This window comes from Bufo bufo, chromosome 6 (assembly GCF_905171765.1).
Source record: "Bufo bufo chromosome 6, aBufBuf1.1, whole genome shotgun sequence".
Classification (NCBI taxonomy): Eukaryota; Metazoa; Chordata; class Amphibia; order Anura; family Bufonidae; genus Bufo; species Bufo bufo.
Genome location: NC_053394.1, coordinates 318849064 through 318993242, shown reverse-complemented (window position 1 = coordinate 318993242; position 144179 = coordinate 318849064). Strand labels below are relative to the sequence as shown.

The window sequence follows — 144179 nt, the reverse complement described above, 5'->3', positions numbered from 1 at the left end:
CTTGACAGGTCCCTCTGTTTGTGGCGGGTGGGGAGGGTTATTTAAAGGGAGTCTGTCTCCATCTTCTTATCTGTTGTAATACATGAGTCCTACTGCAGATAAGAAGTCCAGATCACATTTTTTTATTCCCCCCCCCACTGGGAACTTAAAGAGGCCCTGGAAAAAAAACTACAAGTGGCCCCATGTTGTAAGCCAGACCAAATTGACAGAAGGTGGGGCAGTACAAGTGAGCAGGGCCAACACAAGTAGACGGGTCAGCACATAATGCCGCCACAGCAGCACCAGTATGAAATCCACAGAGCTACTGTCGATATCTGTCTTCATTTGCACTTGAAAAGAGGCACAAATAAAGATAAATGTGGGGGAGCGGCGCAGAAATCCAACCTGCAACAAAAATTGTCTCGTGGCATATAAAAAGTCACAAACACAGGATTTGAGACTTTTTTACGCCAGAAAACTGGAGGGGGGGGGGGGGAATGATAAATTTTGCGTATGTTTTTTCTGAAGCACGGCAGGTTTTCAGAATAAAACATAGCTGTGCGCCCTTTGTATGAAATCAGAGGTACAGTTTGGGCCCACAGTGGTCTATAGGTGCTGTATCGCATGTGGCTGAGCCCTAGACGCCGCACCTGAGCCCGGAAATGCTGTGATACACATGGGAGCGAGGACGTCAGAGAATGAGAGATCAGAAAACACAGAATATAGATAGTTTAGTGAGAATAGATAGTTTTACAATAAACTGATAGAGTTTAGAGGTGTCGGCCTCAGTCAGTGTTCCACGGACGTGCGCTCTACGTGTTCTCCGCGGACAGCTCACGTCCCCATTCATTTTAATGTGTGTATTCACACATCAGTGTTTTAGCACGGTCCGTGGGTCAGTGTTTTTAGCACGGATGCATGCTCTATTTTGTCCGTGTTCACGGATCCATCACGCCCATTATAGTCTCTGGGTCTGTGAAAACCACTGATGCCATCCGTGTTTAATCCGTGTTTCACGGATCATTAGGAAGAGATGCTTTGAAAATTATTTTTCAGCTGTTCAGTGTCAGTGAAACACGGATGCAACACGGACAGCAAAAAACGGACCCACGGACCCAACACGGATGCATCACTGACCACCTGCTCACGGATCTGAGCACGGACACGGACGTGTGAATGAGGCTTTAGGCTACTTTCACATTAGCGTTTTTTGAGGATCCGTCATGGATTTGCAAAAACGCTTCCGTTACCATAATACAACCGCATACATCCGTCATGAACGGATCCGATTGTACAGTCGTGGCCAAAAGTTTTGAGAATGACACAAATATTAGTTTTCACAAAGTTTGCTGCTAAACTGCTTTTAGATCTTTGTTTCAGTGATGTAGGGAAATATAATTACATGCACTTCATACGTTTCAAAGGCTTTTATCGACAATTACATGCCATTTATGCAAAGAGTCAGTATTTGCAGTGTTGGCCCTTCTTTTTCAGGACCTCTGCAATTCTACTGGGCATGCTCTCAATCAACTTCTGGGCTAATTCCTGACTGATAGCAACCCATTCTTTCATAATCACTACTTGGAGTTTGTCAGAATTAGTGGGTTTTTGTTTGTCCACCCGCCTCTTGAGGATTGACCACAAGTTCTCAATGGGATTAAGATCTGGGGAGTTTCCAGGCCATGGACCCAAAATGTCAACATTTTGGTCCCCGAGCCACTTAGTTATCACTTTTGCCTTATGGCACGGTGCTCCATCGTGCTGGAAAATGCATTGTTCTTCACCAAACTGTTGTTGGATTGTTGGAAGAAGTTGCTGTTGGAGGGTGTTTTGGTACCATTCTTTATTCATGGCTGTGTTTTCGGGCAAAATTGTGAGTGAGCCCACTCCCTTGGATGAGAAGCAACCCCACACATGAATGGTCTCAGGATGCTTTACTGTTGGCATGATGACTGATGGACAGGACTGATGGTAGCGCTCACCTTTTCTTCTCCAGACAAGCCTTTTTCCAGATGCCCCAATCGGAAAGAGGCTTCATCGGAGAATATGACTTTGCCCCAGTCCTCAGCAGTCCATTCATAATACTTTCTGCAGAAGATCAATCTGTCCCTGATGTTTTTTTTGGAGAGAAGTGGCTTCTTTGCTGGCCTTCTTGACACCAGGCCATCTTCCAAAAGTCTTCACCTCACTGTGCGTGCAGATGCGCTCACACCTGCCTGCTGCCATTCCTGAGCAAGCTCTGCACTGGTGGCACTCCGTTCCCGCAGCTGAATCCTCTTTAGGAGACGATCCTGGCGCTTGCTGGACTTTCTTGGACGCCCTGAAGCCTTCTTAACAAGAATTGAACCTCTTTCCTTGAAGTTCTTGATGATCCTATAAATTGTTGATTGAGGTGCAATCTTAGTAGCCACAATATCCTTGCCTGTGAAGCCATTTTTATGCAATGCAATGATGGCTGCACGCGTTTCTTTGCAGGTCACCATGGTTAACAATGGAAGAACAATGATTTCAAGCATCACCCTCCTTTTAACATGTCAAGTCTGCCATTTTAACCCAATCAGCCTGACATAATGATCTCCAGCCTTGTGCTCGTCAACATTCTCACCTGGGTTAACAAGAGGATTCCTGAAATGATCTCAGCAGGTCCTTTAATGACAGCAATGAAATGCAGTGGAAAGTTTTTTTGGGGATTAAGTTAATTTTCATGGCAAAGAAGGACTATGCAATTCATCTAATCCCTCTTCATAACATTCTGGAGTATATGCAAATTGCTATTATAAAAACTTAAGCAGCAACTTTTCCCATTTCCAATATTTGTGTAATTCTCAAAACTTTTGGCCACGACTGTATTATGATGTATATGTTTCTGTCGCTTTGACATTATGTTGTCTTGGCATTAAAGAGCTTGGAAGGGTTTGGATACAGTCCTAGGAGACCTCGGTGTCATACATGACTTTTGTAATTGGGGCACTTTTGATTCGGACCAAATTTATTTGGACCGGATTGAATCTGATGGTCGATTCAATCGAATCGGACCCATATCAAATTTGGCTCATCTCTACACCTGTCCCAAACCCTAATCTAAATGTTTTAAATTATTTGCTTTCTTCGTTGCGCTGAAAGGTTAATTACTTTATTTTTATTTACTTGCAACTAATGTAATTATCTTTCATAGGCTAACAGCGTCTAAAACTTTTTTCCTCATTATCTATCTATGTAAGATGTGCTTCAGCAAAACTCATTTTTCAGAAATTAACATTTAGCTGTAAACAAATCAAAGTAATTAGTACAATTATTATATTATTAACCCTTCTTAGTAAGGCCACGCGCACAGAATAAAGCCATGTGCTCAGAGCTGCGTACTACAAAGCTGTACTACAAAGCAGGCCGTATGGGTGCAGTATTATACGGAGCTGTAATATAGCAGTGTGCCTAACCCCTTAGGGCTGTATTTCATACAGAGACCATGCAGGCGATTGTCAGGAGGGAAGCAATTGCCCGCTCGTGGGTGGAGGAGACTGCTGTTATTACGTGCAGCGATATCCTCCAGAGTATGGGGATTAGCGATCGCTAATGTCATCATTCGTCCTCATACTGACTGGTTGTATGCCGGCAGCAGATCGTGATAGAATTAGGCCTCTTGCACACGACCGTATGGATTTTTCTGTATTTTGTGTTCCATTTAAAACGGATCAGTTTTTTTGCTTCAGCAGTGTTTCCGCTTCCGTTCCGTTTGTGATCCGTTTTTTGCGGATTGCAAACGGAAACATACAATAATGTTTAAACAGTAAGTACATAAAAAAATTGGGCTGGGCATAAAATTTTCAATAGATGGTTCCGCCAAACCGGAATGGATAAAGAAGACATACGGATGCATTCCGTTTTTTTTTTTTGCGGAACTATTGACTTGAATAGAGCCACGGAATGTGATTTGCTGGCAATATTAGGACATGTTCTATCTTTGAACGGAACGGAAATATGGAAACTGAATGCATACGGAGTACCTTCCGTTGTTTTGTTTTTGCGGACCCATTGAAGTGAATGGTTCCGCATACGGAACACAAAGAAACAAAATGGAAAAAAAAAGCGTTTGTGTGCAACGAACACTACCAGATCATCTGCCAGTCTAATACACCCTTTAGGCACACGGCTGTGATCGGCCCAGGAAACACGGTCCGTGTGTCGGTTGCATCTCCCGGGCTGACTGCGGCTCCACTGACCTGAACTGACTGTATCATAGTAATTTATGCTGATAGCGGTGTTATTGCAGTGTGCTCACGTCATCATATGAGTACACTGCCATCGCTCTGCGATCATATACAAACTATGTCATAAATCGCTATGATACAGTCAGTTTTGGCTAAGGGAGCTGCAGAGCGTGAGCCCTTGTTGTAAAGATTTTTTTGCACACTTTTTTACCATAAAATGTCTTAGGTCATTTGTAAACATCTAGATTTCATTGCTTTTGACTGAGAAAATATCTTAGCCTTGGTATATCCTCTCCAGATACATGACAGCGCTTCCCACTGCTATTTGCTGTTATGCATTTCCATTTTTTGTACTTCAAAATGCTGCAAAATGAGTGACTCGGTGATATACAGACCCGTATGTGCCCAATTTCGAAAGACTGGATTTTATGGTTTCCCATCACTTTCTGCACTGAAGCCCCTGGAAGTTTGCAGACTGATACTTTAAGCACATACACTTGGATGACTGTAGTTGTATTGGGGGAGGGGAAGAGGCTTATCCCCAGAGGGGGGTTCATAATGACCATTAGTGAGTCAGCAGGAGAGGGGATGGTGGTGGTGGTTTTATATTACTAATGCGCAGAAGGAAAAAAGCTGGTTCAGCCGGCTGCTCTGCTTCTCCCTAATGACACCCAAATTGACAAAAAAATTGCCTGCTCACCTGAAAACTTTCCTCCGTGACTCCTGTGAAGATTTATATCCTACTAAAAAGTAAAGAAAAAGATCTTTATTCTGTCAAGTTTCTGTGACGGCCGAGAGATGATCAACATGGCGGTCGAGAACCACGTGGCCGTGCAGGCCGCAGCTTGTTTCTGTTAAAAAGATGAGGACCACTGACCCCTGAAATGCCCCCATATGTCCAGGCACCTCACACACAATGTACTTACCTCGCTTCCTGGCACCCGAGTCGCTTCTGAAGCCCGGACGGCCGCCACTGCATCTCCCCACCAATAGCAGGCGGTGACGGGAACGAGCCTCTCCAGCATCGCGGGGGACGCTAGAGAGGCCCGTCCTCGTCACTGCCTGCTATTGGCTGCCCCTGCCCCCAATGTTTTCATCCGTGCGGTGGCCATGCAGGCTTCAGAAGCGACGAGGGTGCTGGGGAGCGAGGTAAGTACATTGTGTGTGAGGGGCCCGGCATATGGGGGGGGTATTTCAGGGGTCGGATAACCCCTTTAATGGCAATGTGGCACCTGCAATACTGTGCAGCCATTAAAGGGTTCGCTCATCTGTTATATTGATGGCATATCACTAGGATATGCCACCAATGTTAGATAGGTGCAAATCCCACTTCCGGGACCCACTCCTACCAAGAGAACGGGGCCCCCAAAATGTACGAGAGCACACCGTGCATGTGCGAGGTGCTCTCCATTCAACTCTATTTGAGATCTGAAAATAGCCAAGTGATCACTGGCTCGGCTATTTTCGGCAGTCCTATAACAGTGAATGGAGAGAGCACTGCGCAAGCACGACCACCTCTCCATTCACCGCTATGGGACTGCCAGAAATAGCCGAAACTCGCATAGTGGTGAATAGAGGGTGGTTGCGCATGCACAGTCACACTCTATTCACTTCAGGGGTTTCATTCGGGGACCCGCATCTGACATTGATGGCATATCCTGGCGATAGATGGTAATACCCATTTAACAATGCAGAACAACTAACCGAGCGGTCCTCAGTTGACTAGGAGCTAGCTGCAGCCTGTGGGGCCACGAGATACTTCGACCACAGTGTGGCAGCGTCGCAACCGTAACATAACCGCTCCATGTGGTTGAAGACTTACTGGGGTCATCATTCATCTTTCCTAGAGTCCAGACTGTAATCTGCCCCGCCATGCAGGGTTTCTGGAGACTGTTTTGGACTACTTGTTCGACACCTGAAGGACATTTATTTTTATTTACTAGTGATTTTTTTTTAACTACATATGGAGTCTCCATGAGGCACTGTACTCTGCCAAAGTAATCCCCGAGTTCTTGAGGTAATACCTTAGTAATAAGGCAAACATTTTTTATTTCACAGATTCATAAGTATGAAATTGGAGGCCCAGTTAGGACTCATGGTCAATAGGCAGTGGATTACAGATCCATTCAGCACAGGTCCCTAATACCTGTGTGCATTAGGCATTTAAATGCTGTGGTTACTAAAAGTGAATGATGTGCTTCGAATGCCTATTGTAGTCTGTTTCTATATATATTCACACTACACAAAACAGGGAAAAGGGTGAGAGCTGGACTGTGACATTTCAGAGGTAAAAAATGTCCTTCTGAGTCACACTAAAGCAGAAAACATGAGCTTCAGAAAGGTATTTCAGGATGGGTGAGGTGTGAAAAAATGTAAAAAGGAAAAAAGAGTAGTTTTTGCTTCTATATATATATATATATATATATATATATATATATATATATATATATATATATAGTTTTTGGTCATTGTGGATCGGACTAGAGGCTTTTTGGGCTATTGGTGGCTTTGTTTTTTGTTTAGAATTTGCTTTTTTTTACCTTTTTATTTTGTCTTGATTTACTCGTGTTACACAAAAGGTCATACAAAACCTTTCTGAAGGCATCTTTACATTACATTATTACTATTTTTCAGTGCTGATTACCCCGGTAACTGGGGCTGGTAAATTAGTCCCATTTACATGGGAAACGCAGCAGCCACACAAATACTAATCTGGGTCTGCCAAGACTCAGCAGCTCCTGCAGTTTCCTGGCACCTGATTCTCATCATCGCAGCTACTTGAACTGTATACACAACGCCATGTATACAGCCATAGCAATTGTGAACTTTCAGATTTTTTATATGGTGGGATGTTGTGTGCCACCACTGCACAGCTATTTATGGCAACAGATGGCCAGGATGGAATTCACATTGGACATTTGGCCATTTACATTGAAGCTGATTCAGGTCAGACACCCAGCAAACATCTGCTGCATGAGTTTTGGGGGTAGTCTTAAAAGGGTTGAGTCATCTCAAGCATTGGTGGCATAACACTAGTATATGCCATCAATGTTTGATAGGTGCGGGTCCCACCTCCGCACCTATCTCTAGAAAGGAGCCCGCAAAGTGAAGGAGAGCAGACTATGCATGTGTGACCGCCCTCCTTTCATGAAAATAGGCTATTTCTGTCAGCCCTATAGAAGAGAATAGGAGGGGTGGCCATGCTGGCGCAGTGCGCTTCTCATTTATTTCAATGGGACATCCCATAGAAATGAATGGAGGATGGCTGTGCATGCACAATCTGCTCACCTTCACTTTGCAGGCTCCATTCTGGAGATACGTGGAGGATCGAGTCGAGACCTGCATCTGTCAGACACTGGTGGCATAACCTTTTGATATGCCACCAATGCTTGAGATACACAACCCCTTCAAATAGGTAGTCCAGGAGTAGACAAACATGGCAGCTTTCTTCTAAAGACTGCATCACTCCTGCCCATAGGATGTGTGTGGAATTGCAGCTCAATCTCATTGACATTAGTTGAGCTGCAATACCAGATACAACCCATGGACATGTGGCGCTGTATTTGGAAGAAAGCATCCCTGTTTTCCTAATCCTGGACAACCCCTTTAAAGCTCCATACACAGCGATGTATTGTTGGTAGAATTAAAAATATATTCACACTCATCCGATCGTTCAGCCGACAGCTATCGAATGCATGTGGCCATCTATAACCAGGGGCGGTCTGGCCATAGATCCTACAGGGAAAGTTCTCAGTGGGCCGATGCCCAGAGGGCTGTCTGAGCCCTCCTTACGCCAACAGCCATGGTAAGTATCTGATGCTCCCACCATAAATCCTGAATTCAACCGTATTGCCATCCTAAGGCAACTGGAGTAGGAGGACAGAGGGGCAATGTTTGGGTAGATATTTTTCCAGGGTCACTGTAGGTTCTTAGTCCACCTCTGCCTATAACCCAGATCTGATTGCTTCAAGCCATATACTTGATAACTTGTGGAGTTTTTGATGCATTTATGGAGCCATGCGCTGACTTCATCACAGTCTGGTAAGCTGTTGGAGGTGTTGCTGTAATGCTTGGTTGTCCATGAGATGGTTAATCTAAAACATCTATGGGCAGCTTAAAGGGATTGTCCTGTTTCAGGCCCTCTATGACTTCCATATGCGCTGACAGAGCATAAACATTAACTTCTGTCCAATGTGATAATGATATCTGCAGCTCGGGCTATCTGAAGTTTGCCTTACCTCATGCTTTGTGATGGGATTAAAGTGTGGAACCAGTCTCTAGAGATAGACCAGACGGGATCATTCTAAATGGATTCAATCGAGATTACGACTAGAATCCTAGATAATAGCAGATAATTACATTATGATGGACACACAGGTACAGCTCTAATCATTCCCATGTGCCAAAAATTGTGTGTTTTTATCCCAAAATTGGCAGATTGTAGCAAATCAATAGAACTTACATCAATCATGCGTGACCCTAAATAGACAACCTCCATCCAACAGGTCGAATAATTCAGAATGACATTCCAATAAAGAGTCCAAGTAGAAGTATTTCTAAAAGTAACCAGATTTCAACTATGTGCGAGCATTTGTGAAGAAGTCCCAGTCTCAGATATGTACATAGTATACACATGCAGATACGTAGAGACATAAACACAACATATACATTATATACATTTACCTACAACAAGCACAAATAGATCATATAAAAATGTAAATAGAAATAAGCAAAAAATAAATAAAGATTTTTTTAGCATGTCGCTTTATAAAAAATAACTTTCAAAAATACAGTTTCTGAGATTTAATGCTAATGACCTAAAATCTGGATGGGTCATCAGTATTTGGTCGGTGGGTGTCAAACACCCGGAACCCCCGCTGATCAGCTGTTTGAGGCAGCACCCTAAGAGCCGTGGACTTCTCTCCGCTCACCTTGTACAGCGCCTGTGCTTGGTATCGCAGCTCAGCCCCTTTTACTTCAAAGGGGCTGAGCTGCGCCTAGGTCATGTGACCAATGACCGTGACGTCACTTGGCCTAGGCAAAGCTGCGAGAAGGCCGTGGGGCTACTGCGGGCGTCGGTGCCTTCTCTAACAGCTGATCGGCGGGGGTTCCTGGGTGTCGAACCAGCACTGATCAGATACGGATGACCTATCCTGAGGACTCCGTTAAAAAATCTCAGAAAACCCATGTAATAGGGGGCATTTACTCTGCCCCTACGCCGGTTTTCTGGTGCAAAAAAAGAAGACGTCACAAATAGTAAGAGTGAATTTAGGCGTAACCTGCCTTTATATTTTGGGATAAGGTATGCATGCTCTGGGTGGGCAATCAGGACTACTGTCACACGCCTCTAAAGCTTGTCCTGCTGGCACTGGGGACCCCAAAGCAAGGATAAAATGAGGACCCTTTCAAGTGCTGCTTAATACCACCACACCTCTGCCCACTCCTGACATGATACCTTGGTGCATTCATCCCATGGTTATGTGCAGGTCCTCACCACCAGTGATGGCCAGTTCGCATTGTTCGCCCGTGAACATATGCGGGCTGCCATCTTTTTTCACAGGTCCGGCGAGGCACAGGTAAGCCCTGTGCCGCGAGCCGGTCTGAAAACAAGTGCGGTCAGCGGGAGCAGGCAGTTCCGAGAACAGCCCGATGAAGGCCCCCGGTGGCTGTTCTTGGAACTGCCTGCTCCCATTGACCGCACTTGTTTTCAGACCGACTCGCGCACAGGCACAGGTAAGGGCTTACCTGCGCATCGCCGGACTTGTGAAAAAAGATGGCAGCCCGCATATGTTCGCGGGCGAACAATGCGAACTGGCCATCACTGCTCACCACCCATTAAAACAGGGATGATACTACTATATCGTCTATGCTAGATTTATTGTATAGTTTATACTGTATTGGCAGGGGTGGACTCCAGAGAGGGTCCCTGGGCAAGAACAGTCTACGGACTCCTTAGGCCCTTTCAGACGAGGGTGTCCTCTGCAGAAATCATGCTCCATGTGTGACCGTGATTCCTCCTTATGGACAGAGCTCATTTCTCAGCAGTGCACAGCATTAGGGCTTGTTCACAAGAACGTATGGCTTTTTCAGTGTTTTGCGGACCGTTTTTCACGGATCCGTTGTTCCGTTTTTTGTTACCGTTGTGTTTCCATTTCTGTTCCGTTTTTCCGTATGGCATATACCGTATACAGTAATTACATAGAAAAAATTGGGCTGGGCATAAAATTTTCAATAGATGGTTACGCAAAAATGGAACGGATACGGAAGACATATGGATGCATTTCTGTATGTGTTTCGTTTTTTTTTGCGGACCCATTGACTTGAATGGAGCCACGGAACGTGATTTGCGGACAATAATAGGACAAGACTCAAAATGGAGCGGAACGGAAATGCGGACATACGGAAACGGAATGCTCACAGAGTACATTCCGTTTTTTTTGCGGACCCATTGAAATGAATGGTTCCGTATATGGAACGCAATAAACGGCCCGTATACGAAACGCAAAAAACGTTCGTGTGAACGAGCCTTTATACTGATTTATAATGCTGTGTGTCTCTGCCTGACCTGACTCCAACAGAATTATACGGACATAATGCTGTCAGTATAATTCAGAAAATACAGGTCATGCAGAGACACACAGCATTATAAGTCAGTATTAGGCCTCATGCACACGAACGTATGTATTTTGCGGTCCGCAAAATACAGATCTGCAAAAAATACGGATGACGTTCGTGTGCATTTCGTATTTTGCGGAACGGAATAGCTGGCCCCTAATAGAACAGTACTATCCTTGTCCGTAATGGGGACAATAATAGGACGTGTTCTATTTTTTTGCGGAATGGAAATACGGACATATGGAAATGGAATGCACACGGAGTACCTTCCGTATTTTTTGAGGACCCATTAAAATGAATGGTTCCGTATACGGTCCGCAAAAAAAAGGAACACACACAGAAAGAAAATACGTTTGTGTGCATGAGGCCTAATGCCCTGCGCTCCTAGGCATAGACCACATGATACATGGCCGGGCCGAATATCTCTCACTGCTGTGCGGTGCACCAGAAATTGTGGATGGGAATGAGCAGAGCCTTTTACTAGTTGGGATGGCACGCAGTTTACCTCACTTTCACACACTTCAGATGTCACAGAAGGTCACAGCCATGTTTCTGACTGAAACCCACTTGAGATGTTACCAAATGTCTGAGAAAAACACAGTTGTGATGTCACAGCAGCTTACTGAAACCCACCAGTGATGTCACAGCAGCTTACTGAAACCCACCAGTGATGTCAAAGCAGCTTACTGAAACCCACCAATGATGTCACAGCAGCTTACTGAAATCCACCAGTGATGTCACAGCAGCTTACTGAAACCCACCAGTGATGTCACAGCAGCTTACTGAAACCCCCCAGTGATGTCACAGCAGCTTACTGAAACCCACCAGTGATGTCACAGCAGCTTACTGAAACCCACCAGTGATGGCACAGCAGCTTACTGAAACCCACCAGTGATGTCACAGCAGCTTACTGAATACCCACCAGTGATGTCACAGCAGCTTACTGAAACCCACCAGTGAAGTCACATCAGCTTACTGAAACCCACCAGTGATGTCACAGCAGCTTACTGAAACCCACCAGTGATGGCACAGCAGCTTACTGAAACCCACCAGTGAAGTCACAACAGCTTACTGAAACCCACCAGTGATGTCACAGCAGCTTACTTAAACCCACCAGTGAAGTCACAGCAGCTTACTGAAACCCACCAGTGATGTCACAGCAGCTTACTGAAACCCACCAGTGATGTCACAGCAGCTTACTGAAACCCACCAGTGAAGTCACATCAGCTTACTGAAACCCACCAGTGATGTCACAGCAGCTTACTGAAACCCACCAGTGATGTCACAGCAGCTTACTGAAACCCACCAGTGATGTCACAGCAACTTACTGAAACCCACCAGTGAAGTCACAACAGCTTACTGAAACCCACCAGTGATGTCACAGCAGCTTACTGAAACCCACCAGTGAAGTCACAGCAGCTTACTGAAACCCACCAGTGATGGCACAGCAGCTTACTGAAACCCACCAAGTGATGTCACAGCAGCTTACTGAAACCCACCAGTGATGTCACAGCAACTTACTGAAACCCACCAGTGATGTCACAGCAGCTTACTGAAACCCACCAGTGAAGTCACAACAGCTTACTGAAACCCCCTCAGTGATGTCACAGCAGCTCACTGAAACCCACCAGTGAAGTCACAGCAGCTTACTGAAACCCCCCAGTGATGTCACAGCAGCTTACTGAAACCCACCAGTGATGTCACAGCAGCTTAGTGAAACCCACCAGTGATGTCACAGCAGCTTACTGAAACCCACCAGTGATGTCACAGCAGCTTACTGAAACCCACCAGTGAAGTCACAACAGCTTACTGAAACCCCCTCAGTGATGTCACAGCAGCTTACTGAAACCCACCAGTGATGTCACAGCAGCTTACTGAAACATACCAGTGATGTCACAGCAGCTTACTGAAACCCACCAGTGATGTCACAGCAGCTTACTGAAACCCACCAGTGATGTCACAGCAGCCTACTGAAACCCACCAGTGATGTCACAGCAGCTTACTGAAACCCACCAGTGATGTCACAGCAGCTTACTGAAACATACCAGTGATGTCACAGCAGCTTACTGAAACCCACCAGTGATGTCACAGCAGCTTACTGAAACCCACCAGTGATGGCACAGCAGCTTACTGAAACCCACTAGTGATATCACAGCAGCTTACTGAAACCCCCCAGTGATGTCACAGCAGCTTACTGAAACCCACCAGTGATGTCACAGCAGCTTACTGAAACCCACCAGTGATGTCACAGCAGCTTACTGAAACCCACTAGTGATATCACAGCAGCTTACTGAAACCCACCAGTGATGTCACAGCAGCTTACTGAAACCCACCAGTGATGTCACAGCAGCTTACTGAAACCCACCAGTGAAGTCACAGCAGCTTACTGAAACCCCCTCAGTGATGTCACAGCAGCTTACTGAAACCCACCAGTGATGTCACAGCAGCTTACTGAAACCCACCAGTGATGTCACAGCAGCCTACTGAAACCCACCAGTGATGTCACAGCAGCTTACTGAAACCCACCAGTGAAGTCACAGCAGCTTACTGAAACCCACCAGTGATGTCACAGCAACTTACTGAAACCCATCAGTGATGTCACAGCAGCTTACTGAAACCCACCAGTGATGGCACAGCAGCTTACTGAAACCCACCAAGTGATGTCACAGCAGCTTACTGAAACCCACCAGTGGTGTCACAGCAACTTACTGAAACCCACCAGTGATGTCACAGCAACTTACTGAAACCCACCAGTGATGTCACAGCAGCTTACTGAAACCCACCAGTGAAGTCACAACAGCTTACTGAAACCCCCTCAGTGATGTCACAGCAGCTTACTGAAACCCACCAGTGAAGTCACAGCAGCTTACTGAAACCCCCTCAGTGATGTCACAGCAGCTTACTGAAACCCACCAGTGATGGCACAGCAGCTTACTGAAACCCCCCAGTGATGTCACAGCAGCTTACTGAAACCCACCAGTGATGTCACAGCAGCTTACTGAAACCCACCAGTGATGTCACAGCAGCTTACTGAAACCCACCAGTGAAGTCACAACAGCTTAGGCTACTTTCACACCTGCGTTCGGGTGTCCGCTCGTGAGCTCCGTTTGAAGGGGCTCACAAGCGGCCCCGAACGCAGCCGTCCGGCCCTAATGCATTCTCAGTGGAGGCGGATCCGCTCAGAATGCATCAGTCTGCCAGCGTTCAGCCTCCGCTCCGCTCAGTGAGCGGACACCTGAACGCTGCTTGCAGCGTTCGGGTGTCTGCCTGGCCGTGCGGAGGCGAGCGGATCCGTCCAGACTTACAATGGAAGTAAATGGGGACGGATCCGCTTGAAGATGACACCATATGGCTCAATCTTCAAGCGGATCCGTCCCCCATTGACTTTCAATGTAAAGTCTGGACGGATCCGTTCAGGCTACTTTCACACTTAGAAATTTTCTGAACGGATGCAAACGTCTGCATTATAGGAGCGGATCCGTCTGATGAAACATCAGACGGAACCGCTCCGAACGCTAGTGTGAAAGTAGCCTTACTGAAACCCACCAGTGGTGTCACAGCAACTTACTGAAACCCACCAGTGATGTCACAGCAACTTACTGAAACCCACCAGTGATGTCACAGCAGCTTACTGAAACCCACCAGTGAAGTCACAACAGCTTACTGAAACCCACCAGTGATGTCACAGCAGTTTACTGCAACCCACCAGTGATGTCACAGCAGCCTACTGAAACCCACCAGTGATGTCACAGCAGCTTACTGAAACCCACCAGTGAAGTCACAGCAGCTTACTGAAACCCACCACTGATGTCACAGCAGCTTACTGAAACCCACCAGTGATGTCACAGCAGCTTACTGAAACCCACCAAGTGATGTCACAGCAGCTTACTGAAACCCACCAGTGGTGTCACAGCAGCTTACTGCAACCCACCAGTGATGTCACAGCAGCTTACTGCAACCCACCAGTGATGTCACAGTAGGGCGTCGATTCAGCACCTAGAGGCTCCGCCTACTGACCATTTTCGCTGCCCATGTAGTTCTTCTAGACGGATGCAAACGTCTGCATTATAGGAGCGGATCCGTCTGATGAAACATCAGACGGAACCGCTCCGAACGCTAGTGTGAAAGTAGCCTTACTGAAACCCACCAGTGGTGTCACAGCAACTTACTGAAACCCACCAGTGATGTCACAGCAACTTACTGAAACCCACCAGTGATGTCACAGCAACTTACTGAAACCCACCAGTGATGTCACAGCAGCTTACTGAAACCCACCAGTGAAGTCACAACAGCTTACTGAAACCCACCAGTGATGTCACAGCAGCTTACTGAAACCCACCAGTGATGTCACAGCAGCCTACTGAAACCCACCAGTGATGTCACAGCAGCTTACTGAAACCCACCAGTGAAGTCACAGCAGCTTACTGAAACCCACCACTGATGTCACAGCAGCTTACTGAAACCCACCAGTGATGTCACAGCAGCTTACTGAAACCCACCAAGTGATGTCACAGCAGCTTACTGAAACCCACCAGTGGTGTCACAGCAGCTTACTGAAATCCACCAGTGATGTCACAGCAGCTTACTGAAACCCACCAGTGATGTCACAGCAGCTTACTGAAACCCCCCAGTGATGTCACAGCAGCTTACTGAAACCCACCAGTGATGTCACAGCAGCTTACTGAAACCCACCAGTGATGGCACAGCAGCTTACTGAAACCCACCAGTGATGTCACAGCAGCTTACTGAATACCCACCAGTGATGTCACAGCAGCTTACTGAAACCCACCAGTGAAGTCACATCAGCTTACTGAAACCCACCAGTGATGTCACAGCAGCTTACTGAAACCCACCAGTGATGGCACAGCAGCTTACTGAAACCCACCAGTGAAGTCACAACAGCTTACTGAAACCCACCAGTGATGTCACAGCAGCTTACTTAAACCCACCAGTGAAGTCACAGCAGCTTACTGAAACCCACCAGTGATGTCACAGCAGCTTACTGAAACCCACCAGTGATGTCACAGCAGCTTACTGAAACCCACCAGTGAAGTCACATCAGCTTACTGAAACCCACCAGTGATGTCACAGCAGCTTACTGAAACCCACCAGTGATGTCACAGCAGCTTACTGAAACCCACCAGTGATGTCACAGCAACTTACTGAAACCCACCAGTGAAGTCACAACAGCTTACTGAAACCCACCAGTGATGTCACAGCAGCTTACTGAAACCCACCAGTGAAGTCACAGCAGCTTACTGAAACCCACCAGTGATGGCACAGCAGCTTACTGAAACCCACCAAGTGATGTCACAGCAGCTTACTGAAACCCACCAGTGATGTCACAGCAACTTACTGAAACCCACCAGTGATGTCACAGCAGCTTACTGAAACCCACCAGTGAAGTCACAACAGCTTACTGAAACCCCCTCAGTGATGTCACAGCAGCTCACTGAAACCCACCAGTGAAGTCACAGCAGCTTACTGAAACCCCCCAGTGATGTCACAGCAGCTTACTGAAACCCACCAGTGATGTCACAGCAGCTTAGTGAAACCCACCAGTGATGTCACAGCAGCTTACTGAAACCCACCAGTGATGTCACAGCAGCTTACTGAAACCCACCAGTGAAGTCACAACAGCTTACTGAAACCCCCTCAGTGATGTCACAGCAGCTTACTGAAACCCACCAGTGATGTCACAGCAGCTTACTGAAACATACCAGTGATGTCACAGCAGCTTACTGAAACCCACCAGTGATGTCACAGCAGCTTACTGAAACCCACCAGTGATGTCACAGCAGCCTACTGAAACCCACCAGTGATGTCACAGCAGCTTACTGAAACCCACCAGTGATGTCACAGCAGCTTACTGAAACCCACCAGTGATGTCACAGCAGCTTACTGAAACCCACCAGTGATGTCACAGCAGCTTACTGAAACCCACCAGTGATGGCACAGCAGCTTACTGAAACCCACTAGTGATATCACAGCAGCTTACTGAAACCCCCCAGTGATGTCACAGCAGCTTACTGAAACCCACCAGTGATGTCACAGCAGCTTACTGAAACCCACCAGTGATGTCACAGCAGCTTACTGAAACCCACTAGTGATATCACAGCAGCTTACTGAAACCCACCAGTGATGTCACAGCAGCTTACTGAAACCCACCAGTGATGTCACAGCAGCTTACTGAAACCCACCAGTGAAGTCACAGCAGCTTACTGAAACCCCCTCAGTGATGTCACAGCAGCTTACTGAAACCCACCAGTGATGTCACAGCAGCTTACTGAAACCCACCAGTGATGTCACAGCAGCCTACTGAAACCCACCAGTGATGTCACAGCAGCTTACTGAAACCCACCAGTGAAGTCACAGCAGCTTACTGAAACCCACCAGTGATGTCACAGCAACTTACTGAAACCCATCAGTGATGTCACAGCAGCTTACTGAAACCCACCAGTGATGGCACAGCAGCTTACTGAAACCCACCAAGTGATGTCACAGCAGCTTACTGAAACCCACCAGTGGTGTCACAGCAACTTACTGAAACCCACCAGTGATGTCACAGCAACTTACTGAAACCCACCAGTGATGTCACAGCAGCTTACTGAAACCCACCAGTGAAGTCACAACAGCTTACTGAAACCCCCTCAGTGATGTCACAGCAGCTTACTGAAACCCACCAGTGAAGTCACAGCAGCTTACTGAAACCCCCTCAGTGATGTCACAGCAGCTTACTGAAACCCACCAGTGATGGCACAGCAGCTTACTGAAACCCACCAGTGATGTCACAGCAGCTTACTGAAACCCACCAGTGATGTCACAGCAGCTTACTGAAACCCACCAGTGATGTCACAGCAGCTTACTGAAACCCACCAGTGAAGTCACAACAGCTTAGGCTACTTTCACACCTGCGTTCGGGTGTCCGCTCGTGAGCTCCGTTTGAAGGGGCTCACAAGCGGCCCCGAACGCAGCCGTCCGGCCCTAATGCATTCTCAGTGGAGGCGGATCCGCTCAGAATGCATCAGTCTGCCAGCGTTCAGCCTCCGCTCCGCTCAGTGAGCGGACACCTGAACGCTGCTTGCAGCGTTCGGGTGTCTGCCTGGCCGTGCGGAGGCGAGCGGATCCGTCCAGACTTACAATGGAAGTAAATGGGGACGGATCCGCTTGAAGATGACACCATATGGCTCAATCTTCAAGCGGATCCGTCCCCCATTGACTTTCAATGTAAAGTCTGGACGGATCCGTTCAGGCTACTTTCACACTTAGAAATTTTCTGAACGGATGCAAACGTCTGCATTATAGGAGCGGATCCGTCTGATGAAACATCAGACGGAACCGCTCCGAACGCTAGTGTGAAAGTAGCCTTACTGAAACCCACCAGTGGTGTCACAGCAACTTACTGAAACCCACCAGTGATGTCACAGCAACTTACTGAAACCCACCAGTGATGTCACAGCAGCTTACTGAAACCCACCAGTGAAGTCACAACAGCTTACTGAAACCCACCAGTGATGTCACAGCAGTTTACTGCAACCCAACAGTGATGTCACAGCAGCCTACTGAAACCCACCAGTGATGTCACAGCAGCTTACTGAAACCCACCAGTGAAGTCACAGCAGCTTACTGAAACCCACCACTGATGTCACAGCAGCTTACTGAAACCCACCAGTGATGTCACAGCAGCTTACTGAAACCCACCAAGTGATGTCACAGCAGCTTACTGAAACCCACCAGTGGTGTCACAGCAGCTTACTGCAACCCACCAGTGATGTCACAGCAGCTTACTGCAACCCACCAGTGATGTCACAGTAGGGCGTCGATTCAGCACCTAGAGGCTCCGCCTACTGACCATTTTCGCTGCCCATGTAGTTCTTCTAGACGGATGCAAACGTCTGCATTATAGGAGCGGATCCGTCTGATGAAACATCAGACGGAACCGCTCCGAACGCTAGTGTGAAAGTAGCCTTACTGAAACCCACCAGTGGTGTCACAGCAACTTACTGAAACCCACCAGTGATGTCACAGCAACTTACTGAAACCCACCAGTGATGTCACAGCAACTTACTGAAACCCACCAGTGATGTCACAGCAGCTTACTGAAACCCACCAGTGAAGTCACAACAGCTTACTGAAACCCACCAGTGATGTCACAGCAGCTTACTGAAACCCACCAGTGATGTCACAGCAGCCTACTGAAACCCACCAGTGATGTCACAGCAGCTTACTGAAACCCACCAGTGAAGTCACAGCAGCTTACTGAAACCCACCACTGATGTCACAGCAGCTTACTGAAACCCACCAGTGATGTCACAGCAGCTTACTGAAACCCACCAAGTGATGTCACAGCAGCTTACTGAAACCCACCAGTGGTGTCACAGCAGCTTACTGCAACCCACCAGTGATGTCACAGCAGCTTACTGCAACCCACCAGTGATGTCACAGTAGGGCGTCGATTCAGCACCTAGAGGCTCCGCCTACTGACCATTTTCGCTGCCCATGTAGTTCTTCTAGCCCGCCCCGCTCCTCTTGATTGACGTCCGATTTGCCTGCATCTGTCTGAATCCCGTGCCTGTGCCATGCGCTTCTGTATTCGGCGCAGGCGCAGTGAGTGAATGCTGCGCTCCTGGTGCCGACTTCCTCACTGCGCCTGCGCCGAGTACGTTACAATGAGGAAGCCGGCACCAGGAACGCAGCATTCACTCACTGTGCCTGCGCCGAGTACGTTACAGTGAGGAAGCCGGCACCAGGAGCGCAGCATTCACTCACTCCGCCTGCGCCGAGTACGTTACAGTGAGGAAGCCGGCACCAGGAGCGCAGCATTCACTCACTGGGCCGAATACAGAAGCGCATGGCGCAGGATTTAGACAGATGCAGGCAAATCGGACGTCAATCAAGAGGAGCGGGGCGGGCTAGAAGAACTACATGGGCGGCGAAAATGGTCAGTGGACGGAGCCTCTAGGTGCTGAATCGACGCCCACATAGCACCTAGAGGCTCATTAGCATATGGATAAAAGTACTTTTTTAGGTGAACGGCTGCAGACAGAAGTGAACAAATCATACTGTTATGTAGTGCTGACACTAGCACATCGCTCATGTCAGTCAGCTACATATGGCAAAATCTGATGGTAGAAACCCTTTAAGCTCAGCTGTGATGTCACAGTAGCTTACCTGACTGAAACTTGCTTGTTATGTCATAGTACCTTACCTGACTGAATCCAGCCTGTGATGTCACAGTAGCACACCTGACTGAAACCCCCTTGTGATGTCACAGTAGCACACCTGACTGAAATCCACTTGTTTTGTCACAGTAGCTCATCTGACTGAAACCCCCTTGTGATGTCACAGTACCTCACCTGCCTGAAATCAGCCTGTGATGTCACAGTAGCTCACCTGACTGAAACCACCTTGTGATGTCACAGTAGCTCACCTGACTGAAACCACCTTGTGATGTCACAGTAGCACACCTGACTGAAACCACCTTGTGATGTCACAGTAGCTCACCTGACTGAAACCCCCTTGTGATGTCACAGTAGCACACCTGACTGAAACCAGATTGTGATGTCACAGTAGCTCAACTGACTGAAACCACCTTGTGATGTCACAGTAGCACACCTGACTGAAACCACCTTGTGATGTCACAGTAGCACACCTGACTGAAACCCCCTTGTGATGTCACAGTAGCACACCTGACTGAAACCCCCTTGTGATGTCACAGTAGCACACCTGACTGAAACCAGCTTGTGATGTCACAGTAGCACACCTGACTGAAACCAGCTTGTGATGTCACAGTAGCTCAACTGACTAAAACCAGCTTGTGATGTCACAGTAGCACACCTGACTGAAACCACCTTGTGATGTCACAGTAGCTCACCTGACTGAAACCACCTTGTGATATCACAGTAGCACACCTGACTGAAACCCCCTTGTGATGTCACAGAAGCTCACTGGTCAGAACCCTGTGCAACACCTTTATATGGTACCAATTGTATTGTCTGGAGCAGAATAACATTGTGGTCCAGAGACCAGACAGAAATCCACTTGTGATGTCACAGTAGCTCATCTGACTGAAACCACCTTGTGATGTCACAGTACCTCACCTGCCTGAAATCAGCCTCTGATGTCACAGTAGCTCACCTGACTGAAACCACCTTGTGATGTCACAGTAGCACACCTGACTGAAACCACCTTGTGATGTCACAGTAGCACACCCCTGACTGAAACCCCCTTGTGATGTCACAGTAGCTCAACTGACTGAAACCCCCTTGTGATGTCACAGTAGCACACCTGACTGAAACCACCTTGTGATGTCACAGTAGCACACCTGACTGAAACCAGCTTGTGATGTCACAGTAGCACACCTGACTGAAACCCCCTTGTGATGTCACAGTAGCACACCTGACTGAAACCAGCTTGTGATGTCACAGTAGCTCAACTGACTGAAACCACCTTGTGATATCACAGTAGCACACCTGACTGAAACCCCCTTGTGATGTCACAGTAGCACACCTGACTGAAACCAGCTTGTGATGTCAAAGTAGCTCAACTGACTGAAACCAGCCTGTGATGTCACAGTAGCTCAACTGACTGAAACCAGCTTGTGATGTCACAGTAGCACACCTGACTAAAACCACCTTGTGATGTCACAGTAGCTCACCTGACTGAAACCACCTTGTGATGTCACAGTAGCACACCTGACTGAAACCCCCTTGTGATGTCACAGAAGCTCACTGGTCAGAACCCTGTGCAACACCTTTATATGGTACCAATTGTATTGTCTGGAGCAGAATAACATTGTGGTCCAGAGACCAGACAGAAATCCACTTGTGATGTCACAGTAGCTCATCTGACTGAAACCACCTTGTGATGTCACAGTACCTCACCTGTCTGAAATCAGCCTCTGATGTCACAGTAGCTCACCTGACTGAAACCACCTTGTGATGTCACAGTAGCACACCCCTGACTGAAACCCCCTTGTGATGTCACAGTAGCACACCTGACTGAAACCACCTTGTGATGTCACAGTAGCACACCTGACTGAAACCAGCTTGTGATGTCACAGTAGCACACCTGACTGAAACCCCCTTGTGATGTCACAGTAGCACACCTGACTGAAACCAGCTTGTGATGTCACAGTAGCTCAACTGACTGAAACCACCTTGTGATGTCACAGTACCTCACCTGCCTGAAATCAGCCTGTGATGTCACAGTAGCTCACCTGACTGAAACCACCTTGTGATGTCACAGTAGCACACCTGACTGAAACCACCTTGTGATGTCACAGTAGCACACCTGACTGAAACCACCTTGTGATGTCACAGTAGCATACCTGACTGAAACCCCCTTGTGATGTCACAGTAGCACATCTGACTGAAACCCCCTTGTGATGTCACAGTAGCACACCTGACTGAAATCCACTTGTGATGTCACAGTAGCTCACCTGACTGAAACCAGCTTGTGATGTCACAGTAGCTCAACTGACTGAAACCACCTTGTGATGTCACAGTAGCACACCTGACTGAAACCCCCTTGTGATGTCACAGTAGCACACCTGACTGAAACCCCCTTGTGATGTCACAGTAGCACACCTGACTGAAACCCCCTTGTGATGTCACAGTAGCACACCTGACTGAAACCAGCTTGTGATGTCACAGTAGCTCAACTGACTGAAACCAGCCTGTGATGTCACAGTAGCTCAACTGACTGAAACCAGCTTGTGATGTCACAGTAGCACACCTGACTGAAAACACCTTGTGATGTCACAGTAGCTCACCTGACTGAAACCCCCTTGTGATGTCACAGTAGCACACCTGACTGAAACCACCTTGTGATGTCACAGTAGCTCAACTGACTGAAACCCCCTTGTGATGTCACAGTAGCACACCTGACTGAAACCACCTTGTGGTGTCACAGTAGCACACCTGACTGAAGCCAGCTTGTGATATTCACAGTAGCACACCTGACTGAAACCCCCTTGTGATGTCATAGTAGCACACCTGACTGAAACCAGCTTGTGATGTCACAGTAGCACACCTGACTGAAACCACCTTGTGATGTCACAGTAGCACACCTGACTGAAACCCCCTTGTGATGTCACAGAAGCTCAACTGACTGAAACCCCCTTGTGATGTCACAGTAGCACACCTGACTGAAACCAGCTTGTGATGTCACAGTAGCTCAACTGACTGAAACCACCTTGTGATGTCACAGTAGCACACCTGACTGAAACCACCTTGTGATGTCACAGTAGCTCACCTGACTGAAACCCCCTTGTGATGTCACAGTAGCACACCTGACTGAAACCAGCTTGTGATGTCACAGTAGCTCAACTGACTGAAACCACCTTGTGATGTCACAGTAGCACACCTGACTGAAACCCCCTTGTGATGTCACAGTAGCACACCTGACTGAAACCCCCTTGTGATGTCACAGTAGCACACCTGACTGAAACCCCCTTGTGATGTCACAGTAGCACACCTGACTGAAACCAGCTTGTGATGTCACAGTAGCTCAACTGACTGAAACCAGCCTGTGATGTCACAGTAGCTCAACTGACTGAAACCAGCTTGTGATGTCACAGTAGCACACCTGACTGAAAACACCTTGTGATGTCACAGTAGCTCACCTGACTGAAACCCCCTTGTGATGTCACAGTAGCACACCTGACTGAAACCACCTTGTGATGTCACAGTAGCTCAACTGACTGAAACCCCCTTGTGATGTCACAGTAGCTCACCTGACTGAAACCCCCTTGTGATGTCACAGTAGCACACCTGACTGAAACCACCTTGTGGTGTCACAGTAGCACACCTGACTGAAACCAGCTTGTGATGTCACAGTAGCACACCTGACTGAAACCCCCTTGTGATGTCACAGAAGCTCAACTGACTGAAACCCCCTTGTGATGTCACAGAAGCTCACTGAGAACCCTGTGCAACACCTTTATATGGTACCAATTGTATTGTCTGGAGCAGAATAACATTGTGGTCCAGAGACCAGACAGAAATCCACTTGTGATGTCACAGTAGCTCATCTGACTGAAACCACCTTGTGATGTCACAGTACCTCACCTGCCTGAAATCAGCCTGTGATGTCACAGTAGCTCACCTGACTGAAACCACCTTGTGATGTCACAGTAGCACACCTGACTGAAACCACCTTGTGATGTCACAGTAGCTCACCTGACTGAAACCCCCTTGTGATGTCACAGTAGCACACCTGACTGAAAACCCCCTTGTGATGTCACAGTAGCTCAACTGACTGAAACCCCCTTGTGATGTCACAGTAGCACACCTGACTGAAACCACCTTGTGATGTCACAGTAGCACACCTGACTGAAACCCCCTTGTGATGTCACAGTAGCTCACCTGACTGAAACCAGCTTGTGATGTCACAGTAGCTCAACTGACTGAAACCAGTTTGTGATGTCATAGTACCTTACCTGACTGAAACCAGCTTGTGATGTCACGGTAGCCGACCTGACTGCAACCAGCTTGTGATGTCACAGTACCTCACCTGCCTGAAATCAGCCTGTGATGTCACAGTAGCTCACCTGACTGAAACCCACTTGTGATGTCACCGTAGCACACCTGACTGAAACCACCTTGTGATGTCACAGTAGCACACCTGACTGAAACCCCCTTGTGATGTCACAGTAGCTCACCTGACTGAAACCAGCTTGTGATGTCACAGTAGCTCAACTGACTGAAACCAGCTTGTGATGTCATAGTACCTTACCTGACTGAAACCAGCTTGTGATGTCACGGTAGCCGACCTGACTGCAACCAGCTTGTGATGTCACAGTACCTCACCTGCCTGAAATCAGCCTGTGATGTCACAGTAGCTCACCTGACTGAAACCCACTTGTGATGTCACCGTAGCTGACCTGACTGCAACCCAGTTGTGATGTCATTGAAGCTTGCCTGCAACATATTAGTGATGTCATAGCTGCCTACCTGAGGAGTGAAACACTAGTATCATACAGTTAGTACTATACACTTGCTAATACTATTCATCCTGCACATCATTTGGTTATAGTATACTCTCTACGTGTTAGGTCTATACTTGCTAGTATTGTATAGTTACTAGCATACAGAACGCCAATCAGCACGTAGTACAGCTGCAGTCATACAGCGCTCGCTCCCATTCACACTGAGCGCCGCTTTCGTTAACCCTCTGTCGCCTGTGTCAGGTGAGCGCGCCGTACTACATGCCGCTCCCATAATCCCAATCCTCCTCAATTTACAGTCTCCCCAAACCTCTAGACCACGCCCATTATGGTAATCAGGACACCTACAGTCGGCTTCTCATTGGCGCGCCGTGGTTAGGAGGCGTTACCCCACCGCTGGCAGACCGAGTGCCTGCTGGCCGGACTGTGCAGTGAAGGAGCGATGTTGGGAGGCTGAGGATCGCAGTTGATGTGTGGACTGTACCGGGGGGCTCTGTTCCACTGGGCAGGGGGGCTCTCCATGAGGGAGGAGAGGGCTGAGGACACCGAATACAGAATGGAGAAGCAGATGTCTCGCTGTAAAATAGTGGTGGTCGGGGACACTCAGTGTGGAAAGACGGCTCTGCTTCATGTGTTCGCCAAAGACTGCTACCCGGAGGTAACCTGCTCTTCTCTGCTGATCACAGCACTGCTACATCACAGATACCCCGCAGTGTGTGGAGCTGGTAGTCCAGTATACAGTGTGGTGGGAAAGCAGTCTGTTATAGCGACCGGACTGTTCTGTACGGGAGAGTGCTATAAGAAACTAGTGCAGTATATTATTTATAGTTTACTAGGTACTAGTTATACTCACCAGTGTGTTATACCATAGACAGGAGAGGATTATTGCTAGTGTATTATGTATACTTCTAGTAGTGTATTATATACGTCTTGTTCGGTATTATATACTTCTAGTAGTGTATTATATATATACTTCTAGTAGTGTATTGTATACTTCTAGTACGGCGTTATATACTTCTAGTAGTGTATTATATACTTCTTGTTCGGTATTATATACTTCTGGTAGTGTATCATATCTATACTTCTAGTATGGTATTATATACTTCTAGTAGTGTATTATATATATATACTTCTAGTAGTGTATTATGTATACTTTTAGTTCGGTATTATATATACTTCTAGTAGTGTATTATATATATACTTCTAGTAGTGTATTATATATACTTCTAGTAGTGTATTATATATATACTTCTAGTACGGTGTTATATACTTCTAGTAGTGTATTATATATATACTTCTAGTACGGCATTATATACTTCTAGTAGTGTATTATATATATATACACTTCTAGTACGGCATTATATACTTCTAGTACGGCATTATATACTTCTAGTAGTGTATTATATATACTTCTAGTAGTGTATTATATATATACTTCTAGTACAGGGTTATATACTTCTAGTTCAGTATTATATTTACTTCTAGTAGTGTATTATATATATACTTCTAGTAGTGTATTATATATATACTTCTAGTAGTGTATTATATATATATACACTTCTAGTAGTGTATTATATATATATATACACTTCTAGTACGGCGTTATATACGTCTAGTAGTGTATTATATACTTCTAGTAATTATATATACTTCTAGTAGTGTATTATGTATACTAGTATAAGCAGCAGAGTATTATAAGAAACTAGTGTTATATACCGGTAGCTGTAATAGTATTTATCATTTACTATAATATTAGATACTAGTTATAATTACCAGTGTGTTATACTATAGGCAGGAGATGACTATTGCTAGTGTGTTACTGGTGTATATGTAACCAGCTCTGTATTATAGATGCTAGTATGTGTTACATCCACTACTACTAATTAATTTATTATAGCTGCTAGTTTGTTAGATTCAGTATTGTCTTATAACCGGTTAATACATTACCTGTATCCTTCAGTGCATTATAAGTAGCAGTGTCTTATAACCACTATTGTATTTTATAGGCAAGTAGTGTTTTGTCACTTATAATGGTATAGTGATTTATAGGCTAGACTTCTGTTATACATACTGTGGTGTTATAACTAGTAGTGGATTACAGTTACATATCCAGTAGTGTTAGAAGCTACTAGTAGTGTGTTCTATATACTCTAGTGTGTTATTACTAGTAGTGTGTTCTATATACTCTAGTGTGTTCTATATACTCTAGTGTGTTATTACTAGTAGTGTGTTCTATATACTCTAGTGTGTTATTACTAGTAGTGTGTTCTATATACTCTAGTGTGTTATTACTAGTAGTGTGTTCTATATACTCTAGTGTGTTATTACTAGTAGTGTGTTCTATATACTCTAGTGTGTTCTATATACTCTAGTGTGTTATTACTAGTAGTGTGTTCTATATACTCTAGTGTGTTATTACTAGTAGTGTGTTCTATATACTCTAGTGTGTTATTGCTAGTAGTGTGTTCTATATACTCTAGTGTGTTATTACTAGTAGTGTGTTCTATATACTCTAGTGTGTTCTATATACTCTAGTGTGTTATTACTAGTAGTGTGTTCTATATACTCTAGTGTGTTATTACTAGTAGTGTGTTCTATATACTCTAGTGTGTTATTACTAGTAGTGTGTTCTATATACTCTAGTGTGTTCTATATACTCTAGTGTGTTATTACTAGTAGTGTGTTCTATATACTCTAGCGTGTTATTACTAGTAGTGTGTTCTATATACTCTAGTGTGTTCTATATACTCTAGTGTGTTATTACTAGTAGTGTGTTCTATATACTCTAGTGTGTTATTACTAGTAGTGTGTTCTATATACTCTAGTGTGTTATTACTAGTAGTGTGTTCTATATACTCTAGTGTGTTATTGCTAGTAGTGTGTTCTATATACTCTAATGTGTTATTGCTAGTAGTGTGTTCTATATACTCTAGTGTGTTATTGCTAGTAGTGTGTTCTATATACTCTAGTGTGTTATTACTAGTAGTGTGTTCTATATACTCTAGTGTGTTATTACTAGTAGTGTGTTCTATATACTCTAGTAGTGTGTTATTACTAGTAGTGTGTTATAGCTGCTGTCTGGAACTAGTTGTGCATTATATTTACTATTGTTTTAATCTGGTAGTTTGTTATACACAACTAAAAGTGTACTTACTAGTCTACCACATACTACTGTGCCATAGGCTAATGTATTATATCTACTAGTCTGTTATATATGACTTGCTTACCCTAGCAGACTATGATTGCTGCTAGTTGTTATTAGTAGTGGATTATACTTATTAATGTGTTATAGTCCGTAGTGTTATAAGCAACTAAAAGTAATGTTACTAGTATGCTGTAACCAGTACATCAGTGTTATTACTAGCAGTGTGTTACAACTAGTGGTGTATTATAGCTGTCAGCTGTATCTAGCAGTGTATTATAGTTACTAGTATGTTATAACCAGTAGCTGTCAGCTGTAACTAGCAGTGTGGTTACTAGTGTGGTATAACTAGCAGTATATTATAGCAACTGATTTGTTCTAGTTACTAATCTGTTACATACTGTTACTGGTGTTATAGGCTACTATATGGGCTCCTTCAGAGGCCTCTGCAACAGATGTGAATGAGCCCCTATAGTAGCCTATAACACCAGTAACAGTATGTAACAGATTAGTAACTAGAAAAAATCAGTTGCTATAATATACCGCTGGTTATACCACACTAGTAACCACACTGCTAGTTATACCACACTAGTAACCACACTGCTAGTTATACCACACTAGTAACCACACTGCTAGTTATACCACACTAGTAACCACACTGCTAGTTATACCACACTAGTAACCACACTGCTAGTTATACCACACTAGTAACCACACTGCTGGTTATACCACACTAGTAACCACACTGCTAGTTATACCACACTAGTAACCACACTGCTAGTTATACCACACTAGTAACCACACTGCTAGTTATACCACACTAGTAACCACACTGCTAGTTATACCACACTAGTAACCACACTGCTAGTTATACCACACTAGTAACCACACTGCTAGTTATACCACACTAGTAACCACACTGCTAGTTATACCACACTAGTAACCACACTGCTAGTTATACCACACTAGTAACCACACTGCTAGTTATACCACACCAGTAACTACACTTCTGTTGCAGATTCTGCTAAAAAAAAGCAGGATACAATACTGCAACATGCAACACTATCCAGTATAATGACGGACGCCATACCGGGAAACCTGACGGACCCCTGCATAGTCAGTTTAGTCTCTCTGGATCTGACAGATTGGGCACCTCCAGTATTTCCGTTGTTTTGCTCCTATTATACTGGAGGAACAATGTGAACAAGCCCTAATGCTAGTCTCTGGTTTGTGAAGGACCCCGTGGGGGCCAGATGTCACATTGTCATGTGAATAAGACCTGTTGCTTTCTCTGGTCTCTTGCAACTCTTTCCATGGGAGATGATTACTAGCCTCTGCTACTTTTAACTGGTAGTGCAGGATAGTTTCCAGTCTGTGAAACCAGGCTACACTGGTCTTATACTTACTGGTCTTTGATACATAATGTCTCGTTATTAGCAGTATCTGATGATAGAAGACTTGTATGTCCATGGGCTATTCCTAGCAGCATGTGCTGATGTGCAGTGCAAGCCTAGTGGCGTGTTTCAGGTCCTTTACAGCAGTTTTACGTATTTAATAATGTGATTGTGGCAGACTATCATTGCTGTAAAGTTTTTTGCTTGGCTACCTCCAGGACTGAGGTAGGTGATGTGCCATGAAATTGGAGGCAAACATTTTGGGTTGTTTTCTGCTCAGGTCAGGCCACTACAAGACTCGGCTGGGCTGTGAGCACTTGCATATGAACTTTCTATAAGAGGTCATGTGCTTTTGAAGGGTCCCTGGATTAGCTCCAGTTCCCTAACTCTGAGTTTCACTTTACTTCCACTGACTTAGCTATATACTCTCTGTTGAAATTTGTAATCCCTCTATATTGATCACTGTATATTCTATGTGGAGTGTCTACATATGAATTGGAGCATTCTTGAAAGTCCCTTTAAAGGTGTCCAGGAGGAGGTGGGTTTTGGCAACCCTTCTCCTGGACAGACCTGCGAAGGGATGCATACTTTCCCTGCTTCCCGGCACTGGCACTCCTTTGCTTCACGGCTTTGGCTGTTCCTCTGGGCCCCCTCGATGTAAACTTCATGCTCGACGCTGCAGCCAATCGCTGGCCACTGCGCTGACCTTTTCCCCTTGTCCGTGACCACTTGTCATGACGCAATGGGAGCAGGTCACCGCTGCAGTCAGCAATTGGCAGGAAGTTTACATCAGGGAAACCAGCGGAGGCTGGGGAAATATGCCTCCCTTCGCAGGTCTGCCCAGGATGCCAACCCCCCTCCCCAAATGCGAACAGCCCCTTCAACGCCACAAGCTCACGGCCTTGTCCGTATTTCAGTCCGCAAACCACCAGTCCACAAAATACAGATATCTTCTGTGTACACTCCACATTTTTCTCACTCCCATCAATGGAAATGGCCCATCTCTTCTGCAATATGGACAAGAATAGGACAAGGTCATCCCTTTGATAGAGCGGTCACCTTTCAATCCAGCCATGCTGTTCCCGAACGCAGTGTGATCCATTTATCATTTCGGTGAATACTGTCAACATCAATTTGTGCTCCATACTTTATCATATCGTGGTACATGGGATCAAGCTGGTGACGTGTTCGACGTGTGTGTCGCACTCAATGCCTACGTTAGGGCACTGCATTCATGTACAAGATGACTCCCTTGGAGCCCCACTTACAAGCCATTATACTGGTAGATGTGGCGTAGAAAACAACGAGGCAGGCTCGCAGCGCACTTACAGGTAGAATGCAGAGAGCATTAACTCTTGAGGTGGTGGGCCATAGTTCTGGTAGTCCTGTGCTGTGTTGTGCTAGCTGACTGTGCAGCAGAGCCCTCTGAAGGGTTAATAACGTATGCATCTACAATGGGATTCAGTTCAGGCTGCTCAGCTGGATATCCCCCTTTTTTCGCCCCAAAGTGGAATCATATGTCAGTTTCCACTAGTAGAGTACAGTGTAATCCTACAGAGAATTGTTCCCAGAGAGTTTTTGCATTTAGGAAAAAGTGGTGTTCCACCGAGGCATGGTGTGGGGTGAAGTCCCACAGATACATATACATGGTAGGTAGCGTGTAGGCAAATACTCAGGCGTGATCATAAAGGATTAAGCTCGGCCTATGGTAGAGACCTGGCGTTTTATCTATAGAAATGCTAATAGTGTAACTCATTGTAAGTGCCTTGTGATCCTATCAAAAAGTTCAGAATTGAGTTGTAGAGATGAAACGTGGTCCTATAATGCAGACGGTGTAATCCTATTGACTCCATGAAGTTCTTTAGAGATAATTTCCACGGGCTAGAGACGATACAGAAAACGGGTAATGCTGCGCTATGAGGATGTCTGGCTCTGCAGCTTGGACCTCTCGTGGATTTCATGCCTAGGAAAATTCTACTGCTATATGGTGTTTTATGGTATAGTGATGATTATGAATGGAGCGCAGCTAAGAGGATGGGGCTGGGTACCAGGGGGTGCCAACGAACCACTCTGCCATGGTATTTAGGACAGAACTGACTCTTTGAGCTAATCCTCTGATTATGGAGACATAACATGGGTTTTAAAGAACATTTTAATCTGAGATCTAGCTGTACATTTGCTAAGCGGTTGAAGGCAGTCTGTTGTTTTCTATTATTTTAGACTAGGGGTAGTGTACTGTATACTTTTTTTTTTTTCAGACCGAAAGTCCAAAAATGTTTGCCCCCATGGTCACTACTTTATCTGGCATATCTCTAGTTCTGAGAATCTCCTTGAAGCATCGGCATACGTCTACATGAATGGTATTGGCAGCTGTTTCCATAAAACTCACGTTTATAGGCTTGCAACTTTAGTTTTATTGCGCCTTTAAATATAACAGGAGGCAGCGGGATGGTGTTTGTAATATTCACTGTGTCATACGGACACAGTTAAAAAATAATGAAAATTGGGGTCTTGGTCCTTTGGCATATTGGGTGTGTTCTGCAGACATAGGCTATTAAATATGCTGCAGAAGGTGTGTATGAACGGAGCTCTGCCTCGTTTTATCTATTAGAATAAGCAGAAAATGAACAAATATGACTGCCACTAAAGTGATGCGAATCCAGATGAAAAATAAAGAACGGTATACTGTACCTTTAAGGCTCAGTTCACATCTGCGCTAACATTTCCATTGCTCTGCAATATTATTTCAGTACAGATGCAAGCCGGGCTCAGCAGACCCCATAGGGGGGATCCGGTTTCCAACAGAGAGCACTGCTGTGCTATTATGTCCAGCTTTCCAGCTTTTTTTTTTTTTTTTTTTTTGTTGGAGGTCATTAATGGAGCCTCCCACTCAGGTGTGAACGAAGTCTGAAATTCAGAGCCGTTCTTCCACTGCTGTCCTTCGTTGGCCTTACTCCTCTGTTTATGTCTTTGCATGATTAGGTGTTGTCCATCAGTGATGGCCAGTTCGCAGTGTTCGCCGACGAACACATGCTATCTGCCATCTTCACTCCCAAGTCCAGCGATACAGAGGTAAGTCCTTACCTGTGCCTGCTCCGCGAGCCGCTCTGAAACACATGCGGTCACCGGGAGCAGGCAGTTCAGAGAACAGCCCGATGAAGGCTATTCTCTGAACTGCCTGCTCCCGGTGACCGCATGTGTTTCAGAGCGGCTCGCGGCGCAGGCACAGGTAAGGACTTACCTCTGCATCGCCGGGCTTGGGAATAAAGATGGCAGATCGCATGTGTTCGTCGGCGAACACTGCGAACTGGCCATCACTGTTGTCCATAATTGCACCACGTGGCTCTGGTGGCCAATGCCACGTGACTTGACTTCCATATGAACCACATATCATCATAGTGGGCTGTAGTCACTGGAGCAAGAGTACCAAATGAGGAACCATCACAGATAGTAGTATATGTGTAGATGCAGACAAGAAAGAGAATTGGTGGAAGGCGACCAACCCTCCCCTTCATAGGCAGGTGGAGCTAACATACAAAACAAGCTATCCTTACAGAGGGTGGAAGGTGGTCATCAGAGCTTGGGTTTTGCTGTCTTAGAATAGGGCATAGGGGAGCAGTAGCATGACCAATCATGGATTTCACTATGACTTTTCCTCTGGGGAACCTGTGTTCTACACCCCACAGCTTTCTTGTGTTTGTGGAACATTATGGTTGGGGGGGAAATAGTGCACCACTGAGTGGCATTCATCATCACCATTTCAAAAATATAGTGCTGGAATAAGCGCCATTTAGCTAACCCTATGTCACCTTGGTTGGCCTTTAATCTCCGCCAATGGCTTTGTAATGTATTGTGGTGCTGTGATCAGATGTTCTTCACCTTCTGGCTACACAACTGTATGCAGTGATTGATATCATAGCTCATTTTGTGTATGACCGTTCCAATCAATGACGGTAAGAATAGGAAAGCTCGTATCTATTGTCGGTTACTAATTAACCACATAACTGTGCGCAGGTTTGGCTTTCCGAGAAGGGTGTTTGGATTTATATCATCAATATTTCTTCCACTTGATGTGTCGCTGTCATCTCTGGGCTCACTTGTTAATTATATTTTATGATATGTTGACTTGTCTAGCCGCCAGAGTCCAAGTTTCCTTGCAGAGCAGGCGTCCGATCTTGTGTTGTAGGTCAGCCTTCTACTGTAGCTTCCTGCCTCATGTATTGGTTCCCACAGAGTTCTCTATTTTGGGCCTTTGTAGGTTGTCGCATTTACTGCAGACATATTATATGATCCATGCATGTTGTAAGCTTGATGGTTCATCGGGGTATAATTAGAAATAACTTGTAGATTTATGGAATGACGTATTCTCTACTGGACTGTACAAAAACAAAGGATAACAAGTGACTTCTAACGGCATAATAATTTACATCAGGGGATTATTATTTCTTAGAATTCATACTTTCCTAATGACGGTGTTGGGTCTTTCTTGTTAAATGAAGGTCTCCTGCAGACTGCTGTCAGCACCCTCAGCAGGACCATACATGGTCAAGGAGATATAATGGGGTTATCCCACGAAAGTATTACTATGCAATGTCTAGGGCATTTCTAATGAAGTATTATTGCAATACACATGCAAATTATTTTTTTATGTCCATAACATTTTCCATCTTCTCCTGCTTATTCTTCTGGTCCATCTTCTTCTGCATTCAATGGTGGACTAACATGCTCAGTATCTTCCCTGCTGTCCTCCTCTCAGTGCCATCGTGGAGATCTCATAGTGAAGCTGCCTAGATACATTTCATTGAGGAATTAATTAATCCATTCATTCCTGCATCTAAATTCATAGAAATGTACCTTTTCCCCCAACAAATGCCAAATAGACATCAGCCCAACATTTCATTCACATTAGAAGGTCAGCCAGTCATTGGCTAGTTTGGTTAACCTAAATTTAGTGTGTATGGCCATCCATAGGCTTAAGAATCATTTTGTCTTTGATCCGCTTTGACCAGTTGAAATATTCCGCATCGGTCAGAATACATGAAAATATACTTCCCACTGTTGAAGTAATTTGGCCTAAAAAATTGGTTCATATGATACTAGATATCTCTCTGATTATCTGTAGGTCCCAGCCATGATTTTTCCAAAACGCCATTTACAGTTATTTAGTGTATGTTAACATACATAAATGGGGAAGCACGTTAATTAGTGATGGGCCAGAGGTTGCCTTTGTTTAGTGTCTGGTTTATAGAGGGGAGGAGGGGGCCCAAGCAGTGAACCCCCCTCCATGATGCATATATATATGTATATTGAAAAGAGCTGTCGAAATTAGTCAGCCCCTTTAATGAGGTTAAGGAGACTGTCTCTACGGAGTCCACTAATGCATGCATTCAGTCTGGTCTTCCTGTAGACTTCACACAATTGCATTAGCTGAAAACATCTGGGCTTAATCTCATTAGGATGGTTTTAACTGTAGTGAGCGCGGATTAACGCTCATTCATTTAGATTTCTGTCTGATATTTTAATTGAAAATACAGTTATCAAGTTTAAAGAAACGCTTAAACATTTGGCTGCAGATGAAATGTTTTGTGACGGCTCAGAAGTGCAAATATCGATACTATGGTAACAAAAGCAGCAGACTATAAGAAGAAGGCATGCTACGCTAAGAAACAGAGTGATTTTCTGAACCTATCTGAAGCTGAAATAAAGGAGGCCTAGTTGTTGAGTCATCACGTGGGCTTTAAAGCGAGTCCGCCAGCAGTTTTGATACCTGCTGTGGACTTCAGTCCAGTACAGAGAGTGCCCGGCACTGCACCACCCACACACTGCGCTAACACTGCACCACCCACACACTGCGCTAACACTGCACCATCCACACACTGTGCTAACACTGCACCATCCACACACTGCGCTAACACTGCACCATCCACACACTGTGCTAACACTGCACCATCCACACACTGCGCTAACACTGCACCATCCACACACTGCGCTAATTGCTTGAATACGTATCCCTCTCCAGTCTGTTCCAGTCATTCATCAGTGGTGTTCAGTACTTTCACAGAAAAGCCTTCTGTAGGATGAAAGAGTTCATATGGCACGCAAAACCCCGCAAAGGCACACAAAGGTCCTTCTCACAGATGGGAATGATGGCCATGTCACGCCTCACATGACGCTTTGTCAAAGTTCCTTCTTTTATTATCAGAAGTAGTAGGAATATGATCTTTTTTTTCTGCCTGATTCTGCTCCTGCAAGTGCCCAGGAGGTAGCGTGAAGTGCTCTGTGCATTGAGCTGTTACACAGCCACTCCCCTCTGCTCTGAGTGACAGCTGTAGCATCCAACCAGGAGAAAACTACAACTGTCGCTCAGAGGGGAGGGGCTGTGAAGCAGCTCAATGCTCTGCCGACACAGTGAAGCTCCACCTCCAGTGAAGCGCCAGAGCACTTGCAGGAGCAGAGTCTGGCAGATTCCCTCAAGGGCATTGGCAGAAGGAAGCAAGTGCGAAACTTGGGTTGGATATTTCACTATTGGATCTCTCTGTCTGTGTTCCTGAGAGGGATCTAGGCGGAGATTCGATGTAGCTGAAGCATTGGAGGTGTAGGGTGCAGTGATTATCTGGATTTCCGTGTGGAGCTACTGGCAGAACAACTAGAGTGTCTTTCCTTCCCTGGACTTCTTTCTGTGAATTGAAGGGAGCGTGGATCAGATTTTACAATGCTCATCCAAAGAAAGTCAGAATCACCCATGAAGTAGAAACCCGTTTTTTCTTATCTTAGGGAAAATATTCCTTTCCGACCCTAAATTTGCCAATCAGAATAATTCTCTGGTCAACAACCCTTTTCTTTAGAAATCTAGTAGCTATAACTTACACTCCAGAAATACATCCAGGCCCCTCTTGAACTATTATTAAGTTCATCATCACCACCTCTTCTGGCAGAACTCCATGGTCTCACTCCTTCCTCTTTTTTCCTCTAGGCATAGATAATGGTCTGTTATCCATCCATCTGTTATTTGCATGAAAAAAAATACAAAGGACAGTGGAAAAAACTTATTACAAGGGACTCCAGGTTATCTTTTGAGGTCGACAAATCCACTTCATGATGGCTACTAATCATCTAATAATGGAGAGTGTGTATTATTTTACCTTAAAGGAGTATTCCTATCACAGACAATGGGGGCATATCGCTAGGATATGCCCCCATTGTCTGATAGGTGCGAGTCCCACCTCTGGGACCCGCACCTACAATGAGAACGGAGCAGGGAAATGAACGGAGGGCGCACTGCGCATGCGCAGCCGCCCTCCATTCATTTCTATGCTACATAGAAATTAATGAGAGCAGGGGCTGCACATGTGCGGTGTGCTCCCATTCACTTCTATGGGAGCACCGTGGACATCCGGGGTCCTCCAGCCACAGCTCTCCCCGCTCCGTTCTCGTCGTAGGTGTGGGTCCCAGAGGTGGGACCCACACCTATCAGACAATGGGGGCATATCCTAGCAATATGCCCCCATTGTCTGTGATAGGAATACCCCTTTAAAAGGGCTGGTCCTATCATAGCTGTATATAAGTGGGTAATTGCTGGGGCCCTCACTGATCATGAGAGTGAAGGTCCTGAGTACAGCACTCAGCTGTCCTTGTCAGGTCCATAGAAAATGAATGGCGTTTGTGTGACTGTCACTCCATTCAGGCAAGAGGCTTTGTACCCCTGTTCTCAAGATTGGTAAGATTCCCAGAAGTGAGACTCTCAGATGTCAAACACTTCTCACTATCCTATGGATGGTGGAATAACCCTATTAAAGGGGTTATCCAAGACGAATAAGGACCTCCCGGAGTGACCAACCTGGAGTGGTGATCATAATTACTGGGTTCGGTCTCTGTGGCTCCCGGGCTGGGTCTTCCTCTCCCTGCAGTGCTGAAAACAACATCTGTCAACAGATGACTGCTGCAGCCAGTCACAGGCCACAGCGGTGACCTGCTCTCCTAGCGGCCTGTGATTGGCTGGATCGGTCACGTGTCCCCCCCCATTGACGGATGTTGTTTTCAGCACTGCAGTGGAAGAGCCAGCCTGGGAGCCACAGAGACTGAACCCAGTGGCGGGAACCAGGTAAGTATGATCTCCACCACTGGTCGGCCACACTGGGAGACCTTTATTAATCTTGGATAACCTCTTTAAGTTCTATAACCGGCCATATACAGATTGGAGATGGCTACTTTCTAAAAAGCCTGCATTCGTGATTGCCCTGGGAAGGTTGTCCATGCCTTTTCATGTCATGACAGTCAGCAGCCAGTGGTCTAACCTCTGAGAACTCTTTAGGTTGTTAAAATGGGTTTGAGTACTTAGAGTCTCCGGTTCTCCTGTTTCTTTCATTCGCATTTCCACTTCATTCATCTATTTTATTCTTGCTGTTGCATTTCCTTTAATCTTATCATGTGCAATTACAGTATGTCAGGTGGACACATGGTGCTAGATCCACCAAGGAATAATCGAAGTACGCTTTCCTTGTATCCCATAGGAATAGCCCGGCTTCATTTGCATAACTTGTTACAAGGTGATAATTTCCTTTCTCCATCTTCAGGGACTTTTTTTTTATTATTCCAGAAGATGAATAGGATTCTGGAGAAATTTGTGTGATTCATTTATCGTTGTCATCTCACATTTAAATGAGGAGGTCTGGCAGCTTGAAATGTGAAGACATGGAGGAAATATAGCTGCACCGGGGAAAAATAGGAGACAAAGAGCCGTCATGTGGGTGGTTCTGTGCAGATGATCTCATGACTTTGTAAATCATTGATTCGTCCCTGACCGGTTATTAGAGGGGTTTTCTGGGAGTACATTAATGAGGGCCAGTGACGTACATAGAGAAGGGCCCCATAGCAAGGATAAAGCCAGGCCCCCCACGCAGGACAGAAGGGTTTCCACCTAAACCCCTTTCAATGACCCTTGGGCCATTGTTTCCACTGCCTCATTTGCTAAAAGTTGTTTCTTTAGAGGGTAGAGTCCTGACCAAGTTTTCACTCCCAGTAGAAAAGGGGATGATCCGAATGGGCCCCCTCTTGCCCTGGGCCTCATAGCAGTCGCATGGTCTGCCGCTATGGTAGTTACACCCCCTGATGAGGGCCTATCCTCAGGATAGGTCACCCATATCAGATCAGTGGGGGTCTGACTCCTGGCATCAGTGGGGGTCCGACTCCCGTCACCCCCAAGATCAGCTGTTTGAAGAGGCTGCAGCACTGGCGCCGTACATTGTATAGTGGCTGCGCTTGATATTCAATTGAATGGGACTGAGCTGCTACTAGTCCATTTGACCAATGAATGTGATGACTCTGGCAGAGAAAGAGGGTGAAGGTCTCATTGGAGCACTGTGGTCCCTTTAAGCATCTGATCACTGGGGTTACCGGGAGTCGGACCCCCGCTGATGTGATATTATTGATCTGTCCTGAGGATAGGTCATCAATAGTTTACTCCTGGAAAACCCCTTTAATGTCCATTTACTCAGGCTGGGGAACTCAGGGAACGAATGCTTTAGGAACTTTAGTTCAGCCGATCATCAGTCTTTCTAAGCACCCCACCTATCTGCTGACAAATGCTCATTTGTCGAAATAGTATGGAGGACGAAGGGTGGTGCTAATGATCATTTTCAAATAAACACACTGAAAGCAATAATACTATAAGGATCAGATACTAAAAGGGGGTCATTTACTATTAGAAATATGCCTATATTAGGCGTATTTCTGGCGTAGATTGCGGCACAAATAACCTATGTGACTTTTCCTCGCTCACGCCAGGTCTAAAGAAGGGGACAGGCCAGAAAGCCCCTCTCATTCATCATTTTCTTTGCCTGTTTTAGGTGTAGAATATGGTCTAAACGTAAGACAGCTCGGATGCTGGCTTAGGCTAATTTAACACTAGCGTTCGGAGCGGGTCCGTCTGATGTTTCATCAGACGGATCCGCTCCGATAATGCAGACGTTTGCATCCGTTCAGAACGGATCCGTCTGCATTATAACTTAGAAAAATTTCTAAGTGTGAAAGTAGCCTGAGCGGATCCGTTCAGACTTTACATTGAAAGTCAATGGGGGACGGATCCGTTTGAAGATTGAGCCATATAGTGTCATCTTCAAGCGGATCCGTCCCCATTGACTTACATTGTAAGTCTGGACGGATCCGCTCGCCTCCGCGCGGCCAGGCGGACACCCGAACGCTGCAAGCAGCGTTCAGGTGTCCGCTCACTGAGCGGAGCGGAGGCTGAACGCTGGCAGGCGGATGCATTCTCAGTGGATCTGCCTCCACTGAGAATGCATTGGGGCCAGACGGATGCGTTCGGGACCGCTCGTCTGCCCCTTCAAACGGAGCTCACGAGCGGACACCTGAACGCAGGTGTGAAAGTAGCTTTACATTTACACCGGCGGTGGATATGCTGAAGTTACATAAAGGCCGGCGCCTCTACATAACTTCGGCGGATCCCCCACCAGCTAAAGGCAGTGATGGTCAGTTCTCAGTGTTTACCAGCGAACACATGCGGGCTGCCATCTTTAGTAAGGTAGACTCACCCGTCCGGCGATGCACAGGTAAGCCCTTACCTGTGCCTGTGCCGGGAGCCGGTCTGAAATCAAACGCAGTCACAGGGAGCAGGCAGTTCCGAGAACAGCCGCCGGGGGCCTTCATCGGGCTGTTCTCGGAACTGCCTGCTCCCGGTGACTGCGTTTGATTACCTGTGCCTGTGCCGGCAGCCGGTCTGAAATCAAACGCAGTCACAGGGAGCAGGCAGTTCCGAGAACAGCCGCCGGGGGCCTTCATCGGGCTGTTCTCGGAACTGCCTGCTCCCGGTGACTGCGTTTGATTACCTGTGCCTGTGCCGGCAGCCGGTCTGAAATCAAACGCAGTCACAGGGAGCAGGCAGTTCCGAGAACAGCCGCCGGGGGCCTTCATCGGGCTGTTCTCGGAAACTGCCTGCTCCCGGTGACTGCGTTTGATTTTAGACCGGCACAAGCACAGGTAAGGGCTTACCTGTGCATCGCCGGATGGGTGAGTCTACCTTACTAAAGATGGCAGCCCGCATGTGTTCGCTGGCGAACACTGCGAACTGGCCATCACTGGCTAAAGGGCTAAATTACCCCCTTAGCGCTGACACTTGTAGTTGTGTCATGACATAGGAAATGTAAATTGTTAAAGGGAACCTGTCACCGGGATTTTGTGTATAGAGGACATGGGTTGCTAGATGGCCGCTAGCACATCCGCAATACCCAGTCCCCATAGCTCTGTGTGCTTTTATTGTGTAAAAAAACCTATTTGATACATATGCAAATTAACCTGAGATGAGTCCTGTCCCTGAGATGAGTCCAGCGTGAAGGAGCCCAGCACCGCCCCGCATCCTCAGAATCTCCTTCTTGCTCCCCGATGTCAGAAAGCTAGAGCGCCGTAATCTCGCTATGCGCGAGCTAGCGCATGCGCAGTTTCGTCATAGTGTTCCTTCCCTGTGCTGGCATCAGCCTCAGGGAAAGAACTGCGCATGCGCGAGCTCGCGCATCGCGAGATTACAGCGCTCTAGCTTTCTGACGTCGGGGAGCAAGGAGGAGATTATAAGGATGCGGGGGGGTGCTGGGCTCCTTCACGCTGGACTTATCTCCGGGACAGGACTCATCTCAGGTTAATTTGCATATGTATCAAATAGGTTTTTTTACACAATAAAAGCACACAGAGCTATGGGGACTTGGTATTGCGGATGTGCTAGCGGCCATCTAGCAGCCCATGTCCCCAGCTATATACCCAAAATCCCGGTGACATGTTCCCTTTAAACTTGTAAAAATTTTTTTGATATATATATCTTTTTGGTACCAGGAACGACATGAGGTTTTGTATGCAAGTTCTATGCAGCAGCCAATGACACAGTACATGTATACAGCCCATGAGAGCTACAGATGTAGCAGAGCTGGCAAAGGTGCCATCTAGCACGACTCAATGTGATGTGGTAATGTGTTTTCTCTAGTTTTACGTGTCACTGCAGGTAAATGTATAGTGTGATTTCATCACATATTTATTACAATGTACAAACAGTGTAGAAAAGCACAACTTTGTCTACCATTGACTGTAAACTCATTGCATGCAAAATCTAGTATATTCATATCTTCATTAGCTTTTTTTGTAAATTTTTACAACATTTTTTAAATTAAATTTTACTTGATGTTTGTAGTGCAGAAAAAAATATGTATCTGCATGGAAACTGTCAGCAAGTAGGCCCATTTTTGAAGACCAGCATGTAGTATGCCAGTCTTAAGCAGCTGCATGCCTTTTAATAATTTTGCTACACCTGGGATATCCGTGTGCTAGGAACTCAAATCTGTGCCAGCTAGGAATTACCGTATTTTTCGCCCTATAAGACGCACCGGCCCATAAGGTTTTTGAGGAGGAAAATAAGAAAAAATATATTTTTAACAAAAAGGTGTGCTTTTGGTGGGTTTTGAACTAATGGTGGTCTGTGCATGACACTACTATGGGGGATCTGTGGATGGCACTGTTATGGGGGGGATCTGTAAGTGGCACTGTTATGGGGGGATTTGTGGGTGGCACTGTTATGGGGGGGATCTGTGGATGGCACTGTTATGGGGGGGATCTGTGGATGGCACTGTTATGGGGGGATCTGTGGATGGCACTGTTATGGGGGGGTGATCTGTGGATGGCACTGTTATTGAGGGGGATCTGTGGATGGCACTGTTATGGGGTGTGGATCTGTGGATGGCACTGCTATATATGTGTCACCCACAGATCCCCCACCTCATAACAGTGCCATCCACATATCCCCCACCCCATAATAGTGGCATCCACAGATGCCCTAATATACCGGAGCTAAACCTGTGGGAGGGGGAGGGAAAAGGGGCCGGTGGCATGCAAATGCGGCAGGGCCGGTGCGGTCACTGTACTCCGGCCCCACCGCTCACTCTCTTTCTTAATTCCTAAACCTTTTATAATAATAACTTTAATTGAAGTTCCAATCCCCAGCCCCATCTGTACTACTTACTAAATGTCCTGTAGCAGGCAGAGCAGAGCAGGGCGGGCGGCCGGCCGTAACTCACTGATGTCACGTGCCTGTGCCGCTTACTTTATGAATGAAGTAGGCGGCACAGGCACGTGATGTCAGTGAGTTCCGGCCGCCCGCCCGCCTGCTACAGGACATTTAGTAAGTAGTACAGATGGGGCTGTGGATCGGAACTTCAATTAAAGTTATTATTATAAAAGGTTTAGGCATTAAGAAAGTGAGTGAGCGGCGGGGCCGGAGTACAGTGACCGCACCAGCCCTGCCGCATTTGCATGCCACCGGCCCCTCCTCCCTCCCCCTCCAGCTGATACATCGCAGTCTGCGATGTAAAATGGCAGCATTCGCCCCATAAGATGCAGGGGCATTTCCCCCCCACTTTTGGGGGGGGGAAGTGCGTCTTATGGGGCGAAAAATACGGTAGCATAGATTTAATTTATAATTTATGCCAGTATTCTGGTAAATGTTGCCCTTGTCCTGCCCACATGTTTTTTTTTAAAAAGAGGCGAAACCCATCAAATCCATATCAAGATCTACATGTGCTACAGTTGAAACCAGAAGTTTACATACACTGTATAAAAAGACACATATGCATGTTTTCTCAATATCTGAATAAACCTTTCCTGTTTTTGGTCAATTAGGATTACCATAATGATTATTTGCCAAATGCCAGAATAATGAGAGAGAGAACGTTATAAGGCATTTTATTACTTTCTGCAAAGTCAAAAGTTTACATACATTTCATTAATATTTGGTACCATTGCCCTTAAACAGTATGACTTGGGTCAAACGTTTTGGATATCCTTCCACAAGCTTCTCACAATAGTTGGTCCAGTGGGGGGATGTGTACCAGGACAGTACACAAATGTGATACCTCTTGGCGACTTCCCTTTTCTGCCACACAATAGTTGGTCGGAATTTGGGACCATTCCTCCTGACAAAACTGGTGTAACTGAGCCATGTTTGTTGGTCGCCTTGCTCGCACCTGCCTTTTCAGCTTTGCCCATAAATTTTCAATAGGATTGAGATCAGGCTTTGTGATGGCCACTCCAAAACATTGACTTTGTTATCCTTACGCCACTTTGTAACCAGTTTGGCAGTATGCTTCGGGTCATTGTCCATTTGGAAGACCCATTTCCGCCCAAGCTTTAACTTCCTGGCTGATGTCTTGAGATGTTGCTTCAGTATTTCCACATAATCTTCTTTCCTCACGATGCCATCTATTTTGTGAAGTGCACCAGTCCCTCCTGCAGCAAAACAACCCCACAACATGATGCTGCCACCCCCGTGTTTCACAGTTGGGATGGTGTTCTTAGGCTTCCAAGCTTCTCCCTTTTTCCTCTAAATGTAACGATGGTCATTATGGCCAAAAAGTTCAATTTTAGTTTCGTCTGACCACAGGACATGTCTCCAAAAATGTAGGTCTTTGTCCCTTTGTGCATTTGCAAACATTAATCTGGCTTTTTTATGTTTCTTTTGGAGTAATGGCTTCTTCCTGGCAGAGTGGCCTTTCAGCTCATGCTGATACAGTACTCGTTTCACTGTGGATATTGACACAATCTTACCAGCTTCCGCCATCATCTTCACAAGGTCTTTTGCTTTTGTTCTTGGGTTGATCTGCACATGTCGGAACAAAGCACGTTCATCTCTGGGACACAGAACCCGTCTCCTTCCTGAGCGGTATTATGGCTGGCTATTCCCATCTTGTTTGTACTTGTGTATAATTCTTTGTACAGATGAACGAGGCACCGTCAGGTATCTTGAAATTGCACCCAAGGTTGAGCCAGACTTGTGCAAGTCCACAATTCTCTTCCTGATATCTTGGCCGATTTCTTTAGACTTTCCCAAGATGCTACACAAAGAAGCAGTGTGTTTCAGGTGAGCATTTATATACAACCACAGGTGTGTCTCTAACCACAGGTGTGTTTTGCTGCCAACAAACCTAACAGAAGCTTCCAAACACATGACATCATCATATGGGCAGTCCAGAATTGTTTAAAGGCATAGTAATCTTAGTGTATGTAAACTTCTGACATTGCAGAAAGTAATAAAAATGCCTTAAAAATTCTCTCTCTCTCATTATTCTGGCATTTGGCAAATAATAATAATAATTATGGTAATCCTAACTGACCAAAAACAGGAAAGGTTTATTCTGATTACATGCATATGTGTCTTTTTATACAGTGTATGTAAACTTCTTCTGGTTTCAACTGTATTTGAGAATTTTGTTGCAGATTTGATGCAATATTGGCACAGATCTCACCCTTTCATTGAAAAGGGTGAAATCTGCACAAGAATAACACTTCACATGCACGGAAGAAAAAAGCCAAGTGTACATGAGATTTGTTTAGTCTCATACGCTTTGCTGGTACTGTATTACAATGCATTTTTTTTAGCACGAGAATCCATACGGAAAAACCACACGTAATCTGCAACGTGTACAGGTAGCCTCAAAGCTCTGCATAGCACATCACTGATGTGCCATGCCAGACTTTAGTGGAGCGAGCGCAGGAAGGAGCAGCGATGTGCTATGCAGTGCTCCTGCCTCTGCACACTTCGCTCTGCTAAAATCCTGTACCAATGTGATATATCATATATCGGTGCAGGATTCTAGCAGAATGGAGCAATCGGAGACAGGAGCTTTGCATAGCACATCACTGCTCCTGCCTGCGCTCGCGCCATTTAAAGGGTTTGGGTTCAGAGCTCAACCCGGAAATATCCTTATCTTCATCCAGGCAGGCCCTCTGATAGGAGCATTGGAGCATTTCATGCTCTGATGCACTTCCTTGCCCTATGCTGTATCGCGCAGGGCAAGGGCATTTTTGTTTAAATTTTTACACTGCTAGGCGGAAGCTTACTGGGAACACTGCTAGGCGGAAGCCTCAACCTAGGAGAGACCCAGTACATCACTGGATCTGCAGAAAAAAGCCCTTCAGCCAAGGGCAAGGGAGCACATCGGAGCATGAAATGCTCCCATGCTCATCTTAGAGCAGCTGCCCGGGTAAAGAAGCTCTGAACCCGAACAACCCCTTTAAGCCTAGCGTATCACATGGGTGATGTGCTGTGCAGAGCGGGTACAGACAGGAACAGCGATGTGTGCTCCGGCCTGTACTCAGCTCACTGCAGCCCCAGTGGAAACTGTACACCATTAGAGCACTGACAGATCAGGGCTGTGTACAGATGCCAAGGCGCTATAGGCATCTGAACTTCAGGTGCCTATTTCACAAGGAAAATGAATTTAAAAAAGTACATTCAAAAATTACTTTATCACACTTAGAATAGGTTTTAATAAAGTTTAGTTGAAAGCTTAGGTACAAACCCTCCCTTTACATGGCAAAGTCAGCTCTACTACATCTGTACGTATAGTAGAATGAAAAGAGAGCAGACAAAGCCCTGTTTTGTAACCAGCAGTAACCAGTCAGATGTTTGTGTTCATTAGCCAGACTCTGTAACCAAAGTCATTAATAGGCAGTAATGAGTTAGTGAATGGATGTGTCTCGGCTTCGTTGTCTTACACGTTGGAGACGTCCCATGAACATGATTTACTCTGGATGCTCTTGGATGAGACTGGTTGTCAAAACCGTACATAAGGCATTGACCTTTTGGACATCATATTGGAGAATCGCTTATAATGAGGTTCCATAATATAATAGCTCAACTGGCTCAAACCCTAAATTTCATTTTAAAGGGGGTTGTGTCACCATTAAATATCATATTCATTGTATAGATCATAAAATAGAGGCATACTGACCATTTGCATGCTGTCAGAAAACAATCACATTTAGAGAGTTATTACATTTACTTACACAGTATGGCGCCACCTGTGGTTGGAATGTATACAATGTCCACATCCATCTACAGAGATGAGAGCTGCTAGTCACACATACTCAGTTATTCTTCCTACAGCCAGGTCTCTGCAAAGTGATCCTCTATTGATGACTATTCCTCAGGATAGGTCATCATCAATATTAGATCGGTGGAGGTCCAGCACCCGGCACTTCCATAATCAGCTGTTTTTGGGTAGCCACTGGTACCGGAAAATATAAACTGTGTACACTGTGTAGTTTTCGGCACCAGTTCAATGAATCTGAGCTGAGTTGCGGTACACTGTCACGGCTACTACACGGTGTATGTAGCCTTCTGCTTCCAGCTCCATACAGCGACAGTATCATCCCTTTCTTCCCAGAATTCCAGAGGAGCATGTATGGCCTATAAGTCTCACGCTGATAGGGGTGTGCTCTCCCCAAAGAGAGATATTACCCCCAAATCCTGACTTGGCCTCTCACCCAGTTAAGATAGTACTCTCTGCTCTGCCCTGAGGAGGGGCAATCACTCCGAAACAGTTGTCTGCAGATGAGATGCTGGCTTATTTAATACCCGAGTCATGTCTCAAGGCCTATTTAAAGGGTCGAACACTGATTTATAGAATAGCTGCCTTACATCTGGTGGCATCAGAGTCAGAACTTACTAAGAGCTAATTTGCATAACCGTCTATAAGTCTCATGCCAATTAAGGCACTCTCTCCCTAAGAAGAGATAGTACTCCCCCCCCCCCAAAAAAAGGAAAAAAAGTACACCTGTTGACATGACACCTAGTTACAGATTTTTCCATTGTAGGTTCCTAGGGCCTATGGGGAGTCTTTTCAGCAGTGTGACAACCCGCCTTTCTTCATCACCCCTATGTGCTCCATATGTCACACTCAGATTGTAAAGGGTGTAAAGTTGAGTGGTTGAAGACTGTGTTAAATTGTAATTGATTCTGTCACTTTAGATGCCTTGATTGGTGCCAGAATGTGTGGCGCACACTTGCTGCACCAGATATGCAAGTTGTATGCGGTACAATTTTATTTCATTTAGCACATGCAGGATTCAATTTTTCTTTACATAACTTTTGTATCAAATTTTTATCCTGTTTTGCACCTTGTTTTGTTGTAGTTTTAGACAGTTTTTTTGCGAATGTTTTGGACAAAACTGTATCCAAGGTGGTACGAAAGTGATAGTATAAATCCCTACGTAGCAATATGTCACAGCTTCCCTTCACCGCTCTCTGAAACAACATCACAGGTTTGGACACAATTAACAATCCAAATCATAAATGGCGCAGGCACAGTAATCTGGTGCAAAATACACCCACCTTCTCCTCTTTGCTCCGGAGTGTTTTCTGTGTGTCCACTGCTCCGCATCATAATCTCGTTCTCTCTTTTTCAGAATTATGTCCCGACTGTTTTTGAGAACTACACCGCCAGCTTTGAGATAGACAAGCAGAGAATCGAGCTCAACATGTGGGACACGTCTGGTGAGTCTCTGCTTCTGCTGTATATCGGCGGGCTGTCTGGGAGTTACACAGCATGGCAGGTGTGCTGATCTGTAGCTGGAAATAATGAGCATTTTATGTGTTGTGTGGATGTTCCAGCAAAATAACTTTCATTTTATTTTAGATTTTCTTTTAAAGAGCAATTGTAGCAAAAATGTAAAAGGAATGAACAAAGTAGACAAAAGGGTCCTTAAAAATGAATAGATTCTGGTGATGACCCATTCATTTGGGGAAGTATAGTGTGAATGAGGCTTTCAAGGGATTTTCTGGGAATAAATAACTTTCTGTGATGCCTCAAGCCTACCTCCCCTACATTCCTACTCGCCTGCTCTCCGCTGCTCCGGTCTTGCGTTTACATGTCATCTGGTTCTCCGGCTTGCATACTTGTGACTAGGCATGGTTACCTTTTCCGCTGCCCAGGACCGGCGTTAGGGGGGGCAAACTGGGCAATTGCCCTAGGCCCCCATCCTCTAAGGGGCACCCTGCTTCAGTGCTGCTGTTCAGCTGAACGTACCTGGAAGCGGACGGGCAGACAGCTGAAAAGCTGCACCTTACAATGCCCTGTAAGGCCCCCTCACAGTACACATAACACAAGTCATTACCACAGTGCTGCTCTGCAAACTGACAGCTCCGGACACCAGCAACACTCTTCTACTGGAGCTGTAGGACCTGCCATGATGTCACGTGCGGCAACACTCTTCTACTGGTGCTGTAGGACCTGCCATGATGTCACGTGCAGGAGGCGGAGCTCATCAGAGAAGAGGGGAATGAATGACCTGCGATGACCTCACAGCTATGCAGTAAAGTAATGAAGAAGAAGACCAGTGATGCATGGGAAGAAGTGAATGATTCAATGTTAGTACCAGGGAAGTGCTGGGAGTTGTAGTCCTCTCCACTTATACCTCCTGTTATGTAATATCAGAGTACATTACAAGAGGAGGTATGAGGAGAGGACTAAAACTCCCAGCATGTCCAGCTTGTTATGTAATATCAGAGGAGGTATAACAGGAGAGGACTACAGCTCTCAGCATGTCCAGGCCATTATTATGTAATATCAGGGTACATTACAACACCCTGGATATGCTGGGAGTTGTAGTCCTCTCCTCTTATACTTCCTTTTATAATGTACTCTGATATTACATAATAACGGCTTGAACATGCTGGGAGTTGTAGTCCCATCCTCTTATACGTCCCCCTGTAATGTGCTCTCCTGTTATACCTCCTGCGTTAATGTGCTCTGAATTAGGGCCAGGATGATGGATAGGCGAGGGTAGTCATCCACCTAGGGCGCTACTTTGCTACCCATAAAGGGGGGCGCACTCATGGCCGTCCAACTTCACAAGCCTCAGGCCTCTAGGCATCAAGCCTGTGAGGCATTAGAACAATGACATTAACGGGACCTCCTGCACTGGGTCACGCATGATGACATGATCGCGTGAGACCCGGAGCAGGAGTGGTGATGTCATTGGGACCGCATGCATCAGGACGCAGCAACACAAGCCACAGATAAAACTGTGGTCTGTATCGCAGACAGCGGCGGGGAAAATGGGAGTGAGGTGTTTTTTGTTATACTAAATGTCCGCACTACTGGGGGCACCAGGAAAGGGGAGAAGGAGATCATTATATATACCTGGCACTACTGGGGAGGAATGGAGGAGCATTATATACTGGCACTACGGGGGAACATTATATATATATATATATATATATATATATATATATATATATATACTGGCACTATGCGGGGGGAGCATTATATATTGGAACTATTAGGGGGCACTACAGGAGGACATTATGGTTATATTATTACTACTAGGGTACTGGACGGGCACCCGGCACCCCTGCCGATCCGCTGTTTGAGGAAACGGCATGCTCTGTGCGCACGTGCCATCTCCTTTCTCTCTTCCTGCTCACTGCTGTATGTCTATGGGACAGCAGCAGTGGACAGCATGCTCCATCTGCTCAAACAACTGATCAGCGGGGGTGTCAGGTGTTGGACGTCGGACTGTGTTTTTAGCACATTATTGCAAGATTTGGGGCCCCACTTTTGATTTTGCCCAGGGCCACATTTTGTCTAAAACTGGCCCTGCCACAAGCGACATGTGTCTCTGCAGCCTACCATTGCCTTCATCGGTGACGTAGCTTGTTGCAGCAGATGAGGTGACCATGCCCAGCTAGAAGTATGCAAGCCAGGGATCCGTAAGATGGACACACGTGATCCAGCGTGCAGGACCGGAGCTGCGGAGAGCAGGTAATTATGAGTCTTTCAATAATGGAGGAAGGCTGCGGCATCACTTAAAAGTTAGTTATTCCTGGAAAAGCCTTTTAGACTGCTCAGATCAGGTATAGACTGCTTTGCTCTTATTACAATGGTACCTTTATTTGTTCTGTCCCTCGCCGAGATCTTAAAAAAAAGACTTTTTAAACTTATGTTAATGAGGTTCAGCAAGTGCCCAGGGGCGGCGTTACTGCAGCAAGTGCCCTGGTCCCTCAGCGATGTGCCCAAAAAACCACACCTCTTTCACCCCTCTGGCTCGCCCTTGTTTCCTATTATTACCTCCTCCTCTCCCTCCCAGATCTAGCGCCTGCGCCGCTCCACACTTGTCCTGAGAAACAGGTAGTTGGACTGCTCATGCGCCGGCAGTGCAGGCACGAAATCTGGGAGGGAGAGGAAGAGGTAATAATATGAAAATTAACATGCATGTACAGGTGAAACTCGAAAAATTTGAATATTGTGCAAAGTTCATTTATTTCAGTAATGCAACTTAAAAGGTGAAACTAACATATGAGATAGACTCATTACATGCAAAGCGAGATATTTCAAGCCTTTATTTGCTATAATTTGGATGATTATGGCTTACAGCTTATGAAACCCCAAAGTCACAATTTTGAGGTACCCTTCGCTCAGGGGGTATGGATTAATTAGCTGACTAGAGTGTGACACTTTGAGCCTAGAATATTGAACCTTTTCACAAAATTCTAATTTTAAGCTGCATTAATGCAATTCCTTTTAATTTGCATTACTGAAATAAATGGACTTTTGCACAATATTCTAACTTTTCGAGTTTCACCTATATATGGGAGAATCGGGAGAGATAGTTGTCAGCCTACAATAATGTAAAGTGTATGGCCAGCCTAAGCCTACGTAATTTAGTTATGTGCCATGTGGCTACCAGTACTCTGTGAGACTTACCAGTCGGAGGTGCCGCATTACCCATTCTCCTAGCACAGAGCGCAGTGATTTATATATCCCCAGTCATGAGGGACACAGTTTAGCATCTGCTTATTAATACAAGTGCAGTAAGTATATCATGTATATAAAGGGAACTGGAAGTTTTGCACAATAATAAATCAGGCCTCGTAGCCCGGGCACATCTAGGCACAGGCCCCTCCTACTATCTCGCTACGCTGACATTAATCACTTTTAATGCTATCAAGTTGAACCCGCGATTATATATCCAGTTATTGGCATTTGAAGCTGTCATAGTGGGAAGTAATAAATGTGTTTTATACCAGAAGTAACGTCAGGATAATACCCTGTTAGCTTAATGTCAGAAGAAGCCATCATTATGCACTTTTATTGCCTCCTTCATCTTAGAACGCAGCCTTCATTTCAATTACAATTTTTTTAAACATTTCCTAATATGTGTATCGGTAACATGTGTTATGCTATCAGGGGTCTTTCTTGTGGAGGTAATTGCCGTTCCTTGTGGCAGAGAGCTCCTAGTCCTAACATCATCTTGGTGGGGGTTTTGCATGATGCAACGCAGAATATATATACTTTATATATAATATTAATATAATTATTTATTATCGATATACACAGTATATCTCATTATACAGGCCATAATATATCTGGAATAAGGTGACCAATAAACTGACTTTTAAGGTGCCTATAATGGGGGGGGGGGGGATGTTTTGTTACATATGACTCTCAACACTTTTAGCCATTCTTAAAAAAAAAGAGAGACTTATCGGGCTCTGGGAAGATCTGGTAAATCTCTCAGACAGCTCGTGGAAAGCGTTGGGTTTTCCGAGAGTTTAATACTAGTGGCCTATCCTCAGGATAGGTCATCAAAATCTGATCGCTGGGGGCCGACTCCCGGTGCACGCGCCAATCAGCTGTTTGAAGAGGGTGCGGTGTTCCGGTGAGCGCTACGGTCTCTTCCTAGACCAGTGACGTCACGTTCATTGGTCATATGGCCTAGTCTCAGCTCAGTCCCATCAATGTGAATGTTCCCCAGCTTGCAATACCAAGCACAGCCGCTATCTAATGTACGGCTTTGTGCACGGTCTGCTGTGAGGAGGCTGCAGCAGTCACCGGGGCGCCACGGCCTCAACAGCTAATCGGCGGGGGGTGCCAGCTGTCAGGCATCCATTAATCCTTAGGATAGGCCATTAATATTAAGCTTCCAGAAAAAACCTTTAAAGGGGACCTGTCAGCTCCCATACACTACCCTCACTGACAGACCTGCTCATTTCAGAGCACTGTCACTGTTGTGATGGCATTCAGTAATTTCAGAGTACTAACCTGCTACAGCCCTTAGAGCTCCAGTGGTGTGAGAGAGATCAGTCGGATGCAGCATGCTGACCCCACCCTCCAAATGATGATTGACGTTTTCTTTCCTGCTGTGAATAGGAAAGGAAACTGTCAATAATCATCCGGGGGAGGGGGCAGCATGCTGCATCGGACTCATCTCTCTCACACCGCTGGTGTGCGCTGTTTTATTGACTGCTATCACAGAAGTGGCAGACACTGTCTCTATACTGTGCCCTCAGGAAGGGCAGCATATAGAGCTGATAGTTTCCCTTTAAGCGACTGGTATGAGGCGGTAAAGATTTTAGCATAGACGGGCCGCACAGATCAAGCATAACGTTTCAGGAAAGAAAAAGTAATTCTTTGCACAGACTAATATAAAGCAGATGTGAACTATGGACAGAGAGACATTTTTCTGTCCATTATTCGCTACGAGCCATAACTCTACACACAGAGAAAAAAATGCAGCCTCCTAGTAATTCACATTACCACTGAAAACGTTCCAATTTCGAATATTGGCTTTTACGATGCTTCTTAGGCAGCTGTAAAATAACTGCAGTAACTCTGTAGTCACACTGGGCTAATTTAATGCAGGAATGGAAAAATTCTGCTTTTCATTTAGTTAGCTAGTAAAGAACGGAGGACGCACAAGCTCCGTCCTATTCCCAGTTACAGCTTTACTTAACCCCAGGTGACTCATAATGGTAATTGTAGGCAGGTAGCATGTGGACTGTCATGTGTGCTCGTACAGCCCCAGTCTAGACTGTGACTCTTATCTTACTGGGTCCAGTTTGGGTACAATTGCTCAATGCAACTTCCTCCCGATACGAGTTATGTAACCGTATTATTATTGAGTCACATTCCAATAGATGTCGGTGTAAATCTTATACCTTTATTGCGGTTGAGCGAGGTTTATATTTACTTCCATCGGAGTACAACCTGTACAATGCTGTTCTCCTGGGCCAGCGTTCCAGGCAGCGCAACACATGCAAGTAGCTGTGTTGCGCCACATTGCTTTGAATATTTTGTGCCATGGAACGCAGAATTCTTGGGTTTTGGCTCCTAAGAAACACCTTGTGACTGTAGATCTTGTGTACTTCAGTTATACCAGTGTACCAAGAAGAGAGGAGTGGCTCCATGTGACCTGTGTGTGTTACTTACAAATACACCACCAATCATTGGGCCCATGGGGCAACTCTACCTCGTGACCAGTACTTAAAGGGTTTGTCCATTGTAGTCTATTTACTTGTGATGTCTGTATCGCTGGATCCAAACTCAGATCACATGCCCCTGTTCATAGCGCTTCCACCAGTGTCAAGTCTATGAGTGAACTCTTCTCTTTTCTGGATCAGAGAGAGACTCTGAGCACATCATCGCCTAACTGGCTTGCAGAGGTCAGTGGGTGGTGGTCAGCGTCCAGTCCTGGCACTTAATAAATGGTCTTTTGCGCTGTATGCACCTATGCTTGCGCCAGGTCTGGGGTCAGGATTCTGTCACCACACCCTGACCCATGGAAATGGTTAGGCAGCAATGCATTTAGAGCCTCTCCCTGGAAGAGAGAAGATCTCAGAAATACTTTGATTGACACTTTAAAAAAAAGTTGGTGGAGCTTAGTGGAAGGGTCCACTGTGGCCCAGCAGGTTTATTGTAATTTATGCCAGAAAACTGAGGGGAATCATAGATTTCAGATTTAAGGTTCTGACAAACATTTAACCCAAAGATGTGAAAAATATATCAAGAGGCCTACTCTCTTTTAATGGGTTCTCCAGGAATTAAGAAAATGAAAATACTTAAATATTACTTTATTATAAATATATTCTCAAATACCTTTCATTATTTATAATGGCCTGTTTTGTCTGGGGAGCAATCATTAGGGGAAACAAAATGGCCGCTGTCCCATTAGTTCACACAAAACCTGTCCTGATCACACATGAGGACAAGTTACTTTACAACACTGAGGTAAACATCTGCCTCATCCTCCTCTCTACTTGTCAGGGATTATGATCCTGAATACAGATGATAAGAACTTTATCTGAATCTCTGGGAAATTTAGTTCATGAGGAGACATAAAGTACAGAAAGGACGGGCAGGACAGGCTGTAGTAATGTGTTGCTGTGGTAATGGAGACTGCATACAAGTGCTGCTGCTCATTAGCCACACCTCAACCTCCTCTCATGTCTCCTCATCATCTCCATTCCCACAGAGATTCACCTGTATTCAGGATCATGATTCCTGACAAGCAGAGCAGAGAGGAGGATGAGGCAGCACTATAACGCAGTGTTGTGAAGTAACTTGTCCTCCTGTGTGATTAGGACAGGTTTTGTGTGTAGTGATAGGAGGACGGCCATTTTATTTCTCCTAATGATTGCTCCGTAGACAAAACGAGCCATTATAAGTAATGAAAGGTATTTGTGAATATATTTATTATAAAATAATATTTAAGTATTTTCATTTTTTTTTATTCCTGGAGAACCCCTTTAAAGGGGTTATCTCCCGAATTTAAAACTCTTCTTACCCACTTATCCCTTTCTGTGGGTGGGCAGCAGCTCGTCAAGTACATGCTTTTCTCCAGATGCATTGCAGTTAACTCTAAAAACAAAACAAACTGACAATAATTTTATTACATGTATAATCCTAGTATCATTAAATTCCCCCTTATGTTCTCGTTTTCCCCGCCCCACCATACCTGCTCACCGCATAGCCCATCGTTCAGAATGGGTTAAAGAGAGTCTACATCTTTTGCCATACAGCAGCTCCCAACCCCCAAGTCTGACTTTGCTGAAGTCACCATATTATACGGTACATATAACACCACATCAGGTAGCATCATATTTATAAATCCCTGATGTGTAACCTGACTCCCTTATAACTGCTATGGGGGCACGTTGAGAGTAGTAGTTTTACAGCAGGTACCACCTTTTTAGGCCAAACACTTTACTCTTCGCTCACTGTAGTGTATTCTTCTTGAGAGCCATATAATTACAGGCAAATTAAGAATCTATTAAGATGTAGCCCTCGCAGACTAAATACCTGAATATATTCTGCGTTAAACTTCTCCTTGCTTAGAAAATATTATAGGAAGGTAATGAGGAGATTTCTCTCCACAAGGCTGCTCGCTAACTGCTAATGATGCTGCTTTTACGGCTGCAGTTAAGTTGTACAATGCCGCTGTTAATTGCTCTGCAGTGCTCGGGCTTCGGGTCCGCTCCCTGTACGTGTGATCTCACCATGACGGGATGGAGATCATCAATGGAAGAATACTTTGCATTAGGTAGATATAGTGTAAAAGTTAAAAAAAGGTATAAAATGAAAAGGGACAAAACTGTTGCCCATAGTGGACATGAGCGAATATTAAAAAATTTGATTCGGGTCTGAATTGGCCAAATCGACAGTCCGATTTGATTTGGGTCAAATTTATTAAGAAAGTCCTCTGATTGCCTGGAAAAGTCCCCCTCTCTCACCTAGATCCTCCTGAATCCAATGGCGCAACGTTTAGGTATGGTAGAATCAGAACTAATCAAATTTCCCAATTTTAGAGTCGATTTCCTCATCTCTAGTCACCTGTTGATATTGCTGATATAGTCACCACTCCTGAAATGGCTATAATAGTAAATGGTTGTGTTCTCCATGAAATAACAATTCTGGAGCATCTTTAATTAGAATTCTGCTTGTACAGTTTCTCCATTATTCCTTCTAGAAATGTGTGAATAAATTGACAACGGCCGTTTGCCTGGTCAGAAGGGTGTGTCTATACAGTCTAGCACTGTCAGCTCTGATTGCATAGCATCAGTCTGTGCAGGGACATACCCCCATCTGGCAACACCTATTTGTCAATCTATTCATAAATTTGAAGGAGGAATAACAGAGGAACATTACAATGTGGCGTTTTAAGAAAAAAGGCTCCAGAATAATTTCAAGGGGGATAAAAGTAGTTACCTAAACACAGACATATCAGAAGAGGCGAAGGGTCCTCTTTAAAGGAACTAATCGTGGATGCATACTGTACTGTACACTGGGCAGGACCAGTTCTCTTTGTGCCCAAGGCACAGATTTTCTAATCCATAAACTGCACCTCCCCCTTCTCCCCAAGGGTGCTGAAGAAGACTGTTACTGTTATGCCTTCCCGTCATACTGGTTCTGCAAGTTGTAATTCATTTCCAAAAACAGATTTTGGGAAGATGCCTCTTTATTTACACACAGTACACTCATGGAGGAGGAACGTTTATACAGGCTCATGTGTACACAGTAGTTATTGTCTGCATTACTTAGGCTACTTTCACACTTGCGACAGTGTGATCCGGCAAGCAGTTCCGTCGTCGGAACTGCCCTCCGGATCCGCCAATCTAGTTGTGACTGAAAGCATTTGCAAGAACGGATCCGTCTCTCCGCTTGTCATGCGGACAGATGGATCTGTCTTGTATCTTTTTTCACATTTTTACCGGTCTGCGCATGCGCAGGCCAAAAGGACGGATCCGGCATTCCGGTATTTTGAATGCCGGATCCGGCACTAATACATTCCTATGGGGAAAAAATGCCGGATCCGGCATTCAGGCAAGTGTTCAGTTTTTTTCGCCGGAGATAAAACCTCAGCATGCTACGGTTTTATCTTTTGCCTGATCAGTCAAAATGACTGAACTAAAGACATCCTGATGCATCCTGAGCGGATTACTCTCCATTCAGAATGCATGGGGATATACCTGATCAGTTCTTTTCCGGTATAGAGCCCCTATGACGGAACTCTATGGCCTCTTTCACACTTGCGTTGTCCGGATCCGTCGTGCACTCCATTTGCCGGAGGTGCCCCCCGGATCCGTAACAACGCAAGTGAACTGAAACCATTTGAAGACGGATCCGTCTTCAAAATGCGTTCAGTGTTACTATGGCAGCCAGGACGCTTTTAAAGTCCTGGTTGCCATAGTAGTAGTGGGGAGCAGTATACTTACCGTCCGTGCGGCTCCCGGGGCGCTCCAGAATGACGTCAGAGCTCCCCATGCGCATGGATGACGTGATCCATGCGATCACGTCATCCATGCGCGTCACTCTGAAGCGCCCCGGGAGCCGCACGGACGGTAAGTATACTGCTCCCCCGCTCCCCACTACACTTTACCATGGCAAACAGGACTTTAGCGTCCTGGAAGCCATGGTAACCATTCAGAAAAAGCTAAACGTCGGATCCGGTAATGCGCCGAAACGACGTTTAGCTTAAGGCCGGATCCGGATTAATGCCTTTCAATGGGCATTAATTCCGGATCCGGCCTTGCGGCAAGTGTTCAGGATTTTTGGCCGGAGCAAAAAGCGCAGCATGCTGCGGTATTTTCTCCGGCCAAAAAACGTTCCTTTCCGGAACTGAAGACATCCTGATGCATCCTGAACGGATTTCTCTCCATTCAGAATGCATGGGGATAATCCTGATCAGGATTCTTCCGGCATAGAGCCCCGACGACGGAACTCTATGCCGGAACCCAACAACGCAAGTGTGAAAAAGCCCTATGCCGGAAAAGAAAAACGCAAGTGTGAAAGTACCCTTAAAGGGTTTTTTCTGACTTCAGCGGGTATTGTTATCAGACTAAAGACAGAGCAGAGGGGGGAGGCTCCTGCTGCAGCCAGTTGTCCTACAGCCATACACAGGACCGTCAGGAGCAGAAGCTTATTTCCTGGGCTATATAGATAATATTTCTTTATTTGGTCATTGTTTTAATTGTAATGCGAGACAAAATAGAGTCAAAGGAGAGGGTTAAAGCAGGAAGTGATTGGATATTTTTTTTTTTTGTGTATTTCATTAGTTTAGTGTTTCTATGAGGAAATCTGTCTGGGGATCCTCTGTCTTTATGAAGGCTTAAAGGGGTATTCACATCTCAACATTTATGGCATATCGCTGAGATATGTTGCAAATTTTAGATAGGTACAGGTCCCACTTCTGGGACTTGCTTCTATCTCCGGAATGTAGCCCCCGAAGTGAAGGTGAGCACACCTCACTTGTGTGGCGTCCTCTCCATTTACTGCTGTGAGACTTTCAAAAATAGCTGCTTGATCATGCTCGGCTATTTTCGCAAGTCCCATAGCAGTGAATGGAGAACAATTTGCATAAGCGCGACCTCCTCTCCGCTCACCCTTATGGAACTGCCGGAAATGGTCAAGCCAGAGCTTGACTATTTGTGGAACTCCCATAGCGGTTAATGGAGGGTGACTGCGCATGTGTGGTGTCCTCTCCGTTCACTTGTTAAGAGAAAACCCCATTTAAAGGGCATCTGTCAGCAGATTTGTACCTATGAAACTGGCTGACCCGTTGCATGTGCTCTTGGCAGCTGAAGGTACTAGTGTAGGTCCCATGTTCATATGTGCCCACATTGCTGAGAAAAATGAAGTCTTAATATATGCAAATGAGCCTCTAGGAGCAACAGGGGCGTTGCCATTACACCTAGAGGATCAGCTCTCTCTACATTTGCCGCTCCCTCACCATTTTGATTGACAGGTCCAGGCTGTGATGAAGTTTTCATTGCCTGGCCCTGTCAAAGTGGAGGGGGCGCAGCAGTTGCAGAGAGCGCAGAACCTCTAGGTGTAACAGCAACACCCCTGTTGCTCCTACAGGTTAATTTGCATATATTAAAACTTCATTTTTCTCAGCAATGCGGGCACATATGAACATGGGACCAACACAGATGCCTTCAGCTGCCAAGGGCACATGTAACAGGTCAGCCAGTTTCATAGGTACAAATCTGCTGACAGATGCCCTTTAAGGATAATCTGAGACTTCAAAACTCTGTCATGGGATAAGTCAGCCTCATTTCTTTGTCAATGACAGATTCAATAGTTTCTGTTGTGTTCACTGGTGTCAATCACCCAGTCCTCCTCTTCTTCCACCTACAGAAATTAGCATGAATGATTTACAGATGTTTGGCCTGAAGATCAGTCGGGAATAACCCGTGCCATGTTGTGCCGTAACTTTAATTGGGCCCCGTGTCTTGCAGAGCAATTGACTGCTCAAGAACCTCTCATGTGAACATATGAATAGAGTGTAGATTTACTTTAATTACTCTTTTTTTTTTGTTTTGTTAAATAAAATGGTACTTGCCAGAAATCTCTTCAACAATACTACTAAGTCCGTAAAGACCTCCGACTGATAATGATTGCACAGACTGAACCGATTTCCTACTCCACTAATATCTCGCTAATATATTATTCAAGGGCTTGTAATTACTACCTGCGTTATTTGATTATTAGCTCAATAACCTTCTGTCTTGGTATTCTGCTTATTGATCTTTAAGTAACATTAACTACCGTTTCTGCTTTCTTTAACGCCTTCCCCGCTGGGAGATGCAATTCAGGTTTAAAATACATGATGTGTTGTGACTGCAGTAGTGGGAGTGCTTTGTGACTCGGCCTTCAGTCTGTATGCTCACCATTACTCCTCACTTTAAGTAAATATTGAGAAGTCGGCTTCTCAGTGTGAAGGCCAAAGAGAAGTATTGACAGGAGGGTAAGAAGCGGCTGTGATATAACTGGTTGCACAGGGGCACGCTCCATCCTGTCAGCCCAGCATTTTTTTTTTGGGTGTACATAAACCCCTCTATTGAACCAAGTCTTTTCAACAGCGTAGGCTCCTCTAAAAAGAAGACTTTTTGGGTATGGACGTGTTCTCCTAAATTCCTTACAGGAATTGCAATAATTTTCTCCAGATACTGCTTCACTTCTTTCTTCAGCATCCCCTATAGAAAAGACATAAAATCCACATAGGAAAAACAAACAGAGAGCAAAGGTACAGAACGAGTCCAAAGTTTCCAATTGGGTAATCCACAGAAAGACCCTGTGGCGGTGGATCATGCGTCAGCACACGTAGAGGCATGCGAATACGCACAAGGACAGAGTAGTACTGCTGGGGATTATGGGAAATGTAGCTTGGGGAGATGTATTCCAGTCACGTGTGACCAGTGCAGCGGACATGACAGTAGACAAGTAGCGGAGCCAAGCGATTGTTGACTTGTTGAAAAAAAAAACTGTATCGGGAAATCGTTGGAAGGTGAAAACTGAAAACCATCGAGTTAGTGATTGTACAGTATGCAGTGTGGATAGTGTTCGTTCAATTAGGTTAGGCAACCAGAGTACCCCTTTTACTTCATAGATATTAGATGGATAGATATTACATAGATGATAGGTAGATATTAGATAGGTATATAGATTTTTGTTAGAAAGATGATAGATGGATGTTAAGTAGGTAGATGGATATTAGGTAGGTAGATAGATAGTAGATAGATTTTAGGTAAGAAGATTAAAGGTAGGTAGATATTCGCTAGATTTTAGGTAGGTAGCGAGATATTGGATAACTTTTAGATAGATAGATTTTAGATAGATAGACAGATTAATGTTAGATGGATAGATAGATGTATATATAGATGATAGATGGATAGAAAGATAAGTTAGTAGAACGGTAGGTAGATAGATGGGTGGATAGATAGATGTTAATTGGATCGTTAGATGGATAGATAGTCAGATAGATAGATAGATAATGCTCACCTGGCTACGTGAAGCAATGTATAACAATTCACTTTTGTCCTTTTTGTTATCTTGCATTGCAACTGCCTATAAACCAAGCCATATAATACAACACTACTATGGGTATATTTTTATGACAAGTTCATTGACCACTGCTGTATACAGAAAACCAAGTGTGGCCCCTCGGCCGTGGTTTGTGCTCTTGGGCAGCCTCATTTCCAGCATTGTTGACTTGTCACGAGTTCCCCATAACAATGAAAGACATGTTGCGGAGAGGTGAGGATTTTCCCAGGCCACCCCTTGTTTACATGGAGCCAGATCTCTATCCTTTCTGCTGTGTAAGGTTCTCTAGCTTGGCTTTTTAACATTTGTTTCCACCCTTGTCTATTGACAACCCTGCTGGGGACAATGGTTCACTCAGAGCTGTATCATTCTCATGCTAATTTCATGGCGTTTCCCCAGAAGCCTTTGCTGAACTTTGCAGTAGACAATTCCCTGTCCCTTTGTCAGGGGAGCTGGAAGCAAAATAGTTGTGTTTATCAGAGCAAGACAACGACCCAAATATGCTGTGAATAAGGGATTCTGGGAGATAGCTCTGATTATTGAGTTACTTGGCTTGGGTACTTCATGTCGCCCAAGGATTTCTCTTCCATTCTTCTTTCTCAGGCTGTTAAAGTTAACATCTTTCATGCCAAGGAGGAGTGCTACCATAGAACTGGTTGATAAGGATCATATATTTTGAGTTGGTTTACTTTGAACTAAGTAATTTGTTTTAGGAAGCACATTTCTACATAATGTCCCTCTCACTGGTCACCTACGTAGTCATTGGGTTGATGAACCTAAGATAATGGACACCTTCAACCAGCATAGGATATCTTTCTTCAAGGGACTTACATAAGTAGTAGTTCCCTAATATGATGTCTTATTACATATTGTAGTCCAGAATAGCTGCTCCACTTACTACCAGGTCTGCAGGGAACTGTGAAGACTTACAAATATTCTTTGTCTCTGCTTTTCTGTGGGTAAAAGGAACAATTTTAACAGTCACCTAATACTGTGAAACCACAGTTCTAGAGGGTGTCATTAGAATCAAATGCATTGCAACAGATTTCATTTACGGCTAAACCTGGAAGTCAAAGGGATCCCCTGGTTTTTATAGTTTAACCCCATGGAGGCATCTAATATTTGCTATAGAGAATCCCCAGGTCGCAACCACAGAAGTAGTCTCTGTTAACAAAAGCTGACGTGACACTAGCCAGTGACACCTGGATGCATTACTAAGTCCGAGGTCAGAAGTCATAGTCAGACAAGCAGAGGTCAGGGCTGACAGAGTATGTTCTCAATGATGAACAGGCCAAAGTTGGAGCAGACAGAGTTCAGGCAATACAGCAGACAAACAATCGTGCAGAGCAGGCCACAGATTAGTCATCGTAGTCAGGAAAAAGCCAAGTCAGTAACAGAATAGACAAACAAAAGAACACTTTAGCACAAGAGGATCCTTACTCAGGCACTAAGTAATGGGGGAAGAGCCCTTAAGTAGCTTGGGGCATTAGATGATTGGCAGAGGAGGAAAAACTTAGCAGGATATTGGCCTTTTAGTAAGAGGGTAATCAGCACATAGGGACTAGGGATAGCGCCACAAGTTGCAGCTGGTTGAGCATTGAGGCAGGCAGCAAGAGTGACGGAGGCCAGGAGCAGAGAAGCAACAGCTATGGGTGAGCGTGAAAGAGTGGTGGTACTCTTATTGAATACATATAAGGGACTTGAAAATCAGTGTCTCAAAAATCTGTTTTAGATCAGTGTTAGTTATCTTAAAAATGAACAATATTTAACTAACCAAACCCTCACTGCCTGAATTCCAGTGATGTTTTGAGATTGACATCACAGAGATTTTTAGGAAAAAGAAATTACTGGACAACTCATTTAAAGAGGTAGTTTTTCGGGGGAGGTTTCTGTATATTCTTGTTATTTAGGTGGGGAGCTCCACAAAGTACTTCTGTGTGCCTCTAATAATCAATTGGATGCCCCATCACATGCTGTGTTATTAGAAGATGATTGCTCTCACCGAAAAAACTAAGTTGTGAACTATAAATTAGGTTGAGCTAGAAGACTAACATCTACATTGATCGGAATACAATGTAATGGTCAGCTGGTATGCATTTGTGTGCAATATAATAGCAAAGACAGGTGCATGCTGCGGTCTTACTAAACCCTCAAATTGATGTTAAATTGAGAGATTTGCCAACATATCCTACTGTGGAGGACATGTCCTCCACAGTAGGATATGTTGGCCAATCTCTCAATTTTACCATCAGTTTGAGGGTTTAGTAAGACTGCAGCATGCACCTGTCTTTGCTATTATTATATTGTTATATTGGTTATCACATCCGCATAATTGCTATCTTGTGTAGGATTTTTATTGTGGTACTTGTGGTCCGCTGCGGGCATCCTCCACTGTATGCATTTTTGCTGGGGATCGCCATTAGCAACAGGCCACAAGTGCAGGATTTGCTCCCCTATATACAGGGAGTGCAGAATTTTTAGGCAAGTTGTATTTTTGAGGATTAATTTTATTATTGAACAACAACCATGTTCTCAATGAACCCAAAAAAACTCATTAATATCAAAGCTGAATATTTTTGGAAGTAGTTTTTAGTTTGTTTTTAGTTTTAGCTATTTTAGGGGGATATCTGTGTGTGCAGGTGACTATTACTGTGCATAATTATTAGGCAACTTAACAAAAAACAAATATATACCCATTTCAATTATTTATTTTTACCAGTGAAACCAATATAACATCTCAACATTCACAAATATACATTTCTGACATTCAAAAACAAAACAAAAACAAATCAGTGACCAATATAGCCACCTTTCTTTGCAAGGACACTCAAAAGCCTGCCATCCATGGATTCTGTCAGTGTTTTGATCTGTTCACCATCAACATTGCGTGCAGCAGCAACCACAGCCTCCCAGACACTGTTCAGAGAGGTGTACTGTTTTCCCTCCTTGTAAATCTCACATTTGATGATGGACCACAGGTTCTCAATGGGGTTCAGATCAGGTGAACAAGGAGGCCATGTCATTAGATTTTCTTCTTTTATACCCTTTCTTGCCAGCCACGCTGTGGAGTACTTGGACGCGTGTGATGGAGCATTGTCCTGCATGAAAATTATGTTTTTCTTGAAGGATGCAGACTTCTTCCTGTACCACTGCTTGAAGAAGGTGTCTTCCAGAAACTGGCAGTAGGACTGGGAGTTGAGCTTGACTCCATCCTCAACCCGAAAAGGCCCCACAAGCTCATCTTTGATGATACCAGCCCAAATCAGTACTCCACCTCCACCTTGCTGGCGTCTGAGTCGGACTGGAGCTCTCTGCCCTTTACCAATCCAGCCACGGGCCCATCCATCTGGCCCATCAAGACTCACTCTCATTTCATCAGTCCATAAAACCTTAGAAAAATCAGTCTTGAGATATTTCTTGGCCCAGTCTTGACGTTTCAGCTTGTGTGTCTTGTTCAGTGGTGGTCGTCTTTCAGCCTTTCTTACCTTGGCCATGTCTCTGAGTATTGCACACCTTGTGCTTTTGGGCACTCCAGTGATGTTGCAGCTCTGAAATATGGCCAAACTGGTGGCAAGTGGCATCTTGGCAGCTGCACGCTTGACTTTTCTCAGTTCATGGGCAGTTATTTTGCGCCTTGGTTTTTCCACACGCTTCTTGCGACCCTGTTGACTATTTTGAATGAAACGCTTGATTGTTCGATGATCACGCTTCAGAAGCTTTGCAATTTTAAGAGTGCTGCATCCCTCTGCAAGATATCTCACTATTTTTGACTTTTCTGAGCCTGTCAAGTCCTTCTTTTGACCCATTTTGCCAAAGGAAAGGAAGTTGCCTAATAATTATGCACACCTAATATAGGGTGTTGATGTCATTAGACCACACCCCTTCTCATTACAGAGATGCACATCACCTAATATGCTTAATTGGTAGTAGGCTTTCGAGCCTATACAGCTTGGAGTAAGACAACATGCATAAAGAGGATGATGTGGTCAAAATACTCATTTGCCTAATAATTCTGCACTCCCTGTATATGCACAACTGCATATGGGTTTGAGCACCTCCTGCCTGTTTAATACCACGCCATTTTTTTCAGTATGCATATGTGTGCAGCCTACATGACTATTTGTCAGCTGCTTAAGTAATCGTTCCTTAATGAAGGAAGGTATTATGGAAATCACTAAAAGTTCTACCGTTCTCTTATGTACTGACCCGCTTGTACAGCACTGTGCTAATACTGAATGCACGTGATGCTTTTTTAACCATTATTCAAATCACATACAACATGAACTATCAACTGGCGTCAGCCAAACAATCAGCGTTCCTTGTGTAATAATTTTTTCCATGTGGATAGGTCCCTTGTGTGCTATATTGATAATTATTCTTAGAAGATGAAAGTGTTCCTATTGTTTAATGACTCTCTGCAGAAATAATTTGTTCGAAACAGGAACGTTGCCTGACTGTTCAATATACGATGAAGACTCCTCATGTACTGCACCACCGCTGGCCGCTTCCACCACTAGGCGGTCTGATATGTGTGCAGCTCTAAGGCTCTTTTCATACTCTGCAATGTCCATTCACCATCTACACCAGGAAAACTCCCAACACATTTGTTAGACTGACCTATAGGTCCCCATTATATTAATGGAGGCCAGAAGAGTGCTATCTACTGTATGGAATAGTGCAGTAGACAGCCGATGGTTAGAGTTAATTTAATGGTTTAATGAAATTTGTTGTGTCAAGTTCTATTTGACTTAAGGCCCTTTACACGGGACGATAATACAGCAGCTAGCCGGGAAGGAAGCGTTCCTTCCCGACAATCTGCTGATCGCTAGTGGAGGAGAGTGGTGCATTTACATGGAAGAGTATGGGGATGGGCAATCGCTAATGCCATCGCTCTTCCCCATACTGACTCGTTGTTTGCCAGCAGGAGATCTTGTGTACACAGCACGATTTGCTGCTGGTAAACGTTCATTTTTGCGGATTGCTCGATAAATCGGTGGCACATTTACACCGCTCGATCATTGCTAACAAGTTACTATGAACGCTTGTTGGTATTAATCTGTAGGATTCTTGGCCCATGTAAAGGACCCTTTACTCTTTATGCTCAACTAATATGAATAGTTCCTTGACCAAATGCTTGTCTTTGACAAGTTATGCTCTGTTTTCTTGTTCCCATCACATAGGTCTGTACTTGACTTTTATTCTTTCAATAAATACTATTGAAACGTAAAGGGAATCTGTCAGCAGTTTTGACTGTGGTAAACTGACAGCATTAGGTAGGGGCTAGGGAGACCAATACAAGCATAATATTCTGTGGAGCTTTTATAATCAGGAGTAATGTGAATATGAACTTTTATTCTACCAGATTCTGCCCCTGCAAGCGCGCTGGATGCAGAGCTTCACTGAAGAGCTCTCTGCATGGAGCTGCATCACATCTCCTCCCTTCTGCTTTGAGTGACAGCTGTAGTGGTCTCCTGGTTGGATGCTACAGCTGCCACTCAGAGCACATGGGAGGGGTTGTATAACAGCTGAATGCAGAGTGCACTTGAAGCTCTGCCTCCTGGGCACTTGCAGGAGCAGAATCTGGCCAAGTAAAACTTCATATTCTCACTACTTTGGATGATAAAAGAACCATAAAAGGTATGTTTGTACTGCCCTGCCCAGCCTCTCGCCTCAACAGTTTAGCATGGACAATACTGCTGACAGTCTCCCTTTAAAGGTTTATTCGCACCATGTTTAGCATATACATTGGCGTACACATCTAATGTGTGCAGAGAGTTTTATTAGCCAGAGGTATGCCAGAAGTGTTTCCTTTTGGGATATGGTTGGCAATTTTTTCAGTACAAGTGGATTCTTCAAAAACTGTATACTGCTAGTATATAATTTTTTTTTTTACAGTGGGAGTCAATGACCATTACATGCATATGTTGGGGTCGCCCACATACAGTTAAATACATCTCGCGCATACGTCAGGCGGGTACACCAGATGCAGTGTGAACAGAGCCTAACGTTGTTGGATAGTGACTTTGGGCTAAATACAGTAAAGCAGTGCAGATGAGAACAAACTCTACTTTCCTCCATACTACTGATTTCTGAAGAGCACCATGAAGGTGTCATTGTGCTTTACAATGATAGTAGGAACAAATGGAAGGGTCTGGCAGTAGTGTATGAAAAAAGTTAATTTAGCATGAAAAACCCTATTAACAGACAATGCTATAGGCAGGGTGACAAGTGGAAAGGCTCACCGCCTTGTGGACATATGGTTTCATTAGAAAAGTAGGGTTGACTTTAGGCAGAGGGTGTCATGTTTCAAGTTGGTTAGAAGATATAAGGAGAAGAAGAATGGATTTATTTTCGATGTGTTAGATTATGTGAAAAGTCTGCAAAAACATAACATTTTAGAGCTAATTGTTCCTTTTGGATGTGACTGAACATGGCCTTCTACAGGTACAGGTGGATTCCAGTTCGTCTACTTGTATTCAGATTGGCTTCAAGCGAAATGCTGAGTTCTCATGGTTCTTGAAATACGCGGTAATTACACATTGTTCATGTGCAGACAATAGGTATTAAGAGTTCCACAGTTCCCGTCATCATTTAGTAATTTTCTCATCACTGTTCAGTGGCATTTTTCATGTCCCCTATGATTAGGGCCATCTGGATTTTAAGAACAGGTTGCTAAATACCATAGATACTCTCCACCTGTGTAATAACCATGTTGTCGTGTAAAATATATTGATGCTTGTCAGCTTCCTAAACAGTTGTAAATTAACAGAACCAACTAATTAAAGGCCCGTACATTGCAGTTAGGTGGTAAGTTGGTTTGGAGGTACTTTGCTTTTGTCAACATGATGTGTATTACACAGATAGCGAACAGGACCACTGGAGATGAGTGGTACTATCTTAGGGGCTGTTGACACAGAATTTTTCGGTAGCTGAACTTAGCGCTGATTCTGCGCCAAAAGCAACGGGGTACCTCCCATCATTTTGCATAGGAGACCATGGCTTCTTGACATGACTGCACCAAAAAAGGACATATACTCTACATTCTTGGTGTGGTTGTGGCAGTAAACCATTGCCACATGATTGGCAGCATGGTCTCTGATTGCAAACAATGGGAGGTGGTTTCTGCATGGCTGCCCACCAGTTTTTGACATGGAGTCCACACGAAATTCAACAAAAAAATTCAGCGTGAATAGCCCATTAGGCTAACGGAGTTGCGCAGTGGGTGAATCCTGATGATAGGTCATCAGTATTAGATCGGCGGAGGCCTGACACCTGTCACCCCCACTATCGGCTACTTGAAGAGGGACGAGCAGCTGTAATTATTTAGCGCCACGTCTACAAGTGAGACAACGCTCAGGTAATCCTAAGGAGGAAGCATTGCTCACACAAGAGCAGTCTCCACTTCAAACAGCTGATCGTCAGGGGTGTCGGGTGTTGGACCCCCAACAATAATAATAATAATCTTTATTTATATAGCACCAACATATTCTGCAGCGCTTTACAGGTCAGGGAGTTCAAGTACAAACAGAGTCATAAATAACATAGCAGCAAACAAGTCAACAATTAAGACAAGAGGAATGAAGGCCCTGCTCACAAGAGCTTACAATCTAAGAGGAGATGGAGGTGAGACAAAAGGTAGAAGTGCTTGTTTTGTACAATGGTCCAGCCATCTTAACACAATAGGGGAGGAGATCTAAGGCTACATGAGCCACTGATATTGATGACCTGTCCTGAGGATTGACCATTACTATTTACCCACTGCCCACTTCCTTTAATCTCAAATCATTTCCCTATAGGCCGGGGATGGACAAAATACTGTTCATACCAGTTATACCAGTCCAGGTCCAAGTATTCGGAGCATTAACAAACGTTTAAGTTACCGGAGAACCCCCTTTAATAGGTTACAGGCCTGTACAGATTGATTGAAATGTGTCGTAAAAACCTTCTGTTTATTTTTGTAAAATCAGAATACATAAAACATTATTAGTAGGGATGAGAGAACTCGCTGTTTTCAAGTTCGGGTTCTGTGGGAATTCCATTATGGATTACATTATCGCAGAATCCATAACTGAACTCCCACAAAACCCGAACTTGAAAACAGCGAGTTTGCTCATCCCTAATTGTAAGTGTTTAGTATGTATTTTGAGTCAGGTCATGGTGTATGTTAACATATGATCTACCGTAATTTAGGATGGATGGATTTATGGACTATGTGACGAGTTACATGTGAATTATAAGAAAGGAATCGGTGAAAGAAAGGAAAGAAATGTTTCTTCTGTGGGCATCGGTATATGGAGAAAGCTTGTCTTTTCGAGAGAGCTGTAGTCTGTAATAAATGTTTTTCTTTCCATATCTGCATTGACAGATATGTCTCGGCCTCTGTTTGCTTATGGAAAGTCTTCAAGAAGTGACTTTCAAATGTTGACAGTGATGCATATACGTGTGCGCCAGCGTGTGTCTCCTGTGGCGTCAGCTCCTGAGCACAAACAGTGGAAGTGAGCACCTTATAACATTTACATACTGCAGTCTACAGCGGGAATATATATGGCATCATAGGTCTTCTTATGTTATGTCCATGACTAACTGTCGACCGACAGGTATTTCTTGCAACTCCCCCATAAATACACTGCTCAAAAAAATAAAGGGAACACTTAAACAACACAATGTAACTCCAAGTCAATCACACTTCTGTGAAATCAAACTGTCCACTTAGGAAGCAACACTGAGTGACAATCAATTTCACATGCTGTTGTGCAAATGGGATAGACAACAGGTGGAAATTATAGGCAATTAGCAAGACACCCCCAATAAAGGAGTGGTTCTGCAGGTGGTGACCACAGATCACTTCTCAGTTCCTATGCTTCCTGGCTGATGTTTTGGTCACTTTTGAATGCTGGCGGTGCTTTCACTCTAGTGGTAGCATGAGACGGAGTCTACAACCCACACAAGTGGCTCAGGTAGTGCAGCTTATCCAGGATGGCACATCAATGCGAGCTGTGACAAGAAGGTTTGCTGTGTCGGTCAGCGTAGTGTCCAGAGCATGGAGGCGCTACCAGGAGACAGGCCAGTACATCAGGAGACGTGGAGGAGGTCGTAGGAGGGCAACAACCCAGCAGCAGGACCGCTACCTCCGCCTTTGTGCAAGGAGGAACAGGAGGAGCACTGCCAGAGCCCTGCAAAATGACCTCCAGCAGGCTACAAATGTGCATGTGTCTGCTCAAACGGTCAGAAACAGACTCCATGAGGGTGATATGAGGGCCCGACGTCCACAGGTGGGGGTTGTGCTTACAGCCCAACACCGTGCAGGACGTTTGGCATTTTCCAGAGAACACCAATATTGGCAAATTCGCCAATGACGCCCTGTGCTCTTCACAGATGAAAGCAGGTTCACACTGAGCACATGTGACAGACGTGACAGAGTCTGGAGACGCCGTGGAGAACGTTCTGCTGCCTGCAACATCCTCCAGCATGACCGGTTTGGCATTGGGTCAGTAATGGTGTGGGGTGGCATTTCTTTGGAGGGCCGCACAGCCCTCCATGTGCTCGCCAGAGGTAGCCTGACTGCCATTAGGTACCGAGATGAGATCCTCAGACCCCTTGTGAGACCATATGCTGGTGCGGTTGGCCCTGGGTTCCTCCTAATGCAAGACAATGCTAGACCTCATGTGGCTGGAGTGTGTCAGCAGTTCTTGCAAGACAAAGGCATTGATGCTATGGACTGGCCCGCCCGTTCTCTAGACCTGAATCCAATTGAGCACATCTGGGACATTATGTCTCGCTCTATCCACCAACGTCACGTTGCACCACAGACTGTCCAGGAGTTGGCAGATGCTTTAGTCCAGGTCTGGTAAGAGATCCCTCAGGAGACCGTCCGCCACCTCATCAGGAGCATGCACAGGCGTTGTAGGGAGGTCATACAGGCACGTGGAGGCCACACACACTACTGAGCCTCATTTTGACTTGTTTTAAGGACATTACATCAAAGTTGGATCAGCCTGTAGTGTGTTTTTCCACTTTAATTTTGAGGGTGACTCCAAATCCAGACCTCCATGGGTTGAAAAATTTGATTTCCATTTTTTTATTTTTGTGTGATTTTGTTGTCAGCACATTCAACTATGTAAAGAACAAAGTATTTCAGAAGAATATTTAATTAATTCAGATCTAGGATGTGTTATTTTTGTGTTCCCTTTATTTTTTTGAGCAGTGTATATACACTCGGCTTGGATGAAGATGCATGTTTATTTCAATAGGCAAAGGAGAATTAAAGGGGTTGTGTCAATTCAGCAAGTTAATACAAGCCACTTACTAATATATTGGGATTGTCCATATTGCTTCCTTTGCTGTCTGCATTCATTTTTCCATCAAATTATACACTGCTCATTTCCATGTTTAAGACCACCCTGCAATCCATCCGTGGTGCTCGTGCTTGCATACTATAGGAAAAAGCACTGGCCTCTCTGGTGGCCGGGACCATGAGAACTCACATAGCCCAGTGCTTTTTCCTGTAGTGTGCAAGGACAACCACCACGGATGGCTTGCAGGGTGGTCCATAACCATGGAAATGACCAGTGGCTTATCTCCTGCAGGGAAAAGGATTGGGCATGTTGAGTCCAACATGCTTGATCCTCCTCTTCCCTGACATCTTCCCATACACATTACACAGTTGGCAAGTCCTTCAGAAATCGGTAAGATCAGTCAAGTTCTTCCTAGAGTATATGGCCACCTGAATGGATAAGTGAATGGCACGTTGGCTACCTGGCTCTGGCGCTTGTTCGGTGCTGAAGAAATGGAAACACACTTCATAGGGGTTCTCTTCTTGTGGGGTTCTCTTTTGACATGTTAATATTAGCAGTGCGCGGGGAAGGCCGTACAAAAATCTTAGCATTTGTGTAGTCTTACCCATAGACGTAAAGATAAGGACGATTCTTGCGATGGACCTTTTTTTCCTATAAAAACTAAAAACAAGGGTGCAGGCACAGTAGCAGAAATCTACCCACGGTGGTAGAAGACACATGCAGGCACAAGGCACCCTGGCACATTCCAGCTAGACAATTTCCCCCAGTCACACGCAGTCATATATAATTCATAGTGGGATGGTGTTGTGTGTCTGCACACTGCTCTTCTTGTGTTGCCCGTGAAAGGGTCAGTGTTAGCATTCAGCTGCTGTGTCTACTAGAGCCGGGCAGCAGGAACGTCAGTGGTGTTAAGTGACTAGACATTTACAGACATGCCAAGTCTGTGCCATCTAACACCTCACACAGTGCCAGTTCTGTAAACTAAAATATTTGCAAGGCATTTAAGGGTGTGAACCTGTTATTTACTCATGTCCATGCAGGTGACTTTAAGGATATTTGAGTCCATTAGGCCATTATTCTACATGATCATGGATTACACGCCCTGGCCCATTAGCCACGATGACTGATGGGAGCAAACATGGACCTTATATTACATGGCCACCCACACATTTGAACAAACATAGTGTAGTGCTACAGACCATTTCGCTGCAGTTAATAGCAGATATTGCAAGAGGTCTCATCTGCCGGAACCGACGATATCAGCATTTCATCCTGGGGAGGGGGGCCCTTTTTTGAGAAGGGATTACCCTAACGGAAGAGCCGCTCTAATTTTGTGCCCGGTGACAGTTTGTCACCTTGCATAGCAACAACCCAGGAAGATACCAGGTGGCAACTTTTGATCACCTTGGGACTTTGCAAGGTTGGTTGACCAGATTTGTCTTCTGGTAAACTCAAACTCTCAAGTTATGCACAAAAGTTGACTGAAACCAACCAACCATTTTACGTGTATGTAGGCCTTCTGGCTCTCCCACGACAGTTAATGTCAGGGAAACAAAGGAATGGGCATGTGGGCAAATAGCAGTGGAGATTAGCCACCAGAGGTAGAATTGCTCCTCTCTCTCCTATTGAAAACACGAGGGACCCGGGATATCCTAATCCAACACTAGGGCTGTTTGAGGGTAGGTTGACATCTCAGGTAAATGAAAGAAAAGGTCCCGGAGACAAATGGAGTTCCTCTGTCAGCTCTTCTTTATTGATCACATGAAGTTTACAGACATAACCACCTCCTACATGGCATGACATTGACGCGTTTCGGGTAGGTACCCTTAGTCGTAACATCTGTGCTAAAGTTAATCTGGTAGTCTGTTTCAGCAGATTAGGCTACGCTCAAATCTGCACCAGGGAACAGACTACCGAGGTTACCACATACGTCATAGCTAGACACCACCGTACACCACCGGATCCCGGCTGACCATAATGGGATCCGACGGCTTTCTGGCATAAATGCCAGATTTTGGCTGGTAAAATATAGCTGCATGCAGTGGTATTTGCTGGAAGCTGGCATTTATGCCTGAAAGCCTCCGGAACCTGGTCGAATCCCACTATAGTAATTGCGGATCTGGCAGTGGCAGTGGTTTTCGCCTGAGCCGTATACGGTTACTATGGTAGTCTGCTGTTAGTGCTGATTTGAATGTAGCCTTATCGAGCCTGATCACACAGTAAGTCTGAGCTCCAGGATTTAAGTGGAGTATAATTTGTTTGAATTTGAATTTTCCCCCAATTTTTCGCCTTACTTATGCCATTTCTCTCTTTATACTGGTTCATCTGCTATCAGTGTGTCTCGGCAGGCGGTACACATTCATTATGAAAACATAAATTTTTATTACATGAATCACTGCAGAATACAGAATACCAAAGCATCTCAATGCTTTGGTAAGAGATTATAGTGCATGTAAGGAGCTAATTTTTTCATTGCAATTTTTAAAGGAAATGTGTCATCAGAAAATGACCTATTGTTTATATCAATAAATGTTTTTAATGTTAAACATATTTTTTTATTTATTTGCCATGTCAATATCTATATTTAGAAAAAAATACATAAAATCCTGTAGTTTTCCCACTGGACACTAAGCCTAATAACAGGCGCCACTTCTTGGTCTGCACTGATCACTTTACTGCAAATCTGATTTCATTTTCCCTTTCCTTTCTGAAATAAAAGGGTGTCCTGTGACTTTTGACTTGTACTTTCTCAATGCTGTTAGGAACAGCTCAAGCAAGATGGTCTCCCCCATAATCATGTTCAGAAAATAGAGTTAAAAAAAATTGCAATCTGAAAATAAAAACTTTAAAAAAGGCTATGTGTAGCTACCTGGTTTTAACTGGCAGAAAAAAAAGTTTGGTGACACATTTCCTTTAAGAAAAGTTACTTCTTGTCATGTCCAGTATGTTCAGACGTGTTCTAATTAGATGATAATTTCATGATGGTTTAAAGAGGACCTTTCACTACTCCTGACATGTGTGTTTTAATAGCTTCATGCATTCCTCATGTAATAACGATTCTGGAGCATCTATTTTTACATCTGTATGTTGTGCCATTCCTCTGTTATTTCTACTAGAAGTTAGAAATGAATTGCTAGCAGTCTGCAGTAAGGGCACAGAGGGGAGGTAACCAGTTGGGGGTGTGTACCTGCACAGACTCACTCTATCCAATCAGTGCTGCCATTTTCAGACTGTGCAGGTACACCCCCCCAACTGGTTACCTCCCCTCTGTACCCTTACTGCAGACTGCTAGCAATTATTCATAAATTCTAGTAGAAATAATAGAAGTATGGGACAACGTACAGACATAGGAATAGATGCTCCAGAATTGTTAGTACATGGGGAATGCATGAAGCTATTAAAACAGACATGTCAGGAGCGGTGACAGGTCCTCTTTAAATCTCTACAATCTATAATAAAACTTGTAATAGCTTCTTTATAGAGGAGGCCATGTGTCCTTGTCAAGATTTTTTTTCAGTCATCAACAGGGTTGAAATCCAACAGCTGCCTGATTCTTAACACCCCTCCGTATTGTTAGAGGACGCTACCATCCCACGCTTCATATTAAGTGTAATAAAGCTAATTATCTATATGGCAGCTGTAAATTCCCATTCTTCCGTTGACCCCTGTACAGTGGCTGAGTGTCCTATGGGCATTGCATGGCTGACACATGTTTAATAGTAGCCGACTGTTTCTACTGTAGAATAGGCTGCAGGGGACGGATATCTGTTATAACCTCTCAAGATAAATATAAAAGCAATTAAAGTAGTAGGAAAAAAAATGAAACCTAATTCGTAATAATATATATACCCATCAATACATCATTTTATGGCTTTCACACTGTTTTCAAATTACAAACCCCTTACGAATTTCATTTCGTAGGAATAAGGCATTAGTGCTATGAACATGGGCCATTAATTTTTCAGAAATGGTTCCCAGTGCGTTATCAGGCACCAGCGCTGGAGGATTAATGGTAATAACAATTCACTTTCAGTAAAAATAAGGTAATATATAAAATGATTAACCTCTTAATGTGGTCCTGGGTGGTGAGGTTCTGCTAGTACTCAACTGAAGCAGAAATGTTCTAATGTAGTATAGATCCCAAGCTCCTTAGTGCAGAACTTAACTTTCTCTAGTTCTTGCCCTGAAGGCTATCACTTCTCCAAGAATTCTAGGTCATCATTATTATTTTCTTGTAGAAGTAGTTGAGGGTCACTTATCTACATATGCTTCTAGCTTTCACTAGCATCTACACAAAGTCTGAAAAACATTGAAAGCTTTGTTGGACAACAATTGGCTTAGCCTTTCTAGTGGCCAACAAACATGGACCAAGTACTTGAGAGGGAATTGCTATAGGGTTGATCCTACAATAGCTTTTCTCCAGAGGCCAGCTAACTTCATGATATACCATATTTTTGATATCTGCTAACTTTTGTATAGATATTTTCCCACTTTGACCAGTCTTCAGACATGAAAATGCCCAATTATTTGTTATTTAACGAGGACCTGTCACCACTTCTGATATGTGTGTTTTAGAAAGGAGTTTTCCAGGCTAAAGGTATTGATGATGTGTTCTCAGGATAGGTCATTTGCATCAAATTGGTAGTGTCTGACACTCGGCACCCCCATCGGTCAGCTGTTACCTGCCAGTGCTGGAACTAACACTGAGAACAGAGCCAGAAGCACATGACCATTCAAAATGTAGTGGCCGTACCGGACTACTGTAGCCCATCTCTCAATCAAGTGGAAACCCCTGTAGGGCTAATGTATTAAAACTGTCCCTGACCATTTATGATGTAAACATGGAAATGCTAACGCTGGCTATGTACTGTAAATCACATTTTTATCGGGCAGTATGCAGCCAATTAATCATCCATGGGATCATTCGTAGGAACTGTACCACTAGCCAAATGCCAGACGAAACTGGTCAGTTGGCACAAAGTGGCAAGTGATGGACTGAATTTGCCCCAATTATAACATAGACTTGTATTCTAAAAAAAATCCAACCTAATGCCTTATTCACATGTCAGTGTTTTGGTCAGTGATTTCCATCAGTTATTGTGAGTCATAGCCAGGATTGGAGCCTCCACAGACATAAGGTATAAGGGAAAGATCTGCATCTGTTCTGTGTTTAGAGCTGCACCTGGTTTTGACTCAAAATCACTGATGGAAAACACTGACCGAACACTGACTGTGTGAATAAGGCATAAGAGATAAGATTTTGGTCAGTCTGCCATCAGCCATTGCGAACAAATCAACCTGGTATGTGTTCGGGCAACTTTAGGGTATGTTCACACTGCATCTTTTGCCCCTGGAATTTTGGTATGATGTTCTGCTCCAAAATTCTGGTGGAGGCCCCATGGTATCCACCTCCTATTGTTTTCAGTGGGATGTCACTCTGCTGTTCACGTGGCCGGTGGTTTAAGGCTGCATGCACACCAAGAAAGGACATGTCTTTTCTTGGCGCCGTGTCCGGATGGATGCCACTGGAAGCCATGGTGGCGGACCATTCGTGGTTTAGCTCCATTCAGTGGGACTAAACCGTGGTCGAGTATATAGCTTTCAAAGTGCGGCAGGTGTGAACATGGCCCAAGACTTTCCTAGCAAGCGGTACTTTTGTTGGCTGATCAGAGAAATGATATATGCTAGCTTTCGGGAATAGATTTCCCTTTATCAGCATCTGAGCCCTGAAAGCTTTCAAATGTAAATTTTCTGTTTCGCTAACAAAGGTACTTTTTTTTTTTGACACAGGTATTTTATGTCACATACAGTTGCAAGAAAAAGTATGTGAACCCTTTGGAATGATATGGATTTCTGCACAAATTGGTCATAAAATGTGATCTGATCTTCATCTAAGTCACAACAATAGACAATCACAGTCTGCTTAAACTAATAACACACAAATAATTAAATGTTACCATGTTTTTATTGAACACACCATGTAAACATTCACAGTGCAGGTGGAAAAAGTATGTGAACCCTTGGATTTAATAACTGGTTGAACCTTCTTTGGCAGTAATAACTTCAACCAAACGTTTTCTTGTAGTTGCAGATCAGACGTGCACAACGGTCAGGAGTAATTCCTGACCATTCCTCTTTACAGAACTGTTTCAGTTCAGCAATATTCTTGGGATGTCTGGTGTGAATCGCTTTCTTGAGGTCATGCCACAACATCTCAATCGGGTTGAGGTCAGGACTCTGACTGGGCCACTCCAGAAGGTGTATTTTCTTCTGTTTAAGCCATTGTGTTGTTGATTTATTTCTATGCTTTGGGTCGTTGTCCTGGTGCAACATCCATCTTCTGTTGAGCTTCAGCTGGTGGACAGATGGCCTTAAGTTTTCCTGCAAAATGTCTTGATAAACTTGAGAATTCATTTTTCTTTCGATGATAGCAATCCGTCCAGGCCCTGACGCAGCAAAGCAGCCTCAAACCATGATGCTCCCACCACCATACTTCACAGTTGGGATGAGGTTTTGATGTTGGTGTGCTGTGCCTCTTTTTCTCCACACATAGTGTTGTGTGTTTCTTCCAGAAAACTCAACTTTGGTTTCATCTGTCTACAGAATATTTTGCCAGTACTACTGTGGAACATCCAGGTGCTCTTGTGCAAACTGTAAACGTGCAGCAATGTTTTTTTTGGACAGCAGTGGCTTCCTCTATGGTATTCTACCATGAAATCCATTCTTGTTTAGTATTTTACGTATCGTAGATTCTCTAATAGGGATGTTAGCATATGCCAGAGACTTTTGTAAGTCTTTAGCTGACATTCTAGGATTCTTCTTCACCTCATTGAGCAGTCTGCGCTGTGCTCTTGCAGTCATCTTTATAGGACAGCCACTCCTAGAGAGAGTAGCAGCAGTGCTGAACTTTCTCCATTTATAGACAATTTGTCTTACCGTCGACTGATGAACAGCAAGGCTTTTGGAGATACTTTTATAACCCTTTACAGCTTTATGCAAGTCAAGAATTCTTAATAGTAGGTCTTCTGAGAGCTCTTTTGTCTGAGGTATCATTAACATCAGGAAATGCTTCTCGTGAAAAGCAAACCCAGAACTGGTGTGTGTTTTTTATAGGGAAGGGCAGCTGTAACCAACACCTCCAATCTCATCTCATTGATTAGACTCCAGTTGGCTGACACCTCACTCCAATTAGCTCTTGGAGATGTCATTAGTCTAGGGGTTCACATACTTTTTCCACCTACACTGTGAATGTTTACATGGTGTGTTCAATAAAAACATGGTAACATTTAATTCTTTTTGTGTTATTAGTTTAAGAAGACTGTGATTGTCTATTGTTGTGACTTAGATGAAGATCATATCACAATTTATGACCAATTTGTGCAGAAATCCATATAATTCCAAAGGGTTCACATACTTTTTCTTGCAACTGTAGATGTACCCTCTGTAGATTGCAGCCTGTAAAAGGTGATTGTATAATTCACTTTGCTTTATGTAAATGTTAACTGGATTTTAGAGGGAAGCCCCTTCCTGTAATTACAGTGAGTTGCACCACATATTTGCATCTGCTTGTCTTCCCCAAGGCCATATCGAAAAAGCACTGGCAATATGTTCTCATGCTTTGTGGGAAACTTCAATAGGCTCATTGCAGCTTTGTGAAGCCTTTCCCATGGCTGTGATGGACATTGCCAGAGCCAGACAAGGCTGCCAGAATTGTCACTTCAGTGGTGCTCCTGGGAGTTGTCTGGAATGTGATACAATAGATGCTAAGGTAAGTGTTCGCAGTGTTACGTAATGATTGCTCCCAAACCTTGGACCAGATACAGTGTCTACATCACAGCAGTTATGTATCGACAGTATATGGAGTAAGTCCTTTCTGGCAGATGGTTTTCAGCTTGCTGTATGCACAGGGATTGTAAATCACTAAGGTTGTGTGGGTATGTTACGTAAGGAGTCAACTGAGATGCAAAGCAAACAGAAGGGGCACGTTTGGAAGCTGGCATCAAGCCGGGAACATCCGCAGCTTAACTTGATAGAGGTTGCTAACCTGAAGCAAGAACATCAACTCTAAAATGTTAGATATAAGTCGTCTTGACTGTTCTTTTATTTAAAGAGGATGTCTGGTTTAGACTACCCATTTTTAAAGGGGTTTTCCTGCAGTTCGATATTGAATAGGTCATCATTATCTGTGCAATGATCAAGAACAAACTTGCAGAAGAACATTCATTTGACTGAATATCACCTCATGTAAAAGTACCTTATGTCAGAATTCCCGATACAGTATGTGAAGGTGTTTTCCGGGAGTTTGACAGTGATGATCCTTAGATCTTAGGATAGGTTATTGATATCTGATTGGTTGGGGGTCTGATTACATGCACCCCACCAATCAGGTGCTTAAAGAGGTCACACGCTCTGGAGAGCAAAGTGGTCTCCTCAAAGCATACCGAGCACAATGCCATACATTTGTAGAGAGGTTGTGCTTAGTATTGCAGCCCAGGCCGATTCACCTGAATGGGACTGAGCTGCAGATAGTTCTTGTGACCAACAAACGTGATGTCACATGACCTAGGAAGAGGATGTGGCCTCTCCAAACAGCTGTACAGCAGGGGTGCTAGAAGTTGGACCCTCACCAATCAGATATCGAAGACCAATCCTATGACCTGAGGATCATCATTGTCAAACTCCTCGAAAACCTCTTCAAATACTGTATGGGAAATTCTGACATAAAGCCCTTTTACATGAATCGATAATCGGGCAAATGAATGTTCCTCTGCAAGTTGGTTCCTGAGCGTTGCTCAGACAAATGAGCAAACTCGACCATCTTTTATGCAAGCATAAAAATACCTCATTTTTTGTCCTATAAGCCACACTTTTTCCCCCTCAAAGTGTGTGTGTGTGTGGGGGGGGGAAATGTAAGTGCGTCTTATGGGGCGAATACTAATGGCAGCTCTCATTAGTACAGGAGGATCGGGAAGCTGTGAATGCAGCGCTCCCCGAGCTCAGTACTCACTGCTTCCTGGTACTCCACCGTTTGCTGTGCTGTAACTGTGCACAGTGTGAGGACGCCGGCCCGCTGTGACCTCACGCTGTGCGCGTCAGGTCACAGCACAGCGTGTGGCAGGAAGAACCGGAAGAGCAGTAGCTTGATCTCTGGAGCAGCGGCCGGACCAGGAGAAGTAAGTTGATTTATTGTTTAAGTCTGATCTGAAGTCTGAAAAGGGGTCTTATTAACGTGTCAGTCTGATCTAAGATCTGAATGGGGGTCTTACCATTGGAGGTCTGATCTTAGTGTCTGACTAGGGGTCTTATTAAAATGAGGGTCTGATCTGAGGTCGGAGTAGAGTCTTAACATTGAGGGTCTGATCTGAGTGTCTGAATAGGGGTCTTAATAACATTGGGAGTCCGATCTGAGGTCTAATTTGGGTCTGATTAACATTGGAGGTCTGATTGGGGATATGAGCTGAGGTCTGATGAAAAATATTTTTGTTAAAATTATTTTCCTCTACTAAAACCTCGGTGCCTCTTATAGGGAAAAAATACGGCATTTGTTTGTTGTCAGAATCTCCCTGTGTAAACATGATATACTGGCGACAGATGCAAACTGAATGGGCATGAATGATCATATTAACGATTGTTTGTCCCCCCAGAGTAAGGTAATGTACTGAATGAGTGCCATTGAACATGCTACATCATTGATTGACACTTGTTTATTGGCCGATAATCAGCCCCTGTAAAAGGACCTTTAGTGAAGGGGATCCCCTGTTCAGGACCATTTCTAGGAAAGGAGGGCCTAGAAGATACATCTGAGCCTTATACAGACAAAACATGAATTTCTGTAGTGCAAGGGCTTTATTAGACCTGCAGATAGTCGGGCAGATCATCACTAACGAGTGTTGGTGAGAACTCCTGTTAGTGATGATCTGCCTGTGTAAAGGTGCTGCCGATTACCCGATGAATCATTGTTTGTGCTGTCTAGTCACGCTTTGCTGACGGCAAACAATGATTCAGTATGGTGACAAGCGATGACATTAGCGATCGCTCCTTTCCATACTGTGGAGGAGATCACTGCATGTAATAGCAGCGATCTCCTTCACTGACGAGCAGGCAATTGCCGGCAAGGAAAGCTTCCTACCCGACAAACAAAATTCTGATCTGCAGGTCTAATACAGGTCTAAGGCTAATTTCCCCCTATGGTGGTGCTACAGGAGAAGTGAACACTTGGATTGGAACAAATGATTGTGCGTGATTAAAATTCAACATGGCCGACTGGATTCCCCCCAGTGCCAGTGGATAAGATTGTCCAATCTTGAGTTTAGACCTGGAAGATTTGTTGTGGATTCCACATTGAAAATCTTCTAAAAAGGACCCCATTCACATGGCACAGCTTTTTCTACTGCTGGAGGTTTGCCTCTGTACCATGCAGTAAATAAAGTTGTATAGTTCTTAGGTCTCATTTGTTTATATGCACTAAACGGTTGTGTCTGTGACGCTGAGGAAGTAGATCTTTCAGACTGAAATCAGAGATCAAATCTTTAAAAGATCTGTGGGAAAGCCTCAGGCTTCGGGCGGCATAATTGCCTCACTCCATATATTACTTCTGTTCTCTTTAGGTGTGGCTATACAGTTCCATCACAAAGGGTTCTTTGTTTTAGACTTAATATTTATAGAAACCCCTTCTTAAAAAAGGCTTTTTTTTCCTTATTTCAGCAGTACTATATCATTGAAAATAATGGTATGTGCAAAATATTGTCCTTCGGTAGCAGTCAGCACAAATGATAAGACCTCGTGTATAGATAGGTAATCATCCATTGTTAGATTACTGCTGCTGTGAGGGGAATATGCTATCCTAATGGTAATCCTCATTATTCACAGTGGGTGTAGAATTGTGGTAACAGTATGCCCGCTCTATTAATAGGTCTAGATAAAGATGCCCACAGAAGAACATTGTATTAATTATTGTAATATTTCATGCTCTAATTGAGTCATTCATCCCCGCAGTGAATGGTCTGACTGAGACTGTTTGCCATGCTAAAAGACCAAACAAACAGGAAGTTAAAGAGACAAGACAGGAAGTGGAATACATGGAATACAGTCACATATAGGCTGTTAATACTGTAGTTCAGAAAATGTGATGGAAGTGTCCCTTTAAGGGCTCACTCACATAACTGTACCTTAGGCCCATGTTCCCTTACATACACAGCGGTGTACCTATATGGGCTGCAGAAGTACTAGTCTACCAAACCCTGGTGCCTGAGGGGGCCGAAAGACTCCTCCGCCACATAAGACATACAGGTATTATATATGGCACATCCTTTACCAAAGCTGTGGAGTCGCTTTTCAATATCATTTTACAGTTTACTCTATATATGACCATTTCTGTGGACGGTACCTGTGTTGTATGTTGTGTGCAGCCTTGGAGGAGGAAGGAGCCCATGACAGAAGTGGGCCAAGCTGGGGCAGTAAGAGTATGGTTGTACCAAGTATCATTCATTGTAAGGCCTCATCTGCGTTTTCTGTCAGTTTCTTTCTGTGGGTCCGTGTTTTTTCTGGATCCGTGTGTCCATTCCGCACATGATAGAACTTGTCCTATTCTTCTGGTCCACACATTTCCATGGCGCAGTGCACACAGATGGTGTCGGTATTGTGCGGACCCTTGATTTTCAGACCAAAATACGGACACAGCCGTGTGCCTGAAGCCTAAAGAAGAAGAAATGATTAATGGGGAGGCTCTCCTGTCATTCAGTTTGCATTCCTGTGTCAGTCTGGTAGCAGAGGAGTTAATGAATTTCTTCAGACGCTGCGGAGTTTCACACACCTCATGCTGTCACACTCTGCTCCGCAGCTAATTATTCCTTCAGCGGCTGCCAGCAGCGGTGTAATGGGGGATACGAAGGGTCCGTCCTTAGAAGATGTGGTTCCCATCTGACTATAATGGTGGGTCCTGTGGTGATATCTAGATCCAGGTTGAGCGCTTTGTAGTAAACTAACCACTGTTATATTGTCAGTAGTGCAGTTTTATCGCCATGTACAGTAGTGTGATGTCATGGCTGGATGCCGGTGATGATATTGGTTGTCGTGCAGCCCCCCCCCAGACACACGCGACATTCGCTTTATTATAACTTTGCGTTTTAACGTAAGCATTTTTCCTGCGCTTCATTACATGCTTACCTATTTGTCAGAACCCTTTTTATCATTCAGTCCTTGACCTTTACCTCCATTTTCCTCCTTACTAAACATGCGTGTCTGTTGACTGGGAGAATCACTTTGCCACTTAGTGTCATGCAGCAGCTGTCACCTGCTGTGAGGAGCGCCCTTCCCTGCCCGGATGTGGGGTCATACATAATTTAGCGCCTTGTCTCTCCTCTCCAGGCTAGCAATCATTGTGCTTATGGCTTTAGGAAAGAGGCAGATGTGACTTTCCAGACCATTAACCCTGTAACGTACCTTGTAAAACACTTGTTCTTATCATCTCAAAATGGCCGCCATGCTTCAGGTGACAGCAGTTATTACTTTTATGCTCCTGTATTTATGATTATATTTCACGGGCACAGCGAGAGGTAATGAGGGACCTTGCGCATGCAAGTTTACAACGTAATAATCTCTCCATATAAATTTATGGCGATGACCGACGGCCGGACGGCACGGAACAGATGAAGTAAACAGTGTGAAAGAAAGTGATTAGATCTTCACTGGAGTCATTTACAAAACGCTCAGGACATGTTGTACGGATATATTACGAATAACCTTCGGTCCTGCGGATTTGGTGTTTTGCACTGCAACCATTGCATGAACTTAAATTAAAACTTTCCATCATCCTCCAGCGCTGCAATACATGCGTCTGGCGATGAGCGAATCGATTCGTCTCATGAAGCACAGTTCTACATCTCCGAGAGGGTGTCCCCGTGGCTGAGGACGCTCCCCCTGCCGCTTGATTCATATGGTCGGACATCTCAGCTTGGCCATGCTAATCATGTGTCTGCTGCGCAAGCGCAGGGACTTTGCTTCCGCTTCTGGAGCAGCGACTGTTCATGCTCCACTACTCAGAAGTGCAGTGACTCTGCTTCCGCTACTGCATGTTCCGCTACTTTTCTGGGTAGCGGTACATGAACAGTTGCTGCTCCGGAAACGGATGCAAAGTCTCTGCGCTTTCGCTGCAGGCACATGATTGTGATGGCCAAGGCTACATGGAGCAGCGCCATAAGCTCAAGCTTGTCAATGCTGGCCTAGATGTCTGGCCTTGTCAATCGAGCCGCAGGGGGAGCGTCCTCAGGCTCGCAGATGTAAAACTCTGGTTAATGAGACAAATCGATTTTTACAAATCAATTCGCTCATCTCTGCATATGTCTTACCAAAGGAGCCCATAACTTAGAGGTAGCGTTTGAGGCCCTTGGAACGAAGGGTCCATTGTGGGGTTTTCATCTGTAGTGTGAACTTTAAATAGGACCTGGCATCCCTCCTGACATGTCTGATTAAGCGAATAACTGTATTCTCCATAATAGAACTATTCTGTGGCATCTGTTCTTCTATGATTCCTACTAGTTATCATTGATTGAAGCTCATTTACCAGCAGAGTATTTGTCCATTCATAGGGACCTTTGGCGGATAAGTTGTCATAGGACAAGCTCTTTAATAAAGTTTCAGCATACTACTGTGGCGGACTTTTTACTGGTGACTGGTGTATGAACCTGAATAGATCTTGACAGAAGAGGACAACTCAAAGAACTTCTATTTGCAGGTCCTTTAATGACATGCTCGTAGAGAAGAAGGGACAGACCAGGTGTCGCTCTTCCAATGAAGTGGGTTGATCCAGGCTACCTTCACTTTGAGATTAGATTTGACATGTGTTATGTCTAATGTATTATGTTGCTATGTACGTCTGCAGCATGAGAAGTTGGTGTGTAACCTCCCTGCAGGCTGCTATCTGGTCGGACCTGATTGCTCGGCTCGGGTTGACTTTTCAGTGATTACACAAGGTGAGGTCTGTGTGTATATGTCACAGGTATGCTTTGATGCACCAAAAACTATTTCTCGCTTTAGGAGATTTGTGCTCCCAGCCAAATTCCAGTTATGAAAAGTGTCGGCTCAGTGTTTTCTATCATATGTCACAAAGAATTGGGCAAGATGAAGCTCGATAGGAAGGGACACATGGCACAAAGAACTGGATACCTTGCAGAACTTTCCCTTCCCTTTTACTACATGGTTGCACAATGGTTACCATTAATGGTCCTAGCAATGGGTAATCGTCATGTCTGCAGCACTAAATCAAGTCCATATGTTTAGCAATTTTTCTAGATTAGATTGTTTATAGCAGAAATATGAAAGCTTGTTTAAGGGAGGGGAAGATTTCCATCTGTGATCAGTTAAAGGGTCATTCACTTATGGTTAGAGGACCTCATCTTTAATCTTACTCGAGTATGATGTCTCCAGAGTGTATTATGTGACGAGAGGTAATAATTAGATCATACGTAACAGCAGAGAGTATTACAGGAGGAGGTAAAGATCTACTAATCATCTATGCAAATATGTTTTAAAACCTGATCTATATGGGAAAAGGACGGGCAGGCCCATGATCTCAGAAGTAGAGTCAAAACCAGAGACTGGGTTAGACAGAGGGCAACAGTGTCATGCCTTGGATATTGGAATTAAATTTAAATGTGTATGGCCATGTCAATGAAATGATAAGTTACCAAATGATCACACTTTCAATGGTGGTTCCACCATCAACCTATTTCTAGCTAATATGTATGGTCACCTATGCCACTTTTATGGGACTTGTAATTGGGGTATAGTGCATATCCCTTTTGATGTACTTACTTCATGTAGCCAGTCCTATCAGAGATCAGTTGCAGGAGAGGAAATGACGTGAGAGCAACTGGGCACCCTGGCACTATTCATTGGGGCTGTTCAGAATTATTGATGGGGTCATTCTGGCACTATTTATGGGATATGGGGTAAGTCCTGCAGATTTCATGGGGGAAGCTTGGCAGGTTGCGTGGGGGCAGCCTGGCCATTTTCATGGGGTCATTTATTGGGTTTTCATGAAAGCAGTAGTGTTCAATTCATGGAGGCAGACATTCTGCGACTACAGCTAACCAAGCTCTGCTGCCTGTGAGGGATTACAGTTATGAGGGATTCCAGACACCCATCGCAATTAGCCACCTTCTGGCCAGACATGCCTCTAAGACCTGTCCCCCGCAGTGGAAACTACAGCCATAATTGCCAGATTACAGTTGCTAGCCATAGATTCTACAGAGAGTGCAACATAGCAAACCAAAAGTGTCATTATTTGTCACTTTGGCAGACTACATACCAGACATCATTTAGGAAAAGGATTTACACTATGTACAGATTATTGCTGGATGTACAACAACTATTTTGCAAGTAAGAAGAGACGTTTATTCTTCTGCTATATGCTATAAGAGACTTTTCACATTATCAGGATTCCTGTGGACACTTTATGAACATATTGAGCTCCCAGTGAATACACCTACAACATTTTCAGTGACATTCAGTTTTCCAAATTGGGATAGAGCGCTAGAAGATAATACCTCCTCCTTCCCAAATAACAGCATCTACTTGAAGTTTTTTTGGTGTGATATATATTATTGAATTTCTCGACACTATTGAGTGGTATCGAATATTCTATTGAATATTTCAACATTGAATTTTCTACCATTCAATTTATCGAATATTTTTATTGAATATAGTATCGATCATATCTACCACAATATATGTGACTGTAATGTTGTATATTATTGCTACATTGTTCTTATAAATTTTATTACCTGTATTTTATGGGGATTTAATAAATATTTTCTGCACATGTCAATCTGGTTGCCAAGTGTATGAGTGCTCGCTCATTTTCCTATTACTACATTTGCCTTTTAAGAGAGGGTGGGGTGATTCCCTCTATATGAGCTTGCAGCACCATACCTTAACTACTTGTTAGTGAGCCACCACAACCTACCACTATTGTTTATTCTTCTACCTCTGGCCTGGTTTCCTGACTCCTACCACACCATACGCTGGCCATTTTATCACTACACCTCCTGCCAGACATTCAAACAACCACTAACACAAGGGCACCCTAAACTATCATCAGACAAGAGCACCAACAACAAGGAGTGCCCCCAGGGAAAGGATGTACCCTCCTCTTACTGCATTGGCTCGGGAGCAACGGCCTGAGGGAAATCACTGTGACACATCCTATAGTCAGAGCCACTCTCATTCGCCTCTCCGGCTCCTCAAGGGCTTACTCTAGATGTCTTGTGCCGTTGTAACACTTATCACACATGAACGGTTGCTCAAAGACTGTCATGTTTTCACAGCCTGTGTGCAAAGGCTCATTTACACCATCCGAGGAGCAGCTGATTGTCAGGAAGGAAGCGCCGTCCGCACCTCCAATCATTTCACCGGGTGAACGAGTGTTTTGCTCGTTCATCCGGTGATCTGCGGCACCTTTAGTTGGGCAAATTATCGGGAACAAGCGTTTGTAGGAACGATAAAAGGCTTGTGTAAATCCATCTTAAATCACAAGCTGCATCTCGGCTCACATTCATTCTACTTATGTTTCCTTTCTGTTTCACGTCTTCTTGGTGTTTTTTCACGTATTGCAAATTGCCCTGATATAAAGAGGAATCATTTACAGATATGCAGAGGAAAGCAGAGCATTAGAGATTCTCCAGTTCAACAGCGCATCTACGATTCTTCATGCCTGACCCGCGTTCCTGCCACCTGACTATAGGTCATCACTGACAGTAGTCTATAGTCTGTAAGGGAATATATTCTCTTTTGGTGCATTGGGTTGTTTTAATGGTTGTCCAGGGTTTACATTTACTTTCTGCTTTGTATTAGCAATAGTTGTACTCGTGGTCACCAGAATGTATCCAAAATGGAGGAATTTGTAGGCTCCTAATGAACATTTTCAGTTCAGAATTAGGAAAAAAAAAGGGTGTGCTCTTTTCCAGAAATAGGGCCACTCTCGTCCCTGGCTTTGTCCGGTATTGTAGCTTCACTTAATGAGGATAAACTGAAGTACCAAACACAACCCATGGACAAGGGTGGCATTGTTTCTGGGAAAAGACAGACTTGAGGAGTAACCTAGAGGCTGTCACTTTTCGATATTGAGCTTTGTTCAGTTCACGTGTTCTGCATATACATTGGGTGTCTTTCCCATTGTGAAAGCTGTGGAGCAGGGAGGTGCGGTGAATAATACCGCAAGATGGTTGCTTTCAAAAGGCCAAAAGGTTCTGTAAAATCTAATTATCTGCCGCACGCCAGAAAAGACCATGGGCATGATGTGCTGGACAACTTCTAATATCGCTTTTCTTTCTAACCATAAGTACAAGACCTTAATGTATTTTCTCCTGAACGTTTTATTGCTGTAATATAGTGTGTAAGTGATAGGAGGACATTTACTAATCTCTCTTAGCTCTAGGATAAGATATAGAGACATTGAATGGAATTGGCTAATGTGTTTCTCCATTTGCAGGCTCAGCGTATTATGACAATGTCCGTCCTCTGGCATACCCAGAATCTGATGCTGTACTCATTTGTTTTGATATCAGCCGTCCAGAAACGTTAGACAGTGTATTAAAAAAGGTAAGTAGAATTGTGTTCTAATGTGGATTTGCCCTAATCCGAAAATGTCAGATTAATAGTTGTAATTGTGGTAGGTTCTATGTTTAGTGGACACTTAAAGGGCACAAGATCAACCCTATTAAACTTCATTCTGTTTGGTAGGGTTGACTGTGCTGATTGAAATGATACCTGTCTTGTAGAAATCAGTTGTGGCGTTCCTAAGAAAAAATACTCAGATTCTTCCTGAAAATGACGGCATCAGTGCCCTGAGAGGTGTGGCCAGCTCAGGAAATCTGAGGTGCTAGCCCCCGCCCCACTGTGCGTTTAAGCCCTCATTTGCATAACAAAAAGTCTTCTTTCTTGGGAAAGCTGCAACTAATTTTCACCATACAGGTATCATTCTAATCAGCAGGACCAACCCTACCAGGCAGTATGCGTCAATCCTGCTGACAACAGTTGTTCAGGGTTAGAGGAATATGACTGTTTTTATCCAGAAACATCAGCACACCTGTCCATTATTTTGCATTGATATAAACAGGGCTGAGCTGCCGTACCACACACAACCTATGGGCAGTTGTTGCAGTGTTTTTGGAAAAAAGAAGATATGTTTTTCAAATCCAGCACAACCATCAGGTCCACCTCACCTCATAATGTCACTGGAGCAAAGTAGTCCTGCTCAGTTTAAGGGTCCATTCACACGTCCATAGTGTATTGCGGATCCGCAATACACCCGGCCGACACCCCCATAGAACTGCCTATTCTTGTCTGCAATTGCGGACAAGAATAGGACATGTTCTATTTTTTCTGGAGCCGCGGACCGGAGGTTCGGGGCCGCACTCCGGAAATGCGGATGTAGACAGCACACTGTGTGCTGTCCGCATCCATTCTTGCCCCATAGAGAATGAATGAGTCCGCACCCGTTCCAGATAATTGCGGAACGGGTGCGGACACATTCTATGGACGTGTGAATGGACCCTTAAGGACTTAGGACGTACCGGTACGCCCTGTTTCCCGAGTCCTTAAGGACTCAGGGCGTACCGGTACGTCCTAACTTTAAATCGCGATTGCGGCGCGGGTTAATCGCAACAGGATGTCCGCTGAAATCATTCAGCGGGCATCCTGTCACAACGCCCCGGGGGGGGGGGGGGGCTTTCCCGTGACCCCCCCCCGTGTCGGCGATCGCTGCAAACCGCAGGTCAATTCAGACCTGCGGTTTGCAGCTTTTACCTTATCCGGCGGGCAGCGGGCGGCGGTGCCATCGGGTCCCCATGCGGCTGTAGGGGGGACCCGATGGCATGGAAGGCAGCGCGATGTCTAAGGAAGGCATCGCGCTGCCTTACGGTGACGAGCCTGTGAGATCCAGACCCCTGGATCCCACAGGCCGGAAGCTGTATGAGTAATACACACAGTATTACTCATACAGCCAATGCATTCCAATACAGAAGTATTGGAATGCATTGTAAAAGGGATTAGACCCCCAAAAGCTGAAGTCCCAAAGTGGGACAAAAAATAAAGTAAAAATAAAGTTGAAAAAATAAAGTTTCCCCCCCCCAAAAAAATGTAAGTTTCAAGTAAAAATAAACAAAAACGTAATTTTCCCCAAATAAAGTTAGAAAAAAATAGGGAAAAAAAAGTATACATATTAGGTATCGCCGCGTCCGTATCGACCGGCTCTATAAACATATGACATGACCTAACCCCTCAGATGAACACCGTAATAAATAAAAAATAAAAACTGTGCTAAATAAACCATTTTTTTGTCACCTTATATCACAAAAAGTACAACAGCAAGCGATCAAAAAGGTGTTTGCCCACCAAAATAGTACCAATCTAACCGTCACCTAATCCCGCAAAAAATGAGCCCCTACCTGAGACAATCGCCCAAAAAATAAAAATACTATGGCTCAGAATATGGAGACACTAAAACATCATTTTTTTGTTTCAAAAATGATATTATTGTGTAAAACTTACATAAATAAAAAAAAAGTATACATATTAGGTATCGCCGTGTCCGTATAGACCGGCTCTATAAAAATATCACATGACCTAACCCCTCAGATAAACACTGTAAAAAAATAAAAAATAAAAACTGTGCTAAATAAACAATTTTTTGTCACTTTACATCACAAAAAGTGTAATAGCAAGCGATCAAAAATTCATATGCACCCCAAAATAGTGCCAATAAAACCGTCATCTAATCCCGCAAAAACCATACCCTACCCAAAGTAATCGCCCAAAAACTGAAAAAATTATGGCTCTCAGACTATGGAAACACTAAAACATGATTTTTTTTGCTTAAAAAATGAAATCATTGTGTAAAACTTACATAAATAAAAAAAAAGTATACATAATAGTAGGTATCGCAGCGTCCGTAATAACTTGCTCTATAAAAATATCACATGACCAAACCCTTCAGGTGAATACCGTAAAAAAAAAAAAAAAAAAAAACCGGTGTAAAAAAAGCCATTTTTTGTCACCTTACATCACAAAAAGTGTAATAGCAAGCGATCAAAAAGTCACACGCACCCCAAAATAGTGCCAATAAAACCGTCATCTCATCCCACAAAAATCATACCCTACCCAAGGTAATCGCCCAAAAACTGAAAAAATTATGGCTCTCAGACTATGGAAACACTAAAACATGATTTTTTTGTTTCAAAAAAGAAATCATTGTGTAAAACTTACATAAATAAAATAAAGTATACATATTGGGTATCGCCGCATCCGTGACAACCTGGTCTATAAAAATATCACATGATCTAACCTGTCAGATGAATGTTGTAAATAACAAAAAATAAAAACGGTGCCAAAACAGCTATTTCTATTGCCTTGCCTCACAAAAAGTGTAATATAGAGCAACCAAAAATCATATTTACCCTAAACTAGTACCAACAAAACTGCCACCCTATCCTGTAGTTTCTAAAATGGGGTCACTTTTTGGGAGTTTCTACTCTAGGGGTGCATCAGGAGGGCTTCAAATGGGACATGGTGTCAAAAAAACCAGTCCAGCAAAATCTGCCTTCCAAAAACCGTATGGCATTCCTTTCCTTCTGCGCCCTGCGACCACATATGGGGTGTTTTTGTAAACTACAGAATCAGGGCCATAAATATTGAGTTTTGTTTGGCTGTTAACCCTTGCTTTGTTACTGGGAAAAATGGATTAAAATGGAAAATTTGCCCAAAAATTTTAGTTCAGAAATTTCATCTCCATTTGCCAATAACTCTTGTGGAACACCTAAAGGGTTAACAACGTTTGTAAAATCAGTTTTGAATACCTTGAGGGGTGTAGTTTCTTAGATGGGGTCACTTTTATGGAGTTTCTACTCTAGGGGTGCATCAGGGGGGCTTCAAATGGGACATGGTGTAAAAAAAAAACAGTCCAGCAAAACCTGCCTTCCAAAAACCGTATGGCATTCCTTTCCTTCTGCGCCCTGCCGTGTGCCTGTACAGCGGTTTACGACCACATATGGGGTGTTTCTGTAAACTACAGAATCAGGGCCATAAATATTGAGTTTGGTTTGGCTGTTAACCCTTTCTTTGTAACTGGAAAAAAATTATTAAAATGGAAAATCTGCCAAAAAAGTGAAATTAATTCTTGTGGAACACCTAAAGGGTTAACGACATTTGTAAAATCAGTTTTGAATACCTTGAGGGGTGTAGTTTCTAGAATGGGGTAATTTTTGGGTGGTTTATATTATGTAAGCCTCGCAAAGTGACTTCAGACCTGAACTGCTCCCTAAAAATTGGGTTTTTGAAAATTTCAGAAAAATTTCAAGATTTGCTTCTAAACTTCTAAGCCTTGTAACATCCCCAAAAAATAAAATATCATTCCCAAAATGACAAACATGAAGTAGACATATGGGGAATGTAAAGTAATAACTATTTTTGGAGGTATTACTATGTATTATAAAAGTAGAGAAATTGAAACTTGGAAATTTGCAATTATTTTAAATTTTTGGGTAAATTTGGTATTTTTTTATAAATAAAAATGAATTTTTTTTACTTCATTTTACCAGTGTCATGAAGTACAATATGTGACGAAAAAACTATCTCAGAATGGCCTGGATAAGTCAAAGCGTTTTAAAGTTATCAGCACTTAAAGTGACACTGGTCAGATTTGCAAAAAATGGCCAAGTCCTTAAGGTGAAATAGAGCTGAGTCCTTAAGGGGTTAAACCACCTGTGTGGATATGACCATACTGAGCTGTCGTTGACTTCAATAGCAGCCAGGAGGACCTGCTATGAGAAGGGTAGTTCCACTATCGGGTCCACCTCACCTCATAATGTCACAGGAGCAAAGTAGTCCTGCTCAGTTGTAAACCACCTGTGTGGATCTGACCATCCTGAGCTGTCGATGACCTCAATAGCAGCCAGGAGGACCTGCTATGAGAAGGGTAGTTCCACCATCAGGTTTACCTCACCTCATAACATCACTGGAGTGAAGTAGTCCTGCTCCAGTTTTAAACCACCTGTGTGGATATGGCCACCCTGAGCTGTTGATGACCTCAATAGGAGCCAGGAGGACCTGCTATGAGAAGGGTAGTTCCACTATTAGGTCCACCTCACCTCAGAGTTTTAGGACTTTAATAAAAGGCATGGTGACAAGAACAAGCACATCAATAATGATAATAACGATTACAAGTACCGCTACACATAGGAGTTGCGATTAGACAATGTATGATTGTGAAGAGGGGCATCGGGATAATTGTTTTTTGTCTGTTGCATGACGGTATATTATTATAGCTCATTTGCAGTACTTTGCAATCCAGTTGCCATGGAAAACAAATGACCACTTATCTTTGGACAGAATTTTGATGTTATTTTCCTCTATTTGAATATATTTCCTTTCCACTGAGATGTCTAAATTGTCTGCAGTTGCAGAGATCTGGCAATTGGTTGGATCATTATCATTCATGTTGGAAAATGCACTAAGATGATGGCTGCAGAGATTGATCAATGTAAATGTACAATCCTTGCCTGGCTGCACTACTACTCCGCACTACTACTCACAAGTCATGCTATATGTCACTGGTATTATTCAATCCATATGAAGAGATGTTTATGGGAGCTTAATTTTATTTTTAAATCTCATGAATATATAAATGAACATCAGACTCTTATACCATAGCTATTGGTTGTCCCTGTGGTAGCAGTATTATATTAGAGGATTGTGACGTTTGCTCTTTTCTGATATAATATTTAGCATACCTCCAAAAGGTATAATTGCACTTCAATGTGTTGGGTACCAAGATGTTTTGAACCTTATACCATCGTTTTATGTAGTCTCATCATTGTTTTTAATGTAAGAAATCCAAACACTCAATAGCTGCTAGGTGTCAATATTATCAGAGGAGGATGGTGGAAACTAGGTCATGCTTTTCTTTCACTTTTTTGCCACTAGTCTTTGGTTTTATCAGTTTAAAGGGGTTCTCCAGGATTTTCATATTGATGGCCAATCATCAAGATAGGTCATCAATATGAGATTGCTGGGGGTCCAGTTCCTGGCACCCCCACTGAGATCAGCTGTATGAGAAAGCCAGGACACTCACCGGAGCACTGATGAGCGACGTGGCCTCCTTGCAGGTTACCGAACACACCGCGGTCAATTTGATAGCGGCTGTGCTTGGTATTGCAGCTCAGGCCCATTCACTTGACCGATGAACGTGATGTCACATGACCCAGGAAGAGGAATAAGTGCTCATGGAGCACCACGGCCTCTTCATACAGCTGATTGGTGGAGGGGCCTGGAGTCGGACCTCTGATATTAATGAGCTATTCTAAAGGACTAAAGGATAGGCTGTCAATATCAAAATCCCCGAAAAACCCTTAAAGTCATAAATTGAAACACCGGGCCTGTTGTAATGTTGGTTCACACTACCACACCCTCTATGCTGGGATAGCGGGTTTCAGCATTTATGCTCCTTTCTCTTTCTCCATCCCATGTGCTACTCTCTCTCCTATTTTTATGGACTGAGGCTTGGAGAAAATGCCCAACATACATTCACACCATCCACAGGTAAGGTAAGGGTAGTCTGAATGTGAACCATGATAGAAATTAGAAATGGATTAAAATCATACTAACAGTACCATTTCAGCACAAATTGCCTTGGGATTTTACGGTATAAAGCTATAAGGTATCAAGGATTATGGGAACAGTTAAACCCAATACATTCAATGTTCTCATAATACTCAATTTCACACATTTCTCAAGCAAAGCTAAAGTTCCCTAGAAGTTGCTAGGTCCACCTGCCCATCTGCAGGGAATGTTAGAAGGGAATACATTTCGTTGGGCAATTTGCTCAGTCACACACATGGGCAGCCGTCCCAGAATAGGCGTTTCATAGTCTAGACTGGCTTTTGTTTAGTGCGCTACAGGATGTACTTTGCTGGCCACAGATCGGGGTGCATAGAGTCGCTTGGGTAGGTTCATTTGTGAGGGTGTTCCATACAGTGTTTTCATGCATTTATTATAAAGTGGAGGGGAATGTTAATTACTATCCTCTGAACATTAGTCGTTGATGCCATTTAACCTATATTCTGTCGCTTTTGGATTTAGTATACATATACCGGTAGTAGGTCCTCTGGCTATCTATATATTGTGTTCTGTCTACTTGACTGTTTTGATTACCAGAAACCAAAGCTTCCCGACTTCTCACTTCCCCGGTACACCCTAGATGGGCCATGCAGTAAGGAACTATTACAATTTACCTGCTGTGATAACACGACCATTAATTTTGTCATTGGTTATCAATCCAGGCAAACGTTGATCTGTTTGATCAGGCCATTCTTAGGTGCTCCAGACCAGTGGCCTCCAACCTGTGGCTCTCCAGCTGTTACCAAACTACAACTCTCAGCATCACTTTGAAACAGCTGGGGAGCCACAAGTTGGAGACCACTAGTTTGGAGTAGATAATTATTTTCTGGATCCGCAGAAAATATGTCATGTCTCACACATTTTTTGCTACAGAAATAGCGGTTGATTTCATGCTGTCCATTGCAAAGGGTGAAATATCTGGTGAAGATCCAAAGTGTAAATTTTACATGCTGCAGATTTCAAATCCACACCACAGGTCAGTTTTTTTTTTTAGCCTTGTGGATGGGATATCTTAAAATGTCATCCACTTTGCCGGTTCTGTACAATGCTGTGAATGTGCCTCACGAAAATCTGCATTGGTAAATCTGCCGCCTATCCGCCACATGAGAGCCCACCCTTACTGGTACTTCTTTAAAGGGCTTCTGTCACCCCACTAAACTGATTATTATTTTTTTGTGTACTTATAATCCCTATTCTGCAATATTGCTATACCTTATGTTATTAATAATTTTCGTTCAGTAGATTTTGCAAAAAAATTACTTTTATGATATGGTAATTACCTTTCTACCAGCAAGTAGGGCGTCTACTTGCTGGTAGCAGCCGCAGAAAACCGCCCCCTCCTTCTGTTGATTGACAGGGCCAGCCGGGATCTCCTCCTCCGGCCAGCCCTGTCAGCATTTCAAAAATCGCGCGCCTGTGTTGATTCGGCGCAGGCGCTCTGAGATAAGGAGGCTCGCCTCCTCAGCACTCCCTCAGTGCGCCTGCGCCGATGACGTCTTCTCTTTCGGTGAAAGGTAATTAGCATATCATAAAAGTAAGTTTTTTGCAAAATCTACTGAACGAAAATTATTAATAACATAAGGTATAGCAATATCGCAGTATAGGGATTATAAGTACACAAAAAGATAAAAATCAGTTTAGTGGGGTGACAGAAGCCCTTTAAGTGTTTGATTTATTTCTGACAATTTATGGTAATCAGACTTTAGTAATTGACAATTAAGCTCCAGGGCAGTCAAATATGTCTTGCAAGGAAATGTGTCTAGCTGACATGTCTGTGAAGAGAAAATTAGCTCTTGCTTTTTTATAGGGAACCTGTCACCATGAAAGTCCAGCGTAATTTGCAGGCAGCATGTTACTGGGCAGGAGGAACTGCAGACTGATATCCTAAATCTTTTCCCACAAAACTATCGAACTTGCATTTCATTTCATTAAAATCCTTCACATTCTGGTCTCTGAAGTCAAGGAAGAGGTCCTATCAGTGATTGACACCCGTTCCTCTGACTGTGCATAGCTGTCAATCACTGATAGGACCTCCTCCTTGACTTCAAAGCCCAGAATGAGCAGGAATGTAAATAATTGAAATGCACTTTTTACTGAATCTTTTCCCATAAAATTATATATCAGTCTGGTCAGCTCCTCCTGCTCTATAACAAGCTGCCTGCAACTGAAACACCATGTTCAATGTGACAGGATATCCTTAACAAAGTCTATACTTTACAGTGGTGTGCTTTGTATTTGGAGGACCCCATAAAAAATTAGACAGGTTTTTTATTGCGCCCATTCTTGGCTGTTATATAACATTTGTCTGGAGAGTAACTTTCCACCTTCCTGTCCTTCATCCACATTTGTCTGGAGAGTAACTTTCCACCTTCCTGTCCTTCATCCACATTTTTCTGGAGAGTAACTTTCCACCTTCCTGTCCTTCATCCACATTTTGCACAAGCAAATAGTAAATTGTTGCTTAGAAATTGGGTAAGTAAGCAGCAGTACAGATGCATATAGATAAGTCTCTCTGAATGTGCTCAAGAAGAAGCCGCCTTCTGGAGTGATATAAATATTCATGAGTATTAATGAGAGAGTGAATATTTTAGGTACTGGGCAGGGGCATGGTCGCTGTGACATCTTACAACTGTTGGAGGTCTACAAGCTTTTCTTGAAGTACTGGAAGTAATTACTGTGTATTAGTGTCATCGGATTATTGGTTCGGAGCATGCCGCTCCAGCAGTGCGCCTCGCTTCACGTAGTATTTTATGCCTGATCACCTACTGAGGCGGTATTTTGTCATATCCACCCTGGACATTATGTTACTGTGGACACATTACGATAGAGCCAAGACAAGATAATGTCCCATCCTTTATAGAAAACCTTTTTACAGTTTCTTCTGTCAACGTGCAGCAAGCCACAAGGAAGTCGTCGGGCAGAGAGGATGGGAGTGCTGGTTGTGGCCCTGAGATGGGTAAGAGTACTCACAGTTTATAGTGGCAGTCCTCACTTTGACACTGTCCGGTTTGTGCACAGTGAATAGAGGGCGCACCGTTTCTTCTGTCTGATGGTAGTTGGGCTTCCCTTGATGTTAGCTGGTTGGCAGGATGCAAGGCAGGAGTATGGATGCAGGGCTGGTGGATGGACAATGGAGTCAATAATCAGGCAGCGGTAAATTTTTAGCCAAATTGAGTAGTACATAGAGCCACAAAAGGCACTGTTCCAAATGATATCAAAGTATAGTCTCCTCCCAATAGTTGTGTATAGGCAGCAACAATAATGATAATAGTAGTGCTCCACACTCTCCTTCAAAGGACACTTTGCATTTTCTCCCAATAACCACAGACATACTATTCTGTTCTTGTTAACCCTTTCTGCAGTTCCCAGGCTGTGGGGCGCAGAATTTAAATCTGGATTGCCAGTCTGTCTCAAAGTGTGGTGGGTGCCGGAGGGCAATACATCCCTTCCACAGCAGTGAAGTCTTTCTGCCATAAATGAGCACATAACTTGAAGTCGCTATCTTGCACTGGCTTTATGGTTCTGGACCTTCTAAGATGGCTGGTCTCTTTCATTCAGGAGTTGCTTTTTTGGCATCTGTAGTGTCAGAGAGAAACGCTTTCTTGACTGGGCCTAGTTTGCAGGAGCTTGCACATGTAGGTCTTGACTGTAGCTCTGCTCTGCTAAGGCTATACTAACTGACCAGGGGACGGACCCAGGCCATCACCCTGGTAACCTAACCAGGTCTGCCAGTTAATTAACCATACACTGTCCATATGTTGCTATTAGGTATACACAGTGCCTAAAGAAATACGTGCTTTGACAACAAATCACAGCATTTAAAGAGGACCTTTCATCAGTTTTGACATAGGCTAATTATGGTATTACCTTGTAGGGCGGCCCCCACTGATGCCATGGGTGTATTTTCTTTTTCAAAAGAAACCCCCCCCCCCCTTTCGTCCGCTGTGGTCCCCCTTATTTTGACTCGCTGTATTGTAATGAGCTGTAACTTCGCAACGGGGCAGAGACGCAGTCTTCTGCTGTGGGCGTCTCCTTCTCACTGGCTGTGAGCGCGATCCAATCAGAGCGGACCGCTCACAGCCAGGCATCAGTGAGGGCCGCCCTACAAGGTAATACCATAATTAGCCTATGTCAAAACTGATGAAAGGTCCTCTTCAACTTAGCAACATTAAATTAACCCTTTTAGCAGTAATTATCCCTTTCCAGTAGTCTCCAGGCCACTGAGAGTGTTCCAAATGGCCGGTCGTCTTATTGCTCTGCACACTGAGCTACCACACGATTGCCACACATCTCTCTGAACCCTTCTGGGAGAATGGGGAGATTACTGGTCCCTCCTCCCATGTTTGATAATGTTACGGTGCTTAGAGCCCTGCATAGGTTGAAACTGACCATACAGGGGGTCTGAATCTCCCTAACCCTGTGCAATTATGTTGTACTCTTTTTGATGTCTTTTGTCAATTTTTGGTGCGTGTGTAAGTACACACCTTGCCTTCCTTCTTCAATGTGTTGCAAGATGGTAGGCACTTTCATTATTGTTGTCATTTGTAGCATCGAGCAACGTGGCACCTTTCATTCTGGTTTTTGAGGGCTGTTTTCTTCGACTCCTGTTTGTTCTTTGTAAGGTTTTACAATGTGTGAGAGGGAAATGTATGAGCAAATGGTGCTCGTGTCAGCCCGGTGAGGCTCACACTGTCATGGTGGGGAGAAGGCATCTCTCCTAGTAACATTTTGTCTGAGGTGTGAGGATGCACACACAGCTTCTGTCTGGAGAGGTGCAAATGAATGCTGCCTCCTGCCTGATTTACCAAGCACCTCCCGGGCCTCAGTAGAGTCTGAGAGAAAGCTGCTGCTGAAGCTTGTTAGCAGGGACCTGTGATCGAAGGGTGACAGATCTGTGACATGATACAGAGTAGACTCTTTTCATACACCACTGACATGCCGGTGATATCAATACTAGAAGATATGTCAAGTAGCTTCAGTAGAGCGCCATACTCCATTAATAATTACTGATGACATAGCAATCTGCAAATTATCACCAGCCGCTTTCCATCTGTCTTCTGGTAGGACATTTGCATGTTGGAGGAGGGTTTATAGGTCATGCACTATAGGTTTGGGATTTCAGCTGCTGTGTGAAAAGATAGACATTGGAAATATATTTCAAAAAAAGCCCCATTTTGGAGATGTCTCTCAATTACCTGGAGCAGAGAGCGGCTACAATGAGAGTCTTTAGGGGAGATTTATCTGCCAGAGGATGCGCCTAAACAGAAATCTAAGGTAGCTCTGAGCTGCCCTAGATTTCTGGATTCATTTGCTCCTGAAAACTGGTGTAAATTAAATGTATTTGTCATAGCAACGGGCGGCCAGACCCCTTTTCTGAAAAGTGGCAAGGGCAGCGTAAAACGTGTGTGCGAATTTTTAACACCACTTTTGTGGTGCAGGGAGATTATAAATTTCCCCCTTTGTCTCTGGAGGACCTGCCATGTTTGAGCCCATTTATTTCATCTGGTACCTTGTAATTCTGCCATTTCCCCTGTGGTGGCACTGCAAGCAGATTAAACACTTGTGCAAATACTTAGGGCCCCAGAACTAGGACCCTCTAGTTATTTTTGTAGGACCTGTGGACAACCCCTTTGAAGATTTTTTTTATTTGGGCTCACATTATGGTCCTCAGGAGACATTATTATGGTATATGGTCTACACATCCATTATTTGGCCTGATCTGTTGGTGCTTAGAACTACATTTAATACAATGAACATGAAGGACATGGACCACGTGCTTCAGGTACAACCATTTAATTTGTACAGCCTGATCAGCGTTTGAATGGCTTATAAATTAGAAACCCTTTATCCTGCATGGTCATCTCATCTGGTCTTACCAATCAAGAAGGTAAGGACTGCAGGAGGAAACAGAAGGAGCAAGGGTGCACAGAGTGGCATGGGGCCGCCCCCAGTGCACTTCACATTTGCATATGGAACAAAAGTACATTTTCTCCAGAACGAAGCAACGGATCTCGCTAGGTGAAAGGTAGTACCGTATATACTCGAGTATAAGACAAGTTTTTTGGCACATATTTTTGTGCTCAAAAAGCCCCCTCGTCTTATACTTGAGTCTAGGTCTGTATTATGGCAACTTACATTGCCATAATACAGACCATGACATGTTTGGGGCCGGAGAAGCTGTTACTGACCTTTACAGCTGCTCCGGTCAGCTCCCAGCACGTCCGCGCGGCACCTCTGTTAAGCTCCCAGTGTAAATCTCGCGAGACACGCGGGCCACGAGATTTACACTGGGAGCAGACCGCGAGATTTACACCGGCAGTAAGTACCGGCCCCTGCACAGCCTCCCCTCCCCCTGGACAGCCCCCCCTCCCCCTGGACATCCCCCCCTCCCCCTGGACAGCCCCCCTCCCTGGCCAAGTATGAAGTAGGGAGGGGGGGAACAAAAAAAATAAAAATAAACAACCTGATAAATATAAAAAAATAAATAAATAAATGCCCAGTTGATGGGAGTCTCACTCCCTGTATTTAATGCAGAGTGTGTATGTATATAATGCACACACTCTGCATTAAATACAGGGAGTCAGAGTCAGACTCCCATCAATCTGAGTCACCCTCTTGCAGATGTGTGTATATAATACACATATATATGCACACACTCTGCATTTAGGTGGTATCTATTTTTATTTTTGAAATTTACCAGTAGCTGCTGCATTTCCCACCCTAGTCTTATACTCGAGTCAATAATTTTTCCCATTTTTTTGGGGTCAAATTAGAGGCCTCGGCTTATATTCGGGTCGGCTTATACTCGAGTATATACGGTATTGAATTTGTAGATGAAAGACCTTTAAGAAGACCCGAAGCTAAAGATGATGATGATACTCATGAGGATGCCAGTGATGGTATGGTTTGAATTCAGGAATAATTCCTAATTACATTTGCTGTAGAGAAGTCCCATGATGCATCATTTCTAACCATTAGGTTCACATATTTATACATCTGGTATGTAATTATGCTTGTCACCACACGTTACACGGCACCATTAGGACCTTCTTCTGGCCTGTTCCAGATTATGGTGGTTTCAAGATTGCTGCCATTTCAATGTACAGAATCAATTTACAGGGAGCTTCAGAGCATTTTCTCTGCCCGTTAACAGGTCTTCATCCAAATCGATCACTTGTTGTGCTGTCATTCATGAATTCAGAGAGTGAGCAGAAAGCTTTCTAGATGAGATTCATGGGAATTACACATTCACCGTGCCAGGCGCAGGGTTGAATGACCTTGGTGCATTTTCTAGACTGGACAGCATCCTGTACTAGTTTGTGGCCATTGCTGACCCACATAACTCCATGTTTATCCTCTGCAGCTGATAGGAAGTGCCTGGAATATGTCCAAAGAACCAGAATGTCCTGGTCACTTTGCACAATGGAACCATACACGACTCCCACAATTCCCCTGTGTTCCAGACAGATGTCTGTACTTAAAGCGCGGGCATTGCAGGGCGCAGGGAGACAGTGGCGAGCAGCAAGCAGAGGCTTAATATTCTTCGCAATAGGCTGGCTACATAAGCCTTGTTACGTGTATCAGCGGATCTACTAATGGCTCATTAGTTTTATGAAGGGGGGGGGGGGGCTCAATTGCTTCCGTTTCCCTTAATCCCATTTGCTAGTCCTGTTCCCTTTTTCCATTTAACACGTTCATATCAAACCCACCGGCACCTTGCATCGATTGTGAAGAGTTTGTGGAGCTCGAAACAAGTTTGGAATGAACTTAATTTGAAGGAAGATTAAACAACCCCATATCCTACTGTCACCTCTTAAAAAATATTTCCTTCAAAATAACTTTCTAAAAAAAAAGAATGGATGTGACACGCGGCAGTAAAACCGTAATGAGTAAAAAGCAATCACGGAAAAATGTAAACTTCACATTTGTGGTTTGATTACCGTACTCTTTGATAGTTTTAATAGACTTACAAAAAAGTTAATTTTGCTGATACAGTTTGCATAATGATATACATACAATAAAGTAAGAGTTAAAGGGGTTCTGCCATGACTGATGTAAAAAATAAAAATCCGACACCATATAGAACATAAAACAATACCTTCCAAACAAAACTAGAACCAGCCCTGTAACCCACAGGAATCCAGAAATATTCCCATTCATTGCCCCATTTGTTCTGCTAGATTTGTTTCAGGCTGGCAGCTCAGAGGGTGTGTCCTTTCTGAGGGGGGTGTCCTTTCTGAGGGGGGTGTCCTTTCTGAGGGTGTGTCCTTTCTGAGGGGGGTGTCCTTTCTGCTGCAGCTCTTTCCACTGTAACTGCCATAGTTTCTTACAGAAAAAATCGCCGCTGGAAGCTGAAGATAAAAACTGAGCACATGCAACCACCCCAGTGAGGTGGACAAGAAATAAGGACAGGAACAAACAGCAGGTGGCGCTATACATATTTTATTGCTGACTGGTTAATAGCTGACTGGTTATACAAACTTTTTAATTACATGCAAAAGTATTCAGATCCAGGTGCTGGTTTGAAAAACGTAGAATGTGTTTCATGGCACAGCCCCATTAAGATCCCACGCAGATTAGTAGAATGGTGTGTTCGGCCGACAGTTTGTGTAGGCCCCTTTCACACAACTGTATTTTTGATCTGTATCCAATGTGCATTTTTTGCGGACCCATTGATTTCTATGTGTGCGCAAAAAAACGGACAGCAGACCATGTGCTTTCCACATCCATATTTCCGCTCCACAGTCCCAAAAATAAATAAATAAATAGAACATGTCCTTTTCTTGTCCGTTTTGCAGACTAGGATAGGCATTGTTACAATGGGTCTGCAAAAGAAAAAAACGGATGCAACATAGACATCGTTTTTTTGTGGCCCGCAAAATACATACAGTCATGGAAGTGCACTGGTATGGGGAGTTCCCCAACAGAATCGGAACTGAATATTTTCACCCGATGCTTTTGTTCTTCCAGAAGCATATGGCAGCGTCTTTCTCCTCCCGCGCCATTGATTACGGATACACAATTGGCTGAACCTAAAGTGTATTTATATGGAGGAGTCCAGAGTGATAACTATTAGCTGAACGATTGTTTGGCCGACTGCTATTGAATGTGTGTGGCAGCATTACTGTCATGAGTTCATATCATGAGTGAAACGCGTAGACGCTGTTGTCTGTGTATATGGCTTTTTATATTTTTGCATAAATAAACTGGAATTTTTATGGAAGCTGGATTTCTCTGTATTTTTGTGTTAGCATTACTGGGTTTCCAATGTATAATGCAGAATAATAGTTTCTTTATAATGTATAGTGGACTCGTCTACGAGAAAATTAGCGCTACATCTGATGTGAAAACCTAGCAATGGACACCCACTTTTCCACCCTCTGGAGTGAGTGGTGTAAAAATGAAGAATGTTGCACATTTTTGGAGCTAATGTGCCCAAAAAGTTGCAAAAGCCCAATTTTGCTACTTTTTGAAGCCAGAATTCTGCAGTGCAGAGCTTGATAAATTGTAGGACTGCAAGGAGCTCCCGCCGCTTCTTTGGAGCCGAAGAAGAATTTTAAGTTAAAGAACTGCCTTTTACGCTGGTCTTTCATAGACCCTGCTCTGCCGGAGGATGCACTTAAAGAGATATTCCCATCTCAGACAATGGGGTCATATCTCTAGGGCACCTATCTCGTAAACTGAGCCAGCAAAGTGAAAGAGGGCGCACTGAGCATGTGCGGCCACCCTCCATTCTTTTTTATGGGTCTGCCGAAAGTAGTCGAGCGCTGACTCATCTATTTCCGTCAGCCCCATAAAAACAAATGGGGAGCGCACAGCACTTGCGCAGCCACCGCTTCCATTCACTTCAATGGGGCTGACGGAAATAGCCGAGCCAGTGCTCGGCTATTTTCGGTGGCTCCATAGAAATAAATGGAGGGTGGCCACTCATGCCCGGTGTGCCCTCCTTCACTTTGCTGGCTCAGTTTTACTAGATAGGTGCTGGTCCCATCTCTGTTGGGACCAGCACCTATCAGACAATGGGAGCAAATCGCGATATGCCCCCGTGTCTGAGATGGGTATACCCCTTTAATTTATGAGCACATGGATCCAGACTTCTGCCCATTCATTGCTCTGCTAGACTTATATCAAGCTGACAGCTGAAGGGGAGTGTCTTTTCTGCTGCAGCTCAGGAGGCGTGTCTCAGCTCTGCCTATCACAGCTCAGGAGGCGTGTCTCAGCTCCTCCTATCACAGCTCAGGAGGCAGTTGAAGGATCAAACGGAGCATGTGCGGCCATCTCAGACGGACATTGAATTTAAAAAACAAACAAACAGTAGGTGGCGCTATACAGATACATTTTATTGAATAACTAAGTGACTGCAATTTTTTTTAATTACATGCAATTACAAATGCCTTCAAATCGAAGTGTTGGTTTGAAAACTGTAGTTTATTTTTCGATGGGCAACCCTTGTAAGTCCTAATTTGCATATTATTTGAAACACTGCATTGCCCCAACAGATTGGGATGTCAAAGGTATGGTTTTAATCAGCTGGGGCATCCCTACCAGGCATAGTGACTGGTTTGATAGGGTTGATCCTGCTGACAGATACCCTATAAGTAAACGTTCCCTAAAGGAAGGTGTTTTCCCCCTATGAATGATATCGTTCATCAGTAGCAGTATTAGTCATGATCACGTCACTTCAGGGTTGCTGAATAATCTGTATCTAAGCCATGGTGGCAGCGACCACTGTGCGGTGACTAGTCTCTTGTGCCGTACCCAGGTAGTCATTAGACAGACAGCGGGCTGGGATTTCTTGAGCCTATTGCTCTCCAGCATTAGAATAAAAGATGCAGGCAGAGACATTGCGGGGAGAAGCAGCAGCTGGTTTCTTCCTCTGGATTCCAGCCCCTTTGTAATTCCACAGTAGCTGTAATAACAGGCTTGCTGGGTGAATGGACATCGTTCACAACAAAGCGCTCTGCACAAGATGCTCTGGAGACGATTTCACGTGTTCGCGCTCATACAGATCCTCCGTTCAGCCACTCCAGCCTCAAGTCTCTGCTGGCAGGCTGCGGTCGATAGACTCGCTGGCCCGATTACGAGAGCGAAGACCGTATGGCAGTTTGCGCGCGTGGGCGTTTGTATGTTTGTGTAATTTCTTTCCATGTACAACCAACTGTGGGTGCAGAGCGTTAGAGATTACAACAAACAAAGGGTGCAATATGGCGAGTCCTGCGGCAGCAGAGATGTCTCCTATACACAAGCAAGCCTTAGGAGAATGCGAGTCATAGCTGATATCATCCCGCCAGGCAGCTCAATAGTTAATTTTATGAATTTTGGCAACTGGATCCAAAGTGCTTGTCACCAGTTAGTAGAGGTCATTAGTCCTTGTCGTCATGTTAATCTGAACGTGGTAACCGAACCCTATAAATCAATATTTCCACAGTCATTTCATATATTAAACATTCATTAATCACTTTTTTTATATTGTGTTAATATATTAGGCAATATTAATGTTAAGAAATCTGGTTTATTGTAATCAGTTTTTATGTTCTGATTGTAGATTTTTTTAAATTCTATTTCCTGAACATGACTATGGGGGCAGCCGTCTTGTCTGAGCTGTTCTCAACAGCATTTAGAGATACGCTTTACGGCAGCCACCATGGGCCATAGACACAATGGTCAGCAAGGGACCTCATTGACTTCTTCTTTTTTTATTTTTTATTCTTTATTTTACATTTTGTCCAGTCCAAAAACATATTGATACAGTAAGCATGTGAAATGTTGACTTCTAATGGGGGGGGGGGGTTCAATACATGCTCCGTGACCTGTGCAGAGGTCAGGGAGGAGTAGATAAGCTGTGATATCACCTATTGTTAATGGTGACTCCTGTGTTATATATTTATGAGTTATCTATCATTTTAATCCTCCCTGTGATGATATTGATATGACTACTGAAACATGATCTGTACAGACCAAGAAGTGGCACCTATTATTAGGATTAGTGGCCAGTACGAAAACTTCCGGATGGAGTTGTCCAGGGTTTTTTAAGTGATAGGGCATTACTAGTTGATAGGCAGGAGGAGTGAGACAACCCGCAGTCCTGCCGATCAGCTGGTCTGAGTAGCTCTGTTGACAATAGAGTGATGGGAGCTCACTACTACAGCGCTGCTGCCGTAGACATTAGTGGGTAGCCCCTGCTGTCACAGTGCTACTGGTGCTGTCTGATTGACTGATTGGTGGGGGTTCAGGGTGTCCACCACCAATCAGGTAGTGAATGCCTATTCAGAGAATAGGCCATCACTTAAAAAAAAACTCCGGACAACACTTTTAAAGATAGCGACATGGAAATTTTAAAATACCATCACCAAAGAATCTTTAAAATATGTTTAACACAGAGACTTGGTTTAAATAATAGGTCATTCCCTTTAAATGTGGCACACGTCATGTGCAGTACCCCAGAATATGGTGCTTGCAAACTGTTTCTGGTTATTTAAGCGTTATATAATGTTATTTAATGCATTGTACAACCCAGCATAGTTTTGTATGGATTAGGTGGGGTTAGTGCCCCTGTAGGAAGCTAGGAGAGGAACTTAGGTCCGCCACTAGCTCAGTCAGTTCTTATAGCTGAGGAAGTCAAAAGAAGCTACATTTGCTCATTTCTAAGAGGACTAGCCGAGAGATCTAGTGAAAAAAAAACCCAAAAACATAGCACCTCAAAAAGAGAAGGGAAGGAACTAGAAGGTTCAGGACCTGTAAGGAAGAGCACCAGAGTCAGTCAGTAAGGTATTCACTGTTTAAGACTTTACTGCAGTGAAAGGGACATTGCTAATACGCTCTTCACTCTTGGACGCGGTCAGGCCCACCGTATCTTAATCCTGTACCCCTCAGCTGGGAATTACAGCCCTAGATTCTGCATAGAGAGATTGTGGAGAGATAGAGGGAAGGAGTACTACAATCCCCATCCTGGGCTATATCCAATATATTGCTATCTGGGAAGATTTGTAATTGTTTGGAACTGCGCTTTGATACTGTTGGATGTAGTACAAATCCCATTCTGTACTTTAGTAAAGAGAGACTTTCTTCTACAACTGGCCTGGTTACTGACTCCAGCACCATACACTGGCCACTGCACCTACACCTATTGCCTTGCACCCACAACATCAAGAGCACCCCAACTACCATCAGGCAGGAGCCCTAACATCAGGTTGTGCCCTGAGGGAAGAAATTGTGTGCCCTCCTTTCACTTCCCTTGCCCGATGGAGCATCGTTGGGAGGATTGCCACTGTGAGTAATTGTTGTAGCCGCAGACACTACCACTCCCATACTTCGGGGCTTGCAGCAAAAGTACGCTAGAATTGTGTTGCACTTATATCAGGTTGACGTTGTTAAATTATGTACTTGGAGACCCCCAAATCCTCACTGTTTTACCAGGGGCTTTGGGCCCCAGTTTCCCATGCGACCCCCTACACCCCCCATTACTGCACCACTGCGCTGGGCGATTCAGTATGTTGGATTCACAAGGATTGTTCTGCAGGATGTGGCGGCATTGCCTTCTTTTCTTGCTGGTAACATGCCTGCTTACGAGAAGGAAGCATTTCCATGAGAACATTGCAGCTCGTACATAATGATGCTGAGCAATCAACACTTGTGTGTTTCATTCCACAGAGCAGCGAGGGGCTGGCAATGAGATTCTTCCCGAAACTTCATTATGCAGTGTGCATGAGGATGGCAGGAAGGCCCACCGCGTCTAGGCGGCAGATCCCTTTCATCGCTGCAGCAACTTGTACTTATAATTTAAACAAGACATGCTTCATCAAATAGAGGAGGCTGTATTCTCTGCGGGGAATCAAGATGAATAGATGCACATTTTTGTTCTTTTGTTTTCCCATATCACTCCGGTCGAGATAAGAAAACACTATCTGATGCTACCATAATCAGCGGCAGCCCAGGGAAAGTGAACAGGAACGCCGCGCCAAAGACGCCGATGTCTTCCTGATTAGCCATAAGAGAGTCACAGAGCCACTCAAGTCTGTAGCGTTGGAAGGGTTAATTGTGTGGGGTGCACAAGTGAGCCAGGCCTAGCTGTGGTCTGTTCCAGAGGTCATCTTCAGGGGAGCTGGGGATATAATCACATGTATAGTGATCTACTGGAAATTGTGAATGGGTTTAAAGAGGAGCTGTCACCTCTCCTGACATGTCTGCTTTAGTAACTACTTGTATAACAATTCTGAAGCATCTATTCTTTATGACTCTGTGATGTGCCATTCCTTTATTATACCTGCTAGAAGTTAGGAATTCCTAGCAGGGTGCAATAAAGGTCCAGATGGGTGTTACCAGTTAGGTCTGTGTCCCTGCTGTCTGACACTGTGGCAGACTGTGTAGGACACATCCCCAACTGGTAACACCCATCTGTACCTTCATTGCAAACTGCTAGTAATTTGTTCCTAACTTCTAGCAGGAATAATGAAGGGATATAAGAATAGATGCTCTAGAATTGTTATTCAGGGCATGCAAGTAATTACTCAAACGGACACGTTAGGAGATTACGTATCCGGTCTTCAAGAGGACTTTTCATCGGTCCAAACATTGTGAACTAAGTATCATGACATATACAGCGGCGCCCAGGGATCTCACTGCACTTACGCCCAGCAGAACAAGGGCAGACTCCGCCTACTATAACCAAGTCCCCGAACATACCGGAGGACATAACGGGAGAACGGAGCGGCGCCCAGGGGTAATAGTAAGTGCAGTGAGATCCCTGGGCGCCGCTCTCCATGTCTGTATACTTAGTTCACAATGTTTGGACCGATGAAAGGTCCTCTTTCATCCAGGAACATGTAGACTTTCTTAAAATGTCTTGGTCAGCATTAGGGTAGCCAAGTGGATGTCTCTTGGGGGATACCATGTAATGGACATCTGGCCTTCCTTAAACCTTCTGTAATGCTTTCAAGTCTTTGGCTGATGCTCCATATTGGTTTGTGGACTTTTTATATCATGTTTTATCAATCTGACCCATTCAAAAGAGATTTTCCAACAAGTTGTAACACCCCCTGTACAAGGTACCAAGTGCTTCTAGTTTTGCTTCTTCTACACAAGCTGGTTCTTTGCTGTATCACATCAGTAAAAGGTCAGGTTTAAAGCATGAATTTACTATTCTTTTAGATTATGCATAGGAAATATCTACTACTAATTCTATTCTTTGGCAGCTTTAAAGGGGTTGTCCACTTTGGACACTTTTTCTTTTGTTTAGAATGGTCTCCGAGCAATAAACTGATACATGACCCCAGCAATCAGTTGTGAAATGTGAAGGAACCTGGGAGCAAGTGTTCGATTACTCTGCGGTGCCATCACCAGGGAAATGAAGCATTACTTTCAAAATAATTACTCTTAGATATAAAAGGAATGCAAAGATATCCTGGATTCTCCAGAGTGATGGAATCTGTGCAGCTACTGTCCCCCCTAACCATTGCCAATAGTTGAGGGTCTTGACTCCTGGCCTTCAATTTACAGAATCGCCTAAAATAAATACATTTTTCATCCTAAACCAGACAATCCCTTTAAAGGTCATCATTGTGATGGAACACTTTGATATCTCCAGATTGTACTTCTTGAGATTTTCTTACGTCTCCCAGTCTTAAAGGGCATCAGATTTGTACCTATGACACTGGCTGACCTGTTACATGTGCACTTGGCAGCTGAAGACATCTGTGTTGGTCCCATGTCCATATGTGCCCGCATTGCTGAGAAAAATGATGTTTTAATATATGCAAATGAGCCTCTAGGAGCAACGGGGGCGTTGCTGTTACACATAGAGGCTCTGCTCTCTCTGCAACTGCCGAACCCTCTGCACTTTGATTGAGAGGTCCAGGCATGATGATGTTTTCACTGCCAATCAAAGGACGCAGCAGTTGCAGCTGAGCCTCTAGGTGTAATGGTAACACCCCCTTTGCACCTAGAGGCTCATTTGCATATATTAAAACATCATTTTTATCAGCAATGCGGACACATATGAACATGGGACCAACACAGATGTCTTCAGCTGCCAAGAGCACATGTAACAGGTCAGTCAGTGTCATATGTACAAATCTGCTGGCAGCTGCCCTCCAATAGGGTTTTACAGGCTAAAGATATTAATGACCTATTCTGAAGATAGGTCATCAATATCAGATCAGAGGGGGCTCGAGACCCTGCACCCCCACAGATTGGCTGTTACTTGCAACCGGAACTACTACTGAGAATGGAACTGGACACACAGCTCAATTCGAAGTGTAGTGGCCATGATAGTAGCAGCTGACTGGTGAGGATGATGGGTGCTGGACTCTCACTGATCTGATATTGATGACCTTTTCTGAGGCTTGGTCATCAATAGTGTTAGCCAGGAAAATCCAACCTGACTGGTTTTAAACTATTCGCATCGTTCAGTGGGACACAAAGACATGACACAGATGTTACCTGTGTTTAGTTTTTCATATCCTCCAAATCACCGACAAAGTAGTTTTTATGATCTGCTAATGATCCATTGCAAGTGCCCAGGAGCAGAGTGTTTGCCTCAAGTGCCCAGGAGCAGACTGTTTGCCTCTAGTGCCCAGGAGCAGAGTGTTTGCCTCAAGTGCCCAGGAGCAGAGTGTTTGCCTCAAGTGCCCAGGAGCAGAGTGTTTGCCTCAAGTGCCCAGGAGCAGAGTGTTTGCCTCAAGTGCCCAGGAGCAGACTGTTTGCCTCTAGTGCCCAGGAGCAGAGTGTTTGCCTCAAGTGCCCAGGAGCAGAGTGTTTGCCTCAAGTGCCCAGGAGCAGAGTGTTTGCCTCAAGTGCCCAGGAGAAGAGTGTTTGCCTCAAGTGCCCAGGAGCAGAGTGTTTGCCTCAAGTGCCCAGGAGCAGAGTGTTTGCCTCAAGTGCCCAGGAGCAGAGTGTTTGCCTCAAGTGCCCAGGAGCAGAGTGTTTGCCTCAAGTGCCCAAGAGCAGAGCCTTTGCCTCAAGTGCCCAGGCCCTCCTGCCTTACTCGTGCCTAACTCCTCCCCTCAGTTAAAACTGGTCATGTTAGTGACAGACTCCCTTTAGGCTACTTTGACACTTACGGTAGCCTTGTCCGGCAGGCTGTTCCGGCAGGGGAACAGCCTGCCGGATCCATGCTACCGCGAGTGCACCGTGCTGCCGAAGGTCCACTCCGGCCCCATCCACTATAATGGGGGTGGGGCGGAGTCCTGGGGCAGCACGGCAAACTACAGCGCGCTGCGGTTTTTGTCCGTCCGCCTCTCGGCTTTTTCGCGATACTGCGGCCCTCCCCCATTATTGTGAGTGGGGCCGGAGAGGATCTCTGGTGGCACGGTGGACTCGCGGTAGCACGGATCTGGCAGGCTGTTCCCCCCCGGAACAGCCTTCCGGAAAAGGCTACCGCAAGTGTGAAAGTAGCCTTAAGCATATATACTGAACACGTTATATTGACCACGTTTCCTATTCTTCTCCATACATATTATTTCCAGTGTAGTCCCTAGTTAACCGTTCTATATGCAGATGATGTATGTCATTATGGAGATTATCATTCTTAGCAGATACAGATATGTAAGTGACCAGTATCAAACCGTAGTCTCCTGTGTAGCTGTAAGACACATCTTTGCAGATTTACTTATAATAGTGGATTCCATTGATGCCAGCTTCCTTTATTGTAATGACACTTGTACTCATTTAGCCAGTCGTTCCTCTCATTTGTTATACTGGACAAACTTGTTTTTAGCAGTCTTTACAAGGCAGGCGACGTCTTCCTGCTGTCAGCGCGTAGCACTTCTTCCTGCCCTCGCCGGGAGGTTTCTGCTGAATCCGCTGCCTCGTTTGTTATGTGAAACTGGGGTCTATTTGCAGCCAACTGTTCTCTACAAGAAAAATTTGGCTACTTAGCATTCAGCTTGGGGAATGAATGTGTTCCATTAAACAAGAAAATGAACTCGAGGGGCTCAAGAGCTGAGCTTATCATTTATTAATCCTCTGTTCAGAGAGCATACAGCACCGACCTACACCAGTCTTAGAGGTAGAGACTGAGCGATGTGAGGCTCCTCGCTTGATGTCACTCTTAAGTGACCTTGCTTGGGATCAGCCTGCAACACTTGTCATTTGCTGCTTATTAATTATGTACTTTACGCAATATAATTTTGTGTAGGGCAAATGGAGGTCCTCATGTTTAGAAAATTGCAAAATGTATATACCCAGCCAGAACTATTTCAGTGTTGACAAAGTTGCCTAAAAGTTTTCTGCTAATTAGACATATACCACACGTGTCCATTATATTATGGTGAGTAAGTACTTCTATTTATGGCCAAGAAGAGTATAGAAGCAAATAAGGCAATTATTATGAAGCATCTGCCTTTCAGAACTTTTTCAGATGTCACAATACTGCTAGGGATGATTGAGTGCTCTACTTTACATGACGCCTTTGGGTATTGAGCTCTATGTTGACATCATGGAGTACTATAAACTGGCCATTAGGGACTAGACTTGTACTGAAGATTTGGCCACCAGGAAATTGTATTGTATACTGATCAGAAGGCAATGTTCAATATATTATATTCATGTTCCTTAGTGAGTATTGTACTGTTCAAACATTGGCAGCTTGTAGGACCATTTCCCATCAGGGACAAGATTTGATATTAGGCACTAAACCACTAGTCATCATTAACTAAATGTTGTATTAGATACTTCATCTTTATGGATGATCATTGCCATTGTATACTAGCCATGAGCCACTTTATGTAAAGTCTAAAAGGTTCCTACAGCATTAACAGGAATCCATATGTAGTATTAAAGGGGTTATCGGAGACTAAAAAATGTCCCCCATATGCCCGGGCCCCTCACACCGCTCCTGGTCCCCGAACCGCCATTGCTGCTTTTCCCCGTGTGCGAATGAAAACATCCGGTGGGAGGAGCAGCCAATGTCAGGCGGTGACGGGGACGAGCCTCTAGCATCGCGGGTGACACTATGGAGACTTGTCCCCGTCAGATGTTATCATCCATGCATGGAGAGAAGCAGGAGCAGTGGTGTGGGGACCAGGAGTGGCGCAGGGAGCCAGGTAAGTAGATTCAGTGTGAGGGGTCTGTGCATATGGGGGACATTTTTTAGTCTCGGATAACCCCTTTAATGCTGTGTAACAAGTAGACATCCTCCACGTTCAGAAATATATAGCAATAATAAACTCCTGGGAGTTGAGGAGCTGAGGTTGTTATATTTTTTTTTTTGCAATTTTCTTTTTTTATGAACATATTAGAGTCTCTCGTTTAGTTGGAGAAGAAAGGTCATCGATGCGGCAGCTGATAACACGAATTACTGAGTATCCAGAGTATTTTGTGAGCTAATTATCTTTTTTTTTCTCCACAGTGGCAAGGTGAAACTCAGGAGTTCTGCCCAAGTGCCAAGGTCATTCTCGTAGGCTGTAAGCTTGACATGAGGACAGATCTGAACACTTTACGGGAACTGTCCAAACAGAGACTTATCCCAGTCACACATGAACAGGTAAGGACATTTATGTATACCATGCACAAACCTCATAGTAGCTCACCTGTTATGTTACTGGTGGAGCGATGGTGCACCAAATGGAGTGGCCCACGGTGCACCAAAAAGATTTTTAGCATAAAACATTTAAGACAGATATGGTTATGATTCGTGGATCTACTGTACGTGGTGGTACCCTTACTTTGAAACCAATTTTGGACGTAACAGACTTCCTTTAATGAAATTAGAACAAGAAATGTTACCATCAGAATCTCTCTCAGCCTCTGGGCCAGTAATTGCAAGCCATCATATCTCAGAATAAAAGTAAAATATAAATAAAAATGGTTTGGCCTTTTGGTTTTCTGGGAAAAAAACATTAATGCACATCCTTAGACATAGACGTTGGCTTGGTAGAGGACCAACCAGTGGTGGTAGGGGACCAACCAGTGGGGCACCCCCGATCATCGACATGTACATGGGCAATGCTAATAGGACACCTGAGATTCTCCTGTGCATATACAGTAATAGATGCATCGGTAAATGTGAGTCTGTTAATATGTATATTTGTGGTGCCATATAATATTAGACCAGTATGAAAGTACAAATATGTGCATTATATGTGTGCCAAAAAAAATACTACGATTTGAGATGGGACTCCTGGTGTATGATGAGAAACTGCCTGTGTTCCTAAAATGGCATGTCTCGGCCTGTGTTTATACAGTTCCCACACTTCATTCCTTCCATGTCCTAATCCACATCCTTTCCAGCCCCGAAGGGAAGATGTTTACATTCCCATAAGTAAATTGGGGACTGAAACCGTGTTTTCTTCAGCCAGTTCACAGCAGACTAAACAAAAATGACAAAGAGAAAATGTTATTTATGTATACGGAGGGGAAAATGAATTTACGGAGGATCTGGCTTACAGGCGGTGTCAAAACTTTAGAAGTTGCATGAGTAGTCGTAGATGTTAATAGAAGCTGGACTGTGGCCATTACTAAATTTAGTTTCAGTGAGATGTCCCGTTATGACACAAGAATCTGTATTAACATAAAAATCGCCTTCTAATGGCGGTACTAATGGCGCCACGTCCAGTCACATTTCTGCTTTCAAATGACAGTAAATTACCCCGTATCCTTAGTGGATACAGGACCTCTGTAGTCGGAACATGGCAGCAGTGGCTTATTTGTTCATTTGTTGCATTTACTGGATACATTTTACAACTATTTGATTTGTAATGTGCTGCACAATATGTTTGTACTATATAAATAAAGATTATTATTAGTGATGAGCGAAGTATTGAAAAATTCGATTCGGCTGCTTTGCCGAATTTTGCCCAAAAATTCGCTTTGTGACAAATTAAATTGTCACAAAGCGCATTTCTTTGTAAGTAGTGGGTGCAATGACAGATTGCGCCGCTCCCAATCATTGTACCCCTCGGATGCCGCACTCATAGCTGATCAGTGTAAAATTTAAAAAATAAAGAAAGAAAATCGCTGCCATCTTGATCGAAGATCTAGCGCAAAATCTCACGTGGCCTGTGATGACTTCATCAGGTCAGCTGGCGTGGTGACGTTATATGTCACTGTGCACGGGATTTCACGTGGGATCTTCAGTTAAGATGGGTGCGGCCGGCTCTTCGCGCTCAAACGGATGAGGTAAGTATGATTTTTTTTGTTTTATTGCCAGTCAGGGAAAATCGATTAGTTACCACGAAGCACAAGGAAATTCAGCTTTGCGGCAAAACAAATTTTCCCTGAAATTCAGATTTGGCTCTATGTTTCTAAGTTTCTATATTTGTTACTTTTAGAAAAATGTGATACATAGTGCAGGTTGATATAGGCAATGGCATAACGTGACTGGTTTTCCTGTTCTGTACGGTAGAGATGAAAAGCCTTTTGAGAAAGTATGGTTGCGACTGCTTCTTACTTAGATGTGTCAGTCAAGGCTTCCCTAGAAACCAGTCTGTCTCAGATTATTCCAGGGGCACAGCTGTATGGGATGCAGAGGTAGGGTCTTATTACACTGCTCAATGTTTGGGCAGTGCGAGCGCCAATGGATGATAACACCTCCATTGGTGCTTGTTTGCACCGGCTAATGCAAACAGTCGTTCCCACCTTATTCAGCTCTGTCTGTTATCGGCAGCACACCCGTTATTACTCAGGGACATCTACCACCTATAATTGTGCATCATTCATCCTGATGAAAGGTGCCCATCAGCTGATGAATGAGCGTTTGCTCGTACATTGGCTGCTTGATTATACGGGCCAATTATTGGAAATGAGCATGCCAATAAAAGCTTGTACCCGATTATTGGCCTGAAAATCGTGTGCTGTAATAGGGCCCATAGTAGACACATTCGGGCCCTGATGCCTGAGAAGGCCCAATAGTCCTTCAGGTGACATTAGTATTAGAAGTGTGGGTCCATGTGACTGTATATTCTGTATATCTTCACAAATTAAGGGCATTTACTAGTACTGTAATACTGATGACCCATTGATGGGTCATATTGATGGGTTTCTGACTCCTATCACCCTTACCGATCAGCTGTTTCAATGGGTTGCTGCGCTCTGGAACTACTCCAGAGTATCAGAACTGGAATAAATCTAGGTGCCGAAACTACTTAAAGGGGTTGTTCGGGTTCAGAGCTGAACCCGGACATACCCTTATTGTCACCCAGGCAGCCCCCCTGCGGCTAGCATCGGAGCATGTCATGCTCCGATGCTCTCCCTTGCCCTGCGCTAAATCGCACAGGGCACGGGCTCTTTTGTTTATCATAAAACACTGATGGGCGGAAATTTCCGCCCGGCAGTGTGTTCGGCGACGTCACCGGCTCTGATAGGCGGGCTTTAGTGCTGCCCTAGCCGTTTTACTGGCTAGGGCGGTGCTAAATCCCGCCCATCAGTGCCGGTGACGTCACCGGGGTTCCTGGCAGCCCCACAGAGAGCCCCGGTACATCACCAGATCTCCAAAAAATGCTTTTGCCCTGCGCGATTCAGCACAGGGCAAAGGAGAGCATCGGAGCATGAACTGCTCCAATGGCTCATGTTAGGGGGGCTGCCGGGGTGTAAATGGAGGTATGTCCGGGTTCAGCTCTGAACCTGGACAACCCCTTTAAATGAAAATGGAACTGTAGAATAACAACAGTGTGCAAATTATAGATACAGTCCTGATCAAAAGTTTAAGACCACTTGAAAAATGGCAAAAAAATCATATTTTACATTGTTGGATCTTAACAAGGTTCCAAGTAGAGCTTCAACATGCAACAAGAAGAAATGGGAGTGAGACAAAACATTTTTTGAGCATTCAATTAATTGAAAATAACGATTAAACTGAAACAGGCTGTTTTTCAGCTGATCAAAATTTTAGAACCACATGCCTTTAAAAGGCCAAATCTGTGCAAAGATGTGGATTCATTGTCATTTTCTGTCAGGTAGTCACATGTTGTGATGGCAAAGGCAAAAAAACTCTCCCTTTTTGAACGTGGTCGGGTTGTTGAACTGCATAAGCAGGGTCTCTCACGGCGCGCCATCGCTGCTGAGGTGGGACGCAGTAAGACAGTCATTTGGAATTTCTTAAATGATCCTGAGGGTTATGGAACAAAAAAGTCAAGTGGAAGACCAAAAAAAATGTCATCAGCACTGAGCCGGAGGATCCAATTGGCTGTCCGTCAAAACACTGGATGATCCTCTACCCAAATTAAGGCCCTTACTGGTGCTGACTGCAGCCCCATAACCATCAGACGGTATCTGAGACTAAAGGGCTTCAAAAGCAAAAAACGTCTTCAAAGACCTCGTCTCCTTGAACGCCACAGAACTGCTAGTTTGGACTTTGCAAGGTGGAAGAAAGTTTTATTCTCTGATGAGAAAAAATTTAACCTTGATGGTCCTGATGGTTTCCAATGTTACTGGCATGACAAGCAGATCCCACCTGAGATGTTTTCCACGCGCCACAGTGGAGGGGGCGCCATAATGGTCTGGGGTGCTTTTTTCTTCAGTGGAACAATGTAGCTTCAGGAAGTGCAGGGGTGTCAAACGGCCGCTGGCTATGTCCAGATGTTGCAGAGAGCATTCCTCATGACTGAGGGCCCTCATCTGTGTGGTAACGACTGGGTTTTTCAACCGGACAACCCTGCAGTACACAATGCCCGCAGGACATGGGACTTCTTCCAGGAGAATAACATCACTCTTTTCGCCCATCCTGCGTGTTCCCCTGATCTAAATCCAATTGAGAACCTTTGGAGATGGGTGGCAAGGGAAGTTTACAAAAATGGACAACAGTTCCAGACAGTATATGGCCTTCGTGCGGCCGTCTTCACCACTTGGAGAAATGTTCCCACTCACCTCATGGAAACGCTTGCATCAAGCATGCCGAAACAAATTTTTAAAGTGATAAACAATAACGGCGGAGCTACTCATTACTGAGTTCATGTTTGGAAGTTGGATTTCTGTTTTGGGGGGGTTTAAAGGTTTTTTGGAGATGTGGTCCTAAACTTTTGATCAGCTGAAAAACTGCCTGTTTCAGTTTATTTGTTGTTTTCATAAAATTGAATGCTCCCATTTCTTCTTGTTGCATGTTAAAGCTCTACTTGGAACCTTGTTAAGATCCAGCCATGCTAAATATGATTTTTTGCCATTTTTCAAGTGGTCTTAAACTTTTGATCAGGACTGTATGTCCTCATCTCTACATGCCCAACACAGTATATCCTCAAATCAATATGTTTCATTGTAATAATATATAAAGTGAGATTCCCCTTGAAGCGAATTTTCAGTGAAAAATGGCTTAATTATATATCATACTGTTCTTCCCTGTAAAATGTTATTTCATTACAGTATAGAATAAAATTATATTATCTCTAGCTTTTAATAGTTGCCATAAAATAGTAGAAAATATTGAACAACCCTTTTAATTTTCTTATAATTGAGAAAGGGTCCCTGCTTGACTATTTGACCACATTAAAACACAAATCATAAAAATGAACTTTATTGGGGCAGATTGTTGATGGTGAGCGGTAGTTTCCTATTCTGTGACCTCTATTTTGTCCTGTCTTCAGCATAGTAATCCCATAAATAAAGAGGTCACTGTCTCACGCAAGGTCAACACACTTATCTTCTGCTGCTGTAAACTGTCCAATGATCTGGTCTGCCTAACTACAAGATGCCCAGTTCACCTAAAAGGATGTCCATATGGATAAAAATAAAAATCTAAAGTTGCTTCAGCCTTTTTTTGACGTATACCATGACAAGTTTAACAGAATGTCTAAAGTAACACTCCAGACAAAACTGATAAACTGTTTCAGGCCTAGTGGTGGGCCTGAGACGACAGTACATGACACAGGGATTCAAAGAACACCAAAGATAGAAACCCTGTGTTGTGGATCTCTTTTATACAAGATGGCAATTAGAGATGAATGAAGTGGAATTTAATCCGAATTTCAGGATAAATTTGATTAGCCGTGAACCCGAATTTCCTCCTGCTTCTTGGTAGCAAATCGATTTAACTTGAAATAGTGTAAAAAACAAGCAAAATCATACTTGCCTCCTCAATTTGCCCGCGACGGGCCGGCCGCCTCCATCTTGATTGAAGATCTTGGCTGAAATCATATGACATCACCACACTGGCCGACGTGACAACGTCATCTCGGGCCACTCGAGATTTCACGCAAGATCTTCAAGCAAGATGATGTGGCCGGCCTGTCACGAGCAAATGGAGGTGGTAATTATTATTTCATTTCTTTTTTTGTTAATTTTACACAGCTTTTATTCTCAGATGCCGCGATCATGTATGAACGTGGCATCTGAGAGGTACAATGATGGGGTACAACAAAAGTAATTAGTCACAAAGCAAAATTTTTTTGTAAAGTTCGGTGAAGCAGCCAAATGGAGTTTTCCAAAAGCTCGCTCATCTCTAATAGCGATCATGACAATTATAAGGGACGAAAGTTTGTACGAACACTCGTTCTCAATAATTGACCAATGAATGAGCAAACGCTTGTTAATCAAGTGATCACATCTTTCATGCTGTAGTAGTAGCGATCATTCTTTCCCTTACGGGGGGGATGGTTGCTGCAAGTTATGCATCTGTATTACGGCTCAACGAATGGGTGATATCATAAACTGATCTTTCTCTCTGTTATTCCAGGGTAGCACTCAGGCCCGTCAGATTGGAGCTGTGGCCTACGTCGAATGTTCTTCTAAGGTGTCAGAGAACAGCGTGAGAGACGTCTTTCACGTCACCACCTTGGCTTCTGTTAACCGTGTTCACAAGAACCTCAAGCGCAGCAACTCCAAGAGGGGACTGAAACGTGTCTCACAGCTGCCTGGACGGACTGAACTATTAAACGAGACAGAAATACGCAAGGACCGTGCCAAGAGCTGCTCCATCATGTGAGAACGTGCCTAATGGCTGTAAATAGAGTGTGTAGAGTTTTCACTCTGTGCGGTAATACGGGCATCCAATGCACAGAAATGGCAGCTTTTGCCTTGGCCAGTGTTGTGTAACCATAGTTAGGCGCTGGCCTGTGACTGTTACAGTTATTTCTGGATTGCCTTAGACAAAAAAAATAATGAAACTCATCGAAAACGCAAGTCAATGGCGGTGTAAACCAATTAACAAGCATTAAGAGTTTGCTTTTGTCCTGCTGATTCTGTCTCCATCAATGTATTTATATGCGCACACAGTTCACGCCCATTGTACAGAGCATAGAGGAGGCGCCTGTGTAAAACCTATGTAATGTGTGTATATATGTATGTATGTTTATATGTATATATACACACACAGATGACGCACATTGTGTTCTGGAGAGGTGTGGAAGCTTGTGTTGGTTTGAGAATTGAAGCATTGTTGTAATCCAAAAGTATAATAAAAATCGATTTATTGTTACAAAGTTGCATTTTCTTTTGTGCTATGACAGTTTCACATCCAAGAAGGATATCCAGCTGAGATTCACATACATGATCTGCTTGTATTCACAGTTTTTTTGCTATAAAGACCCTTGGGTGTGTCTTGCAAATAGGTGTGTGCATCCATTTACGGCTACTTTCACACAGGCGTTTTTACTGGAACCTTCAGGGTTCAGCAAAAACGCTTCCGTTACCGATAATACAACCGTCTGCATCCGTTATGAACAGATCTGGTTGTATTATCTTTAACATAGCCAAGACGGATCCGTCATGAACTCCACTGAAAGTCAATGGGGGACGGATCAGTTTTCTATTGTGTCAGAGAAAACTGATTCGTCCCCATTGACTTGCATGGAGGGTCATGCCGGATCCATCTTGCTCCGCATCCCAGGACGGAAAGCAAACTACAACATGTTACTGTTTGCTCTCCGGTATGGTAACGCAACTAAATGGAACAGAATGCATTTTGGTGCATTCCGTTCTGTTCAGTTTTGGCCCCATTGATAATGAATGGGGACAAAACTGAAGCGTTTTTTCCGGTATTGAGCCCCTGTGACAGATCTCAATACCTGAAAACTAAAACGCTAGTGTGAACGTAGCCTACTTTAGGCAAACAAATCAATAATGGATGTCAATGGTCACCCTGCTTTGCTGCAGGAAAAAATCCACATCTAAACCACGCCCCCTCCCAGTGCACTTACTCCCGTTTCTGATAAGCCACGCCTTTTGTGTAAAAGTGTCTAAAACGCTTAAAGGGGTTGTTCACCTTTCTGCACGTTTCCCACAGTCCCCACAGCATGTCCTGATCCACTATGGGAATCATACTTATCTGACCCCCATTACTGGGATCTGGCTCCATCGCTGCCCCGCCAGCTCTGTAGGTCCCAGGTCTCCTTGCGTCAACATCAGGTTTGACCCTGATCATGTGACTTCTACAGCCAATGACTGGCCACAGTGGTGACATCTCCCCCATGCATCTTGTCACTAGGTCACGTGTCGCATAGGTGGCATGTCACCGCTGCAGCCAGTCATTGGCTGTAGCAGTCATCTGACCCAGTGTCAATCTGAATGTTAACACAGGGAGATCTGCAGAGCTGACGGAGCAGCGATGGAGCTGGAACCCAGTGTCGGTGATCAGGTAACTATGAGTACCACTGCAAGTCCGGCCACACTGTGGGTTCTGTAGAAAACGCAGAAAGGCAAACAATCTCTTAATAAATGTAGTGTAAAAGGTTTTTTTGTTTGCCCAAAATGACGCCAGAACTGGCAAATAAATCTCCTCCCATTGAACTCAATATTAAAAGAGTTGGCCGCTTAGCTGTTTCTTGTGTCACAATAAGCTGTAAAACTTCTCATATTTTAGCAGAGCTTCACGTTAGAAGGCCTCTGGTTGCCCAAATGTGGCCTATGTGAGCAGAGTAGAGCAAGATGGCAGTAGTAACATGATTCACTTATGTGACTGCATTACTGGGCCATCCTGAGCTACATCTTCAAGCGCTGAACAGTAGCAGAATGCATACGCAGATAACCGAGGGGAGTGAGCTATGCGTATCTGTGAAGGCGGAGCACGCACAAAGGAGGATGCAGATCGCTTGCAACCTTCCATTTAGAAGTTGTAATAATGCTGTGAGTTTACCTTGAATCGTGGGTGACTCCAAAAGGGAACGGTCCTGTCATTGTCCGTAATCCGAGCAAGAATAGGACATGTTTCATATTTTTGCACATGCCATGGAACGGACATACGAATGCGGACAGCACGCGGTGTGATGTCCGCATCATTTACGGCCCGATTGAAGTGAATGGGTCCGCATCTGACCCGCAAAAAATGCAGATTGGATGTGAAAAAAAATTACGTTTGTGTGAATGAGCCCTAAGGCAGTGGAGCCCTAGCCCAAATTTTGTATACAAGACATGACTGTAAGGGCTCATGCACACGAACATATTTTCTTTCCGTGTCCGTTCCGTATTTTTTGCGGACCGCAAAATACATACGGTTGTGTGCATGAGCCCTAAACGTGTAGTTGACAAAACCATGGGACAGATTTCTAATGCAATTATTCGGTAATAGCTTGTTTTGATAAATTTCCCCCATTGTATATTAAGGCAGGGCCAGACTGGCCCACCAGGATACCACAGGATTGGACATCCCTGTTATAGGCTGAAAGATCTTCCGGCTGCCAGTAATTTTATACCTATGACCAGATTATGTTACGTTATAGTTTTACTTTAGTTTCAAAGATATATTGACCTTTTATATCACACAAGATAAGAAATCTGACTGGTGAGGTAGCAAGAAAATATGAGCATCTATTAGCTAGAGATAACAGAAGGGCTCCTTATAAATCTGTGCTTTAGCAGGCTGGTTTATGATGGACTGGCGCGGTAATAGGGGTCACCTGTGGCAGGCCTGAGTTCATCGGGATTACTTTCTCCCCCATCCCGTCCTACGGATCCTAAATCAGCCTTTTCTTTTTATTTCTAAATTGCAGTGGCCTTTTCAAGGACGCCAGGCTAATGAGATTTAGATGGCACACAATGTAATATCCTAAAAGGGAGAGTGGAGCTAGGATAGGAAGAGGTTTAATGTGACTTGTTTATGGGGGTCAGAAGGTGAAGCAGTGGAACTGCGCCGTCTTCCAGCTGAATGAATGCACAGTACAGAATGAGAGATCTGTAGACCCGGCTCTTGGCAGGAGAAATAGCACATGCATGCCCTATCTTTCTTGCAATAGTAAAAGAAATACATAAAATAAACAGCAACAGGACAACATGAAACTTCAACATAGGGGGCATTTATTTAAATGTGAAAATCACTGTCTGCAGGCAGTAACTCTGGTAACTTCCATGAGGATGTGCCTAGGCATCACAAATGTAGATGTGACCAAAGCACATAAAAATAGGAGGCTAAGCATATGGAGAGCCACAAATGCAGGCATAAGGCACAGGAGAGGCTGGAGGCGGTGCCCTATGCAGCAGCATGCAGCATCTCACATGCAGTGCACAACTTACATGTCTGGGATAGTTTGGAATTGTTGTCGACAGTGGTACAGAGAAAATGAAAATATACTTTCAGTTCTATACTTCATTCAGTATATATACTCACAAACATATACACTCACCTAAAGAATTATTAGGAACACCATACTAATACGGTGTTGGACCCCCTTTTGCCTTCAGAACTGCCTTAATTCTACGTGGCATTGATTCAACAAGGTGCTGATAGCATTCTTTAGAAATGTTGGCCCATATTGATAGGATAGCATCTTGCAGTTGATGGAGATTTGAGGGATGCACATCCAGGGCACGAAGCGCCCGTTCCACCACATCCCAAAGATGCTCTATTGGGTTGAGATCTGGTGACTGTGGGGGCCATTTTAGTACAGTGAACTCATTGTCATGTTCAAGAAACCATTTTTCCAGTCTTCAACAGTCCAATTTTGGTGAGCTCGTGCAAATTGTAGCCTCTTTTTCCTATTTGTAGTGGAGATGAGTGGTACCCGGTGGCGTCTTCTGCTGTTGTAGCCCATCCGCCTCAAGGTTGTGCGTGTTGTGGCTTCACAAATGCTTTGCTGCATACCTCGGTTGTAACGAGTGGTTATTTCAGTCAACGTTGCTCTTCTATCAGCTTGAATCAGTCGGCCCATTCTCCTCTGACCTCTAGCATCCACAAGGCATTTTCGCCCACAGGACTGCTGCATACTGGATGTTTTTCCCTTTTCACACCATTCTTTGTAAACCCTAGAAATGGTTGTGGGTGAAAATCCCAGTAACTGAGCAGATTGTGAAATACTCAGACCTGCCCGTCTGGCACCAACAACCATGCCACGCTCAAAATTGCTTAAATCACCTTTCTTTCCCATTCTGACATTCAGTTTGGAGTTCAGGAGATTGTCTTGACCAGGACCACCCCCCTAAATGCATTGAAGCAACTGCCATGTAATTGGTTGACTAGATAATCTCATTAATGAGAAATAGAACAGGTGTTCCTAATAATTCTATAGGTGAGTGTATAAACAATATCTATAGTTGTGTCTATAGTCAGGGAATCCTAGCCCAAAATGCATGATTAGGAAACGTTGGCATGTAACAGCTTGCCAGTGCATTTCAACTGACTAATACACTTTCTCAAGTATCACTGTAGCTAGTGCATTTGCTGATCAGCACTTTTAAAGGGGTTTTTAAGGCTCCTGATATTGATGACCTATCATTAGGGGCCTGACACCCCGCACCTCCATTGATCGGCTGTTCCTTGCAGCATCCAGCACAGGAACTAGCACTTTGAATGGAACAGGAAGGATAGCTCTGTTCAAAGTGTAGTGGCCGTGCTGGGTTACTGCAGCTCACCTTCCATTCACTTCAATGGAAAATGAGCTGCAGTAACCTATCACGGCCACTAAACTTTGAACGGAGCTGTGCTTCCTGTTCCATTCAAAGTGCTAGTTCTTGTGCTGAAGGCTGCAGGGAACGGGTGATTGGTGGGGGAGCAGGGTGTCGGACCCTCACCAATTGAATATTAATGACCTATCCTGAGGATCCTGGCAAAAACTTGAATTCCTTTTCTTGTTAAAGTGGTTCTCCGGGAATTAAGAAAATTAAAATACTTAAAGAGGACCTTTCACCGATTATTACACTATGAACTAACTATACAGACATGGAGAGCAGGCGCCCGGGGATCTCACTGCACTTACTATTATCCCTGGGCACCGCTCCGTTCTCCTGCTATGCCCTCCGGTATCTCCGCTCACTAAGTTATAGTAGGCGGAGATTCCAGTCACTAAGTTATGGTAGGCGGAGTCTGCCCTTGTTCTTCTGTAGCGCTGGCCAATCGCAGCACAGAGCTCACAGCCTGGGAGAAAATAACCTCCCAGGCTGTGAGCTCTGCGCTGTGATTGGCCAGCGCTAGAGCAGAACAAGGGCAGACTCCGCCTACCATAACTTAGTGACTGGAATCTCCGCCTACTATAACTTAGTGAGCGGAGATACCGGAGGGCATAGCGGGAGAACGGAGCGGCGCCCAGGGATAATAGTAAGTGCAGAGAGATCCCTGGGCGCCGCTCTCCATGTCTGTATAGTTAGTTCATAGTGTAATAATCGGTGAAAGGTCCTCTTTAAATATTACTTCACTATAAATATATTCCCAAATACCTTACATTATATATGTCATATATCTTCTATATGAAAAAGAATCTTCATATAAAAGAGAGGATAAAAAAAATATAAAAATTATATTATCCTTCAGGCGGACATAAAAAAACGCCTCTAAGTTCTTTTTATCAAGTATCTTAATTTGATTTGTGCAAGCAGTGAAACAAAGGAACAATTGTATATGCAAAAATATATAATTGTTTATTATAAAAACAAAGAATATAAAAACAATACAACTGCAAAACAAATGATGAAGTTACAACGTAACATCCAAAATGTACCACACGGTGGTGTTAACACACCCCTATCTGATCAGCACAGTATGATTTATTGATTTATGACAACCAGTGTCATACTTTTAACAAACGGACTCATATACCAAGAGAAACTTAGGATCTTCTGTTATCAAACAGGCTATAACAATAAAACGGATTTACAGGAAAATAACTGTTATCCCTTGACTCTGTTTTCCAATGACCAATCAAAAATATATAATATTAATATTATAAAATATTCAGCTCGGCAATCAGACTAAGGAAAATAACTTTCCAAGGGTTTAGTCCTCTTTTCAAATAATTTCAGATCTTCCATTAACAATATGCATCTTTGCTAAGAGAATAATCAGCATTATGGAGGCGCCTAACACTATATATTCCCACAATATGGGAACTCTTGGCTATATACCGAGAGAAATATCTTATTAATATCACGAGTAGTAAACAAAATATACGTTACCGGGTCAAAGGTAGACAGTTCAGATGGGACCAGTTCTGAAGAACTTTCCTAGTAATCCAAAAAGAATAATCCAAGTTTCTTCTGGTAAAGTTTTTCTTTTTGCTTGAATGGATGGATCAATGGATATATGGATCTTTTTCTCTAGCTCTCCCTTGCTACCCCGCACACGAGTAATTATTCCCCCCCTTATCTAAGAATCATCCCCTTTAGATTAGGGATTCCCAATCAGGTAAGGTGGGTGTATTCGCATGCTAATAACATCATGATGTCATATCAAACTCCTAATATGGTATAGAACAAATAATGAAATAATATAATATTGTCCATCTGCCTCCAGATGGCACTGCGGTACTGTAGATGAACATCACAACTTTTAAGCATTAAAATGAAATATCTAATAATATGTTCACATGAACTCGTTGACCTTTCTTAATAAATCATTGAGGAAGGTCTTTTCCTGACACTTTTAATTACCTATATCCTGGACTTGTTGGAGTTGACTGTCTTCTCCTATCTTTTTGAAATATAGGTTGACTTGATGAAATTTTTATATAGTGGCTTTGATGCTTGGCATCGGAACTTGTACATTTCACTTATCTACATCCATGAATAACTATTGTTTTGAAATCCAATTAACATAAACTTACTTATTTCTGTACCTTCTACAATACCTTCTAAATGGTAAATACATGGTATAACATATATATAAATCGATACATTGTTACACATAGATAACACATTATATGAATTATTGATTAACATATGTTGTAAACTAAATATACCATACAGATATATATATATAATATAATTATGAATATATAAATTGAACCTCATACAGCAGGTGTGCCCCAAGGATATGAGTCCTTATCAAGTAACCTTGTTCCCTCCAGACAGACATGTCTTAGGGAGTTGACTTACTCCTTACAGATTATTTTTTTATATAAACTGAACTTGCCATGAACTCATCTTGGCTTCTTCAACAATATAATAGAACTTTGGTTCAGGCTGACTTTATTCTTAAAGGCAATGAGATGAGCATTCATTTTGATTATAATGTCATTAGATAATATTGTATACGTATGAAAATGCACAACATATTTTACGTTATAATCGCTTGTTTTGTCTTGGGAGCAATCATTAGGAACAACGAAATGTCCGATTAGTACACACAAAACCTGTCCTAATCACATAGGAGGACAAGTTGCTTCACAAAGCTGAGCTAAAGAGCTGCCTTGTCCTCTCTGCTCTGCTTGTCAGGGATTATGATCCTGAATACAGTTTAATATGGTCAGCTGAATCTCTGTAGGAATGGAGTTCATGAGCAGATGTGGCTAATGAGCAGCAGCACTTGTATGCAGTCTCCATTACCACAGCCCCACATTACCACAGTCTGTCCTGTCCATCCTCTTTGTACTTCATGTCTCCTCATGAACTCCATTCCTACAGAGATTCAGCTGCAGATCTTATCAGCCGTATTCATAATCCCTGACTAGTAGGAGAGGAGGAGGCAGCTCTATAACAGTGTTGAGAAGTAACTTGGCCTGCTGTGTGATTGGACAGGCTTTGTGTGCACTCATAGGACAGCAGCCATTTTGTTTCTCCTAATCATTGCTCCCTAGACAAAATACTAGGATATGCCTCCATTGTCTGATAGTGGCGGGTCCTGCCTCTTGGGCTTGCACCTACATTGAGAATGGACCCCTGAACTGAAGATTGTGGAGGGGGCACTGCGCAGGTGCAGCTGCCCTCCATTCATTTCTATGGGGCCACCAAAAATAGCCAAGCACTGGCTCGGCTATTTCTGTCGACCCCATAGAAATGAATGGGAGCAGTGGCCACACAAGCACGGTGTGCTCCCATTCACTTTTATTGGGAGAGCGCTTGGTGGAGGCCGGACCCTGGAAAACCCGGAGTCCTCCAGCCACCACCTTCCCTGCCCTGTTCTCAGTGTAGGTGCGGGTCCCAGAGGATATGTCCCCTTGTCTGAGATGGGAATACCCCTTTAAGATGCTGTGGCCACATGATCCCTCTTTGCTAATCTGTTAATGAAAATAGCCAACAAGTAGTAGTAGATTTGTTTTCAAGTAGATGATGGGGCCATTGAGTGCATGCAGAATTTAAAGATTTATTTTTCTTTGTTATCGGCATCTGAACTGAGGAAAGGCTGACTGCATTGTCCTATACTGAATTGATGCACATGTAGCCTGTAACAAATCTCATTTTCTCCCAGCAATGTTTCATACAGACAAGATCTTTTAGAAATCTGTATATAATTTCATCTAATCTGCATAAACACTTTTGAATCATTACAAGTATTTTACAGTATTTTATGCATGGCAAAATGGAAATCGAAGATGGAACTTTTATAAATAAGGCACTTGTCCTTCGTTTGAGATGAGCTTTACTCTACAACAAAAGGCTTGTGTATGTCTGCTCCAATGTGTTTATCAGCTCCTTCATCCATTTATGATGTCACGCATGAACACTGTGCCCCCTCTTACAGTCAAAATAGGAAAATGCTAATGTAAATCCTAAATGTCATCTGAGTTTTATACCATTAAAATTAGTGCTTGTTGTAAGCAACACTTCCTTCAATGCTGAAATTATCTGGGTGGAATAAAAACAGGAAGAGTACGTGCCAGTGGACTGCATCAAAGCATCTTAAAGGGGTTATCCTATCATTAATGTCAAACATGAAAGTCAGACATCATATAGTAGATGACAACCTCTTTCTAACACAACTAGAACCAGCCCTGCACCTCACATGTATCCAGAGATCTCCCTATTCATTGCCCTGCTAGATTTATCAAGCTGGCAGCTCAGGAGGCGTGTCTTTTCATCTGCAGCTCAGGGGGTGTGTCTATTCTGCTCTCTCCCTATCACAGCTCAGGCGGTAGTTGAAGGATGAAACTGAGCATGTGCGGCCATCCCAGTGAGTCGGGCAAAGAAATAACAAAAAGAACAGCATGTGGCGCTATGCAGATACATTTTACTCAGTGGCTATACAAAATTTTTAATTACATGTAATTACAAATGTATTCAGATCCTGGTGCTGATTTGAAAACCGTAGAATATTTTTTTGGGATAACCCCTTTAAAGGAAAGAGTCATCAGAAAAATATTTATTGTTTTTAACATACTTTAAGAATTTATCATATTTTGAATTTTCCATGTCACTACCTATAAATCTGCCCCCGTGGATTATTTTTTAGGCTTATTGTTTCATATATATGCATCAAACTGCACCAAAAAGATGTCAAATTTTAGCACTAATCTTGGCAAAATTTAGTCCGGTTCCCTAGGCAACCTTAGGATACATGAAGCTTCTTCTGGAGTTCCCCTTTAAATCTTGCATATACCTCTGCTTGGCTGGTAAACTTCAGTTCTTACCCACCACCATCATTTTGAAAGATATCATAGTGTATGAGTATCTGACATTGGCCACAATGGAGTCCGTTCAGTTTCAGTTTGGAATCTTTTTTTTTTCAGCAGACAAAAAAGCCCTGCATACTTTTTCATGGAATCTGTGAAAGGACGCCCCGAATGGAGCCTCTAAGGCAGATGTGAACAACCCCATACAACTGAGTGTTTGTTAGTATGGATCAGTCTACATAATCTCCTGTGAGCTAAATGCAGCAGTGGCACAAATCCCTGTCCAGTCCTTTTGGTAAAAACTATGGTCCAGGCCATTTAGGTCAGAATTTTTTTTTCCAGCTATTCATGTTATAGACAAAATAGCACAGAAACAAGACAACCAGAATGAAAACATCTAATACATGCTGCTGTTTTATTAACTTGTAGGTAAGTTTTTTTTTTTTTTTTTTTTTATTTGCACTACAAATATTTCTCTTTGTTGGTAAATAAAAATGACAAAATAACACAAAATAAATCCTAACAGTATACAAATCCTGCCCAGGATGTTGTACAGATGGAGGAACCCCACTGGACAGGATTTCCTGTAGCAAATGTTGTTTTAACTGGTAAATTGACAAATCAATTTACTATCCTTTTCAATTTGCAATTTGCCCTCAAACTGAATTTTGCAAGACACTAATGGCTTGTTGTCATCCTAGACTTTTAAGAAACACTGCCACCCAGTGGCTGGACACATTATCACCACTAAAACTCATTTACTATCTGTGTTTACTGCTGTGCCATAAGGCTGACAATTGTTTAAATTAGGATATTTCACTTATGTATACACATTCCATAAGGTAAAACCAGACGTAACAGTAAATGTGTTCCATCACAAGATCAGTCAGGCTGTGCTGTGGAAAGTCAGAAGTGGCATCCATAGTTTGCCTACATGTGAGCATTTTTCTAATAGACTACATATATAGAAAACAGTATGAAGTCTGTGCTAACACATATAATTATTATTAACCAGTACACATATTAACCATAAATATCAAATTTAATGGGCTTCTTATTTTTATTGAAATCTGCAAACTGTTGTCATATGTCCTATTTGAGCACATGCAATAGGGTGGGGTATGCTATTAGGGCCCTTCAAACAACTAAAGTAAACACAGTGCAGGTCCCATCACTGGAGGGGCACATATTTACTGGAACGACTGGATACTTTAATATCATTTGCTTTAAAAGGGGTTTAAAATGGTCTAACCACAAGCAACATGATAAAATATAACAAATAACCATAACTTACCTGTAAAATTCCACCCCCACTCCAGTGCAGACACTTCAGTAGTCCCTGTCTTTGTCGTCTTGTCCTGCAGTGATGACGTCAGAGATCCATGAAACTGCTGCAGCCAATCACTGCTTTTAGCAGTAATACACTGACTGAGCCACACCCACAACACCTGTTTAGAAGACATAATATTGCAACATTGTGCAGCCAGCAACTTAACATATTATTGGCCACAATATACTACAAGTGCCGACACTTTAGTGGAGGAAACTTAAAGTGGATATGCCACTGACTATACAAGCTAGTCATACAAGCAGATATTAAAAGCTGAGACTTTTGCCAATATATTCCTGTCAGGAACACATCGGAGCCCATCATGCACCACGTCACGGTCTCTCATGGCAAGGGGTCCTACCACTACGCTAACTATGGTGTGAACACGGTCTGAAGGTGATGTAATCCAGCTCACAGCCAAGCTTCCACACAACCGCCTAGCAGGACAACTAGTGCAATGTGAACAAAGCCAGACTGTAAGCCACACCCATATCTGACCATGTGATGGAGGTTACCAGGTGCAAAAGAATGTTAAATGCCAGGTGAAGGCACATACACTACATATAAAACAAGACAAAAACACAGAAATATAGTGGCAAATATGGGGGAACTGCTCAAACCCCAAACACTGTAGCGTGTTTCTCATTGGGGGAGCAGTCCCACCGCATGTGGACCGCAGCAAACGACCATCCCCAGCAAAAAATGCGTACATATATATTCCTGTCAGGAACACATCGGAGCCCATGATGGGCTCCGATGTGTTCCTGACAGGAATATATTGGCAAAAGTCTCAGCTTTTAATATCTGCTTGTATGACTAGCCAGTATAGTCAGTGGCATATCCGTTTGGACCACGCCGGCAGGGCCGGTACAAGGCAGGGGCCGAAGGAGCAGGTGCCCTGGGCGCTACCATTTGCGGACAGGAGGGGGGCGCAGGTGAAGTGCCAGCAGCAGTGGCGTCGCCAGGGGGGGGCCAGAGGGGGCCACGGCCCCCCCTACATCATGCTGTGCCCCCCCATGTGCCCCCTCAACTAAAATGACCCCCCCCCCAAGTGAGCAGCCGCCGCCGGGCACAGGGAGATGAGCGCTTCCATTGCGCTCATCTCCATTGTAAACTGTCTGTGCCAGCGGAGGTGCAGGGGAGGGAGAGGCGTGTCCCTTCCCTTTCCTCTGATAGGCTGCAGGCAGGCACCGAAGTGGAGGAGAGGCCCCGCCCCCTAATTACTCCTGTTTACCTTTCTAAAGCTAAAGGACCTTTGATGATGTCATCACAGGTCCTGTAAGGGAACTGCACAGTGTAAAGTGTAGTTCCCAGGTTAGAACAGTGCATCTGCCAGGACCTGTGATGACATCATCTTCAACATCACAGGTCCTGCAGAATCTAGCAAAGGAACTGCACCAAAAATGGTGTAGTTCCTAGGTTTCAAAGGTACATCTGCCAGGACCTGTGATGACATCATCACAGGTCCTTCAACCCCTAACAGCAAGTATTAAAAGTTCACAAGCAGCTCTGTATTGATCCATACAGACTGGAATGGAGAGGTAAGAGGAGGTCCTCCACTTTTCATCATTTACCCCCCCCCCCCTCCATGCCCTGTTTTTACTCATTGCTCACTCATGTATACTACTTCAGACAGTTACCACTACCTCATGTACCTCACAGTGACTATAATGCATAACTGACCACATATTTCTATAAACACTGCATCTACAGTATTATACCTTCTATGTGTCACATCAATACACTGCTCTGTATATATATATATATATATATATATACACACACATACATGCACACACACTGCATATATTACACAGTATTATACATGCAATATGTACAGATATATAGTATATACCGCAGTGCACTGATATGTGAGGTATGAGGTATAATAGATGCTGTGTGTACAGATATCAGTACACTTCTGTATATACTATATATGTGAGGTACGAGGTATAATAGATGCAGTGTGTACAGATATATAGTATATACAGCAGTGTACTGATATGTGAGGTACGAGGTGTCAATACACTGCTGTATTTACTATATACCTGTACACACTGCATCTATTATACCTCGTACCTCACATATTACACTACTGTATATACTGTATACACGGCATATATTATACCCCGTACCTCACATATCAGTACACTGCTGTATATACTATATACCTGTACACACTACATCTATTATACCCTGTACCTCACATATCAGAACACTAGGGAATATACTATATACCTGTACACACTGCATCTATTATACCGCGTACCTCACATAACTGTACACTGCTGTATATACTATATATCTGTACATAGTGCATCTATTATACCTCATACCTCACATATCAGAACACTAGGGAATATACTATATACCTGTACACACTGCATATATTATACCGCGTACCTCACATAACTGTACACTGCTGTATATAATATACATCTGCATCTATTATACCTCTTTTGTGTGCCAGGGCTGTTTTGTAATCCCATTCCGGCCCTGATGGCATAAATTATAAAACGCAGCAGCAAGAATAGTTCATGGAACAAAGGGAGGGGCTATAAAAGGGGAATGGGGGCCCAATTTAGATTCCTGCTATGGGGCCCAGTGATTTTTATGTACGCCCCTGGCTGCAGGCACTAGGCCGGCAGCCTATCAGAGGCCGGCGCAATGACGTCATCGTGCCGCCTGAGCCTTACATTACAGCGTGGGACACAGGAAGAGGCTGCATCGCATCGCTGACACTTAGGTAAGTATAAGTGGTTTTTTTTTTTTTTTTTTTACAATAGTGTTACTGGCACATTGGGGGGGCTTATTACAAAACTGGCACATGATGATGGGGGGGACTTTATACTGGCACATGATGATGGGGGGGAACTTTATAGTGTCTGTGACTTTCAAAGTCCCACAGTCCTTTGTTCTATTGCTTTAAGTATATTCTTGTTTTGAAACAACATTGATTCTTTCTTAAAAACGGGGGGGGGGGGGGGGGGGGGGCGCAGTTTGCCATCTTCGCCCTGGGCACCAAATGGCCTTGTCCCAGCCCTGCACGCCGGCATCCTCCATTGTACGCATTTTTTGCTGGGGATGGTCGTTTGCTGCAGTCCACATGCGGTGGGACTGCTCCCCCCAATGAGAAACATGCTACAGTGTTTTGGGTTTGAGCGGTTCCCCCATATTTGCCACTATATTTCTGTTATTTTTTTTATTTTTTTTTAAACTTTAAGTGGCCCTGGAAAAAAAGATGAGACTGCTACAGCCAAAAAAAATAAAAATAAAGTGTCCCTATGCTGTAGGCAAGTCCAAATTGGCAGAAGGCAGGCAACACAAGTAGGCGGGGACAACAAAAGTAGGCGGGGCCTGCAATACCACAGTGCAGAACAAAATACTGCCGGGAAATTTCCCTGTAGGGTCTATGGCCCTGCTTCAGTGGTCCCCATCTTTGTCTTCTTGTCCAGCAGCGATGATGTCACATACATTCACGTGACTGCTACAGCCAATCAGGGGTCCGATGCATTTTTGCAAGTATCAACGCTAAGAAAGACCAGGAGGTATGATGGAGCCTCGGCGCTGAAGCAATTGGAAATGTACCATTATTAAAATTTTATCGTATTAACTACTTTCATTTGGCTTCCTGTCACACTGCAATTCTATAGCTAAAGTCTATATTACACCAGGCGATTGTCAGGCCAATCATCGCTAACGAGCAGTTGTATGAATGCTCATTAGCGATGATCTTGCAGTGTAATACTGCCGCCGTTCATCGGGCGGTCCAAATCTTTTGACAGGTTTAAAAATTATCGTTTGCCGGCAGAAGATTGTGGTATCTAATCACGATCGGCTGCTGGAAAACAACTGGACAGCATGGGGATGAGCAATGATATAACGATCGCTCCTCCCCATGTTGTGGAGAAGATTGCTGCATGTAATAGGAGCGGTCTCCTCTGCTAGCGATCAGTCGATTGCCAAGAAGGAACAGTTCTCTCCCGACAACAGGCCTTAACAGCTGAAGAGGCTCCGAGCAGGAAGACCTTATCCGCTATGATCAGCATCTATAGATCAATTGTAAGAAAAAAAAACGTAGAGTGTTCCATTGCAAGTTGTATCATGGAGGCGATATCTGCTAGATGCCTCGGCCCTGGAGACCAGAGGAGCAAATTTGCTAATGCAAAGGTGTCAGAATTCTTTATGAGACTAAACCAAAATTCTGGGGCAATTGCATTTCTAAGCCTTACATATAGTGAGGGTTTTAGACATTTCCACTCTGTTTGACAAGGGTGTGTGGCTTATGAAAAAGGATGTGGCTTAAATGTGTCAATGTGTGCCAAAACTGTGCCAGCAAATAGTATGAACATGGACTGGACAGTCTAAAGGTGCGCTGATATATCATCCAGCATCAGCCATTGTGATAAATCTAGCGCATCTTCAGACTGTCTAGTTTTAGTATTAGGGCTCATGCACATGACCGTAGCCTGTTTTATCATCCACAAATTAAGAATCTGCAAAACACGGATTCCACCGTGTGCACCCCGCATTTTACAGAACGTCCGACCCATAATAGAACAGTCCTATCCTTGTCCGTAATACAGACAAGAATAGGACATGTTCTATTTTTTTTGCGGAACAGCTATACGGACATATGGAAACAGAATGGACACTGAGTAAATTTCATTTTTTCTGTGGACCCATTGAAGTGAATAGTTCCGCATAGGGGCCGGAAAAAAAAAAAAAAAAAACGTCACCGACACGGAAAATAAATATTGGGGTCATTTATCAAACCGGCGTAAAGTAGAACTGGCTTAGTTGCTTGTAACAACCAATCAGATTCCACCTTTCATTTCCCAAAAGAGCTGTCAAAAATAAAAGGTGGAATCTGATTGGTTGCTATGGGCAACTAAACAAGTTCTACTTTACACCAGTTTGATAAATGACCCCATATGTTCGTATGCATGAGCCCTTAGACGGTATCAGGGAAATGTCGGGAAATCTTCTTTAAGATGGATATTCTTCTATTTAGATAATGAGAAACAAAAAGTAAAATGAATGCATCACTTAGCATATAAAAGATAACTACGCCGCCCTTTCCAAGCAGATTACATGGCAGAAGCCCCCTCCCCGAGCTTTGCCGCAGTAAGTGGGAGCTAGTAAATACTGAGCATCGCTTATTCTCAAGATAATTTGATTTACCACAAATTAAACAGAGAGGGTTAGCAATGTTGTTGTCAGATAAACATTCTGCGTTATAAATCGCTGGGCTGCTAATTGTCATTCCTTCCTTAATAGCACTTCTCCATGCATAGGAGCGGCATTCATTAACTTTCTGACTAGCGCATCAGTGCAGTACTATCTACGTATTAAAGCAATCTAGTTTAGTCTACTGCTAAAAGCAAAGTTCTGACGTCTGTGGTACTGGAGATGCATTGGAAGCCGTGCAGCATTTCCTTTATTTCTGGGCTTTTTTTGTTTCTTTACCGCCAGTTTTTATATGCTAAGTATAAAACTAGTAGCAATGTTCAGCCAAAAAGCATCCTACCCAAATCACCCTCTAAATCAAGCCAATAAGGACACGGAAAACTGCCTGATGTGGAAATATTTGGCCACAAAAGCCTCTTTATAAGGAAATCAAGAACTGAACAATTTATTAACTAAAACCTTAAATAAAACAACAGCTACAACTATTAACACTATATATATATATATATATATATATATACACATACAGTGTATATATATGTATACATACAATATCTAGAGCAGTGTTTCCCAACCAGTGTTCCTCCAGCTGTTGCAAAACTACAACTCCCAGCATGCCCGGACAGCCTTTGGCTGTGCGGGCATGCTGGGAGTTGTAGTTTTGCAACAACTGGAGGCACACTGGTTGGGAAACACTGATCTAGAGGACCAAAAGGATGAACTTTTTGAGAGCACAACGCTGTATCCATTTATATAACATATGCCTATCGGACCATATATAGAACCATTCATTTCAATGGGTCTGCAAAAAAAAACGGAAGGTACTCCGTGTGCATTCCGTTTCCGTATGTTCGTATTTCTGTTCTGCAAAAAAATAGAACATGTCCTATTATTGTCCGCACTACAGACAAGGATAGTACTGTTCTATTAGGGGCGCAGCTGTTCTTTTCCTCAAAATACGGAATGCACACGTATGTCATCCGTACTTTTGGCGACACAAGTTCCAGTTTCTATTGGCGCCACTGAATATTGCATATGATGTAGTGGGAATCTGGGAAAAAAAATTTCAAATGGGGTGGAATAAAAAAAAATGCAATTCCACGATAGTTATTTGGGGTTTGTTTTTAAAGCGTTCCCTATACAGTAAAACTGACCTGTTACCTTTATACTCTGGGTAAGTACGATTACAGCAATACCATATTTTTAGAGTTGTAATTAGGGATGAGCGAATTGACTTCGGATTGTACTGTACATCCGAAGTGGACTCGCTAAGAACTTTGTTGTAATACTGTCCAGAGTTCTCGCTCCGTACAGTATTTGAATGTATTGGCTCCAATGAGCTGAAGTTATTACTGCACGTGAGACTTCGTGTAATAACTTTGGAAATGAATTATTACTATAAAAAACCATGTAACTGAACCCGAGATCGGTACCAAGTTTTTTTTACAGTAATAATTAATTCCTGAAGTTATTACACGAAGTCTTGCGAAACTTGTTCTGGCCCTGAGATTGCATCACTCCTGGGTAAAAGCCTCTCAGATGTTGCGGTCACAATTTACTATGGCACCTAAGGGGTTAAATGTTTGTGATCGGCATTATCACCTATCATAGACATTAGCTCCAGGTGTCTCCTGTTTCAAACTGGTGACAGATCCCCTTTGCAAATTGCTGGGTCGGTTACTTGAACGGCTGTTTTGCTAAAATCTGTACTGAACAGCTCCAGCACAGGAGCTGTTCAATACATAGCATGAGTCAGGGAGTCCTTCTAATATTCATGAACCCCTAGATTGCCCCACCAGCTTGCTGCTGATTGACAGCTTTTTTTTCCTATTGGAATCAATGGCAGGGGCCATGAAGAGACCGGAGATCGTGAATATGAGGACTCCATGCCATGCACTGTACATTGAACAGTTCCAGTACAAGGGCTGTTCAATACCAATTTTGCAAAACAGTTTGGTCAATTCAGGTAAGTGACCAGGTGCTTTTGGCTCAGAGGATCTGTCACTGGTTTATGGTGCTCTTAGTTACAGCACCATAAAACTGATGACAGATCCCTTTTAAATAATTCTTCTACCTCAGGCACCCTCCAATAGGGAACCACCCCACGTATCCACCTATTTACCAGCAGAGAACCATAATTGATGCTTCATACCAACAGTGGGCTGCTTACCAACCTCATTTCTGCACTCTCAATGGGTTGATGCCAAAATATGCTCCTTCCTACTCCCCTAATAACCCAACTTCCTGATGGTTCCTACTACTCTCCCATCCTATACAAGTCCTTCAAACCTTGAATATATGGGCCTCCATGACAGGTGACGCCTCTGCTCTGGCTCTCAACATATATAGTGATATACATAATTATTTACCTCCTTCCAGATGCACCACGTGTGGCACATGGAATAGTGACTGGCTTCTTGTTACATTGAATTTTGCATGTGTAAGAAAATGTCTCATCGTCAGACATTAAGCTGCCAGTGGGGAAAAAAAAGCTTTGAGCTTTCCCCGTTAAAGTTTCGGCTTGAATGCAATAGAGATGTCCAACGTGAAACCAATATACCTGTGTTTTAATGTATTGGGGCCTCCAATTTTTAAGCAGTCAAGTCAAACACTAATATCACATTTTGTTTTATTTATTTTACTCACTTATAAAGCGCTGGCATATTTAGCCTCACTTTACAAACCTTATCCTTATTCTCTATCCCCGATGGAGCTCACAATCTTAGTTCCATATCAGTATGTCTTCAGAGTGTGGGAGGAAACCTACACAAACATGGGAAGAACATACAAACTCCATGCAGATGATGTCTTTGGTTGGATTCAAACCTAGGAGTGCAACGCTGCAAGGCACCAGTGCTAACCACTGAGCCACCATGTTGTAGCAGGGCTTGGGTGTCATCAATTAAAAGGGGTTTCTGGGAGTTCAATATTAATAACCTGTCCTGGGTATACATCATCTTTATCCCATTGGCGAGAGTCCAACTCCTTGCACTTCCACCGATCAAGGCAGGTGAATGCCTGCGACCTCTGCCTAGGCCAAATGGTCACGTGGACTATATGCAGCTCAGTCCTATTTAAGTGAATGGCCCTAGGTTGCAATACCAAGAAAAGTCCCTACACAATGAACAGCCCTGTGTTTGGTATAAGGTAAGGAGGCCACAGATCTCACTGCTGGGCCGCTGCTTCTTCAAACAGCTGGGGTGCCAGGAGTCAGACCTCCTCTGATCAGACATTGATGCCTTATCCTGAGCATAGGCCATCAATACTGAACTCCCAGAGAACAAATGATCTGGGAGCCAAGCTCTACGATTAGCAGGGGTCTGCTCTCTCTTGCTTATCTCAAGATTGAACAGCCATTTTTTATAGTCACTATGCAGCATATTGATGCTCTGTGGATGTTCAGGGTTGACAATCTAATTTCTTTTTTTTCTGGACAATTTATCCAAAACTCACAGACAGGTACCGTACATTTTAATGGTTGAATGATAAATAAAATAGTCAGCCATGGGGAGGGCACCCTGTGTCAGGCTCTGGGTCACACCCCCCGACCGGCGTAGGACCACAGCAACAACAGCCGATATGCAGTACTGCTGGACCCAACAGACTAGGGACCCACTTGAATGACGTGACCGTGAAGTAGCAAGTGGACCTACATAGTTTTATCAAAATGTATGCTGAGAACTTCATGTTCATTTTTATCATTTTTCCTTAGAAGTAATACGTCGTTGGATGTTCGGTCTTTTTGTACCGGTTTTGGCTTCTCATATGAAAGCATACATATTCTGTTTTACAGAGCAGCAGGAGCCTCTGTTAGGCCACATCCATATTCTGCTATGTAGTGCGGCTCAGATGACCATGTTTTAATGCTAGCTTTCTTACAATGAATACTGCTGTCATAACGCAAACATGATAAGTCTTCTTGATGGTAACATAATGAAAAGCAGAAAATGGAAATTGACACCTTGTACTATGATATTGATTCCTGCCTTGTGTTCACCTAAATCAAATGGTCCTTTTCTTTTGAAGTCTATTGCTTATGACTCTTCAGAGGAATCCGAACTTCCATAAACCTTTTATCAAATGCAAGATGAGAAACATGGGTAGTGTGCATTCAGGGTGTCTCTACCGGCTGAATTCCTCAGAGTACATTCTATCAGTGAAGCTCAGAGAAAATAGATCCACACACAGCTCTGGCAATCTCTAATTTAGTTGTTATGTGAAATCAGGCCTTCTAATCAATATTCTTCTGAACTGCTTCTCCATTCTGAAAGATCTTCATCTGCAGCAGAAGACTACGAAGAGTCAGCTCATATATTTCTCCCTGAGATTGATGAGGATTGCTGTCTGTACTTTGGAATCTGTCCAACCCAGTAACCTTCATTTTCTCTCCTTGTGCCTCCCAAATAAAAGATGTTTAAAATAAAAACCCTGTATTTCTTCAAGACTTTTCTTTCCACAATGTAAGAAGATGTGGTGGTCTTATCGGAACAGGTTCTGGGTTCACAAGTGGTCCAAGAACCTAATGGACGACATAGGTTAATATCTGTGTGTTGACTGGAGAAAAGACAACATGACTGTTAAAGTCCAGCAATATATGAAGTCCCAGAAAAAAAAAATGCATCTTCTAATGTCATATCTATTTGTTTTAGTGTTAATTTGTCCCTTCATCTTTTAGATATGTCATGTTATTGCATCGATAAAAATAGTTTGTAGATGTGTGTGTAGCAATGAACAAATGTAGCAGAGTTGCTTCATGAAGACATGAAGCAGAAAATTATAGACTTTCTCTCACAGCCATACACTGCTAATGGCCAGCAGAGGGTGACTACTTGTTGAACTTTAAAGGAGCACTCCACCTGGATGTAAATGTGTGATCACCCCTGGTGGTAAATTTCCCTATTATTTATTTCTGGTGTTCTCTGTGAGTATCCTGTGTTTCGCTCAGCTCTGTACTGACTCCACTTGATCCAATATACCCATGTACTGACCTCTGGCCTGAACCTGACCTTATCTCCTGTTGCTGATTTTTGGTCCTGACTTTACCTATTTGTTCATGACTCAAACTTTTTCACTGAGTAGCTGCCAAATGCAGCCTGATTTACTAGTAAGGACTATCCTGGTAAGGCTACTTTCACACTAGCGTTGTTTTAATCCGGCGTTCAATTCCGACACCTGACCTGCCGCCGGATCCGGAAAAACGTGTGAAAACGGATTACATTTGAATCCTGATCAGGATTTTGATCACAATGAAAAAATGCATTGGAAAAAACGGATCCGCCATTTATGGACTTTAACTTTTTTTTCACATTTTTCGGGTTTAACATGCAAAAGCCGGATCCGGTTTGACTGAACACACAGCGCCAGATCCGGCGTTAATGCAAGTCAATGGGAAAAAGGCCTGATCCGGCGTTCAGTCAAAGTGTTCAGGCTTTTTGGCCGGAGGTAAAAATACTGCATGCTACGTTTTTCTGAAAAGCCTGATCAGTCAAAAAGACTGAACTGAAGACATCCTGATGCATCCTGAAGGACTGACTCTCCATTCAGAATGCATGGGGATAAAACTGATCAGTTCTTTTCCGGATTTGAGCCCCTAGGACGGAACTCAGCGCCGGAAAAGAAAAACGCTAGTGTGAAAGTAGCCTTACTGTGACCTGAGAATCTTGTCAGTAAAGTCCAAACTTCTTTGCAAATATAGAAAAAGGGATTCCTTAGACTCTGCTCCCCAAGCTAGCCTGCACCAACCCAGTAATGGTTCCAATCATCCATTCATCTATTGCCCTAGCTTGTTTCTAAACTTCCCCTGTGAAAGTGCAACTTCTTCTCTCACATGTCATGGTGTCATTAAAGTCTGTTCATGCTATTGTTGCATACTTGCTTTTGATATGTCTGCCAAGTTGGGACTACGTTAGCGAGGCACCAGCATCTAAGTATTCCCATAGTGTACAGAACATTACAGGTTGTTTAGATAGGCCAAACCCAGCTCTGACTGATATTTTCATTAATGGGATATTCCCATCTTGGACATTTATTGCCTGTCGATAGGATATGCCATAAACATCTGATAAGTGCGAGTCCCATTCCTATCTCAAGAATGGGGCTTTGCTGTGAACAGAGATCACAATGTGCATGCACTGTGTCCTCTCCATTCACTGCTATGGGACTACTTAAAATAGCTGAGCAAGTGCACTGTTTTTAGAAGTCTCACAGCAGTGAGGGCAGAGCAAACTGTGCATCATGGCAGGAACGGACTGGCTATAGACCCTACAGGGAAATTTCCAGGTGGTTTGATGCCCAGGGGGCCCCCCACGACTTCCTCGCAGCTGGCGGCTAGGGACATAATGATCTGATGCTCTCAGCATTAATTGCTAGGAGTATCAGGTACTTATGCACTTGGCCGCAAGTGCCCTCCTGAACTCAACTAAATCACTGTCACCAGGCTGTGAATACATGACTTGCTCTCCATTCACTTAGGAGCCCAGTTCTTGAGTTAGGAGTGGGTCCCTATCAAACATTTATGGCATATTCTATCAATACGCCATAAAGGTCCAAAATGGGACTTCCTGCAAGTTACCAGTGGGAAACCCATCAATCATTTATTATTAGGATGTAAATCTGAAAATTATTGTTTACAATAAAGGGAGGAGAAAGTATTATGGGAGCCATTCAAATAAGAACCTATTGTTTTGACCACTGTGGACCTCCAGAACTGAGGGAGGTTCCAGTTTAAGTTGCATATAAATGGAAAACCCTAATCATAGACCTTACTGTACCATTATCATCAGACTGGCCCACCAGAGTACTAGAGTATCCTCTAGTGGGCCCAGGGTGTGATATCATAGTGGGCCTCAGAGGTCCAGGAGAAAGAAAAACATTTGGAGCTGCCTTTGGAGACAATAAATTGCCAGTAGGGTCTATATCATTGAATGGAACTTATTTGACTTTATTAATGATATGGGGGTTGAGCCCAAGAATAAGTTCATCTGATGCACCCAAAGAACCCAAGTCCAACCTTGTATAGCTGCATAGCATTCTTTAGGATATATTTCAAGGACTCCCGTGACAACCTCAAAATGCACCATTAAATGGTTTACATTTATAGTGTTCTTTTAGCCCAGAATTTGGGTGGACTTGTTAAGAACTTTTAGGGGGTTGTAATGACAGCCATTCTGGATATCAACCAGCTTTACCAAACAACAGAATAAAAAAAATGGCTAGGAAACATGACACGTGGCCATCTCAAAGATATATAAATTAGGATACAAGAGCGTAGCTGCTTGTCTACATGCGCTAGTGTCTCCAGTCTGTGCCCCCCCCCATCTTTATGTTGAATAGCTATAGTTTTGTGTATTAGTAGGTTAGAACAGTGTCG

The 144179-nt window shown here is 43.9% G+C and overlaps 1 protein-coding gene across 1 annotated transcript; it reads left to right on the top strand.

Moving 5' to 3' along the window:
• The first annotated feature begins 25175 nt into the window (after positions 1–25175).
• Positions 25176–121019, top strand: RND2 (Rho family GTPase 2). The gene is made up of 5 exons (XM_040436517.1): positions 25176–25408; positions 47521–47608; positions 88500–88609; positions 114027–114161; positions 120279–121019. Exons 1-5 carry the CDS (start codon positions 25220–25222, stop codon positions 120525–120527), a joined length of 771 nt encoding a protein of 256 aa, XP_040292451.1. The 5' UTR covers positions 25176–25219; the 3' UTR covers positions 120528–121019.
• Positions 121020–144179: the final 23160 nt, after the last annotated feature.

Coding starts and splice junctions, on each gene's coding strand:
- RND2 (XM_040436517.1), top strand. CDS start 25,220: ATGTGTGGACTGTACCGGGGGGCTCTGTTCCACTGGGCAGGGGGGCTC. Junction 25,409..47,520: donor CCAAAGACTGCTACCCGGAG/GTAACCTGCTCT, acceptor TCTCTTTTTCAG/AATTATGTCCCGACTGTTTT. Junction 88,610..114,026: donor TAGACAGTGTATTAAAAAAG/GTAAGTAGAATT, acceptor TTTTCTCCACAG/TGGCAAGGTGAAACTCAGGA.